General features: G+C 36.9%; 1 protein-coding gene across 1 annotated transcript; it reads right to left on the bottom strand.

Annotated features, from left to right (window-relative positions):
- Positions 1 to 44582: 44582 nt before the first annotated feature.
- TMPRSS11D (transmembrane serine protease 11D) lies at positions 44583 to 106237 on the bottom strand. The gene is made up of 10 exons (XM_023232152.3): positions 106161 to 106237; positions 77914 to 78035; positions 72404 to 72522; positions 66042 to 66109; positions 61821 to 61978; positions 58717 to 58755; positions 56847 to 57024; positions 50945 to 51204; positions 49389 to 49531; positions 44583 to 46204 (listed from the first exon to the last, which is right to left on the bottom strand). Exons 1-10 carry the CDS (start codon positions 106166 to 106168, stop codon positions 46043 to 46045), a joined length of 1257 nt encoding a protein of 418 aa, XP_023087920.1. The 5' UTR covers positions 106169 to 106237; the 3' UTR covers positions 44583 to 46042.
- Positions 106238 to 126549: the final 20312 nt, after the last annotated feature.

The following is a 126549-nucleotide window of genomic DNA, read 5'->3' as shown; positions in this document are numbered from 1 at the left end:
CCTAGAACTTAAAGTATAATAAAAAAAAAAAAAAAAAAAAAAGAGTTCTTTATATAATCTAGACCCTAGTGCTTTGTTATGTGACATGCAAATATTTTTCCCCAGTCTGTGGCTTGTCTTTTCATCTTCTTACCAGGGTATTTCACAGAGCAGAAGTTTTTAATTTTGTTGAAGTATAAGTGTTGCGCAGTTTACAGCATACACATCCCGTAATTAATTTGTTAGAGGCTAGAAAAGGTGAAAATATAGTAGGGTTCCAACTCAGCTTTTGCCAGCATGGGTGCCGGTGAGGCAATAGTTTTTCTCTGGTGTTTTGGCTGGAGTAGAGCCAGTATTGTCTAAAAGAATTTTATCTCCGGGCACGGTGACTCACGCCTGTAATCCCAGCACTTTGGGAGGCCAAGGCGGGCGGATCACGAGGTCAGGAGATCAAGACCATCCTGGCTAACACGGTGAAACTCCGTCTCTACTAAAAATACAAAAAATTAGGCGGGCGTGGCAGCCGTCTGTAGTCCCAGCTACTTGGTAGGCTGAGGCAGGAGAAAGGCGTGAACCCGGGAGGTGGAGCTTGCAGTGAGCCGAGGTGGCACCACTGCACTCCAGCCTGGGCGACAGTGCGAGACTCTGTCTCAACAACAAAAAAAAAAAACACAATTTTATCTTGCTAGGCTGATCCTTTCCTGGTCTTTTGGCCAGAAAGAGCGGACATTTTCTGGGGCTTCTTTTTTCTTCCTGTACCCTTGGGAGTTTTGGGGGTGCTGGCTTCTTTAGCTCCGATTTTGAGATATATGAAGCAAAAAGAAAACTCATGGAACTCACTATTATGTTATTAAACTCTGAAGTCACCAGCCAGTCTGGCTGCTTCTGTTTGTTTTGTAATTAATGGCTAGAGTTCTTAGTTGTATTTAGTGGGAGGAATAAGCAAAAACACATTTATCCCATTTTCCTGGAATGAGAAATCATGCTTCCTTACTGAATGTTTATCAAACTATTTTTATTTATCTTTTTTTTGTTTTATCATCTGACATTCTGACTCCTTTTTCTTTTTAATAAGTGAAATATTCCCTGACATTCTACCTTTGACCCTCTCTCTTCTGATTTTCATGTATTCTTTGTAATCCTATCCTTTTTCAGGATTTCATTATCAGCCTTTGGGAATGAACACTGTATTTGGGGTTTTAGATATGAGCTTTCTCCAGATGACCAATTCTTTATTTCTCAGTGCTTGCTAAATAATCATCTTCTGTCTTACACACCTTCTGCACTGTCTCCTTTTCTTTACGAGGTTATCATCCCTCTAGTTACTCAGAGTTGGATGTTGTATTTGATTCCTCTCACAGTTGTGATTCACATTCAAGAAGATAAGTTCTGTCAATTCTATAAATATCATCTCTGACATATGTTCACTCTTTCTAATATTATTTTTCTCTATGACAGTGCAGGTTTTCAGTTCCTCACATTTGCACCATTGTAATTGCTTCCTAACTGATTCCTCTACCTGAAGACTCTCCTCCATTTTACACAGTATTATCAGATAAATTTTAGAACACAAAACTATGATTATGTGTCTCTCATATAGACCCTTTATACTACCAAAGTACAAACTGTTTAACCCAAAACTTTTCACTCTTAATTTTGATTATAACTCACGCAAGCCCGGAATGAGTAATACTGTGGCTTCAGGGCCTCAGCGTCCTGGGAAATGAAAGGAAGCTGAGACACATTTGAAAGGAGATAGAATTGGTCTAGTTGTATGTGCAATTGGCCTCCTAGGAATATGTGAGGCAAATGGAGTTTCTGAAAGGCCATAGCAAATTTGAGCTTGGTGGTTATTGGCAGTCCACTTTAGCAGTTTGTATTAATTAGCGTTCCCTAGAGAAATAGAACCAGCCAGGGCATAGTGTCTCATGCCTGTGATTCCAGCACTTTGGGAGGCTGAGGTGGGAGGATTATTTGCATCCAGGAGTTCCAGACCAGCCTGGGCAATACAGTGAGACCCCATCTCTTACAAAATATAAAAAAAATTAGCCAGGTGTGGTGGCACGTGTAGTCCTAGCTACTCAGGAGGCTGAGGCAGGAGGATCACTGGAGCCTGGGAGGTTGATTAAGGCTTCAGTGAACCATGATTGCACCACGGCACTCAGTGTGGACAACAGAGTAAGACACCGTCTCGGGAAAAAAAAGAAAGAAAGAAACAAAGCAAATAGGATATGTGCATATGTATAAATATATGTGAAATATATGTATATTTATACATATGTATGTATTTATTTTGAGACAGAGTCTCGCTCTGGCACCAGGCAGAAGTACAGTGGCACAATCTCTGCTCATTGCAACCTCCACCTCCCCCAGTTCAAGTGATTCTTCTGCCTCAGCCTTCTGAGTAGCTAGGACTGTAGGCCCCTGCCACCACACCTGGCTAACTTTTGTATTTTTTTTTTTGAGACGGAGTCTCGCTCTGTCGCCCAGGCTGGAGTGCAGTGGCTGGATCTCAGCTCACTGCAAGCTCTGCCTCCCGGGTTTACGCCATTCTCCTGCCTCAGCCTCCCGAGTAGCTGGGACTACAGGCGCCCGCTACCGCACCCGGCTAATTTTTTGTATTTTTAGTAGAGATGGGGTTTCACCATGTTAGCCAGGATGGTCTTGATCTCCTGACCTCGTGATCCGCCCGTCTCGGCCTCCCAAAGTGCTGGGATTACAGGCTTGAGCCACCGTGCCCAGCCAATCTTTGTATTTTTTAAAGGTGGAGACAGGGTTTTTCATGTTGTCCATGCTGGTCTCAAACTCCTGGCCTCAAATAATCCACCTGTCCCAGTCTCCCAAAGTGTAAAATACATATTTATTATAAGGAATTTGCTCACAGGATTATGGAGGCTGAGAAGTCCTGTGATTTGCTGATCTGCCACCTGCAAGCTGGAGACCTGGTGTAGTTCCAGCCTGAGTCCAAAGACTTGAGAACAGGAGAGGTGATGGTGTAAGTCCCAGCCTGGGGGCAGAAGAAAAGCAATGTCCCAACCCAGTCAGGCTGAGAGATGATTTAACCTTCTTTGGCCCTTTTGTTCTACTCAGGTCCTCAGTAGATTGGATGACACATAACCATGTTGGGAAGGACAATCAGCTTTACCGAGCCCACCAGTTCAAATGTTAATCTCTTTTGCAAGCAGCCTTACAAATATACCCATAAATTATGTTTAACAAGATATCTGGGCATTCATTCCATGGGCAGGCAGGTTGATGCATGAAATTAACCATCACACAGGTGTATTCCAACCTCAGAACTGGTCATCAGTCAACACAGTAGTGTTTGATTCCAGCTGCTCAATCCCATGGGCTAAAGACCCCAACCATTTAATGGAGGAGGTGTCAAGAACTAGTTTAGTTATTGGTAGCCCAGTCAAAAGGGCTGTTTCTATGAAGAGCTTCCATTTTAGCAGAGGATGAGAATGCAAAACTACAAATTAGCTAAAGTAGAAATAGTTGTACAAAACTAAAGTGGAGAAGCTGATTAGGAATTCATTCAAGTAGTGTCAAAGAAAGGATGTGATGCAGAGAGCACACGGCTGAAGTTCAGGACTCATCCTGGGTATATTTGATCTAAATTGGCAACATGAATTTAGAACTACAATAAATAAAGTCTATTTGGGTCTAGTGTACTAATAGCCTGCCTACTTTGATCTGAAGTTTCAAAAACATTTTCTGTGTTTAGAAATGAATCAATCCTGATGGACTCCCCAAGTAGTCCAGGCTATTGACTGCATTGGCCAACAAGATGGAATGTTTTATTAATCATTTAAAATTTGTGCCCAACTGTAAAAAATAACTATTCAAAAATTATAATGATTTTTCCTCTGACAGAGATTAGAACATAAGAACAATTAGGCTGGGCAGGTGGCTCATGCCTGTAATCCCAGCACGTTGGGAGGCCAAAGCAGGCGGATTACTTGAGGTCAAGAGTTCAAAGCCAGCATAGCCAACATGGTGAAACCCCATCTCTACTAAAAATACAAAAAATTAGCCAAGCATGGTGGCACACACCTGTAATCCCAGCTACTCAGGAGGCTGAGGCAGGAGAATCGGTTGAGCTTGGGAGGTAGAGGTTGCAGTGAGCCAATATTGCACCACTGCACTCTAACCTGGGTTACAGAGTAAGACTTTGTCTCTGCCTCAAAAAAAAAAAAGAACAATTAGTCCATGGATATTTTTGTGGAAGTTTATCTCATGTGCCTTTCTGGTAGTGGATTTCTTTAATTTACCAATAATTAAACTCTCATAAAGTATCCAGACAGTGTCTAATATATAGTTGTATTATTTAATAATAAAAATTGCAAACTTTAAGCACAAGACTGAATTTGAAAAATGCTTTAAAAAATTCTTTAAGTATATTCCCGGTTTTATAGAAAAACATTTTGAAATACCAATAGGTACAGTTCTCCACATCTTTCAGGAGACTTGGCAACACTTTCTTTATGAATATTCTTTCTCTGAGAATAAAGCCAAGAATCAGGAAACAAGGGTGTCTGTGGAGCCAAAAGATATATATATATATATATATAAAAGATATATATATATATGATATATATATAATCAATACACTGAAACTTACATAATTAACTAAGAAGGCCCAACACACTCTCATTCAAAGGCTATTTATTTTTCTAATTTATTTTTTAATTTTTTAATTTTAAGAGAGTGTCTCACTCTGTTGCTCAGGCTGGAGTGCAATGTCGTTATTATACCTCACTGAGGTCCTCAACTCCTGGGCTCCAGCACTCCTCTTCCCTCAGCCTCCTGAGTAGTTAAGACTACAGGTGCATGCCACTCTCCCTGACTCATTTTTATTTTTATTTTTTGTAGAGATTGGGTCTCACTTTGTTGCCTAGGTTAGTTTTAAACTCCTGGCTTCAAGTGACCCTCCAACTTCAGCCTTTCAAAATATTGGGATTGCAGGAGTGAGCCACTGCACCCAGCCAGTTTTTCTAATATAGATATATAAATTACTGCAAAATACTTACCATGAACTAGAAGAAGATAGAAGAAAGACCATAGAAAGGATCACTGAACTGATTGATATTGAGGAATAACAAATAAATAAAATATAAAGAATAAATATGAGAACTCAAAAAACCAGTATTGGGGTCACTTGGTGAAGGTAGCAATAACTGTACATTTTCCAAAATGCCTGAAGGTCACCACAATATCCACTATATACCCTTAGTGATGTCAGAAAAGTCAGTGGTAAATTTGAGAAACATTTTTGTAAAAATATAATTATATTAGTCTGTTCTCACACTGCTATAAAGAACTATGTGAGACTGGGTAATGTATGAAGAAAAGAGGTTTTGTTGATTCACAGTTCTGCAGGCTTAACAGGGAGCATGACTGGGAGGCCTCAGGGAACTTACAATCATGGCAAAAGGTGAAGAGGAAGCAAGTACCTTCTTCCCAAGGTAAGAGGAGACAGAGAGAACAAAGGGGAATATCCACACACTTTTAAACCATCAGATCTTGTGAGAACTCACTCACTATCATGAGAACAGCAAGGGGAAACCACCCCCATGATCCGATGGCCTCCTACCAGGTCCCTCCCCAAATACTGGAGATTACAATTCAACATGATATTTGAGTGGGGACACAGAGCCAAACCCTATCAATAATTTAAAAAAGAACTTTTATACTTTATTTAAAAGATAAACTACTCAGAAAATTTGTCAATTTAGAGAATACTTACTTTCAGAGAATTATGGGTGGTCCAAGACTTACACTATTTGGAATAATTTAAGAAACATTTGGCTAATATAACACAGGTTTATAGAACTGAAGATTGGTTCTTGATTAAGAAAGCACACCCTGGGCAATAATATGTTTTTAAAAATGTCCTTTGGAGGCTGGGCGCAGTGGCTCAAGCCTGTAATCCCAGCACTTTGGGAGGCCGAGACAGGTGGATCACGAGGTCAGGAGATCGAGACCATCCTGGCTAACATGGTGAAACCCCGTCTCTACTAAAAAAATACAAAAAACTAGCCGGGCAAGGTGGTGGGTGCCTGTAGTCCCAGCTACTCGGAGGCTGAGGCAGGAGAGTGGCGTAAACCCGGGAGGCGGAGCTTGCAGTGAGCTGAGATCCGGCCACTGCACTCCCGCCTGGGAGACAGAGCAAGACTCCGTCTCACAAAAAAAAAAAAAAAAAAAAGTTCTTTGGAATTTAGTAAAGAATGATTGATTAGTTCAGTTGCTTAAAGCATGATATAAATGAAGCCATGCATTGTCTCAGGATTAAATTGCATGAAAAAGGTATGCTCTGCTAACAATCTATGCCTCTATATAGGCTAGCCACTCACAAGTGACTACTAGGCCAAGCTTCATTTTTCTTGCAAAGCTCTTTGTAGTGGGTCTGGGCCATTGTCCTTGTATACTAAGGTATTTGCTATTATTTTTTCTATTATTTCTATATAATTTGAATTTTTACTTTAACCAATCATGGTTTTGAGTAAGTAGTTTTTTAAAATGTTTTTCATACCTATTCCATTCATGAGATGGAGTTTGCCAGGATAGACAAGACATTTTTATTTGGAAAATGATGACTATATTTTAAAACAAATGATAGTCATATCCTTAAGTATGCTAACTAAAGTTCTGAGTAGTCAACTTTATGAAGCATTTCATTAAAAACTCTCACTTTAACGTATAAGGCATTTCTTTGCCTTTTCAAAGACTGACTTGAATTTTTCCTTTGAGAGCTTTCAGGAGAGATCTACTATGTGGCCATTTTTGCAGTTTTATAATTGGCTCAGCTAATCTAGTGTTGTGTTCTTTCTTTTAGCTCTTGGCTGGATAGCTTATGGCAGTGATAGTCAAGTGTATCATGCCATGAAGTCAACTGTTTGGTAAGTGAGATATCACCTGTGTTTCTCTACTTGTTTTTTTCTTTCTTTTTTTTTGCATTGAAGTTTGAATTATATAAACATTAGATATCATATGTATATTCTGTTTTGATTGTTAAACTATAGAATAGCCTAATGAGGTTTTGTAAGAAGTCATAAATTATTTAATAAAAGAAAAATTGTTTTAACTAATTTTAACTATGTAATCATCTCTTTGTTACAAGAATGTGATATTGTTCAAGCATAAATAAATACAAATTTGAGGGCTTGGGGATGCTTAAAATCTTTTCTCATTGAAATCAATAGAATTAGGTCAAGGAATTTACCCTATGTGAGATTTTTCAGGAAATAATTATTTCATAGGCAGAGGAAAACCATGCTATCAATGGTTTTTCTAGGTTTTACGTTAAATAGACAATTTTAAAGTCTTCTGATTTAGAGAGTTTAGAATTGATAGAGAAAACTTTGATTTCTCACTAAATAACACACTCCAGAAATACTGATTTTATTAGTTTCTTGGAAAGTAGTAGCATTGTTACTTTTCATGAGATTCAGGAGTAACTGGAAAATAAAATTATACGTTATGTTTTTGGATCTTAATAATTGAAGTACTTTTTACATCCCAAATCTGGGGGTAGCAATGTCTACTAGCAGCACACTTCTGCCATGGTTGTCATCATCCGTCCTAAATTGAAGTTCTGGAAGAAAATTAAACTCTACTGTCCTATGGCAACAATTGTATGAAACGAATAAACCTCTCTCTTATGCAACTGGAATGGTATTAACTATGTATCACCTTTGGAAGAACTGAAAACATATTCACTCATGTCACATTTTTAGGGCTTAATTTTTTGTGTAACATGAGTTGAGAAGAGGTACATATGTTCTCTCTTGCTATCCTGGTTGTTAGTTGCAGCTTTGATATTATGAAATATTAATGCATCCAATAAATATTTACTGCTATGTGTCTGGCCCTGTGCTAGGCTCTGACAATATAATGATGGACAAAAATGAATATGGCCTCTGCAAGAGGTTTGAACTATACATTTACGAATAAAAAGTGATTATTCGTCCACTGACTGTCTTTCCCATCAAACTATAATCTAAAGGTGGGAAAGATAGTAATCTAGAGATTCATATCTACTGTAATCTGGAGTTTCTTATCTTATACAAAATAACTCAAAACTGATAAAAAGACTTCAACATAAGACCTGAAACTGTAAAACTACTAGAAGAAAATATAGAGGAAAAACTCTAAGACATTGGCCTTGGCAATAATTTTTGGATATGAAAAAGCACGGACAACAGAAAGGAAAATAGACAAACAGGATTACATTAAACGAAAAAGCTCCTGCAGAGTAAAGGAAACAATCAACAGAATGAAGAGACAACCTTTGGAATGGGAGAATATATATGCAAGCCACATGTCTGATAAGGGATTAATTTCCAAAATATAAGGAACTTAAACAGCAAGAGAACAAATAACCCAATTAAAAATGGGCAAAGGAAAAGGCAAAAGACAACAAGTGTTGGAGAGGATGTGGAGAAAAGTGAACTCTTGCACATTGTTAATGGAATGTAAATTAGTATAGCCATTAAGGAAGACAATATGGAGGTTTCTCAAAAATCTAAAAACAGAACTACCATATGATCCAGCAATTCCACTGCTAGTTTGTATTCAAAGGAAATACAATTAGTATGTTGAAGAGATATCTGCACTCCCATGTTCATTGCATCATTTTTCACAATAGCCAATATATGGAAACAACCAAAATGTCCATCAATGGATGAATGATTTTAAAAAAGTGTGGGATGTATCCATAGAGGAATATTATTCTGTCATAAAAAAGAAGGAAGTCCTGTCATTTGAGACCCTGTCCCCGCCCCAGCCGTCCTGCTGGGGTGGGCCCTAGTTTAATAAAGATTCACTAAGTTTCACCACAAAACATAAAATAAATAAATAAATAAATAAATAAATAAATAAATAAATAAATAATAAAAAAAGAAGGAAGTCCTGTCATTTGAAACAACATGGTTGCATCTGGAGGAAACTATAAGTGAAATAAACCAGGCACAGAAAGACAAATACTGCATGATCTCACTTACATGCAGAAACTAAAAAAGTTGAACTCATAGAAGTAGAGAGTAGAATGGTGGTTATCATGGATTAGAAATTAGGTTGAGGATTTATTGGTCAAAGGACACGAAATTTCAGTCAGATAGAAGGAATAAATTCAAGAGCTGTATTGTATAACAGGATAACTGTAGTTGATAACAATGTCTTATATTCTTGATAAACGAGTAGATTTTAGAATTTTCACCATGCAAATGATGAATATCTGAAGGTAATACTTATGTCTATGTATTTCAAAACATCATATTTTACATGATAAATATATATAATTTTTCTCTGTCAATTAAAATCTGTGAATAAATAAGAAAAGAAAAATCTTGAGAGGAAGTGCTCTGAAAAAAAGAACATCTTCTACAAGAGTTGTTGCAAAGGATCCTGGCCCCGACTGGGACTGTTGGCCAAATGGTGACAAAGGATGTACAGACTAGTGGACTAGTGGACTAAAAAATATGGGGCTCTGGGCATCTTGTTGACAAGAGTTTTCAACTCTTCTCATTGAGCAGCTTTCAGTCACTGTTGATTTTATCAACTAACCACAGCATTAGGTCCCCTCCACATCACACAGCTTATACTGAACAAGCTTAAAATACATTTGTGAAACAATGATGCTAATTGTGCCTTTCATCTCATATACACTAACTCTTTCTTTAAGCTGAAGTGTAAGTAAACTTTTTGCTGAGAGGGACAATATTCTCTTTCTCTTTGAATTCCCCATAGCACCTAACAAGGCATTGTATAAATACTTCATAATTGCTTATTAAATTTAATATTTTATAATATTTATTTTATTCCTCTCAACGTTTTTGTTGAGTTTAGATATAGACTTATAGCCTTCCTTCTTTGATGCTAAAACTGAGAACAGAGTTTTAAACATTTGGACTTGGAATGATTGGATGCAAATTTAGAAAAAGAAGGCATAGCTATTTGGCAGGCTGAGGCGGGTGGATCACCTGAGGTCAGGTGTTCAAGACCAGCATGACCAACATAGTGAAACCCCATCTCTCCTAAAAAAAAAAAAAAAAAAAAAAAATTAGCTGGGTGTGGTGGCGGGCACCTGTATTCCCAGTTACTTGGGAGGCTGAGGCAGGAGAATCACTTGAACCCAGGAGACGGAGGTTTCTGTGAGCCGAGATGATGCCATTGCATTCCAGCCTGGGTGACAGAGCAAGACTTCATCTTGAAAAAAAAAAAAAAGGCGGTTTTTTTTTTTTTTTTCCCCACTAGGAACTTTAAATCTGCAGCTTACACAGATTTTTAGCATAGCCTTCAGTTATAAACTAATTCGTAAAAGTAGTGTAGAGAACACACAGACCATAGAATAAGAATTCACAATTCAAGTCTTAGGTATGTCCATGATTTGCTTTACGATTTAGGATGAATCACTACTTTGTTAAATTTCATTTTATTTTTTTTTGTCTGTAAATGTGGCAACCAGACTTGGGATTTCTAAGGATTTTTCTATCCGTAAAGTCTTTTAAATATCTACTGTGCAGTGAACAGTGAATTTCCATGCATTTACTTTAAACCAAAAATCAATAACCTTTTCACTATTCCTGATGTTGTCACTGATCTAAGATAAATGACTTAACAGACATAACAGCTATAGCTAATACAAATGTTAAGTAGAAATTATGTGATATTTTGATTTGTAGTTTTTTTTTTTTTTTTTTTCCTGAGACAGTCTCACTGTGTCACCCAAGGCTGGAGTACAGTGGTGCGATCTGTGATCCTGGCTCACTGTAACCTCTACCTCCCATGTAACCTCTACCTCCCAGGTTCAAGCGATTCTTATGCCTCAGCCTCCCGAGTAGTTGAGACTACAGACACCCACTACCATTTTTGTATTTTTAGTAGAGACGGTGTTTCACCATGTTAACCAGGCTGGTTTCGAACTCTTGACCTCAAGTGATCCACCCGCCTTGGCCTCTCAAATTGCTGGGATTATAGATATGAACCACCTTGCCTGGCCTGATTTCTAGATTTGATCATCTATGGCATCTTTTAAAAAAATCATCAAAAAAAGCTTTTTTATACACTCATTCCAGTATCATTTGGCATGTTCATAGGAAAAGAAAATAAATTTAATATTAGCATAAACAAATAATTTGTGAGTTAGAATTTTATTCCAATTTCCTGGGTCATAGTCAGTGTTCAATCAATGAATCAACAAATTAAACCAATAATAGATGATTAATTTTTTTTCCCTGGATTGGTTTAGTATTATAACTATATACTATTATATAGTTATATAATTTATATAATTCAATTATATAATATAATTTTCCTGGGGTAGGTATTAAGTGCAAACTTTTTTTTTTTTTTTTTGAAACAGGGTTTTTCTCTGTCACTTAGGTTGGAGTGCAGTGTTGTGATCATGGCTCACTGCAACCTCTACCTTCTGGGCTCAAGTGATCCTCCTATCTCAGTCTCCCAGATAGCTGGGACCACAGATGCATGCTATCATGCCTGACTAATTTTTAAATTTTTTTTTTGTAGAGATGGGGGTCTCACTATGTTGCCCAGACTGGTTTCAAACCCCTGGTCTCAAGTGATCCACCCACCTTAGCTTCTCAAAGTGTTGAGATTACAGGTGTGAGCCACCACACCCAGTCCTGAAATGTTAATGGACACTTTGCTTGCTTATCTGTTTTTACACCTGTAAAAGCAATAATTTTCATTCCTGATTTACTTCATTCCTGTGGCTTGTAAAATCTTTTTAAATGGGCTTACTGCCTTGCTTTAAATCCTTATAGAGAAAGCATATATGTATGTTCCCCAAACTCAGCTGGCTCTGTAGTGAACATCCAAGTGTAGTTACTCAGAATAAATGCAATGGCTTGGAAAATAGTCCTTTGTAAAGGATATGCTAGATAGATAGACAGATAGATGGATGGATAGGTAGATAGGTAGGTAGGTTAGGTAGATGATAGATAGATAGATACATAGATAGATAGATAGATAGATAGATAGATAGATAGATATAAAGAGATCTTGGCTAGTATTTATTGAGTACTGATGCTATGACAGGCACTGTGTTAAACACTTTTGATGTATTTTTTCATTTGTTCTCAGAAAAAAACACTATGAAGTGGTTTGATATGGATATGATGTCATAATCGTCTTTTTGAAGATAAAGAAACTAAGACTATATCATAATCTTCTTCCTGACGATGAGGAAACGAAGACTTTGTGAGATAAAGTGATTTGCTTTCGGAGGAGGCTTGGAGGTGGAGAGGCAGAGTTGTCTCTACTGTACCAGTGCTTTGGGAGGTCATTCTTGCTTAGGAATGTCTCCACTTCCTTCCTTTCCTCTCACCCCTAGCAGAGCCTGAGTTTGGAGGGAGGGTAGAAGCAGGACTATAAGTAAAAATAATAAACTTATTTACTTATCAATCTTCTATCTGTGTGTGTGTATATATATATGTATGTGTGTGTGTGTGTGTGTGTGTGTGTGTGTGTGTAAATAGCAGGCATACCTAACTTTTCAATAACATTTTATTGAGAAGAGGAATAGGTAAATGATGCTGAGGGTAAACATAGAGTCAAGAGAGAAGATTCAAGAAAATGACAGTGTTTGAGCTAGTTATTGATGTCTCTGAAGAAAAGAACATGAATACTGTAGTGCATTCTAGGAGACCAATAGTATTATGTTATCTTATTTCCTGTAGGAAATAGCATCCTATGGAAAAGATAGAATAATGCAGTTACTTTTATGCTCAGAATAATTCACATGTTCTTACATGAATTCTAGGTCCCAGAGATATTTCTGCTGATTCTATAAACCTACCATTTTCTCTATAAGCAGTTAAAAAAATTTCTCCTTCTTAATCCCCCCTTCTCATTTATGTCTTCTTTTTATTTGTGCAAATATTATTTGAATGATTATTTCTATCCTTTTTCTTGTTTTAGGTTTGTTTTTCCCTTCTTTTACTAGGTTCTTGCAGCAGGAGCTTAAATTACTGATTTAAGATTTTTTTCTTTTTTCTAATTTTGTGCTTTTGGTGTATAAAATTCCATTTTCAGCACTGTTTTGACTATGCCCCCAAAATTTGATAAGTTTTATTTTCATTTTAGTCAGTTTAATGTATTTTTAAGTTTTTCCTTACAATGCCTCCTTGAGCCATGGATTATTTATAAATACGTTGTTTCATTTCTAAGTGTTTTGAGACATGCTAACAAGGATATTTGTCTTTTTAAAATTGATCTGTGTGATTTCATTGTGCTTAGAAAATATACTATATATGGTTTCAATTCTTTCACATTTTTTAAGGTTTGTTTTATGGCTCTGGATATAATCTGTCTTGGTATATGTTCTATGAGCACTTAAATAGAATGTGTTTGCTGTTATTGGGTGTGGTTTTCTAAAATGTTGATTAGATCCTGTTGGTTACTGGTGTTGTTGAATTCTTTCATATTCTTGTTTTTCTGTGTAGTTCCAACAATTATTGAGAAAGGAATGTTGAAGTCTACAGTTATAATTCTAAATTTTTCTACTTGTCCTTTCATTTCTATCACATTTTATTTTACATATTTTGCTGCTCTGTTGTTTGGTTCATGCGTTTTTAGGATTGGTGTGTCTTTACAGTGGATTGATCCTTTTATCGTTGTACAATGTTCCTCTCTGTCTCTGGTGATTTTCTTTGCTCTGAAGTCTATTTGATATTAATATAGCTATTCCTGTTTTCTTTTGATTAATGTTACATGATAGGTCTTTTTCTGATCTTTTACTTTTAACTAACTTATATTATTGTATTTCAAGTGAGTTTTTGTAGACAACATATGACTGGTGGTATTTTTTCATCTACTCTGTCAATATCTTTCAATTAGGTATTTAGATTATTTACATTTAGAGTAATTATTGATATTAGGATTCAAGTCTGCTATTTTAATACCTTAATTAAAGCAGCCTTCAGATGCCCTAGGGTCTATTCATCACTACTCACAGATTTATAGGACTGTTATACGTATTAAGTTGTATGTACAACTTGGAAATAGTAATTGGACAGAGGAAGAGGATAATAATGTTAAACACTTTTAGAATAAATTGTCTGTTATTTATGAATTGGGAAACAACTTTGCCCCAATATATTTATGTTTTAATATTGTTAAATAATGTTTTACTTTGGCCTACACAGATATGGAAGAAATGTCTCTTAAGAAGCTAATTAAATAATTTATTGTACTCACGTTCATTGAACATTTTCTATGTGCAAACTATTATTCCAGTCAAGGGAAGTACAATGATGAACAAGATTACTAATAAATGTAAAAATGCAAAAACTATAAAAAATTAATTTTGTTTTATATGCTTTCTACTGTACTGCATCTTATATTAGCTTTCTAGGGCTGCTATAACAAAGTACATAGACTGAGTGGCTTTGACAACAGAAATTTGTTTTCTTACAATTCTAGAGGATAGAAGTCTGAAGTTAAAGTGTTATCAGATTTGTTTCTTTCTGAGGCTTCCCTCCTTGGCTTTTAGATAGTCTTTTCCCTGTATTTTCACATGATCTTTCCTCTGCACATATCTGTGTCCTAATTTCCTCCTCTTTTAGGAACAACAGTCATATTGGATTATGGCCTACCCTAATAAACATATTTTAACTTACTTCTGTTTACCTGTCTTCAAATAAAGTTACATTCTGAGGTACTAGGGATTAGGATTTCAATATAAAATTTTGAGAAAACACAATTCAGCCCATGAAAATATTTTTATTTTTTATTTATATAAATACAATAAAACACATTTTAATATTTTGGATACTAAATACCCATCTGTAATACTTTGGATATGCTTGTATGTATGTATGTGTGTGTGTAAGATGTTTCTAATATATATAAAGAAAAATCAACATACATTGAAATGACTTTACTAAATATTAATTTGAGAGACCTATATTAGTACCTATATTATTTTTACCTGCAAACAATCAAATATTTATCAGAAAATTTGTTTTTTAATTTTCTAGCAGTCAGTGTCTGAACAGATGATATTCTCTGAACAGATAGTATTAACTAGATCTCCAATGTAGGTAAAGTCTTAATTTCTGGGGAACTTAATTTTACTTAAATAGCACTCCCTACATTGTAAAGTATTTTGTTCAAATTATGTTTGCACACTGTGTGTAAAAATTAATGTCTCAATATTTCTATGATATTTACAGCCTTGAAATGTTTGGTCCATCGAAAAAAACCTAAAAAAAACTCACTATGTAAGAATTTAGAGGAAGGTACTTTTTCAATCTGATCAACTGACTATTGAGTCTAGGATAGTGCTTAAAATTTATGGAAATAATATTGACTAAATGGTATGGTAAACCCTATTCAATCAATTTCTTAGGGGTGAGTATGTGTTGTAAAACGTCGTCCTCTATACCCATTGGTATATGTTTGCATAGTTTCCTCAACACAGCTCGCCATGGGATAAGCCCCAATGATAGTGTAATAAATAAGTGTGAAATTTTATGTGGCAAGTATTTGGGCTATATTTTTCTATTCTTCTTAATTGTGTCCTTCTACTAGACTGAACTATTTAAAAATTACTGCTTTTGTAGATGAAAAATTGAATAATGATAAATATCATAATTCAATCTACAGATACACAAATATTCTTCATTTATTTTTTCACCTTTGGTTTTGTGTACAAGATGATATACAAGTGATTCTTGTGTGCAATAATTTGTCTAAGAGAGAGCATTGTTTGACCTCAAACTCCCATCTAACATAAATGTCCTGGAGTAAGAGACAAGAGACTCATAGCCTTTGGGAACTGGAAGAAACTTTGCAAATCACACATTCCAGTTTTCTAATTTTAATAAGGGAAACTGTGGGACAATATTTTCACTTTAGGACATTTCAAATCTAGAAAAGATTAGCATTTAAGGTAGAAATTTCTCCTTTAGTTATTATCAGTGTATTTAAATTTTGGGTTAGAGTTGGGATTAAAGTTCTTCTTTCCTGATCTCCAGAAGGAAAATTAAACCATATAGTCATTTTAATTTACAACTCTCACTTATCTTACAGCCCAAATCTAAGATCATTACAGTGAACTATCTATCTTGACTTGAAAATGTGAAATTATGGTTAATGAATAAAAATTAATTTTAAAGGTAGATGAGCTGCTTATTTCTATCATTTTAGTCTGCATTTTCTAAGATTCAGATGTTTTGCCTACTTGCAAAAGGTTTTATTGATAAAGTAGTTATCCAGCATGTGTACATATGTGTGTACATATACATAGATTCAATACTTATGTATACACATACACAAAATACATGTACACACAATACAAAATACATACAAAATTCTCTATAAATAGTGTAACACAAATAAATTCTATTTTCCCAAAGTATTATTATTATGTGGAATATTGGTTGAAAAATAGACTACTTATCATTCAACACAAATTGGGTCTTGGGTGGAAGTTAAAGTGAGGAATAAAAATCCTACTTTGATTTTAGCAACATGCCTTAATTTTCTATATGTGTTGTATTTATTCACCAAGTATACTCTGAAGCCATTCAGATATAATAATAATAAAGTGCTGATGATGTCAAGCATTATTTAAATATTTCAGAAACTGTGAGTTGCTAGTGAGTGGTACTTAAAATAATTATTCATTCCTTGAAAGGATGAAACCAGGTTCCGTCTACACACTCTTTCTCATACATAGTTTATGAAGCAGAAGGAGCTGAGCAAGTCGACATGAAAGACATAGAATATATTACTTAGAAGCTGAGATGAAACAGTTTAGCTAGTTTTGTTAGTTAAATTAATAAGATTAACAGTAACTTAATTTGATGGAAAATATTTCAGAGTTTCTCTTACAGCTAATTAAGCTAAATATTAATGTGAATGTGTAAAGTGACTGATTTTTAAAGCTCTTTATCAGGAAATTACACTCTGCCAAGTATTATACTGCAGCTAGAATCTAGATGATGGCAAGATATGAAAACCAAAAAAATGTCTACAAATTTTATTAAAAATATGAATCAGTCTCAATAGGTTTATCAACACATACATTTTGTTGGAGTGCCAGAAAAGACCATAATGTGTATGTGAACATTTGTCTTTGTGTTAATTTCATTAGCTTTAGAATAAAATTGTAAAAATTATTTGTCCACCTGTGTGTGCCATAGAACCAGTCAGCAATTTGTTTGACTTTCAGGCCAATTGCTATTTAAGTATTAGGCATTGCTAATGGGAAGGAACTAAATACTCTCTAATTGCTGTTCTTGTGTTCAACCACAATGTTAAATCATGCCAGTAACAATGTATAGAAGTGAAGCACTGTAGTGCTCCAATAATTAAAAATTAAGACTTAAATTCTGGCTTACCACTTTCTATAGGTAAAATAGAATGGTGCAAACATATCTATTAGTGTCTCTATATCAACATACGTCATTAAAAATAGATATCTTGTGTCCTCTTGATTTTCATAGCATAATTATCTTTCTAAAAATAAAGGACATGGGCTGGGTGCAGTGGCTGTAATCCCAGCACTTTGGGAGGCCGAGGCAGGTTGATCACGAGGTCAGGAGATCGAGACCATCCTGGCTAACACGGTGAAACCCTGTCTCTACTAAAAATACAAAAAATTAGCCGGGCATGATGGCAGGCACCTGTAGTCCCAGCTACTGGGGAGACTGAGGCAGGAAAATGGCGTGAACCCGGGAGGCGGAGCTTGCAAGTGAGCTGAGATCTTGCCACTGCACTCCAGCCTGGAGGACAGAGCGAGACTCAGCCTCAAAAAATAAAATAAAATAAAAAATAAAGGACATGAACAGACACTTTTCAAAAGAAGACATACATGTGACCAACAAGCATATGAAAAAAAGTTCAATGTCAGTGATCATCAGATAAATGCAATCAAAACAACAATGAGATACCATCTCATACTAGTCAGAATGGCTATTACTAAAAAGCAAACAAGTAACAGATGCTGGTGAGGTTGTGAAGAAAAAGGAATGCTCATACACTGTTGGTGGGAGTGTGAATTAGTTCACTCACTGTGGAAAGCAGTATAGCAATTCCTCAAAGAGCTAAAACCATTGGACCCAGCAACCCCATTACTGGGTGTATACCTAGAGGAATATAAATCATTCTACCACAAAGACACGTGCATGCAAATGTTTATTGCAGCAGTATTCACAATAGCAAAGACATGGAATCAACCTAAATGCTCAGCAATGACAGACTGCATAAAGAAGATGTGGTACATATACACCATGGATACTATGCAACCATAAAAAAGAATGACATCATGTCTTCTGCAGGGACATAGATGGAACTGGAGACCATTATCATTAGCAAACTACCACAGGAGCAAAAAACCAAATATGACATGGTCTGATTTATCAGTGGAAGCTAAATGATGAGAACTCATGAACACAAAGAAGAGAATAACAGACTCTGGGGTCTACTTGAGGGTGGAGAGTGGCAGGAGGAAGAGGAGCAGATAAGATAACTCTTGGGTATTGGGCTTAATATGTGGGTGATGAAATAACATGTACAACAAAACCCATGACACGAATTCACCCATGTAACAAACCTTCACATGTATCACTGAACCTAAAATAAAAGCACAAAAATAATATAAAAGAAAGCTCCCAAACATGTTGAAGTTTCAGCGGTTACATACTCACTTTACATGAATGCTCTAATTATGATTGAAAGATTTCTCACAAAAATTAATCAGCCAAACAGACACTAATAAATAAATGTATTCATCTTAATTACTTTTGTTTTTCTTTTATTTAGGATATATAGTGTTTCTATTTCTACAAAAATATTAAGCAAGCAATTCCTTTTCAAGACCTTTAAGACACAAATTAAGTTACTGTTACAAATTTGGTCCTTTTAGAAAATTTACCTGAGGAGTAATGGCAAGCCTTCCTGTTATCACCCTCTTTGAGGCCCCCTGTCCTACGGAGGTGTCCATGCCTGCTGACTCCACCAAGACTGACCCTCTGCCATCTTCTCCTGAGTGCTGAGTCAGGTCATTCTCCACCTATTTAGTTTAAGAGGTTCTGTGACTTTTATGTGTTACAGAACATAATAATACTTAGTTTTGTGATAATGACATAATAATACTTAGCACTTATACAACTTTTCATCTTCAAAGGGTTTTCTGAACATTTACTAATGAATTTTACATTAGTAAAACATGAGCTGTGTGTATGTCACTCCATAAATAATAAATAATCATATGACCCAAGTGGAGGTAGAATTTAAAACTCAGTGTGAATGAGGAAACCACAGGCCTACCTGGTTTGAGAAGGACAGTGAGCCTTAACTCAGTTTCACATTTTTATGAATTCGGAGACAAATGGCTGCTCTTCTCACTCCCTAAAATCCACTTCCAAAAATTATGGGAATGTTTTTTGCTCCTCTTTGATGAAAAGCCAATGGCTCTCCAAATTCTAACCCTTCCTTAGCATCTAAATGTTTTTCAACTTATAATTCTCTTGCCTCCTTTTTTTATTTTTATTTTTATTTATTTATTTATTTATTTTTGAGACAGAGTCTTGCTCTTTTGCCCAGGCTGGAGTGCAGTGGTGGTGCAATCTCGGCTCACTGCAGCCTCCACCTCCTGGGTTCAAGCAATTCTCCTGCCGCTGCCTCCTGAGTAGCTGGGACTAAAGGCACATGCCACCACAACTGGCTAATTTTTTGTATTTTTGGTAGAGACGGTGTTTCACCATGCTGGCCAGTCTGGTCTCGAACTCCTGACCTAAGTGATTTGCCTGTCTCGGCCTCCCAAAGTGCTGGGATTACAGGCATGAGCCCCCATGCCCGGCCTCTCTTGCCTCCTTCAACCATGTATCATCCTTTCATGAATTCCTCCCTGAATTTTTTTATTGCCACACTAATACTAGTGCTCATTAAAGAATTTGAATCCCTGAAATGCACAGGGTGTTTTTTATTTTAAAAAATATGGGTTTAACCAGTAATTTCCCAAAGTTTTGGATGGCATTCTGGTTTTTAGCAGTCAATTTTGATACTGGTGTAGAGACTAGATAGGACATACCTTAATGTTTAGCTATCTGGAAAGGAAAGAACCTGTTAGAAATCTGAGGCAGCAGTAAAGGAGAATTAGTCTAGGAAAAGAGGATTCTTGGATAATAGACTTTGTTAAAGAAACTCAAACTCAGTATATGATCAAGTAGAATCATTGTCCTACCTCCCTCCTTCCAAAAACATTTACAGGGGAAGATGATTAGGGAAGCTATATTTGTATTAGGATGAAAAGAACCATAATGTCAGTTCTTATATCAGTTATTAATAGGATCTTGAGCAGATCATCTACATTTAAAAAGTCTACATTAATTGTATATATTTGAGCATTCCAGACACTATCCTTGGTGTGTGTGCAAAATTCTAGTATATTATTCCCATTCTCTTTGTCTATGTAAATTCTGCTAATCCTTTGAGGTTAGCTCGATCCTACTTTCTCCATGTGGGCCTCTCAAAACATATCGCTTTATCATCTGAAGCTCATAAACTCCTGGTATCTTGCAACAAAATGTACACAGGACTTGGAGTATATTAGACTAGGGAACAGGTGATAAGTATCCCTAATCGTTGTCCTAGAATGACTTTTGGGGATCAAAGATCTTGACACAGATTACCTTCTTCCTTCATTGATCAAAAAAATATATGTTGCACACCTGCTGTGACATTGACACATTGGCATAGAATTAGAAATAATACTCTAAGGTGATTACAATCTTACGATGAAAGCAATCAAATAAACTAGAAATTGAAACACATCAAAATGAACACTGGACAGAGCATACGTGGAGCACTATATGAACATAGAAGTGAAACTTAATCCCATTGTTCTGGGAAGGAGTAAGGAAAGAACACTCAGAACATGTCATATCTAACCCAACACCTAAAGGAATGCATAGGAACGTAATATTTAGACATGTGAAAGTAATGAGTCACCCTGGTAAAAATAAAGGGAGAATTGCAATTTGGGATGATTGAAAATTACCCCAAGGTAACGACCAAGTTGAAGAAGGTGCAGGAGTGTGTGTGTGTGTGTGTGTGTCTGTGTGTGTGTGTATGTGTGTGATGTGTGTGTGTGTCTGTGTGTGTGTATGTGTGTGTGTGTGTGTGTGTGTGTGTGTGTGTTTAGTGGGTGGCAGTGGTGGAAGATGTTGACAGGAGGGAGGGTGACAGAAATCGGAAGTATCCAGATTCTGTAAGGCATGCTCGTCTATTTAGAGAGTTTGGACTTGATTTCAGAGCAATACAGTGCCAGTGAAGAGTATAAATATGATTAGATTGACATTTAATTAAAATAAATCTGGCTTGCTAATTGGAAAGAAGATTGGAAAATGGAGAAACTGGAGTTGAAAGGGAATAGCTAGACAGTTATTCAGGTGCCAGTGCTTTGAACTAAGGTAGTGAAATGAAGATATCTGGACTTGATAGGATTTAATGATTGATTGGGTATGGCGAGTGAGGGAGTGGAGGAATCAAAGCAACACTGACAAATGACTTCATGAAATATTGTTTTGACAAAGGTATCTATGGCATCCTGGTGAACGACATAGCAAACAATAAGCTGCATGATAATGCCTTGGTCAGTGACCAGCTTATTAAACAACTCTATCCAAGTAATGTTGATCAGTAATTGAATATGAATCCTAGTGAAGTTATTTAGTACACACTTTGTTTTGGCTTTGCTTTATTCAATATTTTAATCAAAATTTAGGAAAAATGAAAACATTTCGGTAGGAGTAGCCAATATCATAATATACAAGGTTGAGACTAAAAGGAGACATAATACCTGAGATAAAATATTTGAGACACCACCATGTTGACCTATTTTGTGGGGCTTACCTTTTGCAGAAAACAGAACAAGTGTTCAGAACAACATTTTGAAATGTTATATGTTGTGTTTTTTCATTTCTGATAATTTCTTTTTTTTTTTTTTTTTCTAGTTTTTTGGAGACAGGGTCTTGCTCTGTCACCCAGGCTGGAATGTAGTGATGCGATCTCGGCTCACTACAACCTCCGTCTCCCAGGTTCAAGTGATTCTCATGCCTCAGCTTCAAAAGTAGCTTGGATTATAGACATGTGCCACCATGCTCAGCTAATTTTTGTAGTTTTAATAAAGACTACATTTTGCCATGTTGGCCAGGCTGGTCTGAAACTCCTGTCCTCAAGTGATCCTCCCACCTCGGCCTCCCAAAATACTGGGATTACCATGCCCAGCCATTTCTGGTAATTTAATTTGATCCTATTAGATCCCATTAGTATATTAGATAAGAGACCAGGTGAGAAGCTTCCCTAATTATTGTCCTAAAATGGTTTCTGGAGATCAAAGATCCTGACACGGGTTATCTTCTTCCTTCATTGCCCAAAAAATATATATTGCACACCTGTTATGGCACTGACACGATGTTAATTATATAATTAGAAATAATACTCTAAAGGCTGGGCACAGTGGCTCACGCCTGTAATCCTTTGGACTTCGGGAGACTGAGGCGGGCAGATCACTTGAGGTCAGGAGTTCAAGACCAGCCTGGCCAACCTGGTGAACACAGTCTCTACTAAAAATACAAAAATTAACTGGGTGTTGTGGTGAGTGCCTGTAGGCCCAGCTACTCAGGAGGCCGAGGCAGGAGAATCACCTGAACTCGGGAGGGGGAGGTTGCAGTGAGCTGAGATCATGCCGCTGCACTCCAGCCTGGGCGACAAAATAAGACTCTTAAAAAAAAAAAAAAAAAAAAAGAAGAGAAAAAGAGAAAGAATACTGTAAGGTATTAAGGGGAACCCTGAATACCTTAATACATTACCCTTAATACATTAAAGGTAAGAAAGGAGGAGTGGGGAGCAAGATGGCCGAATAGGAACAGCTCCAGTCTCCAGCTCCCAGCGCGAGTGACACAGAAGAGGGGTGATTTCTGCATTTTCAACTGAAGTACCGGGTTCATCTCACTGGGGAGTGCCGGACAATGGATGCTGGTCAGCTGGTGCAGCCTGACCAGCGAGAGCTGAGGCAGGGCAAGGCATTGCCTCACCTGGGAAGCACAAGGGGGAAGGGAATCCCTTTTCCTAGCCAAGGGAAACTGAGACGCACAACACGCGGAAAATTGGGTAACTCCCACCCTAATACTGCACTTTACCAAGGGTCTTAGCAAGCGGCACACCAGGAGATTATATCCCACACCTGGCCCGGAGGGTCCCACGCCCACAGAGCCTCCCTCATTGCTAGCACAGCAGTCTGAGATCTAACTGCAAGGCGGCAGCAAGGCTGGGGCAGGGGCACCCGCCATTGCTGAGGCTTAAGTAGGTAAACAAAGCCTCTGGGAAACTCGAACTGGATGGAACCCACCACAGCTCAAGGAGGCCTGCCTGTCTCTGTAGACTCCACCTCTAGGTGGAGTCTGACAGCTGTCTGACAGCTTTGAAGAGAGTAGTGGATCTCCCAGCAGGGAGGTTGAGATCTGGGAACAGACAGACTGCCTGCTCAAGTGGGTCCTGACGCCTGAGTAGCCTAACTGGGAGACATCCCTCACTAAGTGCAGACCAACACCTCACACCTCACATGGCAGGGTACACCCCTGAGACGAAGCTTCCAGAGCAAGAATCTGACAGCAGCACTCGCTGTTCAGCAATATTCTATATTCTGCAGCCTCCGCTGCTGATACCCAGGCAAACAGGGTCTGGAGTAGACCTCAAGCAATCTCCAACAGACCTACAGCTGAGGGTCCTGACTGTTAGAAGGAAAACTAACAAACAGAAAGGACACCCACACCAAAACCCCATCAGTACGTCACCAGCATCAAAGACCAAAGGCAGATAAAACCACAAAGATGGGGAAAAAGTAGGGCAGAAAAGCTGGAAATTCAAAAAATAAGAGTGCATCTCCCCATCCAAAGGAACGCAGCTCATCGCCAGCAACAGATCAAAGCTGGACGGAGAATCACATTGATGAGTTGAGAGGAGAAGGCTTCAGTCGATCAGACTTCTCAGAGCTAAAGGAGGAACTGCGTACCCAGAGCAAAGAAACTAATAATCTTGAAAAAAGAATGGAAGAATGGATAACTAGAATAATAAATGCAGAGAAGGCCATAAATGACTGACAGAGATAAAAACCATGACACGAGAAATACGTGACAAATGCACAAGCTTCAGTAACCAACTCGATCAACTGGAAGAAAGAGTATCAATGATTGAAGATCACATGAATGAAATGAAGTGAGAAGAGAAGTCTAGAGAAAAAAAAAAGGAAAAAGAAATGAAAAAAGCCTCTAAGAAATATGGGATTATGTGAAAAGACCAAATCTTACATCTGATTGGGGTGCCTGAAAGTGAGGGGGAAAATGGAAACAATTTGGAAAACATTCTTCAGGATATCGTCCAGGAGAACTTCCTCAACCTAGTAAGGCAGGCCAACATTCAAATTCAGGAAATACAAAGAATACCACAGAGAATCTCCTCAAGAGGAGTAACTATGAGACACATAATTGTCAGGTTCACCAAAGTTGAAATGAAGGAAAAATGTTGAGGGCAGCCAGAGAGAAAGGTCGGGTTAACCACAAAGGGAAGCCCATCAGACTAACAGCAGATCTCTCGGCAGAAACTCTACAAGCCAGAATAGAGTGGGGGCCAATATTCAACATTCTTAAAGAAAAGAATTTTAAACCCAGAATTTCATATCCAGCCAAACTAAGTTTCATAAGTGAAGGAGAAATAAAATCCTTTACAGACAAGCAAATGCTTAGAGATTTTGTCACCACCAGGCCTGCCCTACAAGAGATCCCGAAGGAAGCACTAAACATGGAAAGGAACAACAGATACCAGCCATTGCAAAAACATGCCAAAATGTAAAGACCATCGATGCTAGGAAGAAACTGCATCAACTAATGAGCAAAATAACCAGCTAATATCACAATGACAGGATCAAGTTTACACATAACAATATTAACCTTAAATGTAAATGGACTAAATAGTCCAATTAAAAGACACAGAGTGGCAAATTGGATAAAGAGTCAAGACCCATCAGTTTGCTGTATTCAGGAGGCCCATCTCACATGCAGAGACACACATAGGCTCAAAATAAAGAGATGGAGGAAGATCTACCAAGCAAATGGAGAACAAAAAAAAGCAGGGGTTGCAATCCTAGTCTCTGATAAAACAGACTTTAAACTATCAAAGATCAAAAGAGACAAAGAAGGCCATTACATAATGGTAAAGGGATCAATTCAACAGGAAGAGCTAACTATCCTAAATATATATGCACCCAATACAGGAGCACCCAGATTCATAAAGCAAGTCCTTAGAGACTTACAAAGAGACTTAGACTCCCATACAAATATAATGGGAGATTTCAACACCCCACTGTCAATATTAGACAGATCAATGAGACAGAAAGTTAACAAGGATATCCAGGAATTGAACTCAACTCTGCACCAAGCAGATCTAATAGACATCTACAGAACTCTCCACCCCAAATCAACAGAATATACATTCTTCTCAGCACCACATCGCACCTATTCCAAAATTGACCACATAGTTGGAAGTAAAGCACTCCTCAGCAAATGTAAAAGAGCAGAAATTATAACAAACTGTCTCTCAGACCACAGTGCAATCAAACTAGAACTCACGACTAAGAAACTCAATCAAAACCGCTCAACTACATGGAAACTAAACAACCTGTTCCTGAATGACTACTGGGTACATAACGAAATGAAGGCAGAAATAAAGATGTTCTTTGAAACCAATGAGAACAAAGATACAACATACCAGAATCTCTGGGACACAGTTAAAGCAGTGTGTAGAGGGAAATTTATAGCACTAAATGCCCTCAAGAGAAAGCTGGAAAGATCTAAAATTGACACCCTAACATCACAATTAAAAGAACTAGAGAAGCAAGAGCAAACACATTCAAAAGCTAGCAGAAGGCAAGAAATAACTAAGATCAGAGCAGAACTGAAGGAGGTAGAGACAGAAAAACCCTCCAAAAAATCAATGAATCCAGGAGCTGGTTTTTTGAAAAGATCAACAAAATGAATAGACCACTAGCAAGACTAATAAAGAAAAAAGAGAGGAATCAAATAGACGCAATAAAAAATGATAAAGGGGATATCACCACCAACCCCACAGAAATACAAACTACCATCAGAAAATACTATAAACACCTCTATGCAAATAAACTAGAAAACCTAGAAGAAATAAATAATTTCCTGGACACTTACACTCTTCCAAGACTAAACCAGGAAGAAGTTGAATCCCTGAATAGACCAATAGCAGGCTCTGAAATTGAGGCAATTATTAATACCCTATCAACCAAAAAAGTCCAGGACCAGACGGATTCACAGCCGAATTCTACCAGAGATACAAGGAGGAACTGGTACCATTCCCTCTGAAACTATTCCAATCAACAGAAAAAGAGGGAATCCTCCCTAACTCATTTTATGAGGCCAACATCATCCTGATATCAAATCCTGGCAGAGACACAACAAAAAAAGAGAATTTTAGACCAATATCCCTGATGAACATCGATGCAAAAATCCTCAATAAAATACTGGCAAACCGAATCCAGCAGCACATCAAAAAGCTTATCCACCACGATCAAGTGGGCTTCATCCCTGGGATGCAAGGCTGGTTCAACATATGCAAATCAATAAACGTTATCCAGCATATAAACAGAACCAAAGACAAAAACCACATGATTATCTCAATAGATGCAGAAAAGGCCTTTGACAAAATTCAACAGCCCTTCATGCTAAAAACGCTCAATAAAGTCGGTATTGATGGAACATATCTCAAAATAATAAGAGCTATTTATGACAAACCCACAGCCAATATCATACTGAATGGGCAAAAACTGGAAGCATTCCCTTTGAAAACTGGCAAAAAACAGGGATGCCCTCTCTCACCACTCCTATTCAACATAGTGTTGGAATTTCTGGCTAGGGCAATCAGGGAAGAGAAAGAAATAAAGTGTATTTAGTTAGGAAAAGAAGAAGTCAAATTGTCCGTGTTTGCAGATGACATGATTGTATATTTAGAAAACCCCGTCATCTCAGCCCCAAATCTCCTTAAGCTGGTAAGCAACTTCAGCAAAGTCTCAGGATACGAATTTAATGTGCAAAAATCACAAGCATTCTTATACACCAGTAACAGACAAACAGAGAACCAAATCATGAATGAACTTCCATTCACAATAGCTTCAAAGAGAATAAAATACCTAAGAATCCAACTTACAAGGGATGTAAAGGACCTCCTCAAGGAGAACTACAAACCACTGCTCAGTGAAATGAAAGAGGACACAAACAAATGGAAGAACATACCATGCTCATGAATAGGAAGAATCAATATCGTGAATCAATACCATGCTCATGAATAGGAAGAATCAATATCAATGGCCATACTGCCCAAGGTAATTTATAGATTCAATCCCATTCCCATAAAGCTACCAATGAGTTTCTTCACAGAATTGGAAAAAACGGCTTTAAAGTTCATAGGGAACCAAAAAAGAGCCCGCATTGCCAAGAAAATCCTAATTCAAAAGAACAAAACTGGAGGTATCACGCTACCTGACTTCAAACTATACTACAAGGCTACAGTAACCAAAACAGCATGGTACTGGTACCAAAACAGAGATGTAGACCAATGGAACAGAACAGAGTCCTCAGAAATAATACCACACATCTACAGCCATCTGATCTTTGACAAACCTGACAGAAACAAGAAATGGGGAAAGGATTCCCTATTTAATAAATGGTGCTGGGAAAATTGGCTAGCCATAAGTAGAAAGCTGAAACTGGATCCTTTCCTTACTCCTTATATGAAGATGAATTCAAGATGGATTAGAGACTTAAATGTTAGACCTAATACCATAAAAACCCTAGAAGAAAATCTAGGTAGTACCATTCAGGACATAGGCATGGGCAAGGACTTCATGTCTAAAACACCAAAAGCAACAGCAGCAAAAGCCAAAATTGACAAATGGGATCTCATTAAACTAAAGAGCTTCTGCACAGCAAAAGAAACTACCATCAGAGTGAACAGGCAACCTACAGAATGGGAGAAAATTTTTGCAATGTACTCATCTGACAAAGGGCTAATATCCAGAATCTACAAAGAACTCAAACAAATATACAAGAAAAAAACAACCCCATCAAAAAGTGGACAAAGGATATGAACAGACATTTCTCAAAAGAAGACATGCATACAGCCAACAGACACATGAAAAAATGCTCATCATCACTGGCCATCAGAGAAATGCAAATCAAAACCACAATGAGATACCATCTCACACCAGTTAGAGTGGCAATCATTAAAAAGTCAGGAAACAACAGGTGCTGAGAGGATGTGGAGAAATAGGAACAATTTTACACTGTTGGTGGGATTATAAACTGGGTCAACCATTGTGGAAAACAGTATGGCGATTCCTCAAGGATCTAGAAATAGAAATACCATATGACCCAGTTATCCCATTACTGGGTATATACCCAAAGGATTATAAATCATGCTGCTATAAAGACACACGCACACGTATGTTTATTGTGGCACTATTCACAATATCAAAGACTTGGAATCAACCCAAATGTCCATCAGTGACAGACTGGATTAAGAAAATGTGACACATATACACCATGGAATACTATGCAGCCATAAAAAAGGATGAGTTTGTGTCCTTTGTAGGGACATGGATGCAGCTGGAAACCATCATTCTCAGCAAACTATCACAAGAACAGAAAACCAAACACCGCATGTTCTCACTCGTATGTGGGAACTGAACAACGAAATCACTTGGACACAGGAAGGGGAACATCACACACCGGGGCCTATTATGGGGAGCGAGGAGAGGGGAGGGATGGCATTGAGAGTTATACCTGATGTAAATGACGAGTTGATGGGTGCTGACGAGTTGATGGGTGCAGCACACCAACATGGCACAAGTATACATATGTAACAAACCTGCATGTTGTGCACATGTACCCTAGAACTTAAAGTATAATTTTAAAAAAAAAGGTAATAAAAAATAAAAAAGAAAGGTAAGAAAGGAATACTCTTCCCCTCACTTCATGTTGTAGTGATAGCACTGAGTTCATTGCCACTGGGTAAGGCTTGTCCATAGCAGACAATTTTAAATAGGCTGTTTAAGTCTATGGCAGAATCAATATCTTAAAAGAAAAATGTGTTTATTTTTAGTCAAAAGAGGCTGCTGTTCTAATGATCAAAAACAGCTTCTACACCGGGGTATTCAAGGCTATTGCAAATGTTCTGTTTCTTATAATATATGCATTTGTGCTACTTTGAAAAATTTTTCTCTTAAGTACATATCAGTATAAACGCTTTTTGTATGTGCATTATTTCACTATACATGAAATGTATATACTCTTATTTTAAGCTAAAACCCAACCTATATTATAGATTTGAAAAATACTTTCTTGTTCAAAGCAAGTTTTCTCCCCATCTGACCAGACTAGATACATTTTCATGGACTGGAAGAGGGAGTAGAGTGTCAGAAAGGAAAGTACTAGAGTGAGAAAAAGTCTATGACCTTTAACCCTTCTTATGCTTCTTCCCTAACTCAGAGTTAGTGCTGGAGAGTAGTGATAATAAAACTCAGATAAACATGAAGGGAGATGAAAGTAGAGAGGGCTTATGTCCCCCTTCACATTTGGAGCTGAAAAGTGACAAACTTGCACAGCTCCTTGTACACCAATGGTGCTTAAGTCCTTGAGTAGAGGGCCTCTAAGTGTATTGAGGCAGAGACCCCGGAATAGCCTTGTTGAGTTTGATGGTGACTGAGAGTAGTGGGGGTTAGTATACCCTGTGTTATATTCCTCTAAATGAGTTCAAGAGAAAGCTGGCAGACTAGTTTGGAGAATGTGCAGTGGTTAGCAATATGATCCCTGAGTGGGAGACACAATGAAAACTCAGACTTCTGAGAGGATAGGTATAGAGGGTTGATCATCACTGAAGACCAGACAGCACAATGTACATCTCAGGAGATGACAGTGTGAATAGATGATGACCGAAGATCAGCGCCTCAGCCCAGTGCATTGTCAATGTGTAAGCTGGATCACTTGGAACTTAGAGAAGGATAAGGGATATGGTAACTTAACTGAGAAAACCTCATACTGTCTAAGAAAACCCTGAATTGGCAAAATCTAACAAGAATAGGGTGTATATTTGCTGTCGTTAGACAGAGTGGAGGCTTGAAAGAGAGATGGAATTGAGAAAATTACTTTCTGGAGGGCTTAATTGAGTTTACAGCAAGAAAATATGCCAGATGGAATTGAAAGTTTGATATAAGCTTAAAAAGAAGCAGCTTTTAAAGCTCATATTCATTTTTTGTTTAAGAAAAGGGGCTTTCAGCCAGGCACGGTGGCTCATCCCTGTAATCCCAGCACTTTGGGAGGCTGTGGCAGGTGGATCATGAGGCCAGGAGTTTGAGACCAGCCTGACCAATATGGTGAAACCCTGTCTCTACTAAAAATACAAAAAAAACTAGCCAAGCGTGGTGGCACGCGCCTGTAGTCCCAGCTACTTGGGAGGCTGAGACACAAGAATCCCTTGAAACTGGGAGGTGGAGGTTGCAGTGAGTCGATTGTGCCACTGTACTGCAGCCTGGGCAACAGAGTGAGCCTCTCAAAAAAAGGAAAGAAGGAAGGAAGGAAGAAAGGAAGGAAGGAAGGAAGGAAGGAAGGAAGGAAGGAAGGAAGGAAGGAAAGAAGTTTTCATAAAAGTTTGTTTTTAAGCAATGAGATGTTAGAAGTATTTAAAAAAGGAAGATACCTTTAAGATATTCTTTGAAAGAAGAATGCCATAGAAAGTTGTTTAAGGAAGTTATAATTTCCTAATATTATATGTTTGAAAGTGTCTTCTCTATATGCCTAACATTTGGTGTGATGTATCTTTGAACATTTTCAAAAATAAAAATAAAATATATTTTTCTTCTTTGTTTCTTCTTTTCCTTCTTATTACAATTTTTACGTCCACTTTAAAAGCTACCAGTAAAGTCAACAAACCAACCACTGGATTGAAATTTAAAAGGTTAAAAAACTATTTTCTATTGTATTATTATTTATTTATATTTTTGTGAATTGACTGGTACTTATTTATTGAAAGGAAACAGAAGTGGCAAAGTCTTCTGAATTCATTGCTACTACTAAAGAACATTCACAAAGTGACATGAGCTCTGAACAGACAAACTTTAAAGTTTTATCCAGTACACTGGAAAATATGGACAGGAGGAATACCTCATCAATATCCCTTTCTTCAGATATGTTGTCAGGACAACATGAAATAATGAAAATCTGTTTTTTAAATGAATAGTAACTGATGCATTGACATATAAACTAAATTTAAAAATTTGGTAATTATAATGAAGCAGCATGGAATGAATGTGAATATATAAAGTGAATAAGGCAGAATGCAAGTTTTTTAATGACTATAAACCAAGTAAAATTATGTATGTATTTAGATGAGAACTGAAAGAGAATACAGAAAAATGAAAAGTACTGTGATTGATGGTTGGCAGTGTCATTGATTTTTTTTTTAAGTTTTAAATTCCTTCCCATTATCATAATGTTACTTACCCAATACTTTCTTTTAAAATGAAGAAACGTTTTTTAAAATGTTGGCTTATTCATTTATAATCACTTTTGAACATTTCAGGTGAAATTTAAAAATAAATATCTTTTAAAAGTAAGTATAAGATACATTTGCTTTCCTATCCAGCTTTCAAATAGAAAACTTTTCATAAAGGGCAAACTTGTTAGCAGTATGGAAGCTACACAGAATAAAACATAAATGTATTTCAATTTTAGAAGGTCCTTAGAAAATAAGAAAATTTATCTGCTTTTAAGCATAAGTAAGCCATTTGTAAAGAAACATGATACGGAACATTTTTAATTAAAATACCAATAAAGCTTAGAGTCAATTCTGGAATATATGCAATTCATAATTTGAGAAACAGCACCTTGGGTTTTGTTAACAAATATATATGTGTATACTCATTGTTGATAATTCATTTTAACTATTTTTATAAAAGTTACCTAACACATAAAAACTTAGTATTAGTCAAATTCTCTAGTTATTCCTACTTGAGAGTGCTTTCTTTGATTTTTTTTTTAGTTAATATGTGACATAGTTGTGTTTCTGTGAATATATACAATTCCTTTAAGTTCCATAAGTGAAAGTATTACTGGGGGGCGGGGCCAAGATGGCCAACTAGAAGCAGTGGGGATTGGAGGTTCCCATCAGAAAGAACCCTAACAATGTGCTCATCCTGCACAGGCAGCGGAGGTATCCAGGTTCTGTTATGAGAACTGACTAGGAGGCTGGTGTGACCCATGGAGAGAAAGGAAGAGCAGTGTGGTGTAGCGGCCCACCTGAGAGCCACAAGGGGCAGGGGAGCCCCCACCCTCCAGCCAAGGGAGGTGGTGAGTGAGTGTGCTACCTAGCCGGAGAAACTGTGTTTTTTCCATGGAACTGTACAGCTCACGGATTGGAAGATCCCACTCATGAGCTCACATCCACGGGGGGCTAGGGTCCCAACCAGGGAGCCATGCAAATTCTCAACAGCCGCTCGAAATCTGCTAAAGCCTATGAGCTCTCCAGGGGGTGCTGGGGGAGCCAACCTCTCAGCTACCATTGCCTGCTGTCTAAGCCATTTGAGCTCCTTGCGGGAGGGGTGGCAGCCAACACTGGGATTGCTAGCTGCCTACACACTAAGCTCCCAGGGCAAGGGAAGGGCAGCAACCATCTCCATAGCTCCAGGCTGTTCTTTACCGTTGCTGGAACCAGGGAGACTGGATGGCTTGGTCCTAAGAGGTATCCCCCACAATCCAACACACTGGCTGTGGCAGACTACAGTCTGCCTCTTTAGGCCTGACTCTGACCCATCCCTCTTCACTGGGTGGGGCCTCCCTGCATGAACTCCAACAACTCCAGCCAGGGCTCAGGGATAGACTCTGATATCGCTGGCCGTGAACCCTTAGGAGTGGGGGTGGCTGCAGTCTCTGCAGACCAGCAGAGACTTTCCTCCTGCTAGTTCTGAGGAATCTGGGCAGCCCAGATAAGTGGGTTTCCACCTAGCAAAGCACAACCCCTCCACCAAGGGACAAAGTGCTTCATTAAATGGGTCCTACTCCCCATGCCACCCAACTGGGTGAGACTCTCTAACAGGGGCTGTCAGACTTCCTATAAAGGAACATTCGTACTGGCATCAGGTCAGTGCCCTTTGAGGTAAGAGATCCCAGAGGCAAGAGTAGGCACCCATCTTTGCTGTTTTCCAGCCCCCTTGAGTGACATCTCCAGGCACAGGAGTCAACCAACCAGATGAATAGGACCTGAAGTGAACCCCCAGCAAACTGCAGCAGCCTTACAGTAGAGGGACCTGACCATTGAGGGAAAAACAAACCGAAAGCAACAAGAACATCATCTACAGAAAAGTCCTCACAAAAACCTCATCCAAGGGTCAGCAGCCTCAAAGATCAAAACTAGACAAACTCATGAAGATGAGAAAGAATCAAAGAAAACAAACTGAAAACCCAAAAGGCTAGAGTGCCTCTTCTCCTCCAAATGATTTCAACATCTCTACAGCAAGGGCACAGAACTGGGCAGAGGATGAGATAGACAAATTGACAGAAGTAGGCTTCAGAAAGTGGGTAATAACAAACTCCGCTGAGCTAAAGGTGCATGTTTTAACCCAACACAAAGAAGCTAAGAAACTTGATAAAGGGTTACAGGAGCTGCTAACTAGTATAACCAGTTTAGGGAGGAACACAAAGGACTTGATGGAGTTGAAAAACAGAGCACAAGAGCTTTGTGAAGTATACATAAGTATCAACAATTGAATCGACCAAGTGGAAGGAAGGATATCAAAGCTTGAAGACCACCTTGGTGAAACAAGGCATGCAGACAAGATTAGAGGAAAAAGAACAAAAAGGAATGAACAAACCTCCAAGAAATATGGGACTATGTAATAAGACTAAACCTACAGTCTGAGCGCAGTGCCTCATGCCTGTAATCTCAGCACTTTGGGAGGCTGTGGTGGGTGGATAAAGAGGTCAGCAGTTCGAGACCAGCCTGACCAACATGGTGAAACCCCATCTCTACTAAAAATACAAAAATTAGCTGGGTGTAGTGGCAGGTGCTTGTAATCCCAGCTACTTGGGAGGCTGAGGCAGGAGAATCATTTGGCAAGATTGCACCACTGCACTCTAGCCTGAGTGACACAGCAAGGCTCTATCTCAAAAACAAACAAACAAACAAACAAAAAAAAACGAAAACAAAAACAGAAAAAAACGGAACCTATGATTGATTGAGTACCTGAAAAAGATAGGGAGAGAATGGAACCAAGTTGGAAAACACACTTCAGGATACTATCCAGGAGAACTTCCCAAACCTAGCAAGACAGGCCAACGTGCAAATTCAGGAAATACAGAGAACACCACTAAGATACTCCATAAGAAGATAAACCCCAAGACACACAATCATGAGATTCTCCAAGGTCAACATGAAGGAAAAAATGTTAAGGGCAGCCAGAGAGAAAGGCCAGGTCACCTACAAAGGGAAGCCCGTTAGATTAATAGCAGACATCTCAGCAGAAACCCTACAAACCAGAAGAGATGGGGGCTAATCATCAACATTCTTAAAGGAAAGAATTTTCAACCCAGAACTTCATATCCACCCAAACTAAGCTTCATAAGTGAGGAAGAAATAGAATCCTTTCCAGGCAAGCAAATGCAGAGAGATTTCATCACCACCAAGCCTGCTATGCAAGAGCTCCTGAAGGAAGCACTAAATGTGGAAAGGAAAAACTGGTACCAGCCACTGTGAAAACACAACAAAATATAAAGACCAATGGCACCATGAAGAAACTATCAAACAGTGTGGAAAATAACCAGTTAGCATCATGATGACAGGATCAAATTCACACATAACGATATTAAACTTAAATGTAAATGGGCCAATGCCCCAGTTAGACACAGGCTGGCAAATTGGATAAAGAGTCAAGACCCATCGGTGTGCTGTATTCAGGAGACCCATCTCATGTGCAAAGACATACATAGGTTCAAAATAAAAGGGTGGAGGAAAGTTTATCCAGCAAATGCAAAGCAAAAAGATGCAGGGTTTGCAATCCTAGTCACTGACAAAACAGACTTTAAACCAGCAAAGATCTAAAAAGACACAGAAGAGCATTACATAATGGTAAAGGGATCAATGCAACAAGAGCTAACTATCCTAAATATATATGCACCCAATACAGGAGCACTGAGATTCATAAAGCCAGTTCTTAGGAACCTACAAAGACACTTAGACTCCCACACAATAATAGTGGGAGACTTTAACACCCCACTGTGAATATTAGCCAGATCAACAAGACAGAAAATTAACAAGGATATTCAGTATTTGAACTCAGCTCTGGATCAAGTAGACCTAATAGACACCTACAGAACTCTCCACCTCCCAAATCAATAGCATATACATTTCTCTCAGTGCCACATGGCACTTATTCTAAAATCAACCACGTAATTGGAAGGAAAATACTCCTCAGCAAATGCAAAAGAGATGAAATCGTAACAGTCTCTCAGACCACAGTGCAATCAAATTAGAACTGGAGATTAAGAAACACACTCAAAACCATACAACTACGTGGAAATTGAATGAACTGCTCCTGAATGACTCCTGGGTAAATAATGAAATTAAGACAGAAGTCAAAAAGTTCTTTGAAACCAATGAGAACAAAAAGACAATGTACCAGAATCTCTGGGACATAGCTACGGCAATGTTAAGAGGGAAATGTATAGCACTAATGCTCACATCAGAAAGCTAGAAAGATCTCAAATCAACACCCTAACATCACAATTAAAAGAGCTAGAGAAGCAAGGGCAAACAAATCCAAAACTAGTAGAAGACAAGAAATATCTAAGGTCAGAGCAGGACTGAAGGAGATAGAGACATGAAAAACCCTTCAAAAAAAAAATCAATGAATCCAGGAGCTGGTTTTTTGAAAAAAATAAACAAAAAAACAAATAGACTACTAACTAAACTAATAAAGAAGAAAAGAGAGAAGAATCAAATAAACCCAGTAAAAAATGATAAAGGGGATATTACCACCGACTGTAGCAGGACGAGCCACAGACAAAACTCCTCAGACATCAAGTCAAAGAAGTAAGGGGTTTATTTGGCCAGGGGCATCGGCAAGACTCCTGTCTCAAGAGCCGAGCTCCCCGAGTGAGCAATTCCTGTCCCTTTTAAGGGCTCACAACTCTAAAGGGGTGCATGTGAGAGGGTCGTGATTGATTGAGCAAGCAGGGGGTACGTGACTGGGGGCTGCATGCACCGGTAATTAGATCGGAACAAAACAGGATAGGGATTTTCATGGTGCATTTCTATACAATGTCTATAATCTATAGATAACATAACTGATTAGGTAAGGGGTCGATCTTTAACTACCAGGCCCAGGGTGTAGCTCCAGGATGTCTGCCTGTGGATTTCATTTCTGCCTTTTAGTTTTTACTTCTTCTTTCTTTGGAGGCAGAAATTGGGCATAAGATGATATGATAGTCCTCCACCCTTATGACCATAGAGAAATACAAACTATCATCAGAGAATATTATAAACACCTTTATGTAAATAAACTAGAAAATCTAGAAGAAACAGATAAATTCCTGGACACATATACCCTCCCAAGACTAAGCCAGGAGGAAGTCAAATCCCTGAATAGACCAATAACATGTTCTGAAATTGAGGCAGTTATTAATAGCCTACCAACCAAAAAAAAAAAAAAAAAGCCCAGGACCAGACAGATTTACTGTCGAATTCTATCAGAGGTACAAAGAGGAACTGGTACCATTCCTTCTGAAGCTACTTCAAACAATTGGAAAGGAAGGACTCCTCTCGAACTCATTTTATAAGGCCAGCATCATCCTGATACCAAGACCTGGCAGAGACACAATTAAAAAAGAAAACATCAGGCCAATATCCCTGATGAACATCAATGTGAAAGTTCTCAATAAAATACTGGTAAACTGAATCCAGCAGCGCATCAAAAAGTCTATCCACCACAATCAGGTCGGCTTCATCCCTGGGATGCAAGGCTGGTTCAACATAGGCAAATCAATAAACGTAATCCATCACATAAACAGAACCAATGACAAAAAATATATGATTATCTCAAAGATGCTGAAAAGACCTTTGATAAAATTCAACACTGCTTCATGTTAGAAACTCATGGATTATTGATGGAAAATATCGAAAAATAATAAGAGCTATTTATGATAAACCCACAGTGAAAACCAGCGCAAGAAAAGGATGTCCTCTCTCACCACTCCTATTCAACATAGTACTGGACGTTCTGGCCAGGGCAATCAGGCAAGAGAAAGACATAAGTGGTATTCAAACAGGAAGAGAAAGTCAAATTGTCTCTGTTTCAGATGACATGATTCTATATTTAGAAAATCCCATTGTCTCAGCCCCAAATCTCCTTAAGCTGATAAGCAACTTCTGCAAAGTCTCAGAATACAAAGTCAATGTGCAAAAATCACAAGCATTAATATACACCAACGATAGACATGCAAAGAGCTAAATCATGAGTGAACTCCCATTCACAATTGCTACAAAGAGAATAAAATACCTAGGAATACAGCTAAAAAGTGATGTGAAGGACCTCTTCAAGGAGAGCTACAAACCACTCCTTAAGGAAATCAGAGAGGACACAAACAAATGAAAAAACATTCCATCCTCATATTGATCCTCAGGAAGAATCCATATTGTGAAAATAGCCCTACTGCTCAGAGTAATTTATAGATCAATCCCATTCCCATCAAACTACCATTGATATTCTTCACAAAATTAGAGAAAAAAAAAAAAAACACTTTAAATTTCATATGGAACCAAAAAAAGTCCGTATAGCCAAGACAATCCTAGGCAAAAGGAGCAAAGCTGAAGGCATCATGCTACCTGACTTCAAACTATACTACAAGACTACAGTAACCAAAACAGCATGGTACTGGTACCAAAACAGACACACAGACCAAAGGAACAGAACAGAGAACTCAGAAATAACACCACACATCTACAACCATCTGATTTTTGACAAACCAGACAAAAACAAGCCATGGGGAAAGGATTCCCTGTTCAATAAATGGTGCTGGGAAAACTGTTAGCCGTAGACAGAAAACTGAAACTGCACTGCTTCCTTACACCTAAACAAAAATTAACTCAAGATTGATTAAAGACATAAATGTAAATCCCCAAACCATAAAAACCTTAGAAGAAAACCTAGGCAATACCATTCAGGACCTAGGCATGGGCAAAGACTTCATAACTAAAACACCAAAACCAATTGCAACAAAAGCCAAAATTGACAAATGGGATCTAATTAAACTAAAGAGCTTCTGCACAGTAAAAAAAACAAAACAAAAAACAAAAAACAAAAAAACAAAAAAACTACTATCAGAGTGAACAGGCAACGTACAGAATGGGAGAAAATTTTTGCATCTATCCATCTGACAAAGGTCTAATATCCAGAATCTATAAGAAACTTAACCAAATTTACAAGAGAGAGAGATAAAAAAATAAAAACAACCTCATTAAAAAGTGGGCAAAGGATATTAACAGGCACTTCTCAAAAGAAGGCATCCATGTGGCCAATAAACATATGAAAAAAAGCTCAACATCACTGATCATTAGAGAAATGAAAATCAAAATCACAATGAGATACCATCTCACACCAATCAGAATGGCAATTATTAAAAAGTCAAGAAACATAGATGCTGATGAAGTTGTGGAGAAATAGGAACATTTTTACACTGTTGATGGCCATGTAAGTTAGTTCAACCATTATGGAAGACAGTGTGGTGATTCCTCGAGGATCTAGAAACTGAAATACCATTTGACACAGGATATATACCCAAAGTAATATAAATTATTCTACTATAAAGATACATGCACACAAGATTATTGCAACACTACTTACAGTAGCAAAGACATGGAACCAACCTAAATGCCCATCAATGATAGACTGGATAAAGAAGATGTGGTACATATAGACCATGGAATACTATGCAGCCATAAAAAGGAATGAGCTCATGTTTTTTACAGGGACATGGATGAAGCTGGAAGCCATCATCCTCAGCAAAGTAGCACAGGAACAGAAAACCAAATACTGCATGTTAGCCACCATGCCTGGCCAGACTTCTTTTGTTTAATTTTATGTTTTTCATTTTTGTTGTAGAGTGATATTCTATTGTATGACTATAACAAAATCTATTCATTCTACTGATGATGGATATTTGGTTGTTTCCACTGTTTGACTATGATTAATAATGCTTCTTTGAATATTCCTGCACATGTACATACATTTACATAGTATTCACTTTAGAATGGAATTCCTAGGTCATAGGATATGTATATTATATTCTTTATTAGATAGTACCATTTTCAAATTTTATTAAAGCAATTTACACTCCCGCATTCTTGCTAGTTCTTCATATTGGCAACTTTTAATTTTTACCCATTCTGATAAGTGTGTAGTGATGATATAATACAATAGCTTTAATTTTCATCTTTCTTATTTCCAATAAGGTTGAGCCTTTTTTTCTTACATTTATTGGCCACTTCTTTTTTTCTGATGTGCCTAATCCAACTCTTTGCTCATTTTCTATTATGCTATTGGTCTTTAAAAAATTTATTTGTAGTTTTTTTTTCCACACATTCTAGATACAACATATTTTTTAATTTATATGTATTGTGTAGAAATTAAAAATATGCTATTCTGGCATATTGACTGTTTTTAGTTAAAGTCATTTGAAAACAGCAGGTATAAGATCACTCTGACCTTTGTGCTGTTTCTTAAAAGCAGGAGATGACATTCCCATGTCAAAGATGTGTTCCCTCTACCAAAAGGAAAGAACAATTCTTATCATCAAGGATGGCATGCTGAGACTGAGAACATTCGGCACAGATCTTGTTAAAATATCTTGTACTGTAATCCCAGCTCTTTGGTAGGCCGAGGCAGGCTGATCACTTGAGGTCAGGAGTTCAAGACCATCCTGGCCAACATGGTGAAATCCCGTCTTTACTAAAAATACAAGAATTAGCCAGTCATAATGGTGGGCACCTGTGATCCCAGCTACTTGGGAGGCTGAGGCAGGAGAATGGCATGAACCCAGGAGGTGGAGTTTGCAGTGAGCTGAGATTGTGCCACTGCACTCTTGTCTGGGTATGGAGTGAGATTCTGTCTATAATAAAACAAAACAACAAAATAAAATATCTTCTAGCCTTCCCTTATAATTTAGTTACTTTCTTTTTTTTTAACCTTAGTGTTCTTCAATTCAGTATGTGTTCAACTGTTAACTGTATTTTGGGGTCTTCATTTTCTCATGAAGGCTCCTGTGCCATGTAGAACTTCTATTAACTTTGTATGATTTTCTCTTGTTGATCTGTCTTATGTCAACGTAATTCTCAGGTCTAGCTGAAAAAAACCCTAAGATGGCAAAAGTCAAATTTTCCCACCCCTACAATTGCAAATATCTTTTCTCTCTCTGTTATTTAGCCTTTTAATCTTACAACAGTGTCTTTTGAGTAACAAAAAGTTTCTAATTTAAAAAATTTAATGTTATTTCCTTTAAGTCCCTTTTAGTTGTGATACTAAAATCTTTTTTTAAATCATCTTTAAAACTTCTTTCTTTACCTTGAAGTCCTCAAGATATCATCTTACATTATTTTCCAAAAGCTATATTTTCCATTCTCTCTCCTCGTTATTCTAACACTACTTTTTCCTCTAATTCCCTGAAACTGTTCTTGTAAATGCCACAAAATTTATATTTCCAACCTCAATTCCTCCCCTGAGCTACAGATATATATTTGCAACTTTTTACCTGTTCTCATAGCTTGTACATTTCAAATGTGTCAGATTCAGAAAGAAATTCTTGATTCTCTACTCTTCAAACTTGGTTCTCCTCCCAGATTTTTCTCTCAGTTATTTTCTATTTCAGGACCAAAACTTTAGTCAACTTTGATTTCTCTCTTTTCTTCAGCACCTAAATTTAATCAATCAGAAATTATTATTTTTTTCCTATAGATATTTCCTAAATTTCAACGTTTTCTACCATCTTCACTGCTAGCTCCTTAATCCAAGTCAAGCTCATCCTTTTCCTAGATGACTGCAATGGTCTATTGATTAGTTTCACTTTTACTCTTGTCCTCTGGTAGTTCTCTGTAGAGTAGCCCGATTCATCTTTAGATCCATTCTCCTAAGCAAACTAATACAGGAACAAAAAACCAAATACCACATGTTCTCACTGACAAGGAAGAGAACACATGGACACATAGAAGGGAACAACACACACTGGGGCCTGTTGAAGGGTGGAGGTTGGGAGGAGGGAGAGGATCAAGCAAAATAACCAGTGAGTACTAGGCTTAATACCTGGGTCATGAAATAATCTGTACTACAAATCCTCATGACAAAAGTTTACCTATGTAATAAACCTGTACTTGTACCCCTCAACTTAAAATAAAAGTTAAAAATAAAAAAAATAAAAAAAAAAAAGAAAATGGAAAATTGATCATATGATTTCCCTCCATACTCTTGTCCTCACGTTTAGAATAAAACAAAAACTTATCTATGTAGCCCACATATCTGTTTCTTCAGCCTCACCTAATATCAGTCTCCCTTCATTAATTTTGTTCCAACCACATTGGCTTCTTACTGTTTTCCAAACCCACCAACTTTATAGTTACCTCAGGAACTTTATACTTGCTTTTTCTTTTCTTTTCTTTTCTTTTCTTTTCTTTTCTTTTCTTTTAGACGGAGACTCGCTCTGTCACCCAGGCTGGTGTGCAGTGGCGCGATCTCGGCTCACTGCAAGCTGCACCTCCCATGTTCACGCCATTCTCCTGCCTCAGCCTCCCGAGTAGCTGGGAGTACTGGCACCCGACACCATGCCCGGCTAACTTTTTGTATATTTAGTAGAGATGGGGTTTCACCGTGTTAGCCAGGATGGTCTCGATCTCCTGACCACGTGATCCGCCCGTCTCGGCCTCCCAAAGTGCTGGGATTACAGGCTTGAGCCACAAAAAATAGTTTTGAGTGAGCAAAAACTATTGATAAATAAATAAATGGATGGATAAAAAACGAATGAATGGATAGATGCATAAAATTTGCAGAAAAATCTCTTTCTGAACATGTCAACCATCTTAAAAATGATCTTAATTGATTCAGGTGGTAAAAGTATAGTTTTATTGTATAGATATATTGAGCAGTGGTGAAGTCTTGGCTTGTCGCGCACCCATCACCTGAATTGTGAACAGTGTAACCAATAGGTACTTTTTCAATCCTCACCCACCTCTCCCTTTTGAATCCGCAGTGTCTATTATTCCCCATTATATGTCCATGTGTACCCATTGTTTAGCTGTCACTTGTAAGTGAGAACATGTGTCAACAGATTTTTATTGCACTAGTAATTTCAGTATAACTTGTATGATTGTAGGTAGGTTAAATGGAATGGCATTCGTGGAAAATGCCCTGTTTGTTTTCTGAATCATCTTCTCAATTTCATTTGGTTGCCTTTTTCTCCAAAATGGATTGTTACTTAATTCACATTGTGATTGGTTTGATTTCTTTAGGTGATTTGTTTTGTAATTGTGTACCAGATTAAACAAACTAACAAATCAGTATCCAAACTCTGAAATTCCTCTTTCTCTCAGAGATCTTAAGATCCTCAGAACTGCTATGGGTAGCATCTTAGACTGTGTAGCAGTCTTGGGAATAATCTGATTTTAAGCCCAACTCATTACAGAAATCTTTCGAAACATTTCCGCAAAATATCACCACAGGTGATTATCTGGCTTCTGCTTAAAAATATCCCATGATTTAAAAAATGATCCCATGGAAATGAATCTCTTTCTTCAAATGACAACTGCTTCCTTTATAAATAACCCACCAAGCCTGATGCTGTGGTGCGTGCCTATAGTCCCAGCTACTTGGGAGACTGAGGCAGGAGGATCACCTGAGCCCAAGAATTTGAGGCTGTAGTATGCTATAATTGCACCTGTGAATAGCCACTGTACTCTAGCCTGGATAATATAGTGAGATCCTGTCTCTAAATTAAAAAAAAGAAATGAAATGAAACACCAGAAATAGAGAAGGAAATAACCTGTTTCCCCTACAGAAGATCAATCAAACTGACTGTTTTGAATTGAAAAGGACTAGGTTTGATATCTGGATTATGTAGACATGTAATAAATATACAGGGAAAAATCTTTTTTTGGTCTCATTGAACCATTTCATATTTAGCAAGTTGGAAAAAAAAAAAAAAGAAAGTGAGTTGTGTAAACTGGAGCTTGTGAAGGATTTAGATTCATAATCTGAGAAGTTCTTAGTTTCCTTTTCCCTAACCACAGGGAAATTATCATGGTTTATGGCAAATTGCTGCTCTGAAAGGCTCAGTTTCGATTTTATTATTAATTAAATATATTTTTTATTAGTCTTCTATGACCTTCCCATTCTTTTATTGTCTGATCAGAAATGTTGTACTCTTTATCATTTCATCCATTATGTTATATTGCATAATGTGTTTTTCAACGTCACTATTTTCTGTATGTCTTACGAGCAAGTGTTATGTCTTATTTGTCTTTGTTTCATTGGTTAGCAGAGAACCTCAAACATAGTAGGATTCAATACATTTATTAAAGGAACAGTTTACTCTCTGTAATTAAGACATCCAATTAGTGCAATAAGTAGTCAACTGTTTGCTCTAAACTTTCTTGAATAATTCTCTTTTCATTAGTTCTGTTCACTATTTTAAATTCAGGAGGATTCAGTTTTAGTGCCAAATATTCACTTTGTTTGACACATTTTTTAATTGATTAGTATGTGTGCTTTTAAGAATTGATTAGTATGAATGCTGAACAGGATTTTTCCTGTTCAAAAACTCTTTCTACAACCGAATTAGGGTGCTAGAAAGTTTCTTCCAGAGCTCCCAGAATGACTTTTTAAGGACTGAAAGCATTTATAAATCACCACTCCTCTGTAACTACTCAAATTACTTTCATAAAGCCACACATAGGTGTCAGAAAAATTGAATTTATCAGTACATAAAAAAAGCTCTTAAAATAAATGCTCCCCTAGTTTTCAAATATCTTTTCACAAAATATGCATATTTTGCTAAATAAGTTTTTATTGTTTTCAATAAATAATTGAATTTGCTCTATTTTCTGCTAAATAATCATCTCCTTTTATATAGCTTTCAATACATAAGAATAAACACACATATGTTTGCTATTATATGAGGGCAGCTGCGCACAGAAACACACAAACACACTCAAGCACAAAGAATCCCTCCCCTTGAGGTTTACTCTAAATTACCAGTTCAATGTTGTCTTCACAGGGTGCAGCTGAGGGGTGTCAAACTGGACGCTTGCCTCAATTATAGCGCTTGATTACAAGGTAGCAGAAAGTGCCAGGCCTTTACTAGAGTATAGGTGGCAGTTCTTTCATTGCAGAACCAATTAAATAAATGCTTTTGAATTGTCCTTCAAAAGTCATAACTTCCATAGATAATTAGGCAGGGAAATTATTTTAAAAGAATTTATTTGAAATAAAGTATAGCAAAGATTTCTTTGTACATTTCGCCAAGAGTTGGTTGCATTTTCAACTCCCCTTCCCTTAAAGTAGATGGCTTTAATGTAGGTATTTTCACAGTTTTACCTCAGGAAATGCAAGAAGTTTTCAGCAAATGTATGGAGCAGTCCTGACGCCCAGATGTAGGGAGTTAGCTTCTAGAAGGAGGAAGCCCTGACGCGTAGATGATCATGCATAGGCAAACTTTAGCTGCACTAGGAGCTCATAAAAACTCAGGAATTTTAATGATTCAGACTACATAGATTTTTGTGCCATTACATTTTAGTGGGTTTAATTCACATTATATTCTTTGGTGGGGGAGGCATGTATATGAGAAGGGGAGAGAGAGAGAAAGAGAAAATGAGAGAGGAAGAGTGAAAAAATTTTTTCTGTCTTCAAGATCATTCTGTTGATATTAAGCTTTTAAACTTTTCCTTTGCCAACCAACTCTTCCCCCTCTTTAAACTTTCAATTCATTACTTAGATTTAGCATTTGAAGACCATTTTACTCTCAAAAATATAACTGCCAGTGATAGGAAGGCTGTAGTGGGAAATTCTTCCTGACGATTAAATTTTTCATTCTTAAAAATATTATTATTTTGTTGTTAGAAAGTACTATGTAGTTGTAAAGCACCTGAGAAGGTTGTGTAGGTATATTTCTTAACTTCTCTGTAAAGTAGATATAGTCTCTCCGTTATGTAGATGAAGGATATTTTTCATGGGTCATCATGAAAATATCTACAATTATTTGGGTCCCAGTTGAGGAGTGAACTGTTTTAACCTTTGCCTTAAATAGCTGAAAAGTATCCACTATTTCCTATGGGAGCGTGTTCTTATAGAATAATTAAGATTAGGTTATATATAGTACAACAGTTTCACATTTTTAATTTTAGGACTCATACTGACTATAAGATATTGAGTAACCAAATATTTTAAATACATATTATTTCTCTTGCCTCATACTGTTCTTTTTGTCCTGAATATTATTCCGTCACTTTTTCCTTTGCATGTTTCCACACTTTGCTTGCTTCTCATCCTCAGTGAAACCCTCAGAGAAGACCCCTCTGACCCATTAGACCTGTGCAGATTCCTCTACTATACATGCTCAAAGTTCCTGTTTTTCTCACTACTAGTATTTAGCACAACTATAATGAAATTGTTCACTCTGTAATTAGTTTAGTGTGTCTTTTCTGTTACACAGCCACAGTACTATGCAACATTCATGTAGTTCTCTGGAGAAAATAGAAAACGTTTAATAATAAAGAAAGGTTAAACAGTGTTTGTGAAATCACATTTATGTAACAAGTTGTTAAATTAGGACATTTCCAGTTTCTTTTTCGGTTGAAATGTAAAGCTTTGGAATTTAAGACAGGCACACCCGCATACAGACTTTGCAACAGGGATGCACTTGTTGCACTAGATCCCAGTTTGTTGCCTAATCCAGTCTCGGTAGGTTGTCACTCGGGTATACACTCCTGGCCTATCTGGCAGGCCACACTGATCTCCCCAGCTTACTATCCCCACAACAAACCAAAGCCGCCGTGAGTCTTCTTGTACTAGGGGGCCACCAGAGTCACCCTGTAAAAAAACAGAATGACTTATTACTTAAGTGCAAAGACAAACCCAAAATATTAAGGAGTTTATTTCTACGGCAGTCGAGGAAGGAGTCACATCCATTATATGAATAAAGTCAGCCTATTTCCTTTTGAAATATTATGCCAAGTCGTGGAAAAATCACTGAAATCCTCAAAGTACCCAAGTTGTTCCTTCAGCAAGTCTGAGAAGATAACAAATACATTTTTCAGATTTCCCTCAGTCACTGCGTGGTTGCCTCCTACTCATCCAGGCTTTCTCTCCTTCAGGAAAACTTCTCTGAGCAACCTTTTTCCTTCCCACTCTCACCCTTTCCAGCTTTGGGCTCAATTGTTCTTCACTGTGTCCTTACATCTTGTGTGTGTCTCTGTCACTGCTCTACTACTTTATAAAAGCACATTTGTGCATTTGTGTGCCTATTTACACTTAATCCCATTGGTCAGTTTCTTGTTTGTTTGTTTGTTTTGTTTTGTTTTTGATATAGCAGCTGCATGCCTCTGAAACATTCACTTGCATTTATTATATTTGTTCAATGTCTGTTTTCCCAGATATACTGTAAGGTCCAACAGGAAAGAAAACATACGTATTCTGTACACTGCTGAAACCGAAGCTTCTAGCCCTTAGGAGATGTTTGTTGAATGAATGAGTTTCTGGAAATCTGACTTATCTTCCTAACCTTAGCACACTGCATGGTGTCTGATGCATAGTATATCATCAAAAAGTCTTCTTTTGGTGAAGAAATGTATATAGTCATAAGCAAAACACTCCTAATGAGATACTTACCACCCAGTCATAATAATGAACCAACAAACCAACAAACATTTGTGCACATAATAATCTAGTTGGGGAGACATATTGAGTATGTCTTACATTCTGGGTTTAAATCCTTCACTTACAAGCTATGTGACTTTTGATAAGCTGGTGAATAGCTCTCTGTACCTCTGTTTCCTCTTATAATGTTTGTATGAGTTTAAAACTCAAAGCACTTTGAGTACAGCTTAGCATATAGTATAGTCAGTACTAATAAAAGTCAGCTATTATTACCAAGTGTGCTTCTAAATTAGTCAGCTATTCATTGGCTGCTCTTAGTAGCTAGCTCATCCATACCTGTTTAATTACTGGTCTAGATGGGGAGAAGAGTCAGTGTGTGAAGTGCCAGTATGCATGGCAAATACTTCATGAAGCTGGTTGTCACCTGCTTCTTTTATATGATATATGCATGCTTCAGTTAACCAGTTCTCCGTACTTTCTATTATTGTTTTTGTAGTGCTTTTTCTATAATGAGAAATTATTTTGCATGATGTCTGACCAAATGTGGGCAAGTAAATGTTAAAGCAAGAGGGACTTGTAATTTTTCCATATCTAGCCAACTTCATTGCCTGACTGCAGACATTTGAATTTGTGTCCTCTCTTGTAGACCACAGGCTTGCTGAATGCAAGGATAGTATTGTTGTGCTAACATAATGTCTGGTGCATAGAAAGTAATTAATTTAATTCCTTCAAATTAATGAACGTAAAAATGAACAAAAGAATGGATAAAACAAATAAGATCTTTTAAGTTCTTATGTAAAGTGCTGTGTTCTTTTTTTTTTTTTTTTTTTTAAGTGCGAAATACACATTATAGTATTTCAGTTAAAAATCAGTGAGCCCTAGAGTGGAATACACATGGATGGTATCATGATGAGCTATGGCTTGAACTGGGCTTGAAGGAAGAGAATAATTTGTATGCACCAAAGGACAGAAGGTAAGGGACATTATAAATGGGAAAATAATGAATAACACCCTTTTAAAACTCATGCTTATTTTTAAGTCTTAATTAATGCTCGCAGTAAGTCTGGAATTGTCAGTGTGGAGTTGTGTTGCTTATTTGATTGATGGATTCTTTGGAAAGCTATCATGAAACTTGAGAATTTGTTGTTTCAGGGCTAGTAGTAACAGAGAAACAGGAAGGAGAGCAAGAAGGATTTCCTACTACAGAGACATCTCTACCGAAAGGAGATAAAGGACTGGGTAATTAACTGTATCTTGACAATTGAAAAACAAATCTCCACCTACACACAACTTACAGTTGATAAAAATGTTTCATTTTGGGAAAAGTGCTCATGGATTGGGGGCTTTACGTAAAATGTGAGAACTACTTTTTATCCACTTTTTAAAGACCATGAACACTAAATAGAAAAGTCAGTGACCTTTTGATGCGAATAATAATTCTTATCCTTCTGTAAACAATTCACCCACAAAAGCAGCAACAAGTTACACAAGTAAACAGATTGATTTTTTAAAACTCCAGGCTAAAAGAATATTCAATTTCTGACACTACCTGTTCCTGTTACTATATGGAGTTGGATTTCAGATATGTGAACAAAGCCTATTAAAAGATGTAACTGCATCAATTATGTTTAGATAATTTAATTTAACATTTTAGAATTAAAATTTGATTTTAATCACTTTACAGTGAGAATTTCATATTTATTGTTTGTTTTTGTACATTTGGTTAAAAATTATGGGCTAGATCCAAATATAATATTTCTTTTCTTTTTCATTTGTACTGTTTCATTATTGTAGGAGCTTTTGTAACTTAAATTACTTGGATTTTGTATAAAGTTTCTGTCTTCAAGGTGTCCAAGAATTATTATTTATCTCTTAAAATTCATTTACTATATATATTAATTTTATAATATAGTGATTAATTTTTTATTTAGTCCTTCATAGCAGTTAAAAGGTTGAGGTTAAAGTTATTAACACCAGTGACCATGGTCTACATTAACAACAGTGAAATAGATGAGATTTCTTTGTTGCTTAAAATGTGCCTACATATTTAGTCTTCATTTAATTTTTCTTAGTACGCAAAAAGTTAGGTGCTATTATGATTATTCCCAGCTTTTAGATAAAGAGACTTGGTAATGGAGGTTAAGGAATTCAAATCGAGATCTTTCTGATTCTTGGCTTTGGATGGTTAACTACTCTGTAATGTGACCTCTCAGAGTGAATGCTTTCATGATAGATAAACTTCATAAAAAATTTTATTTCTAAAATCTAGATTATAAATTTTACAGGAACAGAACTGTGTATTGTAACTGTTCCCTTTATGTCTATCATATTATCAGATACTAGGGAGTGCTTATACACTGCTTGGATGATGACATGGATCAGATTGTCTTGAGCTTACCTGACATGCATCCACTCCACCTTGAGGTACTCCAGCACACAGCATTCCAGACAAGATGGCTCCATTATAACTATATGGTGCATTACATACATCATTACTTATTATTCTGACCTGTCCTTGCCTTAGCTGTGAAACTGTGGAGCCTGTTTGGTATAAAAGCAGGAAAAAAATGGACTTCAAGATATGTACATTATTGACCCTATAATGAATTTGAGAAGAAATAAATGTACTCCAAACATTATTTCATATTTAACAGTGAAGGCTCCTAAAGATTTACTTTGGAGTTTCTTTGCAGCAAAAATTCTCCGAGTAGATGAAGATAACCCCTTTCACAGATCAGTTGTTTTTTTTTTTTTTTGCTTTAGCTTTGTGACACAGTGTCCCTGAAACCTTTAGAGAAAACAAATTTGCTATCTTAAAATTGGCTAAAAGAATTTAAATTATCCACTGACAGACTTTGGATTGGAAGATTACATATTGAATAACCTTTAACCTAGCAGCAAAAGAGAAACCAGCCTAGTTTCAAGGCTGAAGAACTAGTCTATTTTATATTGATGTACTCGCAGAATGACACCACCAGTATTTCATGACTGGTGCAAATTTTATCTATTACACCAAATTACTTTGGGTCACAAGAACACAATAGAACATGTTCTAGAACTATTAAGGCTTTGTATTATTCCTTGGAGAGACAATCTACAACATGGGTAAAAGCCCAGGGAAATTGTCAATGCTACCCTTCCACTCCTTCGCTGACACTCTTACTTTCTCTTTGGTTCTAGTAGCTCTTGTGCATTGTCCTCATTTTAGTTTCCATTTTATTCATTCAATAAACAAACATAAACAATGCTTATGTTCACATCGACTCTTTGCCATAGAGGCAGGATTTATTTTATCTTAGAATACTTTAAAGGGCAGTTAATACTTTAAAGAATTATTAAGGCCTCATAGAATGTCTAATCTAAATAATCCCATTGCTTTAGGAGGCCAAGGCAGGAGGCTGACTTGAGGGCAGGAATTCAAGACCAGCCTGAACAACATAGCAAGAACTTATTGCAAAAAAAAAAAAAAAAGCTGGGTATGCTGGTGCACACTTATTTATAGTCCCAGCTACTTGAGAGGCTGAAGCAAGAGGATTTCTTAAGACCAGAGTTTGAGGCTGCAGTAAGCCACGATTGTGCCACTGCACTGCAGTCTGAGAAAATCTTTGTCTCTAAAAAACAAGCAAACAAACAAACAAAATCTTTCTTATTGTTTATAGGGAAGCTGTTTGAATCTTATAGAATCTCCGTATTATTAAATAACTCATGTTTCTTCATAACTTTGTTTTACATTTTCCTTTTACTATATTTGAGAATTATCCATAGTTCCTGGGGCATTGCTTTGCTTTGCTAAGGAAACTCGGGGGTAGCCAGAGCTTGGGCTGAACAGAATATAGAATGATTCTATCTGTAGAAGAATAGAAACACCTATTCCAGGTGTTTCCTAATTTAAAAAATCTCATAATAGCAAATATAAGACATTTCTATTGTTAATTTTTTTTCTGAGACACTTACCGGAATATTCTTGAGCACCCCATCCTGTTACATAAGCAGTAGAGCCAATTGGAATATTCTGGGTAGCAGCTGGGAGACACACACTATGGATGTCTCTGGTAAAGGTGACACTGTTCTCAAGTCTCACAAGTGCAATGTCATTTTCATGAGTTGCAGATATATAATTGTTATGAATTAAAATACTTCTTACTGTCATTCTTAGTGTAGGATTTGTTGTGGAAATACCAAAGGTGGCAATCCATTCACGAGGATTGGAGTTGCTAAAACATTATGAAAACATGTTATATGAGTAGGGAATTTGTGAACATTTCAGATATATAAATTTGTCTTAGCCATCCTGTACCACTATCCAGAAACTATTGGATCCGCATCTCTTTGTTATATATTCCTGCATTATAAGCTGGCAAATGAGTTTAATTCTTCACTGGCAGAATACATGGTCACTTGTCTAAAGAAATGGAGAAGATTTTAGAAAACATATCTTGGGGTGATCTTGGTGTTTTTCTACTCCAATGAAGTTATGCTGATACTTTAATGATAAGTAGCATAACACAAATATCTTTGATTTCTCTTTTGTCCATACCTCCCTTCCCATTTAAGCAACTAAGAAACCTGAAATAATAAACATTTTAGATTTAACTAATTTCTTTCAATTCCTATCTTTTCCTTTAGCCAGGAGCACCATTTAAATAGTAGTGATCACAAGGGGCATTCTTATCTTATTACTGGATGAATAATTTTTTCTGCACTAAGTCTGATAATGGTTGAAGATCTTGGTGTGTGTGTGCATATATATACATATGTACGTATGGGGTCTTCAAAAGTTCATGGAAAATGTATATTATAAACAAATTATACATGGATTTCAAAAATTTTTGCATGCAAATAGACTCATACTAACTTTTTATACTGAACAGGATCAGTTTGAGGCACTAAGAGGAGTAAGACACGAATTTGAAAAGAGCTCTTATCAAAGCAACATGAATGCTGCTAAAACTGAAGCAAAAAAACATCAAATTTATGATGAAACTGGAAGAATGGTGAAATTATTTATGCCTTACAAAAGTTTATGGGGACAACGTCTCCCCCAGTCATCAGTTTATGAATGGATAATCTGTTTTAAGAAAGAAAGAGATGTGGTTGAGGGTGAAGTCTGCAGCAACAGATCATCCACGTCAATTTGCTAGGACAAATTTCATCTTGTTGATGTCTAAATTAAAGAGGACCAACAATTAACAGTGAGAAACAATAGACAACACCATAGACATCTCAACTGGCTCAGCTTATACAATTCTGACTGAAAAACTAAAGTTGAGCAAACTTTCTACTTGATGGATACCAAAACTGTTTTGCCCAGATCGGCTGTACACAAGATCAGAGCTTATTCTGAAGTATTTCTTTGAAGAATTATAACAGAAGATGAAACATGGCTTTAGCAATACAATCTTGAAGACAAAGCACCATCAAAGCAATGACTACAAAGAGGTAGAAGTGGTCCAGTCAAAGCAAAACCAAACTAGTCAAGAACAAAAGTCATGACAAATGATTTTTGCGATGCTGAAGGCATTTTGCTTGTTGACCTTCTAAAGGGTCAATGAAAAATAACATCTTCTTCTTATAAGAGTAAGAAAGTTAGCCAAAGCTTTAGTAGAAAAAGTGTCCAGGAAAGCTCCACCAGAGTTCTTCTCCACCACAACCACGCTCATGCTCATTCCTCTCATCAAATAAGGTTAGTTTTATGAAAGTTTCAGTAAGAAATCACCAGGCATCCACCTTTCAGTCCTGATTTGACTCCTTGTGATTTATTTTTGTTTCCTAATCTTAAAACAATCTTTAAAGGGCACCCATTTTTCTTCAATAAGTACTGTAAAAAGGTAATGTAAAAAAGACTGCATTGACATAGTTAAATTCTCTGGATCTTCAGTTCTTTAGGGTTGGACTGTATGGCTGGTATTATTGCTTACAAAGTGTCTTGAACTTGATGGAGCTTATGTTGAGAAATAAAGTTTATAATTTTTTATTTTATCTTTTAATTTTATTTTCCATAAACTTATTGAACTCCCTTCATATATATGTATATGTGTGTGTGTACAAGTATATGTACGTCTATATACATAGAGGAAGACAGAGATAGAACAGTAGCGTGAAAAAAAAAGGACATTACCTTTGTGACCTAGGAATAGGGACTTTTTGGCTAAACAACAAAAGCACAGACTAAAAGGTAAAAAAAGAATGAATTCTATTAAATCAGAATTAGATATACTGTATCTAAATTTATCAGATGAATGAGAAACCATGGGAAAAGATTGGTAATGTTTACTATCTAAAATTTTTGTAGAATATATTTTAAAAGTCTGTAAACCAGTAATAAATAAGCAGTAAAACCATTATAAAATAGGCAAAGAATATCAATGGCAGTTCATTGTAGGGGAGCTCAAAACAGCTTTTAGATACATGAAAAGATACTCAAACTAGGAATCTGAGAAATTAAAATTATAAAAATGAGCATCTTATGTACATTTAAAAGACTGATAAGACTTAAACAAAAGAATAATACTAAATGTTGATGTGGAGGGAAATTGGACCGCTTTTGCATTACTGGTAAAGATTTAAGTGCCCAGAGAATATTCTGGTATATTAACAGCCTGCATGTGTGCTTCTGAAATTACTGGAGGTTTACAGAAAGATAAGCACAAATATTTTGTGTGTGCTCTTTGTGGCAATGGGAAGGTAGGTCATGCAACCTAATTGGATGAAGGAAATATGGTGACTGCATACCATGGGGTGCTATGCAGCAGTGCTTCAGGTGAAAATTCCAAGGATTCAGTGAAAGCGTTAAGAAACAATATTAGACTTTTACACAATGCTACTTATTTAAATTAAAGACATATACATACAAAAAAGCACTATAGGTTTTGTAGGTGCATGCATATACCTTTAAGACATGTATATTTCGAATATATTAGTATGAGGCATACGGGCAGAAGGAGGGCAGTGGAAGTGAACTCCAGGGATGACAGGAGGAAAAAAAATAAAATGAGAGAAATGCCTTGTACAGACTGATGAGAATAAGGATCTGTGATTTGGAGGGCTGATTAACTTAACATTGTTCCTAAGGGTTGAGTAAAAACAAAATGTAACCAAATAATACCAATTTAGGAGTTTTATGGAGATTAGATAGTGAAGTTAATACAGAAAATAAAAACTCTATGACCTGAAATACTTTTATAAGACACAGTAGTTTGTGTAAGAGTGAACCTGAGTTTAAAATTTTGAAGAAAAAACATTAGAAAACAAACCCATGATTGTTTTTATATTAAACCTCCTTTGCTCAGAGTCTTTACTCCGAGTGAAGGTTCTGAAGAGACTCTTCTTTCTTTCCTTCCTTTTCTCTCTTCCCTCCCTCTCTTCCTCCCACTTATTTATTTTCTTCCTTTTCTTCTTTCCAGCTAGTGAATTAGAGCATTGTTTTGGAACCAGTCACATTTATATTTAAATCTTGGCTAAGCCACATATTAAAAGTATTATTTATGACAAGTTAATTAATAGCTCTGAGGTTTATTTACATATAAAATGTGATTGGTGATACCTTCTCACACGATTGTTAAGTATTAATGAGAAATGTATTATGTCAAGTATAGTGTTTGGCACAAAGTGAACTTTCATGAAGGTAGCTATTATTTTCACTAATTATAGTTCAACAAGCCATTGTTAAGTGTCTACTTTGTATAAGGAATAATATGAGTCTCCAGGAATAAAAATAAAAGTAATTATGATCTCTTTCCTTGAGGAACTCCACACTAGTGAAGGAAACTGGCAAGAGGTAAGTCAAATATCACAAATCATAAGGACAACTGTTAAAGGCAGATAAACAAATTTCTGTGGAACTCAATGTAGAGGAAAGAGAATATCAGGGAAAGCTACATAGAAGAGGTGATAATTCGATAATCCTCTATGATAAGATCTCATCACTTCTATGTACCTTGATGTAAGGCTGGTCGTGCCCCAAACAAATGCTCACTGATGGTTCTCAGTGACAATCAGCTCTTTAGGGAGGGGCCCAATACAAGGTTCATGGCGTTTGTTAGCTTTAGTGGATCAATCATGGTAATGAATAGAAGGATGTGGGGTGGCAAAATTCAAAGTTCCATGGATTCCTTTGGTAATCATTGGTGATGTTTATAACTGTGGCTTTCATTATAGTGATATCATTTACTTAGTTTTTGGTGGTTGGGCCTGAATAGGGCTTAGAATCCAGTAAGGTTTCTATTCCATTCTTGGTTATGCTAAGTGCCTGAAAAATCCAGGTATTTGAATTCCTGGTTCCCACATTCAAGAGTATGATTGAAATCAATGCGTGCCATTTCTGCTTTTTGGCCTTTCAAGTGGCAATGAAGATTGAAATGTTTTGTGAATTTTATCTCTTGGGTTATTTGGGATGTAGTAATAAATTTGCCAATCTATATCAGAAAACTGGTAATTCTGGAAGTATCTTTTGAAATTTCAAATGTGTTCACTGCATATAAAAATATTAAGTTATAAAATTACTATAAGAAAAATTCAAAATAATTTGGGATTTCCTAAAACTTTAGTTCAGAAATGACCCTAGTCTTTTAAACCTTTATTCCTTCTAAATTTAACACATACTTTTGTAACAGGCACTGTACCATGAAGTAGTGCCTATAAATCTGAAAAAGACTACTTAGAAATTATCAAAAATTTCATAAAATTCAAATAGAGATTTGGGAAATATATAAACATTTCAAGGATAAGCAGATTGAGCAGATACTCCTAGGTAGGGAAATGTAGGAAGAGTCCAGGGCAAGAGAACAATGCTGTTTATCTGAAGCTCAAGGTACATGCTTTGAGAAATAAGACTGGATTGATCTGGCTATAGAAGGCTTTGTGTGTGTGATAAAGAAGTCTAATTTAGAGCAAGAGTCTGAGAAGAAAATTGATATGGTCACGGGCACACGAGTTCAAATCTCCATTATTTTTCTGGGTGAATTTTTTGAGTTAAGTTCCCAACAACTGTTGTGGTCTATGATGCCCCAGTAACAAGGCAGGTTTGAAACAGATAGATTTTAGTTATGCTGAAGTCTAAAATCCTTCTTTTATGAGCAATGTGAACTTTTCTTTTTACCAATAGGGTAAGTTTATGCAACCTACTCTCCACTGGCAGCATATCACCCTAGTGTTGGCAATAGTTTAGTCACCTCAATTAAGAATTCTTATAAGTTGCCTTTTAAAAAAATTTTATTTATGCTATTCATTGTAATTGATCATTATTTTTGTGCATTCTAATTCCAACATTAGAGTGTAAGCTCTTTGAAGGCAGAGGCAATACTTCGTTTATACTAGTAGCTTCTACAATATATAGCACTGTGCTCATACTAGATACTTGATAATCTTTATGAATGAATAAATTAATGGCATGGGGTGGTCTCTAGGTTAGCCATCAGCTTCTATGATATAATGTGTAAATCTTCCACAACAATTCATTTTGCTAACATTTAACATATGTTTACATTAGTGTACTTAATGCTACCAGTAACACTAAGTCACAGATAACAGTGTTGTCCCTTAATTTGGAAAAAAAAAAAAACCAAAGCTTATGGAGATTTAGTAAATTTCTTAAGCTTTTATAGCTAGGATTTAAAAAACATTCTGACATATAAATTTTTGTTCTTTACTGTGCTAATATACTATTACCTGAAACAGAGAAATAGCACTAAATTAGCATGCTAAAGGGGAAAAATGCTTTTCCTCTCATGAATAGGAAGAAAATTCTTATTGATTTTTTTGTATTGAATTATTTCTAGCTCAATTCAATCCTAGGGTGTAGTCTTCATGACCTGTCTATTCTAATTGTTCCCAGATGGGTAGGTAGCGGTGTTCTCACCTTCTGAAGCAGTGAGCTGCTGTCAGGATCCATGTGTTACTGATCAGGCTGCCTCCACAGTGGTGGGCATTATTGACCCGTAGACTGACTTGCCACGGCCAGCTTCCCTCCGCAGCCTCAGTGCCTCCAATGATTCTCTGCTCAGACAATGTTATTAGGTCTGGACCGGCCCCACATTCTAATGAGAAAAGGGCATTAATGTGCTGGGAAGGTCATGATTCCTTTACATTTGGAAGAAGCTGAAGAGTTTTTCCATAATTTATGACTTTTATGCCTTATACATTCTTCCTCAGGACATGCTGGACTTTCCAAAAAGCATGATCAATGTATTTTTACAATTCATTTGTGACTACTGTTGCTTATAGATGATATTTTGGAGAACATTTCTGAATTTAGTTGGCATATGGGCTTCAAATTTTGGGCAGTTTCAGAGTTCCCTGGAATTCCCCATGAGTTGAGGTTAAGAGAGATCATTATTGAATGTGCCAGCTCAGGCCACAGACTGCTGGGAAATTTCCTTTTTCTCAATAGTCTTGCTATGCTCAGTGTGCTTTGTGGACCTGCAGCATGGGCATCCCCTGGAAATTTATTAGAAGTGCTGATTCTCAGAACCACATCATGGGACAAATCTAAAGCTGTGTTTTGATGTGAGGTTCATGCACACACTGAAGTTGGAGGAAAACTTGTCTCATCCAAAAGACTCCTTAGTGACTGCAGTTCATCTTGTAGAATCCAGTCCAAGACTGATGCTGTATTACCAAACATGCCCTCAAAAAGGAGCTACTATACCACAGAATATTCTTGAGGGTGACAGAGGGTTTCATTTAAATAAGGTTTATTTAAATGTTTTCAAAGAGCCTGTGACCACTCTACTGGCCAGAGCTGAAATGGGCTGGGGTAGGCTGATCACCCGATTCCTCTTAACTCCCATTCCCATGATTTTCTTCTCTTTTGTGGTCTATTACTCAGAAATTAATGGTAAATTGCACACCTATTGCTGGGTTGGCTTTTAAGTAGTGCCCTGGCTTAATAGCACAACCACCTAAAGGCTTTTTTTCCTAGCAAATTTCCTGGATAAAGGAGGACCAGGCTTTCATTAAGATATACATATGTTCCTTTGTGGCATCTCCCAAACAAATATCCTAGTAAATTGTTTATCACAGTTTCATTAACAATAAGCATGAATTAAATATGTAGTGAAGCTGAAAAACACTGATGGGACTAGCATCACTTTGTAAAATCACTTAAGTACCTAAGATAGGCCAGCTACCAGGTACATTGAACTCATTTTTAACTGCATTTTTTTGGTCAGAGAAGTAAGTTGCTGTTTTCTAGGGATTGCATTTCTGCTATCCTAGCCTGAGAATACATAGGATGATGTTGAAAAGTAGTGACTTTTCCTTCATGTTATAGACCCAAAGCTGAGAAGACCTCTCATAATTCTTTTTTATTATATTTTGTGATTAACCTGAATTCACAACAAAGCAAGCTACTCTGGTGTTTAGGAGAAGCTACATAAATGGTGTCATCAAACATAATTTGTAAGTCTGCAGAAATGCCACTTTAGAACCAGGGCAGTATAAAGCTTCTCAAAGCTGCCAAGGAAATTTTCATGAGGCCAATTTTGAGTACAGAGTGAGTAGTCCTCCACTACAACTTCTTCCTTTTTCTAAAAGGAAAGGGGAAACCTAAAGTCCATTCCATGGGACACTTGGGATCAGCACTGTCTTGTTTCAACACCACCTGAGCAAACTAAGAACAAAGACATCAACTTGATAGACGCTGCCCTGGCCAAAAGTACACAAAAGACTTGCACTTTTACTCTTTATGATTTGGCAAATTATAATTACAAAATAATTTAAAAACTTACCATTAATAAACCAATTTGCTGCAGCCTGGTCAGTAAGTGCTAGAATTTAAAAATGAGAATAAGATAAATACAGTAAAGGCTGTATATCATTTCACCATAATTTCTTAAAGTACAGTACTCAGACAACAAGAAGCAGAATTACTTGTTGTCGGGGGGGAGTCCTCTAAAATGCAGATTCCTAGGCTCCCTTTCAGACCTGCTGAAACAATCTCTAAGTCATGGGCCCTACAAATCTCTTTGTTTACAACCTTTTCCCAATTTGTTGTTATGCATACTAAAGTTTGTACTTTAATTTCTCATTAAATACTTAGTAGGTATCTCTTCTTTCAAGGTACTCAATTTATATGGGAAAACAGAAACATAAGCAAGTCATTGAGATGCAATGTGATAAATGCTATAAGGGAAGTTAATTTATCATGTACTTAAATATATGTATATTACTTTAATGATACCATTCTATAATAAGTGCTGCAGATTTAACTGTGAGCAAAATATAGAGGACTTGCCCTCACATAATTTACAGATAGAAATTAATCAAGCAATCATTCAAATAAATGTAAGTGCAAAGTAGAGAAAAGAAAAAAGAGAATAACTAATATAGATTATATGGAGGAGATAACATTTGAGCTAGAGGAAATAGCATCTGCACTGTATTTTGAAGATCTGAAAGGAATTTTTCAGGCACACTAGAGGACAAAAGAGATTTCAGATGGAAGGTATAGTGGGCACAAATGCTTGGAGATGTAAGATGTTTGTGGATCAATAAAGTAAGGAGAGCTAGAGCATGTGTTGTGATAGGGAAATAGAGGGTGAGCCTGAAAAGGAAAATATGTCAGTATCAGATGGTAAAGGTCTGTCTATTTCAATTTAAGAATGGCATACAAGACCGTTTTCTCTGCATGTCCAACACCCATATCAAACGCAATGTGACCCAATTTTATCCAAAATTTGCCATTTATTCTTTCCTTTTAGTAAAATGACACCACTTCCAAAATCTGAAATTGTCTCAGACTCCTCCTTTCTCATCATTTCCACATCTTATAATCTCCAGATTCTGTACCTCTGTCCTCTATGTTTTGAATTATTCTCTCCTCTTCATTCCTTTTGCTACTACTTTAGTTCATGCTTTCATCATTTGACATCAGTACAGTTACAACAATTTTCTAACTGAATTCCACCACTTTTGCTCCTTTTCAGTTTATGCACCTCTACCTTACCAGACTGATCCTTTCTAAAAAATGTTATGTTAGATCATATCCTTCCTTGATTGAAATTTTTAATTGAGAAACCCGTCATTTTTATTTCCTGCAAGATAAATTAAAACTTTTCAAGACAGGTTGCCATGCTCTCTCAAACCGATTTATCCAAAGTTACTTCCCACTAAAAGTTTCACAAGGTTTGGGTATCACATTTGTTTTGCAAGCTTCAGTGGAGCCAAATCATACTTTTGGAGACAGAACATTTTAAAAAGCTGGCCATTCTTAATTTTTTGAAAAAAACAGACTTAGTTTGAATCCTGACTGCCTCATATACTGACTGTGTCAGCCTGGGCAATTTATCTCTTCTAAGGGGGACAATAAAACTATCTATGGGATATGGTTGTTGTAAGGATTAATCAAGAAAAAAATTCATATAAGGCATTAAAACCATGCCTGAAAATAGTAAGTTCTCATTAAATAAGTGTTTTGATGATGATGATGTGAATGATGAACACTAATCAATCTTTCCAGCAGGCCCCTTTCTTCATTGTTCTGTCAAAGCATCACATTCGGTACAGACTATTTTCCTTTTTCACGCTTTCCTTCTCCGGCAATTTTCTTTCTCTCATCTCAAAATATGTAAATCCTACCCATATTTCAAAGTCAAAGTCCATTCTCCTTCATGAAACTTTTGCTAGATATCCCAAGCACGCTGGTCTCTTTCTTCCCTAGATTCCTGCAGTGGTCACTGCCTGGGCCTCACACTGGGCCCTTGATCGTATTCTATCTTGATTGTCAACACCTCTTGTGTTGGAATATCTTTCCCTTCAACTAGACTATGGGCTCTGGAGGTGGAAACTGCTGTTATGTTACCATTGTATCACCATATTGTCTAGTATAATGCTAAATAAATAAACACTCAGGAAGTGCATTCATGAGAATTCCTTAATGTGTGGAAGCAGAGGTAATATTCAACTACCTAACAAACTGCAGTGCATGAGCATCAGCCAGTCATAAAAGATACAATCAGGCTATGGAGTTGGAGCAGTGTCTTAGAGTTCTTTGCTTTGCTAAGCATAACTCTTTAGCTGCAGGGGCAGTGGATTTGAAGCATCTCGGAAGACAACTTTGTGGGCCTGATGCAGTAATTGTTTACTAACAAATAGGAAAGCATTTCAATATTTAACAGTTAGTACATCTGTAACTGGTACCTACCAGTCTAGTGTGGGAATCATCAAAATCCTTTTAATCTTGAGCTCATAGTAAAGAAATCATGACTTACTAAACTAGCAGAACGTGAACAACTTGGAGGAATGTCCTTAAATTCTATGCATATATTATTTCTTTTATTTCAGTCATGCAAGAATTATTTATTGAATATGTGTTATATGATGGAGACTAGGTGGTAGGAGAGTAGTAGGATGAAGAAGTTTGACTGGTTCTTTTTTTTAGGACGATTATAGTGTAGGATGAAGCCAAACAATACAAAAATTACACAAATAACTTTGTAATTTCAATTGTGATAAATGTTACAAAGAAAAATGAAGAAGCCTCTGAGGTGGATCATTAATTAAATAGTTCTCTGACCTTGAGCATCTATGTACCCCTCCTATGTCATATCCACAAATGACATCTGACAGTAACATCATTCATAAGGAATGTTGCAGGGATAATTAATGATAATTTTTAGCAAATAAAATTTACTATATAAATGCCAAATGATTCTTTAAATCTTGGAATGTTTTACGTTAGAGAGCGATATGGTATATTTAGCTTTTTAATGTATTGTTTTCATAGTTTAGTTTCAAAGACAGAAAAGTTAGCCTCTCAATTAAAATGTGAATTTGAATTGGTAAACTTGAGGGATATGTTGAAATAAAATTGTTTATGAAAAATTATACTTACATGTTATCTCAGTTGAAGAGTTTATTTCCAAATTTCCAGAGTTATTCAGCATTTGTTGTAAAACAGACTCAATTCTGCTTTTCATTGATGCTCCGTTGTTATTTCTAGTGAATCGAAATTTCATGACAACATCCGCTCTCACGCCACTACCATCTTGACTGTAAATCATAAAGATATTTTAAAAAACAAATAACGTGACACTTTTTCACCATCCTGTTTATATACGCTTCTTGATTAAACCCTTTTAAAGTATTCATTTGTGGAATTTAACTTTAGATAGATCGCTGTAACAGTGTTTGTATACATAACACTATATCACGAGGCTATCTCACAAATTTGATTTCAATGCACAGAACATTGTACTCACTATAGGAGAGCTGATTTTGAAGTTATAATGCCAGAATTTTGCAGTGTAACTTTGGATAAGTTATGTAAGTTTCTTGATCTTTCTATATCTAAGTCTCTTCACATGTAAAATGAGTTATGAAGATTAGATGAATCACTATATGCAAAACTGCGAAGAAGAGTCAATAATATACAGTAAGTGTACTATAAATATTAGCTATTCTTAGACTTCTCCAATGTTATTAAAAATAACCTCCTTAAACAAATTCATAAAGTGATGAGATTCTAAATTTATGTGAGAGACTCAATTTCTTGGTACCTGGACCATTCATCTGGCTACAAAAGCAAATTTTAACTTTTGTCATATATTAAGATTTCATCAATCATTTTAATTAACGATAAATATTCCTCACAATAAACCTTGGTGACTTGATTAAATATTCTGATTATCTAAAGCCTCAGTAATTTCTATTTTCTTCCATGAAAATTACCTCATAAACCAGTTTCTCTACCTAACATTGGCTATCTTCTTTTCTGAGAAAGTACGTTAAAGATATTTGGCTTTGAGGCCCTCATATTTTCTCTTGGCTTCCTCCTCTCACCTCAATGACCAGCTGTAACTTAATATTCATTCCAGATACTAATCTAATATTTATTTTTAAAAATGTTAGATAAACAACTTCTTGTGCTAGGCACTATTCTAAGCTTCAGAAATTAGCTGTGACCAAGATTCACAGTTGCCATATGGGTCTTGCAGTTTAGATGTAGAAACAGGCACTGAACAAATAATTACCACCGCCATGTCTAGCAACATGGAAGCCTAAATAATTTTAGAAAACACTTCCTGTATAACACAAATAGAAACTATAGATAATATATAATAAATTCCATTTCAAGTGCAAAACTGGGCTCATAGAAAAGTAAGGAAAATCCTGGAAGACCAAAAATAAAGAAGAATATGAATAATATGTGGTAAGACTAGAATATTCCACAGGCTTCTGTTTAGCATTTACATAGAGGCTGGAGATGGGACCTTGGGCTAGTGCAACATAGGAAGTTGAACTTGAGGTTTTAGAATAAAGCCAGGAGTCTTGAACTAAACCCCCAATAACAGCATGAACTAGAATGAAAAAAATATGCTCATCATCTCATAAAAAAATAAATTTATCTGTTTCCAAGATCCAGCTTTAAATTAAGAAAAAAAAAAAAAAAAAGAAGTATCACCTGAAAATTCGTAATCATGGGCCTGGCTGCATGATGTCTGAATCGTCCTTAATACTACCTGAATACTCCCAGAACCTTTAAACTAAGAAATTAACAACAACAACAAAATCCATGTGCTGCAGATTCCTCTAGAATGTCTAACAGATGTAACTGCTCTGGAGGTAGATGTGTTAAGTCTAGGTTGTACAGGGTCCCAAGTGAGATTAAATTTAAGCATACAATTTCAATGGTAAACAACACATCATGAGGAGTGTATTAGTATTTTCTCACGGAGCTATAAATAACTGCCCAAGACTGGGTAATTTATAAAGAAAAGAGGTCCCCATGGCTGGGGAGACCTAAGGAAATTTACAATCATTGCAGAAGGAGAAGCAAACCCATCTTTCTTACATGGTGACAGGAAAGAGAAGAACAGAGCAAAGGGGAGAAAAGTCCCTACAATCTAATCACGTCCCACAAGGTCCCTTCCATGACGTGTGGGTATTATGGGAACCAGAGTTCAAGATGAGATTTTGGTAGGGGCACAGCCAAACCATACCAAGGTGGAATCAAAATAACAAAAAGATTATCCTCAAAAACTTGACATAACAGAATCAACAGACAAGTGATTATATTTGAAGTGACAAATGACATAAAAGAGGGAATCATAAAAATGAGATTAAGTAGAAAACATTATTTTTAAAAGGTCACCTAGTATCTGATAACACAACAGAGTGACTATGGCCAATAATAATTTAATTATACATTTAAAAAGAACTAAAAGAATATAATTGGATTGTTTGTAACACAAAGGATAAATGCTTGAGGGGATGGATACCCCATTTACACAATGTGATTTTTATGCATTGTTTGCTTATATCAAAACATCTCATGTACCACATAAATACATACAACTGCTAGGTACCCACAAAAATTAAAATAAGACATGTTTTTAAAAGACCAGGCAGATTCTCAAAAGAAACAAATAGAACTTTCAGATAGGAAATCATACTCATTGAAATTGAAAACGCAATAAATGGGTTACACAGAATACAAGTCAAAGTTGAAGAGAAATTCGTTATCTAAAAGAGATAAAGAAATTACACAGAATCTGACATAGATAAAAGATAAAATAGAGGTTGAGAGACATGGTAAAGTTCCATGTAAAGCAATGCTAAAAAGGAGCCCAGAAAAAAATAAAGAAGCAGTCAAACTGGAAGAGATCATGAGAATTATCCACGTGATGGTACCAAGTAGATGGCTGCATATATTCATGTCTAAAGAAAAAAGAGGACTGGCCTAGAGATACAACTTTGAGAGCACTCAGCATATGGGTGGCAGTGAAGGTCAATGAAAGGAGAGAGTGTGACCTGAGAAGATGAGAGGCCTGGAGCACAGCCTGACATTCAGCAACATATGAGGAATATACAAAGAAGTAAGACCTAGTAAAGGAAACCAAGAAGGAATAGCTAGGGAGATAAGGGGAAAATCAGAGTGTACAAAGCCATACAAACCAAGGGATAGTTCTATTTCAAGGAGTGACAGGCCAACAGGACGAAATACTGTTGAGAGGTCCAAGAATAGGACTGATGTGGTTTCTTTGGATTTTGTTATTTGGATGTCATTGTTGAATTGGCAAGAGCAGTTTATATTTTGTGATGGTATTGAAGCCATGTTGCAGAGGATTGAGTGATAAGTAGGAAGTGACCGAAAAGAGAGAAAATGCAGAAGGCTCACGTAGTCCTACAGGTTTTCAGGGCTTACTTACTTTTGAGCATTAGTGGCTGATACAGATACTCACAAGAAAGTACTAAGTGAATGTGCACTGAATTGACTGAGAGGTGTTTTGGAAAATTTCCTTCTCATGGACTCTTCTTACCCCTTTAACTCCTCATCAAAACTTACCTGACCAGACATGTGTGCTCCAGATACTTACTAGGTGACTCTCCAGAGAGTAAGAATTAATTTTCTTGTGATGCTAGTATTTGAAAAAGAATTGGTATAATTCCTCTTCTGCCAAAGAACTATTGCATATTATTTAAAGGCTAGAGCAATGTGGTCATTTGAGTCATTTGCAGGAGAGTCAGTAAAGGTGACTATTTCAGTTGGAAAGGCTGGTTTTATCACATCATATTTAACTAAGGCAGGAATGGCAAATAACTAGTATGCATGCTGCTACTCCTCCTATTATTAATGCATGATAAACATGCCTTGGATTTCGCCATAATACCCTTTCATTATAGCACGTCAGGCAGATAAAACCAAAAAGCCGCTTTTGATGATGGTCATAGTGTCTTGATCTTGGATGGATACACCCAAACCACAGCATTGTACAACTCCAGGAAGGATTATTGACATAGGCTGCACTGTGAGTGATATCCACTGGAGTTTTACAATAGGATGACTTTGTTACTGTACCTTCACCCCAACTCTCTCTCCACCCGTTCTTCCTCTTCCCAATAAGAATAGATGTAATATGGTTATTTATATTAGTAGCTAAATAGATCATATGTTTGGCTTTTTTGGCATTGTTTTTTAAGATGACTAAAATACTATTTTCATAATATTGCAACAACTTATCTGAACATGTCATTTACTATTCATTCTGTGACAAAAAGTCAAATATGCCACATTGTATCTATACTTAAATATTTTTTCTACAGTTCCACTCACCTCAGTTTGACAACATGGGCTCTCATGAACTGGTTTCTTAAATTTGATTCTTTGAATGTTCTAGTAATCTGTAGAAAGAAAGAGGGGAGAAACTCTCTGTAATTACAGTTCTTCTCCTTCCTCTCAACCTTGCAACATGAGACATGTTAATGAGGAGTAGACAACTGAATTTTCACTTTAGTTCAACCCAGTTCCATTGTAAAACACATGGGATTGATTTGGACAGGTTCTGTAACCTTTTGATGCAGTACCTATTCCTTTATCTGTTACATAGAGATGATGCAGGACAGGATGGGTTTTTGCTAGAAATCATTCTAAACACATCAGGTGTTTTACTCAATGAGAGGTTATGTTATATGGCTTGGTGACTGTTCTAAGGGCTTGGGGCAGGAGTCATGCCAGCATGAGGGAAGTCCACTGACACAACTCAAAATGTGTGATCCCAACAATTGCTTTTAATGGATGAAACCTGATTAAACCAGACTAAAATGAGTAGCAATGGAAAACTTGAAGAGAAGGGGAGAAGGAAGCAAAGGGCAGTCTTTTTTTTGTTGTTGTTATTTCTGATTCATACCTAAGCATCAGGGACTATTTTTTTTTTAGCATTAGTTGGTAATATCTTTTTTATTTTTTAGAAATTGAGTCTCATATGTTACCCAGGCTGGCCTCTAACTGTTGTGTTTAAGAATCCTCCAGCCTCACAGGAAAGGTAGTGGGGAAGAGGGGAAAAGTGTGGTTAATGGGTAGAAAAATATAGTTACATGAAATGAATAAGATCTCACACTTAATAGCACAACAGGGTGCCTATTCCAAGAGAGGAGTTGGAATGTTCCTAACACAAAGAACGATAAGTGCTTGAGGTGATGGATATCCCAATTACTCTGATGTGATTATTAAACATTATGTGCCTGTATCAGAACATGACTTATACTCCATGGGTACGTACACCTATTATGTACCCATGATAATTAAAAATAAAATAACATAAAAAAGGGTACTCCAACCTCAGTCTCCTGCGTTTCTGGGACTACAGGTGTGTACCACTGTGCCTGGCGCAGTTAATAATTTATTGGCCAGGCGTGGTGGCTCACGCCTGTAATCCCAACACTTTGGGAGGCCAAGGTGGGTGGACCATGAGGTCAGGAGATCGAGACCATCCTGGCTAACACAGTGAAACTCCCTATCTACTAAAAATACAAAATGTTAGCTGGGCGTGGTGGCAAGCACCTGTCGTCCCAGCTATTTGGGAGGCCGAGGCAGGAGAATCATTTGAACCTGGGAGGCAGAGGTTGCAGTGAGTCGAGATCACACCACTGTACTCCAGCCTGGGCGACAGAACGAGACTCTGTCTCAATAATAAAAATAGTAATAATAATAATTAATTTCTTAACCGAATCATAACTATCTCTTTGAATCACTACTTAGTCCCAGCAAGGATGTTTCTCCTGAGGCACGACATTCAGATTCACAGTCAACTGGAAGTGCTGTGCCTGATACAGTTCTCCTGAGATGCAGGGTCAGATGTATTGTGGTTTCATTAAGAAGAATGGATTATGCTGGCTTATCCTGTGAGGTGGCACCTAGGTGGATGTGGATATGAAAAGGTGAAGATAAGAAAATTAACTAGCATGGTGGGTATTACATTAAGCCAGACTTTGAAGCCGATTCTTCTCAAAATGGTAAAATTTATGCAATGTCGATTACACCACAATATATCTTACTTTTTCAATATTCACTCCTATAGGATGATTGATGTCAGACCAACATGATTCTTAAACAAATGATAACTTGCTGGGTTTTTTTTTTTTTTTTTCCAGAGAACATTTGAACAATTTTAAGAACAATGAGACTGTTGGTTTTATCAAAGTACTTTATGTTTCTTTTTTAAAAATTCAAGAAATACTAGTAAGTATTAAGAAGAGAGCAAAAGTCAGGCCAGGCACGGTTGCTCACATCTGTAATCCCAGCACTTTGGGAGGCTGAGGTGAGTGGATCACTTGAGGTCAGAAGTTTGAGACCAGCCTGGCCAACATGGTGAAACCCTGTCTCTCCTAAAAATACAAAAAAAAATTAGCCAGGTGTGGTGGCAGGCACCTATAATCCCAACTGCTCGGGAGGCCGAGGCAGGAGAATCACTTGAACCTGCAGGGCAGAGGTCTCAGTGAGTCAAGATCATGACAGTACACTCCAGCCTGGACAACAGAGCAAGACTCTGTTTAAAAAACAAGAAAAAAAAGAAGGCAAAAAGTCATTCTAAAATCTATAATCTAAAATTAACCACTGCCATAATTGGATAAAGTAACTTCCATTAATCTACTTAGAATCATGAGCTTTAATATGTTTATTAATATGGAATGTTAAAGGAGATATTTAATAAAAATATTGAACTTTAATTTTACTTGACTTTAATCAAAGTAGAAGAAACTGTCGTAAAGTTGAAGGAACTGTTAAAATTTGGATAAGTGGTTCTTGTAATTATATTTTAATTCATGATTTGGCATTGCACTGGCACAGGTTAGACTGGACCAAAATCTTAAAGATCCACTTTAACATTTCTGTTATGCGGAAAACATTAAGAGGCAATTTAGTAAGGACTAAGATAATAAGCAGCATAAAGAAAGCAAGTTGATGAATTGGTTGATATGCAAATACAAATATAAAAGAAGAGGCCTGTGAATAAGATTCCATATTTCACAGAGTGGGTGAAAATGTTACTACTGACACTCATTAGAACTTAACAAATGCCATGTGACTGAGTTAGGAATAGATACAAACTGCTGGGGCTGGGGGTGGGGGAAGGAAGTCCCAGGGATGCTAAGGCTCCTACAGAAGGACTTAGCCCCCTGTCAAAAGCTGACGCCCCAGGGAAGCGCAGCAGCTGGGGCTCAGTGCCAGCTCTGGGGGGATGACAGCCCCAGAAGAGAAGGAGGGTTTATGTAGTAAAGGAGTGCACTTGGAGAGGCAGAGCCCCAGGTCTGCGTGGTCAGGATCTGCCTCCAAGCGGAGCTGTGCAGTGTCAGTGTGTATGTGCACTTGCATGTGTGCCTTCATTTGTCTTTAAATCCCAGTCAATCAATCTTATTTTTCAATTCCTTTTGCCACAATGCCTGACATTTTTAGCATTCAGCCTTAAATAACCTAAATCCCAAAGTTTCACCATTTTGTAGTACTTTACAACTTATAGATGACTGCACACACACTCATCTCATTATTTACAGCTCAGTAGATCTCACTAGACCCATGTGGCAGGTGAGGAAAAAGTCTGTGAGCCTTGTAGTGACTTGCCTGGAAGTGGAGGAAATCAAACCAGGCCTTTGACTGCCTGCCCAGGGCCATTTCTACTGCCCCAGAGCAAACTTTTGTACACAGACTGAGAGCTTTGGAAATGTACTGAAGCGGGAGCTGGTGCTGTCCTGGCATTGACTCACTTCCCTGCTACTGTATGTGTCTGGGAGGATGCACTGGTTTTAATGGAGATCTACTGCAGCCATTCCGTTCCCTCTGCACATTCACGTAGGTGGCCGGTCCAGAGTCATGGATTCAAGAGAAGTGGCATCAATAAACCTGCATTACTTAAACCAACAAGTGATTCAGAAAATGCACTCCCAAACAACTGGGTATCCAGATCTCTAGGCATAATAAGTCTTACCTGTCTCCCAATTCCGGACTGCACTTGTGTGTAAAGGCAGGCAATGGCTGAGAGACAGCTTTTCAGATAGATGGTAGAACAAAAAGTATCAAAAGATCTCAACTCCCTGGAGCCACTGGTGCTTTGCTGTCCTCCACTGAGGGAGGTGCACCTCCTAGCCTCGCTTGGATGGTAAAACTGAAGCAGTGGGGCTGGGGAGCATGGCTGAGGAATAGTTCGTTAGGGATTGTTCATCTTGTATCTTTACTGCTGGCTCCAGCGTAGATCTACCTCTGAGGTAGTCTAGGCATCCATTCCTTTCCCCATTGAATCACTCTGCTAAGATGTCCACAGTGAACTTTTGTCTCCCTGAACAACCTGTTTTCATTTTGGTTTGCTCTTCCAGCCAATGGCACCATTATCTACCCAAGTTAGACATTTCTGTGTCAGTGTTAACCTGCCACTTCTCATCCTGTCTTCTAATCCATTGCCAAGTTCTGTGGATCCTATCTTAAGCCCATCCTTTCCTCTCTATTCCCTGGCAGCACTCCTGGCACCTGGTGTGTCTCTGGTTTGGCCCTTGTAGGGGCTGCTCTGCTGCACTACCACCCACCTTGGGACTGAGGTTACACAAAGGGGATAGGGCAACTCACACCCAATGGTGAAGGATGGTTGCTAAGGGCCCACTTCTACCCCCTGCCTCTGGCTCCCTTCAGTCTTCTGTGCCAACAGCACTGTAGTTTGACTCTGCCTCTGCCCAGTGCTGCTTCCTTCTCTTCCTGAAGGTGTTGGTTGAGAGCACTCCAGAGACACACTCTGCACGCAGGTTTTAGAGTCTGCTTCCCTGGGAACCTGACCTGTGATACTTGGGGCCTGGATAGCCCTAGGAAGCAAACTCTAAAACGTAGTTAGAGTTGGAAACCCTCCTGCCGGTTTCCATAGAGGACTCTGTCATTGGTGGGAGATGAGTGCTGAAAGCTTTGAGCGGGGCTCCGAGGAACAAAGGGACCAGGCTGCACTGGCAGACTTATTAAAACACAGATTTTTAGGCCCCAATGTCAAAATTTCTGATTTGGTAGGTCTTGGTGAGCCCAAGAATTTGCATTTCTAACAAGTTTCTAGGTGATACTAGAGAGACCATACTTGGAAAACTACTGAGCTAATCTCCAGTGAGAACCATCACAGCTGGAGGACTGAATCATAAGCTTATTTAACACATTTTTTTTCTCTAGAAGCAAGCATCATTGAAAACCCAGTTATGAGAAGACTGCAGGGTGAGCATAGAATAAAGCAAGGGGAGTTAGATACATCATTTAAATGTTTAATGAGATCGGAATGAACAGTTGAATCAGAATGATTTGGGAAGAGAATTTAGGGCAGGAACCAGACGTAGGGTTAACATTGGGGGAAATAAGTTCATTATGTCAGAAGTGGGAGACTCCTGTTCCTTCAGTAAACATTTATTAAGCATCAACCCCACCAAATGTTGTGGATATACAAAAATGGAATGGATGTGGAGCTGTCCTCATGGAACTTAGTCTAACACGGCAGATTAAACAAGTCTACAAATAGTCATAACATAAAATACGTAGAGGTATGTGGCATGAGATCCACACAGATATGATTTTGTGATGAGGTGATGTGGAAGGAAGATTAATTATATCCAACCATGGAGATCAGAGGTAATTTCTTATAAAAGATGGCATTTCAGGTTGGCTATAAGAATAAGTAGGGCACACGATGACTGAAATATGAGCCACAGCATAGACATGAGAAGTTGCTTAGCTAACAAGTTTAGAATTTATTTTGTAGGCAAGAAGTCTTGAGCTGGAGGTAACATGAAGGAAACAGGCTGTGAGAGATTTGTGTTCAGAAATTAGATTTAAATTAGATTAGAGGGAAAAGAGCCTGCACACAGTGAGAACAGTTAGAAGCTCATTGCAGTGGTTCAGAAAAGCACCAAGGGATTAAAAGCCTGGATTAAGGAATATTGCAGAAAATGTAGAAATGCTGATAGAATTTTATATTGAACTCACCAAAGCAACCCTGCCAGGTGACTCAGTTACATGCTAAAATTGTAGAACTGTTGAATTACTTTATAGTCTTAGGACATATTTTTGAAAACGTAAGGGTAAGTGAGCGACACTGAGCCTGGTCAAAGCTAAAGGGCAGCCCCTGGTTTGTGGTGATCCGTGAATGTTAAGGGTTCACTGGTGAGGTTTCCTGGCAGGCAGCCAGAGGCCCTCTTCAAGTCAGAGCTCAAACTTGCTTTGCATATTTCTGTTCAAACTTCTATGTCTATCATTGAACCAAAGTGTAATGTTGTCCAAACTATGTTATTACTGATGTGGTAAACCTGTCTTTTAACACCTCCTGCCTTGTGTCTTTAGTTGGATAAGGAAGAGGGAAGAGGACAAAATGAAAAGAATTTTAAAAGACCATGTCAATGCTTAATTAAACAAATAAAAAACTTTCAATATTTGAATTCATAGACTAATAAAATGCATATTTACTCATGGCCTTTTAAACACTTTTTACTCATGACAAATATATGAATAAGAACCAGCATGTGAGTAAACTAACTTGATAAAAGCAGAGAGAAACACATGTTTCACCATACAAAGAAGGAAAATATGCAGAGCACCTAACAACTGAAAATATATTACAAAGCATTAGGTTTATTATCATATTCATTTTATAATGGAATAAAGAGCAGAGACAAACGTTAACTTACCAGAGATTCAATTCTTCCACTCAAAGTCCTGTATTCCTGTGTAGCTGGTGAATTTAACTGACTATTATATTCAACATTTAGGAGTTGAAAACTGCTCCTGTAAAAGTAAGATTTTTGATCTGGAAAAGAAACAAAAGGGAGGGTCAGTCTTACTTTACTAAGTAGTTAAACTTTTAATTTATTCAAGATTATGGGATGTTATATTATAGAATTTCAAAAATTTCCTTTCCTTGAAAGAAAAAGTTCTAAGCTTAATATGAGTGTAATTATGATAAAATTATTATCTTTTCCATTTTTAAAAAGATTGGCAAAGCCAGAGTGGTGCAGATGTTTTAAAATCAGAGTGGAATTATTATTTGAGAAATTAAAAATAGTCAGAGATACTGTAATTTTTGTTCTTGCTATATTTTAAGGGAGGTTTGTGGTGTATTTATTCAGGAAATATTAATGAGTATTTGTAATATACTATTATTCATGTATCATTAGGAAAGAACCCAAACTAATTATGAAATTTTAAAAAATTATTTTCAAATAATGTTCTTTATAGAGGAGTTAGTGATTCACCATTAGTTTTTCTGGAGTAAGCTAGAAGATAATTCATCTGACAAGATATCTAATCTAGTAATCCAATGTAAATTATTTTCATCAAAAGGCACCTTGCAAAATAAAAAGCTTGACAGACCAATAACAACTAATAAGATTGAATCGGTAATAAAATGTCTCCTAGTAAATAAATGTCCAGGACTGATGGCTTTATTGCTATTCTACCAAACCTTCAAAGAAAAACTAACACCAATTCTCCTCAAACTATTCAAAAACATCAAACAGAAGGGAGTTCTCCCCAAGTCATTCTATGAAGCCAGTATTACTCTGATAGAAAACCAGGCAAGGACACAAGAAAAAAAAAAAAAAATACTACAGGACGGGTGCAGTGGTTCATATCTGTAATCCCAGCACTTTGGAAGGCCAAGGCGGGTGGATCACGAGGTCAGGAGTTGGAGATCAGCCTGACCAACATGGTGAAAACCTGTCTCTACTAAATGTACAAAAATTAACCAGGTGTGGTGGAGGGCACCTGTAATCCCAGCTACTTGGGAGGCTGAGGCAGGAGAATTGCTTGAACCCGGGAGGTGGAGGTTAAAGTGAGCCAAGATCAAGCCACTTCGCTCCAGCCTGGGTGACAGAGCAAGACTCTGTCTCAAAAAAAAAAAAAAAAAAAAAAAAGAAATACAGGCCAATATTACTGATGAACACAGAGGCAAAAATCCTCAACAAAATACTATCAGACTGAATCCAACAGCATATCAAAATGATAATATACCACAATCAACTAGGATTTATCCTAGAGATGCAAGAATGGTTCAACATATGCAAATCAATAAACTTAATACATCACATAAACAGAATAAAGACAAAAACCATATGATCATCTCAATAGATGTTCAATAGATTCAATATCCTGTCATAACAAAAACTCTCAACAAACTAGGCTTAGAAGAGGACTACCTCAACAACATGAAGGCTGACCAACCTACAGCTAACATTTTACCAAATAGGGAAAAGCTGAAAGCCTTTCCTCTAAGAACTGGAACAAGACAAGTATGTCCACTTTCATCACTCCTATTCAACATAGTACTGGAAGTCCTAACCAGAGCAATCAGGTGAGAGAAAGAAATAAAAAGGCATTCAAATTGGAAAAGAAGTTACATATTCAAATTGTTCCTTTTGCAGATTATATAATTGTATACCACAAAAACCTGAAGACTCCACCAAAAACTCTTAGATCTGATATATAATTTCAATAAAGTTGCAGGATATAACTCAACATATAAAAATCTGTAGCATTTCTTTACACCAACAGTGAAATAGCTGAGAAACAAATCAAGAAGGTAATTTCATCTTCTACAAGGAAAACTACAAAACACTGATGACAGAAATGGAAGAGGACACAAACATATGGAAAGACATTTCTTGCTCATGGATTGAAAGAACTGATACCATTTAAATGACTATACTCTTCAAAATAATCTATAGATTCAATGCAATCCCTATCAAAATACCAACATCACTTTTCACAGAAATAGAAAAAGCCATCCTAAAATTTGTATGAAACAAAAAAGAGCCCAAATAGTCAAATCAAACCTGAGCAGAAAGAACAAATCTGGAGACATCACACTACCTGACATCAAACTATACTCCAAGGCTATAGTAACCAAAACAGCATGGTATTGGTATAAAAACAGACACATAGAACAATAAAATAGAACAGAAATCCCAGAAAGAAATTCACATACAGCCAACTGAATTTCAACAAAAGTGTTAAGAACAAACAATGGGGAAAGCACACTCTCTTCAATAAATAGTACTAGGAAAACTGGATATCCATTTGCAGAAGTATGAAACTGGACCCTTATCTCTCACTATATACACAAATCAACACAAGATGGATCAAAGACTTAAATGTAAGACCTACAACTATGAGAACTATTAAAAGAAAACCTAGAGGAAACACTTCATGTCTTTAGTCTAAGGAAATAATTTATGACTATGACCTGAATAGTACAGAAAACAAAACCAAAAATAGACAAATGGGAATTAATTAAACTAAAAAGCTTCTGCACAGCAAAGGAAACAACAAACAGAATGGAAAGACAACCTATTGAATGGGAAAAAAAATATTTGCCAACTGTTCATCTGACAAGAGACTAATATCCAGAATATACAAGGACCCAAACAACACAACACTAAATAAATAAATAAATAAATAAATAAATAAATAAATAAATAAAAATTCCATTAAGGAGTGGGCAAAGAACATGAGCGAACATTTCTCAAAATAAGACATACAAATCATCAACAGGTACATGAAAAAATACTCAACATTGCTAATCATCAGAGAAACACAAATCAAAACCACAATGAGATATCATCTCACCTCAGTTAAGATTACTATTACCAAAAGACAAAAAATAACAGATGCTGGTTAGAATGCAGAGAGAAGAGAATTCTTATACACTGTTGGTGGAAATGTAAATTAGTGCAGCCATTGTGGAAAATGGTATTGAGATTTCTCATAAAACTAAAACAGAACTACCATATGATCCAGCAATCCCACTACTGAATATTTATCCAAAAGAAAAGAAATCACCATGTCAAAGAAATATTTGTACTTGGGTGTTTATCTCAGCACTGTTCACAACAGCCAAGATGTGGAATCAACCTATGTGTCCATCAAGAAATGAATGGATAAAGAAAATATTATATATATATATATATAAATATATACACATATATATATACACACACAGTGGAATACTATTTGGCCATAAAAAGAATGAAATCTTGTCATTTGCAGCAACATGGATGGAATTGGAGGTCATTGTGTTAAGTGAAATAAGCCAAGTACAGAAAGACAAAATTAGCCAGGCATGGTGGCTCATGCCTATAATCCTAGTACTTGGGTAGGCAGAGCTGGGAAGATCACTTGAAGCCAGGAATTTGAGACCAGCCTGGGCAATGAAGTGAGACCCCATCTCTATGACTAAAAAAAGAATAAAAAAGAAAGACAAATATGTTCTAACTCATATGTGGGAGCTTAAAAAGTTGATCTCATCAACGTAGAGAGTAGAATGACAGATACTAGAGACTGGAAAGGGTGGAGCATTATGAGGGGGATTGAACAGAGGTTGGCTAACAGATATAAACTTATAGTTAGATAAATGGTGTAAGTTTTATAGTTTAATAGCAGAGCAGAGTGACAACAGTTAACAACAATATATTATGTATTTCAAAGTAGCTAGAAAAGAGGACTTGAGTTGTTCCAACACATAGAAATGATAAATACTCAAAGTGCTGTATACCTCAAATATCCGGGCTTGATCATTACACATTCTATGTATGTAACAAAATATCATATGTATCCTATAAATATGTAAGATGTTATGTATCATTAAAACAACAAAAACAACAACAATAATGACAGGGGTCTTCCAGAGGACCTTTTCAGTTGTGTGAAAGAGACAAAAGTCTCTAAAACATATCTGTACACAACTCATAAACATTATGAAGATGTACATAATCTAATGGAATCTGTCTCAGAACAAAAATCTCTGCTGTCCTTTGATCATTCATATGCATTACTTACGCAAACAAACACCTTGGTAAGGGGCAAGAGTTGGAGATACTGGGGGAACGGTGGTTGGTTGTAGTGGAAGATCAAGTCATTTAGGGGCCATAAGTGATCACTGGAACACAGTTTGCAGATGACTTATCAAAGGGCCTACTCTTTAGGCATGACAATGCCGTGTCATTAAGAGTGAAAATTCATTAATTTAATCTGAAACTCCATGTCTCTTTTTTCTACCTCTGTAGTTCACCTTAGGGATAGGTGACTCCAGGTGATTTGATAGCAAAATGCAGTCAAAAGCAAAATTTAGCCACAACCTTTACATTTGATTGGCTGAAATGATTGTGTATCATTATTGGTATTTCTAATTTTGGTAATTGTATTGCACCATTGGAAGTATTTCAACCTTTGCATAATTACGCATTTTTACCTGTTTACAATTGGACATACTATAAATTATATTCTTTCTCTTTTTCTCTTAACACTCACACATACCCATGTACACACCTGCACACCCACACACATGATTTAAGTGATTTAATAGAACTATATTTGAAACAAAAAATAACCTCAGAGTGTATTTTAAGTGAAAAAAGATTCTAATATATGATATTATTTAGTAAAATTTGACACATTTTACGGATCTATGTTAAAGCATCTGAAAGAGCCTTCACAGAGATTTTTACAGAAAGTTGTTTATGAATGAGCATGGTATGTGTATTCTTTACATTATTTTTTCTTGTCCATGTTGTCTATTGTTTTAGTGATATAATAAAAAATTAAACAAAATAAAAGAGACAAATAACTAAAGAACATGATGTTTTAAAAAGTTTGACTTTACCCTTTTTTATTTCTCAACTGAAAATTTATCTCCTGACCATCCTAACTGTTAGGCCTGTAAGACACTGTTTTCAGAAGACAGAGCATTATTTGTTAATAAGAATGGGCAAATACTTAGGTACATCCAAATTTTACGTGTTGAAACTTAGGGTTCTTTGCAATATTTCACTTTTGTGATTTTATCAGGTTATCAATGAAGGAAATCATAGTATTAATGAAAAACAAAATGAGTAAACTTTAGCATCAGAAAATTATTGAGATTTTTTTTCCTTTGGATAGAATAATTCTTTTTTGAGTAACAACGTTTGGTATACTCAAAAGGTATGTTTGGGGCACTAAAAATGGCCAAAATAGGAAAGAGAAAAAATACTGATTGAGGAAAAATACAGACATGAATCTATATTTGTGGAAGAACTCTAAGTAAGATATATAATCACATTATATTAAGAAATAAAAGCCATAATAAAAGAAAGAATGCCAAACTTTAAATCTGAAATCGTACGTCACTATTAAATCTAAGGAGTAATAATGCTCTGGTACTTACCAAAAGCTAAAAAGTAAACAAGTAGAGCTACGGTCACTGCCAGGATCACTACTCCTGCGACGACAATGAAACATACTACATATGGATTCAGAAATCTTGAAGTCGATGGTACACGTGTTGGCCTTACGAGAGAGAGAGATGAAAGAAAGTCATTCATTTCACTGATTTCAGCCATCATTTTAGTGCTCACGATTGTCTTCTGTCTTTCACAATCTCTTATCTGGCACTTGGCATTAGTCATAGAAACATATTCCTAGAAATGAAACTGAACTTAACAGGGCTGTCCTTAATGGTTTTTCTTTCAAGGTGTTTTTTTTTTTTTTTTTTTTTTTTCCCAGCACAAAATGATTGAAGTTCAATTAGTCTGACGGAAAAAGGAAGTCTGACTTATGGTTTGGAATTGCTTTCCCTTCTGCCAAATGATAAAGTTTTCAAGAATAACAACAAATCATTCTCTGTTCTACTGCAATGTCATCCAAAATTCTATGCTAGACCCTACTGTAGTAATCATCCTTGCTTGGGCACCATCCCCAAGGCTGTACTGAAGAGAGAGCATTTGAGTGGGAAGAAGTGTCGAGGAAGATAAAGAAGCAGGGGTGGGGTGGTAAGGGGGTCAGGACAGTAGCATTTCTCATTGCAAGATTCCCCACATTATTAAAAATCGGCAGAGGCATAGAGAATCAGGGAGAATAGCAAGCACCTGAAATGAATTTGAACTGCTCCAACAGCCAATGATTTATTTGATTTATCATATTTTCTCCATGAATTTGTACTAATATATAGTCACACACACTCACACTGGAAAAGTCACCAGAGGAGCTGGGTGTGAATTTCAGTTTTACCCTTTGTTTGCTTGGAGGTCATATTGTCATTTATCTGAGATTTTCTTTATCTGAAAAATAGGAATAATAATATCTACCTCAAAAGGCTGTTTTGAAGATTAAGTGGGGTCATGTTATGTGTTATAAAGTATATATTTCTAGTTCAATAGGTTATCCAACTTGGCTGTGAACACCTTGAAGGTAAAGATACTATTCATGCCTATGCTTAACATAGGCAAAGTGTTTAACACTTTGCAGAATGCTTGGGTTATACAGGTGTTTTGTAAATACTTATGGTATTTATAAATATTTATTGCTTATGTTAATTCTTGACATAGTTCAGATTTAAAAGCCTCAATAGAGCTGAGAAGCAGTTATATTTAGGCATATTCTAATTTTTATATTTTTCTATTTTGTTTTGCCAACATTCTGGTACAAGTGAGAAGGGTACATTCTGAGGGTCAGTGCTGTGGGACACATTTCACTGCAGTGTCGTCTGGTATTGTTTGGCCTCTACCCAACTCAACAGGTCTATAAAAGGGCACCTCTTTATATTTTGTACTGCATCACTTGCACATTGTACGCTGTGACACTGGAACTAGTAACATTTCAGAAGATTGTTGGAAGCAGACATAGATTTGCCAGTTTTCCATTTTGTTGAATAAACACAGAACACTTTATAAAAACTGACCCTGCTCAAGCATGATCACTTTTAAAAAGAGCATTTAAATATATAACATAGGAAGAAAATAACCTCAGAACAATTTATTAAATGCTATAACTTTATGATGTCTTTTTGCTATATTTGTCTTATTTGTTCATTTTGCTACACTAATGAAAACTGGCTTTCACTGACATGGGTTGAGAGTCCAGTGTTCAGCAACCACTACTGTAGTAATTTTCTAGTTGAAAACTGTCACTTTGACATTTGTTTACTATTTGAGTTTCAGTTTACCCATTTGTTACCTCATGGGGTTATTGTGCCTGTTACATGCAATCACAAATGCATAGTGTTTGGTATTTGTGATTTCAGTAATTAATAGTGGCTGCTGAGTAGTGAAAGAGTCAAAAAGAGACAGAGTTGGAGGCAAATGTAACTCCAAAGGCTAAACAAATCTCAAATTGTTCCTTTCTGCAACAATTAGGGATTGATTATGTTTCCAGAGATGAGCTGATATGTCAGGATCTACAAGCTTGGAGTGAGAGGAACTGTAAACAAGGATTAAGTTGGAGGCTAAAATCTCCAAAAAATGAAATCAAAAGACTAGAGTCAATATATGCTTTAACTTGGATGAGCCTCCCACAGGAATGACATTACAGCCAATTTTGCTTTCAGTTGATGAAAAACATCTTGAACTCAATAACTGAAAAGCACCATGAGACATATGATTCAACAAAGGGTGTGGAGCCGAAATTACCTTACTTTCACAAGCCATAACTAATTACGTAAGAATGAATTGTTCCACACTGTAGAAGCAACTGAAGAAATAGCATGTTTCAACTTTCAATAGCATGTTCAACTTATAGTTGAACCTCTGAACGTTGCTAACACAAACTAAATTGTGCACAGTATTTACTCTATGTTTGTAAATACTGAATTTGTTTGTAAATACTGAATATGTTTGTAAGTACTGAATTTTAATTCATAATGCAATGGAAATATGGGAAACAAAATATTTTGCTTTTAAAGCAGGGTCTTGATCAGAGAGATTTTTAGTGCTTGCATTTAAACAGCAAAGCAGATACTCATTTTTGACCCATTTACCCAGTTTCCCTCTCACTCTTTCTCTTTTATATTGACTTGAAAAAATTGCATGAGGGTGGAAAATTTATCTTTTTATACTTTATTGTGAAAGCCTATCTGTCAGGCATTGTACATGTACATTGTCAGTCTTCACGATCTTTTCATAGCGTTGTAAATTCTGTATTATGACTGCATTGTAAATATAGGAAAGGTGAGGCTCAGAGAGTGAATAACTTATGCTTATTCAGGAGTGACAGAGCTGGAAACAGAAACTAGGTAAGTTTGAATAAAGAGACATGAACTTCCGCTCACATACACTTCGTCCCTAAGTACATTGCTTCACACTACAGAGAATGGAAAAGCTTTGGATTTCATGTCTCTCCTGACCTCACTTGGGGGGAAGCAAAGGGAATCACCATCTATTAATTATAATATTTCTCAAGATAGATCTTGAGCCCAGACCTCTCTCTTTGAGCTGCACATCATCATTTCCAATTACTAATTGAACGTGTTATGGGTGCTTTACAACCACCTTAAATAGAAAAGTTCAAACCAAACTTCGTGTTTTTTTCTCCCATTGGACTATAGTGTTTGAGGATATGCCCAGGGTTGTATTAAAGAATTTTTCTGCAAGACATTTTTTCCAATTAAAATATGATCATTTGTTATTCTTTTTTGAAATTTACTTTGTTCTAATATCAGTCATGTCTTTCAAATGAAGGAACTGAGATATGAAAGATTTATTTAATTGATTTTAAACTTCTAAGCACAGTGTTTAATTCCTACATCATAAAGCACTTCTAAGGGGATAGGAAAGGGAACTAGACTGGAGGTAGGAGATGTGGATTCAACTACTCTTTCTGTCAAATATAAGCTATGTGATCTCACATTAATCATAACTGTTTTAAGCTTCAGGTTTCAAAAAAATTTAAATGATAAAGGCAATACCTTCCTCATAATTTGATTTTTTTTAAATCAAATAAAACAATGTATATACCAATGATTTGTAAACTGGAATTTAAGGTATTACTATAGAGGCAACTGAAGTATAACAGCAAGATTCCTAGAACTGAAGATTTTTCTGCCAGTAACTGTTGCGTGAGCTTAGATGAGTCCTTTTAATACTGCGGAATCTTAGTTCCCCTGCGACATGTTGGTAATAACAACAGTTATTGTACAGTATATTTTGTGAGAATTAGAGTAGATGACATGCATGCTGTATAAATTATAAAGGGCTAAATAACCATAAAAAACTTTTGAGAAAAATAAATTTTTAATTAATTAGTTTATTACTATATATTTTAACTTATACTATCAAGAGAAAAAAAAACGCATTTTTTAAAAATATTCAGTATTACCTGTTTACTGATTTACCTATTTCACTTTTTCTCCACACTTTTTGTCGTGCTCTATATCATTTTTATCACACAGGTAACTTTATAGTAAAGAAGAGGAATGTGTCAACACCTACCTCCATTGAAGTACTTTTGGAGTAGGAGAGTCAATACTAGTTTTCTACTCTTCTGTAGTAATTAATTCCTTAACTCTCTAGACTGGTTCTGCAAGAAATACTCAAAGGAATTCTAAACATGGGAATGAAAGGTCGGTACTCACCTATCATAAAAATGCATGAAAGTATAAAACTCACCTGTCTTACAAAACAATTAAAGAAATATGAAAGAGAAAGAAACAAAATGGCAATATGACAGAACTCCACCAAACCATGGGGCTTATGAAACAATTACAGAAATGACAGAGAAAGAAATAAAATGGTTGCATGACAGAACTCCATCAACCATATGCTGCTTACAAAAAACTTACTTTACTGATAAAGGCACTAATAGACTAAAGGCAAAGGTATAGAAAAAATATATTCCACACAAATGAAAACCAAAAGACAGTAGAAGTAGTTATATTTATATCAGATAAAACAAGGTTTAAATCAACAATAGTAAAAAAAAAAAAAAGAAAAGACAAAGAAAGTTATATAATGATAACAGAATCGACTTGACAAGGAGGTATAACAATCCTAAATATATACATATCCAACACTAGAGCACCCATATGCATAAAACAAATATTACCATATTTAAGGAAAAAGATAGGAATACAATAATGATGGAGAACTTCAACACCCCCACTGACAGTACTAGACAGATCATCAAGACAGAAAATCAACAAAGAAACACTGGACTTAAAATGGACTTAGACCAAATGAACCTAATAGACATGTACAGAAAATTCTGCCCAACTATCATGGAATATACATTCTCATCAGTACACGGAACATTCTCCAAGATAGATCATGTATTAGGGCACAAAACAAGTCTGAAAAAACTTTAAAAAATCATTATATCAAGTATCTTCTCAAATTACAATGGTCTAAAAGTAGAAATCAATACCAGGAGGAACTCTTAAAACTATACAAAAACATGAAACAAAAAAATGAACAACAACAACAACAACAATAAAAAAAACCAACATGCTACTGAATGATCTCTGGGTCAATAATGAAATAAAGAGGGAATTTAAAAAAAAATTGAAATGAATGAAAATGGGGACAAAACATACCAAACCCTCTAAAATATAGAAAAAACAGTGCTAAGAAGGAATTTTATAACATTAAATGCCAATGTCAAAAAAATTAAAAGATCACATATTAACAGTCTAATGATGCACCTTAAGGAACTGGAAGAACAAGAGCAAACCAAACTCTAAACTAGCAGAAGAAAATAAATAACAATGATCAGAGTAGAACTAAATAAAATTTAGACCCCCAAATTACAAAGTATCAATGAAATAAAAAGTTGGTTACTTGAAAAGATAAAAAAATTGATAGACTGCTACCTAGACTAGCCAAGAAAAAAAGAGCAGATTCAAATAAACAAAATTAGAAATGAAAAAGGAGACATTACAATGACATCATAGGAACACAAAGACCGTTAGACACAATTATGAACAACTCTACGCTCACAAACTAGAAAACCTAGAGCAATCAATAAATTCCTGGAAACATGTAACCAGGTAGAAATCTACCAAGTTTAATCTACAGATTAAACCAGGCAAAAATAGAAATTCCGATCAGACCAATAATGAGTAGTAAAATTGAATAAGAAAAAAAAAAATCCTTCAACAACAACAAAAATCCCAGGACCAGATGCATTCGCAGCCAAATTCTACCAGATTTTTAAAGAAAAACTGATACCAATCCTAATGAAATTGTTCCAAAATATTGAGAGGGAGGGAATCTTTCCTAATTCATTATATGACTCCAGTATTACTCCGATACCAAAACGAGACAAGGGCACACACACAAAAGGGAAAATTATAGGCCAATATCCCTGATGAACGCTACATAAAAATCCTTAACAAAATACTAGAAAACTGAATCCAACAGGACATCAAAATGATAATATTTCATGGTCAACTGGGTTTTGTTCCAGGGATGCAAGTATGATTCAACATATACAAGTTGATAAATGTGATTCACCACATAAACAGAATTAGAAACCAAACCATATGATCATCTCAATAGATACAGAAAAAGGTATTTGATAAAATTTAGCATCCCTTCATGATAAAAACCCTTACAAGCTAGGCATAAAGGGAGCATACCTCAAAATAATAAAAACCATATATGATAAACCCACAGCTAACATCATACTGTACAGGGAAAAGTTGAAAGCATTCCACCAAAGAATTGAAACAAGGCAAGGATGCCCACTTTCATCATGTCTATTAAACACATTATTTGAAGTAATAGAAGAGCTATTAGGCAAGAGAAATAAATAAAAGACATCCAACTTGGAAAAGAGGAAGTCAAATTATCTCTGCTGACAATATGATCTTATACCTAGAAAATTCTTAAAAGTCCTCCAAAAGACTCCTAGATTTGATAAATGAATTCAGAAATGTCTCAGGATACAAAGTCAATGTACAAAACTCAGTAGTATTTTTATACACCAATAATGACCAAGCTGAGAACCAAATCAGTAAGTCAATCCTATTTACAATAGATTAAAAAATAAAATAGATCTCTACAAGGAAAAGTACAAAACACTGATAAAAGAAATGGAGATGATACAAACAAATGGAAAACCATTCCATGCTCATGCATCAGAAGAGTCAATGCCATTAAAATGACCGTACTTCTCAAAGCAATCTACACATTCAGTTAAATCCCTATCACAATACCAATGTCATTTTTCACAGAATTGGAAAAAGAAAAATCCTAAAATTCATATAAAACCAAAAAAAAAAAAAAAAAAAAAAAAGAGCCAAATAGCCAAAGCGATTCTAAGAAAAAAGAGCAATGCTGGAGGTATAATATGACATGACTTCAAATTATACTACAAAGCTATAGTAACCAAAACAGCATCATACTGGCATAAAAATAGACACATAGATCAATGAAACAGAATAGAGAACCCAGAAATAAAGTCACATACCTACAGCCAACTGACCTTTGACAAAGTCAACAAAAACATACACTAGGGAAAGGACACCTCATTTAATAAATGGTGGTGGTAAAACTGGATTGCTGTATATCAAAGAACAAAATTGGACCTCTCTCACCATATGCAAAAATTAAGTCAAGATGGATTAAAGACTTAAATTTAAGATCTGAAACTACTAAAATGCCAGAAGAAAATGTAGGGAAAACTTTTGGACATTAATCTATGCAAAGAATTTATGACTAAGTCCTCAAAAGCAAATGCAACAAAATAAAAATAGAGAAATGATACTTACTTAAACTAAAAAGCTTCTGCATAGCAAAAGAAATAATCAACAGAGTGAACAGACAACCTGAAAAATGGGAGAAAATATTTGCAAGCTGTGCATCTTAGAAAAGACTAATGTCTAAAAGGTATAAGGAACTCAAATAACAACAGCAAAATTACACAATAACACCATTAAAGAGTGGACTAAGGATATGAATAGACATTTCTCAAAAGAGACATACAAATAGCCACAAACACATGAAAAAATGCTTAATATCACTAATCAGAGAAGTGCAAATTAAAACCAGAATGAGATAACCTGTTACACCAGTCGGATTGGTTATTAGAAAGTTAGGGTATAACAGATGTTGGTGAGGATGCAGAGAAAAGGGAACACTTACACACTTTTGGTGGAAAAGTAAATTAGTAAAACCTCTATGAAAAACAATATGGAGACTTCTCAAAGAATTAAAAATAGAACTACCATTTGATCCAGCAATCCAACTATTGGGTATCTACCTGAAGGAAAAGAAATTATATAAAAAATTACCTGTACTTACATGTTTATTGCAGCACTATTTATAACAGCAAAGATGTGCATTAAACCTAAGTGTCTATCAACAGATCATTAGAGAAATTTTATATATATATATATCAGAATACTACTCAACCATAAAAGGAATAAAATCATGTCATTTACAGCAATATGGATGGAACTGGAGGCTACTATCTTAAGTGAAACAACTCAGAAACAAAAAGTCAAATATTGTGGCACAAGATGGCCGAATAGGAACAGCTCCAGTCTACAGCTCCCAGCGTGAGTGACACAAAAGACACGTGATTTCTGCATTTCCAACTGAGGTACCAGGCTCATCTTACAGAGGCTTGTCGGACAGTGAGTGCAGGACAGTAGGTGCAGTCCACCAAGCATGAGCGGAAGCAGGACAAGGCATTGTCTCACCTGGGAGGCGCAAGGGGTCAGGGAAATCCCTTTCCTAGCCAAGGAAAGCTGTGACAGATGGCACCTGGAAAACCGGGTCACTCCAACCCTAATACTGCACTTTTCCAACAGTCTTAGCAAAGGACACACCAGGAGATTATATCCAGTGCCTGGCTCGGAGGGCCTATGCCCACGGAGCCTTACTCATTGCTAGCACAGCAGTCTGAGATTGAACTGCAAAGTGGCAGCGAGGTTGGGGGAAGTGCGCCCGCCATTGCTGAGGCTTGAGTAGGTAAACAAAGCTGCTGGGAAGCTTGAACTGGGTGGAGCCCACTGAAGCTCAAGGAGGCCTGCTGGCTTCTGTAGACTACACCTCTGGGGACAGGGCATAGCGGAACAAAAGGCAGCAGAAACCACTGCAGACGTAAATGTCCCTGTTTGAGAGCTTTGAAGAGAATAGTGGTTCTCCCAGCATGGAGTTTGAGATCTGAGAACAGACAGACTACCTCCTCAAGTGGGTCCCAGACCCCCGAGTAGCCTAACTGGGAGGCACCCCCCAGTAGGGGCAGACTGACACCTCACATGGCTGGGTACCCCTCTGAGATGAAACTTCCAGAGGAATGTTCAGGCAGTAAAATTTTCTATTCAGAAATGTTCGCTGTTCTGCAGCTTCCGCTGCTGATACCCAGGCAAACGGTCTGGAGTGGACCGCCAGCAAATTCCAATGGACCTGCAGCTGAGGGTCCTGACTGTTAGAAGGAAAACTAACAAGCAGGAAAAGGATTTCCAGGTATAGAACTCAGCTCCGCACCAAGAAGACCTAATAGACATCTATAGAACTCTCCACCCTACATCAACAGATATATATTCTTCTCAGCACATCACACTTATTTCAAAATTGACCACATAGTTGGAAGCAAAGCACTCCTTAGCAAATGTAAAAGAACAGAAATTATAACAAACTGTCTATCAGACCACAGTGCAATCAAACTAGAATTCAGGATTAAGAAACTCACTCAAAACTGCTCAACTACATGGAAACTGAACAACCTGCTCCTGAATGACTACTGCATACATAATGAAATGAAGGCAGAAATAAAGATGTTCTTTGAAACCAATGAGAACAAAGACACAACACACCAGAATCTCTGGGACACATTTAAAGCAGTGTGTAGAGGGAAATTTATAGCACTAAATGCCCACAAGAAAAAAGAGGAAAGATATAAAATTGACACCATAACACCACAATTAAAAGAACTAGAGAGGCAAGAGCAAACACATTCAAAAGCTAGCAGAAGGCAAGAAATAACTAAGATTAGAGCAGAACTGAAGGAGATAGAGACACAAAAAACCCTTCGAAAAATCAATGAATACAGGAGTTGTTTTTTTTTGAAAAGATCAACACAATTGATAGACTGCTAGCAAGACTAATAAAGAAGAAAAGAGAGAAGAATCCAATAGACACAATAAAAAATGATAAATGGGATTTCACCACCAATCCCACAGAAATACAAACTACCATCAAAGAATACTATAAACACCTCTGTGCAAAAAAAACTAGAAAATCTAGAAGAAATGGATAAATTCCTGGACACATACACCCTCCCAAGACTAAACCAGGAAGAAGTTGAATCTCTGAAAAGACCAGTAACAGGTTCTGAAATTGAGGCAATCATTAATAGCCTACCAACCAAAAATAGTCCAGCACCAGACAGATTCACAGCCGAATTCTACCAGAGATACAAGGAGGAGCTGGTACCATTCCTTCTGAAACTATTTCAATCAATGGAAAAAGAGGAAGTCCTCCCTAACTCGTTTTATGAGGCTGGTATCATCCTGATACCAAAGCCTGGCAGAGACACAACAAAAAAAGAGAATTTTAGACCAATATCCCTGATCTACTCATTTGACAAAGGGCTAATATCCAGAATCTACAAAGAACTCAAACAAATTTACAAGAAAGAAACAACCCCATCAAAAAGTGGGCGAAGGATATGAACAGACACTTCTCAAAAGAAGACATTTATGCAGTGAACAGACACATGAAAAAATGCTCATCATCACTGGCCATCAGAGAAATGCAAATCAAAACCACAATGAGATACCATCTCACATCAGTTAGAATGGCGATTATTAAAAAGTCAGGAAACAACAGGTGCTGGAGAGGATGTGGAGAAATAGGAACACTTTTAAACTGTTGGTGGGTCTGCAAACTGGTTCATCCATTGTAAAAGACAGTGTGGCGATTCCTCAAGGATCTAGAACTAGAAATACCATTTGACCCAGCCATCGCATTACTGGGTATATACCCAAAGGATTATAAATCATGCTGCTATAAAGAGACATGAACACGTATGTTTATTGTGGCACTATTCAAAATAGCAGAGACTTGGAACCAGCTCAGATGTCCATCAATGATAGACTGGCTTAAGCAAATGTAGTTCATATACACCATAGAATACTATGCAGACATAAAAAAGGATGAGTTCATGTCCTTTGTAGACACATGGATGAAACTGGAAACCATCATTCTCAGCAAACTATCGCAGGGACAAAAAAACCAAACACCGCATATTCTCACTCATGGGTGGGAACTGAACAATGAAAACATCTGGACACAGGAAGGAGAACATCACACACCCGGGCCTGTTGTGGGGTAGGGGTAGGGGGGAGGGATAGCATTAGGAGATATACCTAATGTAAATGACGAGTTAATTGGTGCAGCAAACCAACATGGCACATGTATACATGTGTAACAAACTTGCACGTTGTGTGCATGTACCCTAGAACTTAAAGAATAATAATAAAAAAAGAAAGATTTGAGCAGCCCCAACACTATCCCAAATGGTGACTTGGTGCAAATTATAAAAAGGTTCCCACAAGACACTTCCCTACCATCTGCCAAAATTGTTACAGTCACTGTCCTGATATACATTGTCTGGGATTTCCAAGCACCAGCCCCTCCTTGCCCCCGGCCAGGTGTGCAGTGTGAAGCACAGCCAGTTGTAAATGACAGGAGGAAGTTCACACTCAGGAAGCAAGAATCAGGGCCTTGGGGAGGGAAGCTGCAGCGGGGTCACTAGTAGCAGACAAGAGCAGCTCAGGTCCGCGGGAGCATGGCTGGTGAACTGGAACATAGAAAGGAGAGAGGAGTCAGGGGGGGCCTCTTAGCCCCTGTCTAGGGATCAGTCCGCCTCTCTGCAGAAGAGCTTGTATTTTCCGATTTGGGTTATAACTTTGAGAGAGCAAGAAAAAAAGGCAACATGGGTTGATTAGCCTTGTATTAAGAATTTTCTTAGCTGAGTAACTCAGGAATGGAAAATCAAATACTGTGTGTTCTCACTTATAAGTGGGAGCTAAGCTAGGAGGACACAAAAATGCACAGTGATAGTGGACTGTGGGGCCTGAGCGGGAGGAGGCTGGGAGGTGGATGAGTGATAGAAGACTAAATGTTGGGTACAGTGTACACTTGCTTGGGTGATGGTTGTGCCGATATCTCAGAATTTACTACTAAAGAACTCATCCATGTAACCAAAAACCACCTGTACCCCTAAAACTACTGAAACTAAAAAGTAAACAATAAAAAATGTTCTTACTGAAAAAAAAAAAAAAGAAAAGAAAAAGGAAATGTGGCACATATACACCATGGAATACTATGCCTCCATAAAAAGGATGAGTTCACATCCTTTGCAGGGACGTGGATGAAGCTGGAAACCATCATTCTCAGCAAACTATCACAGGAACAGAAAACCAAACACCACATGTTCTCATTCATAAGTGGGAGTTGAACAATGAGAACACATGGACACAAGGAGGGGAACGTCACACAACGGGGTCTACTGGGAGCTAGGGGGCTAGGGGAGGGATAGCATTAGGAAAAATACCTAATGTAGATAACAGGTTGATGGGTGCAGCAAACCACCATGGCACGTGTATACCTATGTAACAAACCTGCACATTCTGCACGTGTGTCCCAGAACTTAAAGTATAATAAAAACAAAAAGATTTTTAAAAAGTCAAAGATTGCATGTTCTCCCTTATACATGGTAGCTAAATAATGTGTACACATGGACAGAGAGAGTAGAATAATGGAGACATGGAAGGATGGGAGGGAAATGAAGGATGAGAAATTACTTAATGTAGACAGGGTACCCTATTCAGGTGAAGGCTATACTAAAAGCCCAGATTTCATAACAATGCAATACATCCATGTAACAAAACTGCACTTCTACCCCTTAAAACTATTATAAAAATTCCTTCACTCAGAGGAGGGAGGAGGAAATGCCACCAATCTTCATAGAACATGTGACATGTGAGCTATGCCTTGAAAGATGGGTGGGCCTTCTGGGTAAATGAAAAAATGGGAACAGAAGAGGTAGAAGTGCAAAGTGTGTTTGGTGAAAAGTAATTGGCCCAGTCTGGTGCTTATAGGAAAGCAGATGGAAAATAATCTAGAAAAATAAGGCTGGTCAAGATTATGGAAGACTTTATGAGTAATGGGTTCGGACTCTTTCTTGGTCTTAGGGTATCAATGAGTTTTTTGAAATGAGAAGTTAAAGAAAAGCAGCAGTGTTTTAGAAAGGTTAATCTGGTGACCCGGTTGGGCTGCAAGAGGCAGGAGTTATGAGGCAGGAGGTCTCATCGCACAGACAAATTTATTGATCCATTAATGGGATATGAAGTGCCAAGGGCCATGTAGAGGCTATGTGTGTGGAAAAGAAAGGGTTGAGGAAAATGTGGAAGATGAAGAATTAGGACCACTCCCTCATAGAGAATTCAGTGCCAGGGACAAGAGTGGAAGTCCAAGATGAAACTTTGAAGATTGAGCTTGTGTGACTGGGGATTTAGTTATACTGGTCACATGACTAGACAATTTGAGTTGTTTTGAGACTTCAGTAACTGTTAATATTTTTCTGTTAATTCCTAGCAGTGAACTGTTAAGATGGGTCTCGGCTGAGCAAAGGTCTTGGGACTGGAAGTATTTTTTTTGAAGTCATTATCTTACAGGTAGTATTTGAAGCTCTGGAAAAGAGTATTGGAAACCACTTATTTCACTGCCTTTGGATTAAAAAATACAGACCTTCAATATAAATCTGTAGGCATATATGTAGACACACATGAATTTGATACAATAAAGAATTTCCCATTACTATTGCCTTAGGTATCTAATAATAAGAAGAAACAATTGGCAATTATGATTACATATATGATATATAATTTATAATAATGTGTGTAGCTTACTATATATGCAATATTACATGTATATAATTTAGGAACCTATCAATTAATATTTGTAATCATATGATCATACCATTGCCATAAGTGAAATAATTTTACATGTGAGGCTAAAAACACAGAGAGTGATTTATGACCCAGGGAAAATGAAACTTTTGTTTCATTTGTTTCATATTTGTAAACTGTGGCTTACAAATAGAAAAGAAAGAAATATTAAATTTGGTCTGTACTTCATTTACTAGTGCATGCTAATTCTTAAAGAGTTACTGGTAATGAATGAAAACAACATAAATAATTACTCATGCCGGCTGCTTGGGTGTGTGGTTATTTAATAAGTTGGTAGAAGGATCACACCTACCACATTAAGCCATCAATCAGTAGCTGGTTATTTTAGGTACTTAGAGTATGGTATAATGAGACCAAGGTCAAAGGTTTAATTTTATATAGATTGTTCCAATTAGTTCACAGATATAGGCTCAACCCTTATTCTTATTTGCCATTTTGCAAATTTGTGCTCTTTTTTTTTTTTTTTTTTTTAGCAAACACCCTTCCCTGCCAAAAATGGAAGGAAGTGTCTAATTAAAAAAGATGGTCTTGGCACAAGCTACCCCATCTGTGGTGCTACATTGATCACCCACTAAGGACTTCATGCCGAGCGTCATATGCTTTTCTTGTGTGTGGCAACATCATTTTTGTATATTTTAAGATTTTCTAGAATATTTAAAATAAAATTTTCATAGTGGACATGTTTATTAGACATCCAGGATAGCCATGGGTATTTATCTTGTACTGTTTTGCCTCTTAATTTCTTGGTGCTGCATCAAGACACTACTTCCAGGAATTTCTAATGTGGTTCCATATGTCCTTAAGTCTCTGACTTTATCTCTAACTTCACTCTGCCTCCATATCCTGTTCCAGACATCCTGGCCTCTCTGCTGCTCCTCAAGCACAGTAGGACCTCTCTACCTCTGGGACTTTGTGCTTGCTCTTTCTTCTGCCGGGAACACTCTAACCTCAGGTTTTCACAGGCCTTGCTCCCTGGCCTCTCATATGTCTTTGCTCAATTGTTGTCTTCTCAGTGAGACCTTGCTAAGTACCCTATTTAAAATTGCACCTCCTCTCTCTGCTTTATTATTATTATTTGCTTTATTATTTTGCAGTACACTTATAACTTTCTAATATACCCCACAATTTACTTATTTTGTTTGTTATCTGTCTCCCTCCACCAGTTAAGAAGCTCCATAAAGGTGAGGATTTTTATGTTCCTTCCTTTCTTTCTTCCTACCAATTCATTAATAATGCCTTTATTTTAAAAGACGGTGATCTCATTACTCTGGCTTCTGTATATTTAATACATTCAAGAACTGTTCCTAGGAAGGCATTGGCTAGGAGCAGGAATTGATTCTGGTATTGAAAAGTCTATAAAGGAAGGTGACGAATACCAAAGTCAAGAGTCTTTATTCATTAGTCAGACTAATTTGTAGCCTTTCCAAGGAAAGAACTTCTTGACTGCAGAAGACTTATTTAAAGAAATTCAGAGTGTTTCCCTTTCAAGTCAGAGCTGTGATACAGCTCTGCACTCATAATTTGCAAGGCAAGAATTTTCAGATGCTGTTTCTGATCCTCATATGCTATATATCTTATTTTAAACTGAGGAAGGAGATGGTGTATCTGTATTGTCACTCTCATACCTCATCTTCTTCAAGCAATGGTATAGCTAGGAGGATGGTATAGACTGCTGAGTAGGGTTTTGAGAATGCTGCTGACACAGGTCAGGAAAGTTTGCCATGTTTTCCTTCACTCAGAATCTATCCCCATATTTAATAATAGGGTCAGCTTTGCATGATTATTAATAAATGTCTGAAGACTACTTACCATTTCTGTGAAGAATCAGTTGAAGACTTAAAAACATATTCTGATTACTGCTCTCTTAAACTTAATATATACTTACTTTGCTAAGGAAAGTAATCTTTTCTGGCATTTTACATCTGCCCGAAGTGTGGATTCTTGCTTCTATAATTGAGATTATGAAGCCTTTTCTGTCTGCAAATGAGCATGGTGATATTATGGTAGGGGTGGCACCACCTACAAAGGTGAGTCTGACAAAATGTTTTGAAAACAACAGAACAAATGGAAATATTTTTTTCTGGAACTTTATGATGCTAAGATTTTAAGTAAATTTCTCTCGGAGTCACCAGATTTGCAAAGTGATGGGAGCAATACTTTATTGACTGTACTGGTGTTTAAGAACATGCACTGAGTGTTTGTAACCTGTTACCAAGAACCATAACAGAGAGAGCCCTGATGGGTTAGCTATCTCCTTACTGATTAATGCTAGTTAGGGATAGCCCAATATATACTGTAGAGGGCACTGCTGTTCAATGTTAATATTTTTTTCTGAGTTCTACAAAGTGTAGTCATTGACAGTGCATGAAGACCATACCAGTTTCAAAACAAGAAAAAACTATTTATAGACTTGTTTGCTTCCTTGCCTATTTGCCCCTAAAATGGCCAAAATAAAATTTTTCCCTGTTTGGATTTAGTTTCCAAATAGATATGTTTTCTTCCTCCTTTCTTTCATTCTTTCTTTTCATTTTCTTTCCTTTTCCCCCCTTTATTTTTAACTAAGGATGTCTTCTAACCTTTATTGGCACAAAATAATTTTGCCAGCTACCACAAATTATAAAGAAATATTCATGACAGTTTAAATATGTGATATTTTATTGTAAAAATGCCTTTGGGAAATGAGTACTTGAATATCACATGTATTTGAATATCTTTGGGGATGATGAAAGTATTTTGAAATTGGATTTTGGTGATGGTTGCACGTCTCTGTACATATACTAGCAATCATTGAACCTTAACACCTTAAACACGTGAAGTTGCTGTTTTGTAATTTTATTTCAATAAAGTGGTTAAAATTAAATTTATCTTTTAATAATTGTTAACTTAGTGGAATAACAAAATTACCAAGTTTCCTGTGTTCAATTGACAATGAGGGTGGACTTAAACTTCCAGAACAGAAAAAGACTCAATAGCCCATTCAGCTCAGGTTTCAATGCTATTTCCTAGGTAGCAATTGTTAATGAGACATTGGAATACAGGAGTCCGTTAGTATTAATGACAAGCAATTTGTTACACATAATGGTTAAAACGCATCAGAGTTTTGAAATGATTTACTTCTTATGCAATTTAAACTACTTAATTCTAGGATAATGTTCTTCCCACTCATGTGCATTTTGTTTGTTTGTTTTTGTTTTCTGGGTGGAATTACAAATAGTGCATTGGGAATTGCTTTAAACCTGGTTGGACCCATGGAGATGTGTCACATATTTTCATCACTGTCATATGTCAGAGTGGAAAAAGGACTGAGAAAGCCTAGAGAAAAGTTCATGTTTAACCTCAAGATGCCAAATGACAAAAAGTCAATTGCTCTTTGCACATTTCCAATTCTATTTCTTCTTTTCCTTCTGTAGCCTGAACTGATGAAACAGCAGTGTTTCCCAAACTTATCAAAGCACAGAAACATTTATTTCGGAAATACCTAGCATTCTGAGGAGCACAGTATTCCTGGAACTCAGGAATGTGCTGCTCTGTGAGTTCTAACTTGCCAAGGCATTCAGTGTTTCTGCAGGAGAGGAATGGGGAAATCTATTGCACACTCAGGTTAGATACATGTTTATTCGTATTTAAATACACAAGGAAATGTCTTACTGTACCCCTCTCTTCCATTTTGGGAATCTGGGAGACTAAGCTTGTAACTTGTAGCTTGTAGCATGAATGATGGAGTAGAATAAATAAGAAAGAAATATGTCATTAAATGTACAGGTTAAATAAATAAAAATCTATTAATAAAGAGCCTAAAGAAAGAAAGATGACATTTCAGCACATATTGGGTGAAATAAGTTGTTTAGTCCAGCACTTCTCAATTTTTAGTGGATATGTGAATTGTCAATCAAAATGCAAATTTTAAATTAGTGAATCTGGGCTGGACCTGAGTCTACATTTCCAACAAGCTCCCAGGTGACGTAAATGCTATTGGTCCAAAGACTATGTTTTGTGTAGCAAGGGTTCTAGATACAATTACATCAGAAAAGATCAGAGAAAACTGGAGTGATTGTACTGAAGGCATAATAGATCCTTCTCTATTTCCTAAAGCCCAAGTAAATAGGCAATCCTCTTTGCTATAGGATTATTATGAAATGTTCAAAGCCTTAACTTACTGCTTCATCAAAATATATTGACCCTATTATAGAACTACAGTCATGAAACATATAACAACATCTTTGTCAATCACAGATCACATGTATGACAGTGGTCCCATACAATTGTTATACACATTTTTACTGTACCTTTTTTATGTTTAGATATGTGTAGATACACAAATATTTACTACTGTGTTACAATTGCCTATGGTATTCAGTACAGTAATGTGCTATACAGGTCTGTAGTCAAGGAGTAATAGACTGAATAGCCTAGATGTGTAGTAGGCTATATCATCTAGGTGTATCTAAGTATACTCTAGGATGTTTGCATCAGGACAAAATCGCCTAAAGATGTATTTCCCAGAATGTTCCCTGTCAAGTAACGCATGACTGGTGGATCCATGTTTGCTTCCTGTAGGATATAAATCAGTGAAGGATTTAGAAGTTCCTACACATAGCTCAGTGTGATCTGATTTGTAATGTTCAATAGAAAGTGTCAAGATATTCTCCACCCATCATTATCTCTACAAAATGTGTCCCAAAGAGGTGAGAAATGTGGTACATTATACTCTAAAGGAGTTCATGGCAGTGTTTTTTGCTCCAAATGTGGGCATCCTCCAATGTTTGATTTTATTTTTGTAGATAGACCTAAACCATAACATTGGTTGCAATGTTAAAAATGTTGGGGATGGGAGTGAGAAGGGAGGCACTGTGAATGATGGAGTAGAATAAGTAAGAAAGACATATATCATTAAACGCACAGGTTAAATAAATAAAAATCTATTAATAAAGAGCATAAAGAAAGAAAGATGACATTTCAACATATATTGGGTGAAATAAGTCAGAGGAGATGATAGAGTAGGGAATCCAGAAATTTACTGAAATTATTTTCTCACAGCAGCTGGTTGAGGGTCATTTAGTAGAGAGGAGTGGATGCTGGAATCAGAGCCTCATTTGTATTCATCACGGTTCATTCTATTTAACCATATCTACTAAATCATAATTGTTCTCACAGAAAAAAAAAAAAGGTGACTTTTAGTGAATCATGGACCAAACCCTAGATTAGTTCTTTGAAATGTGCTTGAGTAATATTTAGTTGCATCAATATATTTTTAAAAACAACATCTTGCATTCAATCTCTTCTGAATTTAATCCTACTGGCTTCTTGCCTAGATTGTCTTCAGAAGCAGAGGAAAGAATCAAGCTTCTTAGTTTTATTTTCCAAGGATGATTTTGTGTTATAATGAAATGAACAGAGTTCCAAGGTCTATGGAATGAATACTTTTGATGCCTATACAATGTATTCCTCAGAGCTTATGAAAAATGCTGCACATATATTCTCTTATCCAGGGAAGGAGTATGCATTACTGGCAGGGTGAGAGGGGAAAGCTGCTGTAATCAGAAAAAGCTGCTCGACAGGAGGTAAATCCCTTCTTTGGATTTCAATTTTCTTCCTTGTCATTGAATGAAGAATCAGCAAATTTCTTCATCACTTTCACACTGTTCTCTTTTTTTTTTTTTTTTTTTTTTGAGACGGAGTCTCGCTCTGTCGCCCAGGCTGGAGTGCAGTGGCCAGATCTCAGCTCACTGCAAGCTCCGCCTCCCGGGTTTACGCCATTCTCCTGCCTCAGCCTCCCGAGTAGCTGGGACTACAGGCGCCCGCCACCACACCCGGCAGTTTTTTTGTATTTTTTTTAGTAGAGACGGGGTTTCACTGTGGTAGCCAGCATGGTCTCGATCTCCTGACCTCGTGATCCACCCGCCTCGGCCTCCCAAAGTGCTGGGATTACAGGCTTGAGCCACCGCGCCCGGCCCACACTGTTCTCTTTATCCTCCCTTCTTAACAAGAAGGTTCCTTCTTCCTTCCCATGGCTAGCCCATGGATAGATCCTCCCACCACTCCTACACACTCTCAATCTTTGCAAGTACTTTATTCTCCTGGAAGGTCTGTTTGCTCATATATTTATTACCTGTCTCTGCATCCACAACCTGTCCCTACAAATAAACTGCCCCGTGAGAGAGACAGCACGGGAGAACAGCTGAGGGCACAGACCCTGAGACTGGACTAATTGGGTTCAAATTCCATTTCTGCCATTTATTTGCTGTGTGAACCTAGGAAGTCACCTAACTCCTCAATTTCCTTGTTTGCAAAACGGAAGTGACAGTAGTACCTACCTCCTTGTTGTTATGAGCACAATGAATTAAAAATGTTTTAACACAACTCAAATAATGTCTGGCATTTGGCCCTATGTCAGTGCTTGATAAATCAAATAAACGAAAGCAAGCACAGACTGTGATTTCTTTTCTGCTATATCTCCCAAAGTATTTAATGATCTGTTCATTAAGTGAATCTGTACAGTAAAAGAATAGGTTAGATGATGGAAGGAAGGCTCTGTCTACTTTGTGAATCTCACCATGGAATCTAATACTGGCACAAAGAGTCACATAAAAAAGGGATATTTTTGTCTCCTGAAGAAATGTACTTGTTTATTCTTTTTCTTCTCTTTTTATATAAAGATTACTATGAAACACTAGTCCTGTCTAGAGGCCTGTGTTTTTAATTACTACACAGGCAATGCAGAAAGGTAATATATTACAACAGTAATAACCGTGAGTTTTATAGTCAGACAGACCCATGTGATCACTGGGGAGTAATAAAACCTCTCTGAGCCTTAGTTTCCTCGTTCATAAAATGGAGATAGCCACGTGCCTCAGAGGGTGAAGGGGTGGCCTGCCCCTCCACACCTGTGGGTGCTTCTCGCTAGGTGGAAACGAGAGACTTGAGAAAAGAAATAAAGACACAGAGACAAAGTATAGAGAAAGAAAAGCAGGGCTCCAGGGGGCCAGTGCTGTGCTTTCAGAGGACCCACACTGGCACCGGTCTCTGAGTTCCCTCAGTATTTATTGCCAAAAAGATAAGGGAGTAAATCAGCAGTAAGGCTTACAGATACACGGAGCTGTTGCATTTTCCCAGTATCGGGCAGGAGACAGATGTTTTTCTTTTACTGAGATTTAAAGGAATGGTACTGACCTTCAAACCAAGCAGGCTTTGAACATTTATCTAACAAAGCACATTCCTTACAGCCCAGAATCCTTTCAACTTTAATTAGCACAGCAATGTTTCTAGCAAGGACAAGATTGGGGGTAGAGTCACAGATTAACAGCATCTCAAATATAGAGCCGAATGAAGTCTCTTAAACTTACTTCTATCTATAACAACACAGCAACAGGCTAACCTATTTTTTCCCTACAAGAGGGTTGTGAAGAATAACTGAGATGCTGTTTATAAAGTACTTAGATTCTGCTGTAGAACCTAACTTTGGCTAAAAATAATACATTTTTTGGAAACATACAATAGAATATATACATTTTATTTTTATTTTAAAATATTTAATTGACAAATACAATTTTATATATTCAAGGTGTATGATATGATATATTTTTATAATAACATTTTATAAGATTGATAGCATTTTGCGGAATCATAGAATGTTAGCAATGGAAGAGAGTTTCAAAAATATCCACTCTGATTTTGCTATTATGCAGATAAATAAACTGATCTGCAGTGAGATTAAGTGGTACCACAGAGAGGCCAGCATTTAAACCTCTTGACTTTTTTGTCTGTGCTTTTTTTCTGAAGCCTTATTGTTTTTTGCAACCCAAGACATGGTGGGTGCTCTATAGGTACAGTGCTTATTGAATGAATGTTGGAAAAACTAATAGCTATTGAGTACTTATTGCAATATTCTGCCAAGCACTTAGGACATTTTTTTTAAATGGCCAAATAATTGTCCTTCCCTTAAAGTACTCATGTCTTACTGAAGAAGGATATTACATAGCCCCTTAGCAGCATTTCCCACCCTTGAATATCCCTTTTTATTGAAACACTCTTTTTCTTTTGATTTCCATGATTTCATACTCTTTTTTCTTTCTGGTCCCATCTCCTCTTTAAATATCTTTTGGTTGTGAGTAGGGTATGGAGGAAACAATACTGGCTGCTGGAGTGTGGTAACTTGAAACTGGCCATAGGTGTGAGAATTTGTTCTATTGTTCTCTGTACTTCGGTATATCTTTAAAATATTCTACAATAAAAAGTTTTTTTTTTTTTTTTTTTTTTTTTTTTTTTTTAAATCTTTTTGCTAGTTGCATCTCCTCTAGTCAACCTAAGTATCTGGTGTTGCTCCATGCTCTGTCCTGGGTGTTCTCCTTTCTCTCTAGTTGATCTCATTCAGTCAGTTTCAATTACCATCTAAGCCAATGGTTCTTGAATTTTTGTGAGTAAGAATTACTTGAAAACTTGGAAAAATGCAAATTCCTGTACTGAATCCAATACCCACCCAGACTATTTCAGTAGGTCTGGTCTTGCGTCTCAGAGTTCTGCATTTTATACAAGAGCATGGGGGATTCAGAAAGAGATAACCCAAAAATTACACCAGAGAAATATTGATCTGTACATGATTTCCAGACTACAATATCCAGCTGCATCTTTCACATATCTCTATTCGGTGCTTAGAATTCAGCATTTGCAAAGCTGAACTGATCATCATCTTTCTGATTTTCAAAACCTTCTTTTGCCCCATCAAATAGACCCTTTTCTGGCATTTTCTTTCTCAGTAAATGATGCCAAAATTCACCAAGTTACTCGTGTGAAAACCCTGAAAATCATACTTGACACCTCTCTCATCCCTCACATCCAATTGAATGTCAAATCTGGTTCTTTTGACTTCTTAGACATATCTCAAGTTGTATTGCCACTCCCACCACTTTATCCAAGCCATGTTTATCCTTTTTCTGAAATACTAAACGAGCCTCCAACTAGTCTCCCTTCATCAAAAGATATCTCCTTTCTCCACAGAGATCGTTCTCTATATGAAGCTAAAATCATCTTTTAAAAACCATTATGGCATACATATACCTTTGTAACAAACCTACACATGTACCCCAGAACTTGAAGCATAATAAAAAAAAGACCTAAAACTGGGTAATTTATATAAAAAAAGATTCTAATGTAATAACATATCTGCCCTGCTACATCTTTAACAATTTTGTGTTTCTCTGAGGATATAATCCCAAATCCTAAACATGGTCTTCAGAAAGCAGCAGGATCTGTTTCTTGCCTGCCTTTAAGTTTCTGCTTAAACAGTGCTTCCTCAGAGAAGTCTTCCATGAGCTTCCAGACTGGTTTCGTTTTCACTATTATAGTACTTATTTCAGTGTCGTTGTATTAAACAAATCATAATGAAATTATATATTTCCATGTTAATCACTGGAACAGTTGTCTTTTGAATGGGAAGGTCTGTGGGTTTCAGTCAAGACTACATTTTGCCCTACTGAGATTTCCACAGAGTAAATGTTTTCAATTATGGTTGTTTCCATTTATCTTAATTACCCAAAGTCCTTAAACTTTTCTTGATAGCACCACCAAAACTATAATTAGATAAGTATTTGCTTGCCTAATGTATTCTAGTGTCTGTCTTCTCAGCAAGCACCATGAGAACAAGGTCTGGGCCTTTTTGTTCCAGTGCTGTGTACCTAGCACTCAATGAATGAATGAATAAATGAATTATAATATAAGGAGTAATTGGCTGGGAGCAGTGGCTCATGCCTGTAATCCTAGCACTTTGGGAGGCCGAGGCAGGTAGATGATGAGGTCAAGAGTTTGAGACCAGCCTGATCAACATGGTGAAACCTTGTCCCTACTAAAAATACAAAAATTGGCCAGGTGTGGTGGCACGTGCCAATAATTCCAGCTATAAGGAGGTTGAGGAAGGAGAATCACTTGAATCCGGGAGGCAGAGGTTGCAGTGAGCCGAGATTGCGTCACTGCACTCCAGCCTTGGCAACAGAGGGAGACTCTGTCTCAAAACATATATATATATATATATATATATATATATACACGTATGGAGTAATTGTACATATCATAAAAGATGTATAAGTACAAATAAAGCACTAAGGTATTTAGGATTCAAAATTGTTTATTTTGCCATATGATATCAGAAGTTGCTTTGAGGTAACAGCATTTTGTGTTTTCCAGTGAATGATAGTGGACTTAAGGGATCATTATCTATCCTAGGGAATCATTAGCTTATGTAATATTGAAAACCATGAGACTGATGGAATCACACAGAATGTAAGAAGAAAAGCACTTAAACTCTGGGGGACAGGAAAATGAGTAGATTCTAGTAACAGAAACAGAGAAAATTTGACCCATGGGATAGGCAAAAAAAAAAAAAAAAAAAAAAAAAAGGAAAGAATGGTGTTTTGGAAGCTCTGTGAAGATCACGTTTCAAGAAAAGAATGGTCTCTGGTGGAGTGATAATGTAAACTCACTGAGATCTGACCACTGGATTTTGCAATGTGGAGCAAGACAAGAGCTGTTTCAGAGCTGTGAAGATCAGAAACTATTGCACTGGGAAAAGGGAGGATGCATTAAAGATAAAAATGCATACACCATTTGACTCAGAAAATCCATTTCTAGGAACATATCGAAGAGAAACTCTTGCATGTTTGTACCATTGGACCTGTGTAAGAATATTCAGTGCTACATTATCTGTAATGGCAATATACTAGAAAAGTAAATATTTAAGTTATAGGACAGTCTTACAATGAAATATTATATAGCTATGAACATGAATAAGCTATGCACACTTTATTGTATATAATATATAATATATTTCTCATTCATATGATTTTCAAAGGCAGGTAGAATAAACCATAAGTTTTTAAGGAATATATCTATGAATGGTAAAATCATGAAGAAAATGAAAGAAATTAAGATACCATGCCACGTAACAGTTACGTCATGAAAAGTGGGGAAAGGTCAGTTAGTAGATAGGAGGTGCCCACGGGGTCTTCTAAGATACTGGTGATGCTATTTTTATTAATAGATGTCTCATACCCAGAGGTTCATTTTTTTAAAATTAGAATTTATATGTGATATGTTTAATGATAAAAAGTTAAAAAGCAAAAGGAGATAATGGAGGAAGAAAATAAAAATAGAGGCAATAGATTTAGACAGATCTTTAGAATAGTTTTGCTTTTAAGAGCAGGAGATGAGAAATGAGGCAATAGCTGGACAGGGGATATGGGCCAAGGGAGGGATTTTTTAAAAATTAGGGATAGTATGGCATGTCTTTATGCTGACAAATATTCAGCAGAGAAGGAAACATTACATCTTAATTTATTCTTGCACTATTAAACTCAGGTAGATATCTTGGCTAAGAAGAAAGCTTGTCAGAACAAAAACGTGTCTAATTTAGAAAAAATATACTTGACAGCTTTTATTTATTTATAATTTTTAATCTTTTTCTTGAGATAGGTTTTTGCTCCGTCACCCCAGCTGGAGTGCAGTGGCACGATCGTGGCTCCCTGCAACACTGAACTTCTGGACTCAAGTGATCCTCCTACCTCAGCCTTCAGGGAATACACGGAATACAAGCACCACCATAGCCATCAATGACTTATTGCTCCACTGCCTTGAACTCTGAGTGCATGTATTACTTTATTCATCACTGATACACTTGTTAAAACCTCTGGCAAATGGATATTGTAAATATTCCATAGAATCTGCTTTTACTTTCTGCTGAATGACTCATCAGTATAAACTTTTCCAAAGTCCATTTTATTTACAACTATCTTAGGCAGTTATCCAATTAATGACTTTACACTTGGGATGGTGCTTTTATTTTATATGTCATGAGCACATACTAAAGCTAGAGAAAGAATATTCCCCCAAACTGTGAAATCATGCCAAGTCTTCTTTGCTCAAAAGAATGGGATCCTTCAAATGGGAGCAATACCTTTTACGAAATTGGATTGGATAACTTTAAGTTCCCTTACGACAGTAGATATTGATTTCCTTCCTCATGACTTATTTTAGGGGTGCCAGTCATAGCTATTTAGGAGTTGCAGTAGTGTAAGAATTAGGTAAGTAATGAATTACTGAGAAAATAAATTGGAAGTGCCTTCTGGAAGACAAGTTGGCAGTGGCATGGGATAATTTGCTAGAAAATATATAATCCCAGATGACTTACTGCAGCTCATCCTCCTGTGTGCGGGCCCATCCCACACCATCATTAGAAAAACATTTGGGCCAAATGCAGCAGCTGCTTTAGCATGTGGCCCAAGATTTTATAGGCAACAACTTGTACTTTAAATGCACTATTTTGGGCTTCATGACTGTAAATATAAATTGGTGTCCACCTGTCTAATTTCTATGAAGAAATATATTCTTTGCCTAATGATTTACAATTTATTAAGCATGTTTTTCTAAGTTCCTATAGCAGTTCAAAAACCAGGATTGAAACAACAGGCAGAATTTGGAATGCATTTTTGACAGCGATGGCTCTTCCCCCCCAACTTCTGTCTCAGGTTCTTTTGGACTGTTGGGAGGCAGGACATCTGATTGTCTTTGGCATATCTCTGCAGTCAGTTAATCATGTCTTGAGAAAAGGGAAGAAATGGAAATAGGATTTGTTTGGTAGGAGGATTCCTGCTAAGACTTGTCTGTCCCTGAGCTGAGATGTGCTCATTTACCTTAAATCTTTCCATAAACTATATTCTGAATTCCAGTTTATAAATCTTTATCCTATTTCCCAAACCTCATTTCTCATTTTTTATGTAATCTGGTGGGCACAGATGTTCCCTTGGTAAATCTGAGAAAATCTAAAGTGACCAAGGATCTGAAATGAGTAACACAGCTGTTTAGGTTCCTGGGCCCTGTGGTGGGATTTCCTTCTTCAAAGAAGGGAAGAAGGTAGACAAAGAAAGGAGCATTTCATCTTACAGCAGCTTGGAAGAGAGCTAGGAGTTTAATTTTTATAAAAAAGCAATCAAACCATCCAAGGCAGCCCATTTTCAACCAAAAGTATTTCAGAATTACCTGAAGACTTACCTAAAATTATGCCAAAATTACCTAGAATTACCTAAAAAAGTATATTGTACAATTTAATTTCCCTTCCATTATATAATATAAACACCTAGCTACTATTTATTAGTAGTAGGTACAGACTATTAAAGAGATAAAATATTCCAAAAAGTGTGATCCTTAGAAACCAAAATTCCACAGGAGAGTTCTTTGTAATTGGCAAGGTTGGCTCTGATTGAGTGGCAAATTTCCTGTACGATGGATCAACTTAGAAATTTGATTGATTCAAAGCCTTCTGAAATTGTACAACTCTTTCAGGATTTGTGTTATTTACATGTCTTCTTTTATTATTTTCCATGGAATGATGTTTTGATATACACTTGGCTGCTTATAAGGGCAATATTTTAAAATCAGAGCAATTTCTTTAAAATTAAAATATTTCCGCAAAATACATTTTAAAATGCACTATATTACCCAAATAATATTACACTGTTATAGATGGTTTAAGAATAATAAAAAATATAATTCATAAACTCACTGCTTTAGTATAACAAACCTGATAAATATTCTATGTTCTTTATTAGACTTTCTCCCATGTACAGCTTTACAAAGTAGTAGTTGATGAGTAAATATGATTTTGTGATTTGGTTTTTTTTTTTCTGCATAAAATGAGAACAAACTCAGTATGCAAATTACTTCATAGGTTTTTTAAGCTACTTTAATAAATGTCTTGTATCTATTACATGAATATGAAATAATTTTATTTCTTCTATCATTGGAAGCTTAGACAGCTATCCACTTTTCACTCATAAATATATTCAAGTGCATATAATTGTATATATATTTTTATTATTTAAAATGGTTTGACTTTTGATTGAATTTTCCAGTGTTCAGGAGATTTAAAATAAATTCAACTACACTTATAGCCAACACATTGTTCATGTTTTTATTGATCCTTTCAGCATGACTTACCAGTATCATGTTTATCTGTAGTCATAGAAAAATAATATGCATATATATACACTTAAGTGCACATATAAGCATACCAAGTTATATAATTATTTCATTGTTTTGAGATTTTTAACGTGTGACTTGATTATCCCACAACTTTTTGCTTTCTTTATGTGAAAGTATATGAAAATACCTATTCATTAACTAAAAAGAAAATCAGAGAGATATTATTTTTTCTTAAATATTAGCAAGAACTTTCCTGAAAATAATTCCACGACTACATAAAAAGTAGAAAAATACCATCTTTACTTTCTAAAAGTGTACTTTAGGATTTATGGCATATTTATTTAATAACTAGCAATAAAACTGTAATGGAAGTCAAAATACAGAATCCTCAAAAAGTTCTAAACAACAGAAGAATTATTTACAGATTGCAATTTTAAAATCCACACACCACTTTTTAAAACGTTGCACATGAGAAACAAAACCACTTCCTTATTTAAAGATATGTTGTCATAACGCTAAGCTGAATTTTTGTGGTTATTTGTTTTATAAAAAATTCAGTTAAGCAACTATGTACCTTATGGAAATAATATCAAGCATATTATCTAAACAATATCTAAGAGTTTCAATGAAGTTTTCAGAGAAGTAACTAGAAGATTGCTAGACACAGTCAAAATTTCCAAAGCTTTTTCATATTTTTCCCATACTGTAAGATATAGTAAAACTTTTAAAGCTACAAAGACAAAAACAGGACTTACCTATACATTTTAATCCTTAATGAAGAGGTTCCTTTTTCTGCCTACTCAACTGCTTTGAGATTCCCACTCAAATGAATGACTCTCATGTATTACGTGTGATCTATAGTTGAGGACAAAGGAGGAAATCTCATGTAATTAAAATATAACTTGTTAAACAAGTTTGAGGGAATCAGCAAACCAATAGTATGACTTGTGGAAGATAATTAAAAATAGACAGGAATTTCACAAATTAGTAAAAAATTTATACTGGTAAATTGAGATTAAACACAATTACAGTTGACAGGTATTTTGTGAAAGCCTGTGACTACTTCACAATTGTAGAATCACTTTTAGTTCAAGAGGATTTGACACCTCTTTTGCTCGTGTTATCATACTGTCATATACCTCATACCTTGCCACAGCCAGCCAAGAGCTATCAGAATATACTTTCCATACATTAATGAGGACTACCTCTGAATTCCCACATCTCTATGATTAAATGCTGTTTTTCTCATAATATATGAAATAGAGCAGTAATTGAGTAGGTGCACAAAGTAAGACTAGCAAACAGAATAGTTGGAACTAAAATCCACTTTGTCTTTTTCCAAATATGATCATTTGAAAAAGGTATTCTAACACACTACTACTAGAAGAGGAGCAGACAGAAGAAGACAGTATGAGTGTGTAGGGGGTTAGGGTAAGGGTGGAGAGCTCAAGAAAGCAGGCAAGACTAGCATGGAGGGGAAAAAGGGCATTCCTGTCTAACATTGCAAAGCAGGATATAAATTTGGAAGGTTATACTGGGGTTACTTTATGAGAACCAATGAATGCTAAATAATTGGAACTTGTAATAGAATTATTACAATATTATTATTATTACAATATGAATTCTAGTCTTAGCTTTTTCACCAACTAATTGTGTAGCTTAAGGGACAAATTTACTTATTTCTCCATGAGTCACATGTATCTACTAAGAAAATGGGAAGTTGAATCAGGAGGTCTTGAAGGACTCTTTCAATTATAAAGTTCTTTGAATTCATCTTGTAAAGCACTGACCACTAATGATTAAATTTACTCCAGTACTGCAACTTCAGATGTGTTCAATTATTTGACTTTTTAAAATATAATGTGCAAAGCAAACAACAGAGACAGAAATGAGTGGTTACTCTCTACCCTTCCCAAATATATTTTTTACATACTGTATCTCATGCCTGACATTCTGCCATTATTTTTAACAATAAATAAATAAATATAACAAGATTTAAAAGTTTAAAAAATAAACTTACATAAACAAAACATTTTTAAATTTTACATGTTAACTTCAAGTACCTTTAAATATAGTTATATCATGGTATATAATTTTGTGTTATGCTTTTTATACTTAATATTATTTCACAAACATATTGGTATTACTAATTTTTATTTTTAGTAGCTATATATTTATAACTTTGTAGTTTTATATAATTTAAAACTCACAAGATTCACCCATTATTAGCAGTTTTAATGGCTGCACTTTAAAAGGTAAATCGTATTACATTGAATGGACTCATCATAAAGTACCAAAGTTATCTTCTAATGTGAAGTATTTAGATATTTTCTATTTTTTTAAATTGTAGATGAGTCTTTGAATGACTACCTTCACAAACATAGTTTTTCTTTGTCATCCTACAGTTGAATTTTTCTTCAGAATAAACTGAAGAGGCTTATTGAGCCAAGTAATTTAAATATTTTAATGGCTTAAAAAATTTTACTTTTGGTTTAATAAGTTTTACCAGGATTTAAAGTGTTATCTTCTGTTTTTTGTTTACAGAAAATTTCCCTAATTATGCATGCTCTTTCTTGTATGTCTTTTTATTTCCTGGAATGCTCAGCAGTAAAGACCTTTTTACCAAAGGTACTTACTCAACATATGTTGTTTAGATGTCTCGTAATTAACATATTAGCGCAAATCCCAGTGCTCTATTACTATTCACAACAGAACTTGGGGATGAGTCGGGGGAAAGGTATGGGGAAAATTGGATTCAGTCTGAAAGTGACTTCCCGCATGATAAGCTCAACACAGAAAGGGAGGTGGGGCAGGAAATTATGGTTTGTGAGGCAAAGGAATTGCTCATAGCAGGGACCAGTTTAAAGATGTTGACTCTTCATCTTTAGATCCTCAGGGAGTGGCAGGATAGGCCTTGACCTATTCTCTTTTTAAGAGATTGCATGAATGAGAAATGTAGAATCACATTATACAAACAATATAAAAGTCGTCTGCCTTCTGGTTACAGGCTGATTTTATTCTTCTGGTTGAACAGTCACAAAACCAAGGCAGCTAGACTGAGAAGGAACGACAGGAACAGTTTTCAGGGACATAGTAGAGATCATTTATATTTCTGGAAGATGAACTATGCTATGTAAGAACTATTAAGACTGGTTATTTTGCCTGCTGATAGGGAGACAGTGTGGTTAAGAGACCCATGAAATCTTGAACTCTGGACATATTTCCCTACAAATGTCTATTAACACACTTGGTTTAGAAGGAAGTGTGAATCATTCAATGGGACCGTCATAACAATATTGGCAGAAAAAAAACAACCAAAAAAACAGATGACCTAAGAAGGTGTGGGCCAGTAGTGTTTTTTTGAATTTGAAGTTTGTTTAGTCATCAAGTCCAGGAAAGCACAGTCATATGGCTATGGTAGGTTATATATTTGTCATGACCTCCCTCACAGAGTTATTGTAGAAAAAGAAAAAAGAATGGATGTGCTCACCATATAAAAGCTATAAATGTTAATTTAATACAAGTATTTATATTTGTTATAAATGTAAATTTTAAAATTGGATAATAATTGGATTTTACTAGTGTGGCTAAATGTAATTTTTTGGCTTATGACTTCCAGGTAGTTGGAGGCAAAGGTACAAGTACATTCTACCATGTTTCAAAGGCATTTGTCTATTTAGAAGGCATGATGTAATGGAAACAGTATTCTATTTGGAGTTAGAATACACTTTAAATAAAACATTGACTCTTCTCTTTACTACCCCACAAGGTCAGGAAAAGTTATTTATCTCTGTAAGCCTCAGAGTTTTTTTTAACATGTGAAAATTGGGTTAAAATACCATTCTCATAGAGTTGCGAAAACTAAATTTAGTCAAATCAAATCAAATGAACTAATAAATGTAAAGCATGTTCAGTTCGCAGGGTATTTGTTCTCATGGCAGTGTGTGTGTGTGTGTGTGTGTGTGTGTGTGTGTGTGTGTAGGGGTCATAATCTCTAAGGAGTGGAGACCTCATACAATTTGAAACTGGTCCTGGATGTTTCCAAAATACCGCCCCTGCTTAGATTGGCATGTTCTTTTGCTTCTACAAATCAGTCTTCTTCCTAAAGCATTCATACAAACATGGTTTAAGAAATCCAACACTCATTACAAACTGTGATGGCTTTCATGTTGGCAGTCAGTTATTTTCTTGTGTTTTCCACAAGTAAATTTTTTTTTTTACCTGCACTTAACCATAGGAGGCCAAAGAAACATCTTGACTAGAGGCATTCTTTAATCTTGTTAAAGGAAGACGTATGTATCATTTACCCCTCTCCTAAGTTTTCTACATCGTCCCCTTTGAGCTGCATAGAGTTGTTTTCTTATATGGAGAGTAAATTTCACTTTCCTGCACGCATTCACAAATTTTACTCTTGTAATTTTTCTCGACGTTGAGAAAAGCAATCAGAGCAAATAAATCTAATTTCATTTAGCATGCAACATCTTACATCATTTCACATACTGGATGGTCTGACTGATAAACTCTGTTATTAAAGAGATACTAGTATGTATTAAAATAGATATTACATAGTATCTATTTTAAGAATTAGTACATTATAAATTTATGACTATTGGTCTTAGCTGGCCCTTCAATACTGCCTAACAATACAGCTAGGTTTCCCTGGTCAATGTCAAGCTAGGGTTTATTAAAACCATTTCAAATCTTTCTACTCTTCCCCAGTATGTATGTTCCATTTCTTATTCACTGCACTTGCTTTCAGCAGATGACTTACCTTTCCACTATTGGAAAAACAAAAGAGAAGCCTTCAGATGGACACTCCCTTCACTTCCTGCTATCATGTCTACAGATCTGTACCCATCTGCCCATGTTCTTCCTGTTATAGCAGAAGAGGTTTCCTCATCCCTTGGGAGGCTGATCTTTTCATTGTGCTCTGTATTCATGTCTTCTTCTCTCCTTTTTCTAAACCTGTTTCTCCACTATTCCCTATTTCCACAAGTCCACTCCCATTCACCCAGTTTTGAACTCCAGAAACCTAACAAACTAAGGTGTCATCCTTGACTCTATCTCTTTTCTTGGTGCCCTATGTACATAAATATTTATTGAACCAATTTCTTTCCCTTTCATCCCCACTGCCACTACGTGACTCCAGGCCATGGTAATCATCAGCTTGATCACTGACACAGTCTTCTAATTGGCCCTTCTGCCTCTAATCCTTTTCCCACTCTGGTTTACTCAGCTATAAGAATGATGATTACAAATTGAATTATGTCACTATTCTTTTAAAAACTCTTCAATAGCTTCCCGTACACCTAAGATAGAATCTGTTCTCCTTAACATGGGTGGCAATGCCCTGTAGTATCTGGCCCTTGCCCACCTTTCATGCTCATTCCCACCATACCTCTAATACTCCACACTCTATCCATTGACTTTCTTTTAATTACTTCAATATGCTACCCCTCTATCTCTTCCAGTTCTGTTCCTTTAGCTTGGATTATCTTTTTCTACCTCTTTCAATAAACTTTTTTCTTAGTTCCCAAATCAGAATAATCATTAAGGTCTACTTATAGGCTTTTTCTCTTTTGGTAGGTTGGTTCCTCAGAAGTGTGATCCATCATCAGTTTACTTCTCCTCGTATACTCCTTACAACACTCAGTATACTTTTTTATTTTATTTTGAGACAGAATCTCACTCCTCCATAGACTATGCTGGAGTGCATTGGCATGATTGTGTCTCACTGTAGCCTTGAACTCCTGGGCTCAAGCAATCTTCCCACCTTGGCCTCCCTAGTAGCTGGGACTACAGGTGTGCACAACCATGCTCAGCTAATATCTTAATTTTTTGTAGAGATGAGGGTCTTGCTAGATTGCCCAAGTTGGTCTTAAACTTTTGGCCTCAAGCAATCCTCCTGCCTTGGCCTCCAAAAGTGCTGGGATTATAGGAGTGAGCCACTGTCCCTGGCCTCAGCATACTTTTTTTGAAATTTGCCTACACAGTAGACAACAGAGTCCACAAAAGAAACCATTGCTATGTTCTCAGAGCCTGTTACCCCTACCGGGCATGGGGTTAATCATTCACTTAATAATTTCAATAATTTATATAAATTACTCAACTAATTTATTTGAATAATTTTTGAATTATTGAGTGAGTAAATAAAACTTCACTGCTTTCTGCATACTGTAACTGTGTTTCAGCTGTTACAAAATTCACTCTTAGAGCAGACGCGGAGCTATCCTTCAGATCCTTCTTCAAGACAAAGCTTGGTGCTTCACTGCAAAGAGCATGAGTATCTGTCTTTTAATTGTAGATTTGTTTTTTATTTAGGTATGGTGAGGCTAAGTGATCAGAAGAAGATTGCCACTGAAAAGACAGCGTGTTACTCACACTTCCCAAGAGGAGGGTGCACACCGTGCCACACAGTGAAGCATGAGGGTCACTCCGAAGGAAAGGGGTGAAAGAGGTACTATAAGGAAGAACCTTTATTATTGTTTCTGTGGTAAGGAACAGGTGGGACAAGGTAAGCAGGCTTTGGATTGGCTAGTTTGAATAATTTCAGGGGCTCTCAGGTGTGGGGGGTGTCATTAGTTGCATGATACCTGGCCCTGGAGTAATTAGGGCAAGGCCCTAATTGTAGCTTGGAGTATAAGAGCTCCATAAGACAGGTGGGAAGGGTTGGCTTGCATATGACAGGCTAGTCCTAAGGAGTCATTTGCTATCTTTGGGAATTAGTTAGCCCTGGGTGGGGCAGTCCCTCCAGGGTCAATAAGGACATGCAGATGTGAAAACATCAGAAAAAAAGGACATGCTTAGTACAACATGACAGTCTAACTAATAGGTTTGTCAGAGCCTTCCTCAGCTTTCAAGCTAAGAACATGTTCTTTTCCCAGTGGCCCCCAAGCCAGTGATTGAGCAAGGTGATGATACAAGAGTCTACCTATTTCCACTCAATATGGATTTCTCTAACAAGTAATATTTATTACAAAGTTCCCTGTTGACCTGGGAGAAATGTTGTCAGATTGTCACTGCTCTCTGACAGCTACCCCTGCCCAGTCCTGCTTCTTTCCGTCTCCTTTAACAGGTGTTACTTTTCGATAAATTTTTGTACTTTAACTTTGTGTAAGTATTTGCTGTGCTGAAACCCAACTTGTAATAGCTGATACCGAGACAACTCCAGGAAAACAGGCATCAAGATGAGACTTATTATTCACTACCCAGCTGGTAATGAGGACTTGGTGGTAGGTGGCAAGCTGGCAACCTCTAACAAGAGGTGGTAGTCTGTTGAAATTTTCATTAGTAGTGAGGCAGGCCAGCAAGCTAGTGAATACACAAGCTAGTGTGATGATTCACGTATTAAAAGGCATGGGGGACTGGGGTGATAAACGTAACGAGAGTGAAATTGCATGGTTGCTACTTGGTTGCTTTTATGCCCAATAGGCAGATGATGAAAAGTCGAGGGCAATGAACGTAATTGAAAAAGCTGAGTACGTGTTCCAGAGACTCCTTTTGGTAGATTATTAAGAAGCCCTAACCTTAGTGGGTGAGCAGGAAAAGATGAATACCAAGCACAGAATTGGATAGAGTGGCTGAATTTCAATGATGGTTAAATGCTTAGTTGAAATAGATCTGCTCTTCTGAAGTCAAGGGTCTAATTAAGAAAACCTGGGACCTGATGCATGGGATGTGGACATCTAGCTAGATGGCCTTGAAGGTTTTGACTCTGCAGACTTCTTTTGAACCTGTGGCCTTGCGGAAGTGGCCCCACTTTTTTCAATGACAGCTGGCATTGTGAAGAGATACTGGGCAGGCCTTTTCCCCACAAGGCAATAGCTCATAAATTAGGAGCTGTGTGCCTCTCCTCTCCTGGTTACCGGGCCTATCAAAGTTAAGCTGATTATTATCATAACCAGCTGGGAATGTGTCAGGCCTGAAGAGGGCAGAAACAATCTTCACCCCCAAACGTGCTGCATAAAGTAGCCAGCAGGCGGCAGCAGAGACCGTGGGAGTGCCTTCTGTGGGACAGGCTCCTGAGTGTGCTTGGTCAAGGGGATTGGAGCATAAGGCTGGATGAGGAAAGTTTTGTTAATTTGGGAGTAATCTCTCAGTATACAGGATTTAACACCTGACAAGGTACCCAGGGAATGGTGTAAACTTGCTTTTGGAGTGGCTCTTAGGAGTCTGGAAAAAGTGATGGCCCATCCTGAGCAAGGTTGAAATGCTAGGATTGTTATGGAAGACAGTAGGGAAGGGGATTAAAGGACTCAAGAACCGGACATGATGTAATGTATAACCTTATGTGAAGCCAGAAGACCCATTAGAAAATTATATTCCGTGGGAAAGTCCAGATAATAAATGAAGACCGTTAGGAATATGCTGGTGAGAGAAGCTGGTGGAATATGCACTAGGAGAGGATCAATTTGTCTCATTTTGCCTGGGACAATCCAGGCTTTGAAATGGAAAGTATAGCATCCTGGAAACCTCCTCAATCCTAGGCAAACTGGCATGATTGGTCATCTTAGATCAATATCATTAAGTGCTGGCAGGATGGACGCACAAATGACGTGGCCGCAGTGGGCAAGATGGAGGTCCTGCCTAGGCCCAGCAGCAAGGACTCCCACTTACCAACAACAATGCAACAAATGCCTCCTCAGAATGCCAACCTGCCATCAACCTAGAGAATAACTACACCCACTGGATAACTCTGTTACTCAAGGGGGCCAACTGGACAGTCAGTGGCAAGTTAGCTGTGTTGAATGCCTTCTATCCTGGAAGGACCAGCCATTTCTTCTCACAGGAATGGAAATCTATGCCAGATATGGGTTTGTCTTGCCTGCCTAGAGGGCCTTAGCCAACAGCACTATCTGGGTTGTTGGAAACATTCTAACTGCATTGTTGGGGTCCGCGTGTTTCCTGAACAAAGGAATGAACACACAAGACAACACAAGACCAGACAAACGTGGCGGCCGCCCCGAACGACACACTCTGCTTTATTTTATACCGTCGTTTGTGGAATGTTAGCAAGTCGCCAGATACATTGTTGTTTCTCTGATCTTTCCCTGACTTTCTGAATTTCCAAGATGTTTACATATAAACAAGCCCTCAGGGTCTGCTATTTGCAACTGAGGCCAGTCTTACAGCCTCCTTTGTCCTCCCTGTTTGCAGAGGAGGAATACCCAGCTTCGTTTGCAAGAGCGGGACTATAATGTTAATGGGGGAATGGCCTGCTCAGTTGTAAAAGCAGATAGTCCTCTACACTGCATAGATACCTTGTAATTGAAGGGAGCCTCTCCTGTCTCCCAGAGATTTTTTTTAAATAACTGATTTCATTGTGATTGTTATAAGTCATTAAAATATGTTGTATTGTCCTGCTCATTTGGAAGTGGAATAAATAAATTATTTTCACTTTTTTAACATGTAGAGACAAATTCCAAAGAAGTCACAGGTTGTTTGTTTTGTTTTGCTTTGTTTTCTGCTATGAAATATGTTCTTTTCAGGTTGTGACTAAGTATAATTTGAGTGTGACATAGAGTTGATTTTTTTTCCAGTATCATGATATTTATATCTATCTTTTCATCTTAAAGGAATTCTTGAGCAGTAGTAAGCCTGTATAACATAGAAGGAAATCAATGATAATCTTTTAAAAGCCAGAGACATTGTCTTATTATGTATTGATGTAGATATGTGGTAATATTTTAAAGTAGTTATTTTGGAAAAATATATCTATAGCTGTGCAGTGTTGTAATTTAAGGGCCTTAGAACCCATGGTATGAATTCCTATGGTGAGTGCTCTTTTTAAGAACCTAATAAGAACACACACCAGGCCTCTGCACCAACACAAACCAGGCCTCTGGCAAAGATGCGGCTTCACTGAAGAGGAAGAACAAGCAGAAGTGTTGTGGAAAATAAAGTTACATTAAGTTTTGACATAAAAACTGTTTTGTTGATTTTTGATTTTAGATGCTTTAAAGGAAACAACATAGGCTGGGCGCGGTGGCTCACGCCTGTAATACCAGCACTTTGGGAGGCTGAGGCGGGCAGATCACGAGGTCAAGAGATTGAGACCATCCCGGGCTAACATGATGAAACCCTGTTTCTACTAAAAATATAAAAATTAGCTGGGCATGGTGGCGCATACCTGTAGTCCCAGCTACTTGGGAGGCTGAGGCAGGAGAATCGCTTGAACCTGGAGGTGGAGGCTGCAGTGAGCAGAGATCACGCCACTGCACTCCAGCCTGGCGACAGAGTGAGACTCGTCTCAAAAATAAAAAAAATAAAAAATAAAAAAATAAAGGGAACCACATCTATCTGTTTAAAATGGAGCAATTAGACTATAACAAATAATAATAGCAAACAAATAGTAAAAAGTCTCCCACCAAGGCAGGGAAGTACCTGGAAATATTTACTAAGGTCTCAGTTGCTCTGGGGATGGGTGTGTATTGGGGGAATAAAATATAGATGATTAGGAAGTTCTTAAGAAAATATAAGAAATAAATGGTAGAAAGAAATGTGATAGAAATGTAATGTTGATTATGCCAATATATATGAATTGTTTCAACAGAAATAGTAAAAGACAATGATTCTTCTAATGGTTTTTAAAAGAAGATGCAGTTAGCAGAAACCAATGCATTAGTAGATACATAACTAAAACAAACAAAAAAAGTTAAAGAGGAAGAACAAAAACAGCAGGTTACTACACAGACACAGTATAGGTAGAAGTCCAGAGCAACAACATTAACACAGATAAGAAGTATAATTTGTATTGATAAAAAGTACACAAAAATGCAACATTTTAAAAATGAGAAAAATAATACAACAGACACAGAAGAGATGAGAAATGCTAATATTATGTGAAACTATGATAAAAATATTGAATCATAAGAAAATAATTTTATGAAACATGAAAATTATTGAAATTCACTGAAGAAGTAGAAAACTTGAAGTGAAAAATAACCATGGAAGAATGGAAAACATTATATACAATTTTTTTTTTTTTCTAAAATGATCTGGACTCATAATGTTTCAAGAAATAGTTATTTCCTATGTTAACCATTTTTAAGAATAGAACATGCGGGGCCGGGTGCGGTGGCTCAAGCCTGTAATCCCAGCACTTTGGGAGGCCGAGACGGGCGGATCACGAGGTCAGGAGATCGAGACCATCCTGGCTAACATGGTGAAGCCCTGTCTCTACTAAAAATACAAAAACTAGCTGGGCGAGGTGGCGGGCGCCTGTAGTCTCAGCTACTCGGGAGGCTGAGGCAGGAGAATGGTGTAAACCCGGGAGGCGGAGCTTGCAGTGAGCTGAGATCCGGCCACTGCACTCCAGTCTGGGCGACAGAGCAAGACTCCGCCTCAAAAAAAAAAAAAAAAAAAAAAAAAGAACATGCGGAAATCTTTTCAGTTGATTTCATAATGTTCACATTATCTTGATTAATAAAAATCTTGTTAGAACACTCATAAATAGACTAATGTGGCTCTGAGGAATTATTAACTGTATTTAAGTATATACGGTTATTTAAACATGTACAGTTAGTAATTATATTTAATTATGTACAGTTAATAATTCCTCAGAATTAACTATTTTCTCTAGATCAAGGTATGTAGGGTTGCTTAAGTGGACTTCAAGTCAAACATTGCAATTCAAAATGTTTGTTCTTATGATCAAGTTAGGGTTTGTATTTGAAAATGCTGCCATTGTTTTTGTTTTACTTGTAATAAACATAACATGTCCTACTAGATCTTTAGTCACACGAACCTTTCATTGAACTTGGATTTTTTTCTGATTTGGCTCTGGGAATCCTCAAGGGAAATTTTATTAAGTATGTTAAGACAGACCATTTCAACAGCACCTTTCAAAGTTGGTGAAATTTTGCTTAGCTCTCCCTGTTTTTAAGGTTTCATGATATTACATTGGACCCACTCAGATAACTTAGAATTATCTTAACTACATGCTAATACTTGGTAGCTTTATTTACATCTGCAAATTTCCTTTTGTCAGGTAGCATAACACAATCATAGGCTTGACACTGGCAAAATTAGGTTATCAGGGATTTGTCAGGGAAAGTTTTCTCTAGGATATCTAACCAACTGGAGAATTTGAGTCATTTAGCTCCCAGGCTCCAACTAATATAGATGATCCCTCAAAGATAACTGGAGAATTGCTATGGATAATAGTGTCTAACAGAATGCCAGAGCCTCCTGAGATGGCCCTGGAGGGCCCAGAATTCAGAGGTGGTTTACTTCACGAGGACAGTAAGTCAGGGAGTGACTCAACCTATGACTTTTTCTGTGCTATGATGCTACCATACTTTATCAATACCGCCCATGCAAAATATGCAGTAAGTTATGCAAAAATTTTGAAAATACTACATAATATCATCTAATATGCCCAAACCAATAATGCTTATGTGAAGGATAAGGACAGATGAGGGTAATCTGAGAAATCACTTTCTTTTCCTGACTGTGGAAGCTACTTGTTACCTTTGATTTTTCCCACTAACATTGGTATGCATTAGCAAGGAGGTCTCCAACATCCTCATAAGGCTATTAGATACTGCACTGACCCTCTGTCTGCATCATCACCATCAGTTTCCACAGAACTTTAAGTTACATGATATTCAGCTCTTCAATTATTTAAGAAAAATAGTTTTGGTTCCTATTCTCTGCTTATACCCATTGATCAAGAGTTTCAATTTGATTATTACAAAAATTTCTGATTTTATGTTTTCTCTCAACAATAAAATTCAGCCACAGAATTCTTTAGCTATGGAAGAAGTAATTCCCTTATTCTAACTCCCTGCACTCCTTCATCCAGAACTCTATATTCTCCTTTTATACTCTTCTATATTCCACTACATCTCAAAAGCCCTTTGAGGATCTGGTAGCTTTTTTTAAAAAAAAGATTTTGTCTGGCATGGTGGCTCACGCCTGTAATCACACTTTGGGTGGCCAATGTGGGTGGATCATGAGGTCAAGAGATCAAGACTATTCTAACCCTGATGAAACCCTGTCTCCACTAAACATACAAAAATTAGCCAGGTGTGGTGGTGCACACCTGTAGTCCCAGCTACTCACGAGGCTGAGACAGGAGAATCGCTTGAACCTGAGAGGCAGAGATTGCAGTGAGCCAAGATCGTGCCACTGCACTCCAGCCTGGTGACAGAGTGAGACTTCGTCTCAAAAATAATAATAATAATACATAAAAAATAGATTTTATTTTTCAGAGCAATTTTATGTATGTAGAAAAATTAAATGGAAAGTACAGAGAGTTTCCGTATATCTTCTTACCACATCACGTGCACAGCCTCCCCTACTATCAACATTTTGAACCAGAGTGGTACATTTGTTATAACCGATAAAGCTACCCTGATATCATTATCAACTAAAATCTATAGTTTACATTAGAGTTCACTCTTGGTGGTGTACATTCTATGGGTTTTGACTTGTGTACAATAACATGTATCCACCATTATAGTATGGTACAGAGTAGTTTCACTTCTCTAAAAATCCCTGTGCTCCATGTATTTATCCTTCCCCACCCAGCAACCCCTGACAACCACTGATTCCTTTAAAATTGTCTTCTTTCACTTAGTAGTATACATTTAAGGTTTCCATTGTATGGATGTGCCACAGTTATTTTTTTAATCCACTATCCTTCTAAAGGACACCTTGATTACAAGTTTTGATAATTATAAGGGCTATAAACAACTATGTGCAGATTTTTGTATGGACGTAAACTTTCAACTCATTTAAGTAAATACCAAAGAGAATGATTGATGGATCATATATAACAGTATGTTGGCCGGGCGCGATGGTTCGCGCCTGTAATCCCAGCACTTTGGGAGGCCAAGGCGGGCGGATCAGGAGGTCAGGAGTGCGAGACCAGCCTAGTCAACATGGTGAAATCCAGTCTCTACTAAAAGTACAAAAATTAGCTGGGCATGGTGGTGGGTGCCTGTAATCCCAGCTACTTGGGAGGCTGAGGCAGGAGAATCACTTGAACCTGGGGGGTGGAGGTTGTAGCGAGCCGAGACTGCCATTGCACTCCAGCCTGGGCAACAGAGTGAGACTCCGTCTTAAAACAAACAAACAAACAAAGAGTATGTTTAGTTTTGTAAGAAACTGCCAAACTTTCTTCCAAAGTGGCTATACTGTTACACATTCCCTTGATAGCTTTTTTTTAAAGCGCTTGGGAAATCTATAGCCCAATGCAGGATTGCCACCAGCATAGTCTCTGGGATACCAAGATCAGGTGCAACGATAGTGTGTAACCTTAGGGAAGACTGTTGTGTAGTGTATGTGTAGAGTATATTCTTTGAGGGTTCCTCTGGCCATTGCCAGGGTCTAGAGGTCTGCTGAATGGTTCCCTCTGAAGTGTTGGCAACTATTAATATTTCTCTTGTAATTTGGAGCTTCAGTTTCCATTCCATCTACATCTATTCATTCTTTCACAATTCTCACCTACGCCCAGTTCACTAAGAACTCACTCTAACTTTGTCTACCTATCTCAGAAACATTAACCAGAGGCAGAAAATCCAAGTGTTAAGTTCTCAGCTAACTACTGTTTCTGCATACTTGGAAGCATATGGGCTGGAGGGAGAAGTCACTGTAGTAACTCACTTCCTACCTCAGAAATGCAGCAGACACATTTTGGTTCTTTTAATGAATAAACTTAAGGCAGTATCTTTAATTTTCCATCCTTATTTTTGCTAACAATATTGTTACTTTATTATAATATGCCTGATTTTACCGTTTGTTGGGCTAAGAATTAGGCTTTAAATGTCCACATTCTTTTGAACCTATTCTCTAAGTAGGTTTGGATCCAGATTCCCTTCCCTACCAGTTACAATCTTCAGATTAAAAATGTGTAAAATGGCTTTTGATTTGTCTTCTCTCCAAAACTTGACCTCAGAAATTTTAACATTAGCTCAATATACTAAGTTAATGCTAGCTCAAAATACTAATACTACATTAGTTCATATACAAGTGGTTTTTAGTTACCGAGTCTTTCTCTAAGTTTGGATGTTTCAGGTAACTCCTTATGTGGAGAGTGTTGATACTCTCACTCATTGTTTTCCAGTCTTTTGTTAGCTCATGAGCCCCAGATCACTTCCATTGGTATATTTTTTGAATTACAGTGTGACATTTAGTATTTTTCTGCTTTATTCTATTTAGTGACTTCTGGTGTAGGAGGAGTCTCCTGAGCTTAGAAAATATCAAAACAGTTTAAAAAGTTAGTTTACCAATTAAATCCCATCTGGGCAGTTTGCAGATGTTTTCTCCCATTCTGTGGGTTGTCTTTTCTCTTTTTGGATTGTTTCCTTTGCTGTGCAGAAGCTTTTCAACTTGATGTGATCCCATTTGTCCATTTTTTGCTTTGGTTGCCTATGCTTGTGGGGTATTATTGCTCAAGAATTTTTTGTCACCGAGTGCTGTGGCTCAAGCCTGTAATCCCAGTACTTTGAGAGGCTGAGGCAGGTGGATCACCTGTGGTCAGGATTTCGAGATCACCTTTACCAATATGGTGAAACTCCATCTCTACTAAGAATACAAAAATTAGCCAGGCATGGTGGTGTGCACCTATAGTCCCAGCTACTGGGGAAGCTGAGACAGGATAATTGCTTGAACCCCGGAGGCAGAGGTTGCAGTGAGCTGAGATCATGCATTGCACTCCAGCCTGGGTGACAGAGAAAGATTCTGTTTCAAAAAAAAAAAAAAAAAAAAAAAAGAACTTTTTGTCCAGACCAATGTCCCAGAGAATTTCCACAAAGTTTTCTTGTAGTAGTTTCGTAGTTTAGAGTTTTAAATTTAAGTCTTTAATCCATTCTGATTTGATTTTTGTATATGATGACAGATAGGGTTATAGTTTCATTCTTCTGCATATGGATATCCAGTTTTCCTAGCATCATTTATTGAAGAGACTGTCTTTTCCCCAGTGTTTGTTCTTGGTACCTTTGAAAAAAATGAGTTGAGTTTAGGTGTGTGAATTTGTTTCTGGATTCTCTATTCTGTTCCATTGTTCTATGTGTCTGTTTCTATGCCAGTACCATGCTCTTTTGGTTACAATAGCTCTGTAGTATAATTTCAAATCAAGTAATGTGATTCCTCCAGTTTTGTTCTTATTGCTTAGTGTAGCTTTGACTATTCCAGGTCTTTTGGGATTCCATATAAATTTTAGGATTATTTTTTCTATTTTTGTGGAGAATATCATTGGACTTCTGATAGGGATTGCATTGAATCTATAGATTGCTTTGGATTGTATGGACATTTTAACAATATTGATCCTTCAATCCATGAACATGGAATATCTTTCCATTTTTGGTGACTTCTTCAATTTTTTTATTAGTGTTTTATAGATTTCATTATATAGATCTTTCACTCCTTCAGTTGAGTTAATTCCTAGGTATTTAATTTTATTTGCAGCTATTGTAAATGGAATTACGTTTTTAATTTCTTTTTCAGATTGTTTGTTGTTGGCATATGGAAATGCTGCTAATGTTTTTGTGTTGATTTTTGTATCCTGCAACTTAACTGATTTTATTTATCAGTTTGAATGGCTTTTTGGTGGAGTCTTTAGGTTTTTCCAAATATAAGATTATGAAGTTGATTTTTTCTTTTTTGTGATGTAGACACTTATAGCTATAAACTTCCCTCTTAGTACCACTTTTACTGTATTTCATAGGTTTTAGTGTGTTGTGTTTCCATTATTATTTGTTTCAAGAAATTTTTAATTTCCTTTTTAATTTTTTCAATGACCCACTGGTCATTCAGGAGCATGTTATTTAATTTACATGTATTTGTGTAGTTTCTCAAATTCCTCTTGTTACTGATTTTTAGTTCTATTCTATTGTGGCCGGACAAGATGCTGGATACTATTTCAATTTTAAAAATGTTTTAAGTCTTGTTTTGTGACCTAATCTGTGGTCTATCCTTGGGAATGATTCTTTGCTGAAGAAGAGAATGTGTATTCTGCAGCCATGGAATGAGATGTTCTGTAAATATCTATCAGGTCCATCTGGTCTATGGTGCAGATTAAGTCTGATGTTTCTTTATCGATTTTCTGTCTAGAAGATCTATCCTTTGCTGAAAGTCAGATGTTGAAGTCTCCAGCTATTATTATATTGGACCTATCTCTTTCTTTAGCTCTGATCATATTTGCCTTATATATCTGGGTGCTCCAGTGTTGGGTGCATATACATTTAAAATTGTCATATCTCTTGCTGAATTGACCCCTTTATATTAATATAGTGACCTTGTTTGTCTCTTCATATAGTTTTTTTCTTGAAATCTATTTTGTCTGATATAAGTATAGCTACTCTTGCTCTTTTTTGGTTTCCACTGGCATGGAATATCTTTTTACATCTCTGTGTCTTTATAGGTAAAGTATGTTTCTTGTAGGCAACAGATCATTGGGTCTTTAAAAAAAAAATCCATTCAGCCACTCTGTGTCTTTTGATTGAAGAACTTAGTCCATTTACAATCAGTGTTATTATTGATAAGTAGGGGTATATTTGAGCCATGTTGTTATTTGTTTCCTGATAGCTTTGCGATCTTCTCTTCCTTATTTCTTTTTTTCCTGTCTTCCTTTTAGTGAAGTTGATTTTCTCTGGTGATACAATTTAGTTTTTTGCTTTTTATTTTTTGTATATCTGTTGTATGTTTGTTTTTCGTTTGAGGTTACCATGAGGCTTGCAAATACTATCTTATAACCCATTATTTTAAGCTGATAACAATTTAATACTGTTTGCATAAACAAACAAACTAGCCAACACAAAATTAACAAAGACTTTATGCCTTAATTTAGATCCCCTGCTTTTTAACGTTTTATTGTTTCTATTTATATCTTACTGTACTGTCTTTGTCTTGAATAGTTATTATAGTTGTTGTTTTTGATTGGTTCATCATTTAGTCTTTCTACTTAAGATAAGAGTAGTTTACACACCACATTTACTGTGTTATAATAGTCTTTGTTTTTCTATGTATTTCCTATTGTCAGTGAGTTTTGTATCTTCTTATCTCTTATTTTATTAACATCATTTTCTTTCTGATTGAAGTACTCCCTGTAGCATTCCTTGTAGGACAGGTCTGGTGTTGTGAAATCTCTCAGCTTTTGTTTGTCTGATAAAGTCTTCATTTCTCCTTCATGTTTGAAATATATATTCACTGGATGTACTATTCTGGGGTAAATATTTTTTTCTTCAGGAATTTAAGTATGTCATACTACTCTTCACTGACCAGTAAGGTTTCCAATGAGAAGTCTGCTGCCAGATGTATTGGAGTTCCAATGTATGTCATTTGTTTCTTTTCTCTTGTTGCTTTTAGGATCTTTTCTTTATTTTTGACCTTTGGGAGTTTGAATATCAAATGCCTTGAGATAGTCTTCTTTGGGTTAAATTGGCTTGGTGTTCTTTTACCTTCTTGTACTTGGATATTGATATCTGTCTCTAGGTTTAGAAAGTTCTCCATTATTATCCCTTGAATGAAACTCTTTTACCTCTATCTCTTTCTCTATTTCCTCTTTAAGGCTCAAAACTCTTAATTTGCCCTTTTTAGGCTATTTTCTAAATCTTGTAGGTGTGCTTCATTTTTTTCTTATTCTTTCTTCTTTTGTTTCATCTGACTGTGAATTTTCAAATACGCTATGTTCAGGCTCACTAATTTTTTCTTCTGTTTGATTACTTCTGCTATTAAAAAAAACTTTGATGCATTCTTCAGTATGCCAATTCCATTTTTCAACTCCAGAATTTCTGCATAATTCTTTCTAATTATTTCTATCTCTTTGTTAAATTTACCTGATTGCATTCCGTATTCCTTCTCTGTCTTGTCTTGAATTTCTCCGAATTTCTTCAACATAGCTATTTTGAATTACCTGTTTTAAAGTTCACATATCTTTCTTTGTCCAGGATTGGTCCCTGGTGCCTTATTTTGTTCATTTGATGAGGTCACATTTTTTCCTGGATGTTGTTAATACTTGTAGATGTATACTTGTATACTTGTAGATACAGTGTCTGAGTTTTAAAGAGTTAGGTATTTATTGTAGTTTTCTCAATATGGGCTTATTTGTACCCATCCTTCTTGGGAAGACTTTCCAGATATTCAAAAGGACTTGAGTGTTGTGATTCAAGCTCTATCTGCTTTAAGGGAGCACCCAAGGCCCAGTAACACTGTGGGTCTTGCAGAGTCATAGAGTACCACCTTGATGGTCTTGGACAAGATCTGGAAGAATTCTCTGGATTACCAGACAGACTCTTGTTCTCTTTCCTTACTTTCTCCAAAGTGAATGAAGTCTCTCTCTCTCCCTCTTCTAAGACACTTGAAACTGGGGATGGTCTAACTAACACAAGCATTTCTATGGCCAACACTGCTTGAACAGTGCTGGGTCAGACCCAAAGCCAGCACAGCTCTGGGTCTCACCCAAGGCCTGCTGTAACCACTCCCTGGCTATGACCTATGTTTATTCAAGACCATGGGACTCTACTATCAACAAGTGGCAGAGCCAGCCAGGCCTGTATCCTTCCCTTAAGGGTGGTAAGTTCACCCCACCCCTGGGCATGTCCAGGGTGCCTTCTGGGAGCCAGGGACTAGAGTCAAAACCTTTAGAAGTCTACCTGATTTTCTATTGTACTGTGCCTGAGCTGGCACTGAAACCAAAAGATGCAGTCCTTCCCTTTTCCAAAGGCAGAGGAGACTCACCCCATGGCCCTCACTGCCACAGTCCCATGGGAGTACTGCCAGACTACCACTGATGTTGCCCTAAGGCCCAAGGCCTCTTTCATCAGCATGCGGTGAATTTTGCCTGGCCTGAGATTCACCCTTTAGGGTGAATAGGCTCCCTTCTGGCCCAGGGAAGGTCCAGAAATGCCATCCAAGCGTCAAGTCCTAGTTGGATACCCCAAGAGCCCACTTGGTGCTCTATCCCCCTATGGCCAAGCTAGTACCTAAAGTGCAGGACAAAGTCCCTTTTGCTTTTCCCTCTGCTTTTCTTAAAGGAAAGGAGTCTCGTAGCCACCACAGCTGGTAATATGCTGAGTCTCATCTGAGCCCAGCACATCTTAGAGTCTTACCCAAACCCTTCAACATAGTACCTAGGTATTGCTGCTGGTTCTTCAGGGCCCAAGGGCTCTTTCGTTAGCAGGTGATGAATCCTGCCAGAACTGGGTCCTTCCCTTTGAGGAAGCAGGGAGGGTCCCTTCTGGCCCAGGATATGTTTAGCAATATCATCCAGGAACTAGGACCTGGAAAGAGGGCCTCATGACTCTGAACAGTGCCCTATCCTGCTGTGGCTGAGCTTGTATCCAAGATGCAAGACAAAGTCTTTCCCACTATTCTATCCTCTCTCCTCAAATGGAGGGAATGGTTCTCTTTTGGGGCTATGAGTTGTGCAGCCTGGGCTTAGGGGAGAGGTGACACGAGCACTCTCTCAGTTGGTGTCTCAGTAGGTTACATGTCCCCTCCAATCCACTCTCTCTGCGCCCAGTTCAGCACTGGGACTCACCTAAGTTTTTCAATCCTTGTTGCCTAGCCTGCCTGTCAAGTTTATTTGGAGCCACAGTGCACTTTAGCCCACGGTGGTGAGGCTCGCAGGAACACAAGGTTGGACCACTGGGATGGATTATTCTCCTCTGATTATGGCTATTTTATGTACTCCCTCCATGTAAGTTTAGTCTATGTTTGTTTTCTGTTATAATAGGGCAGCACTGAGTTTAGTGCCTCAAAAATACTGTCATATCTCTCTGCCCAGTACACCAAAATATTCTTTGCACCACACCGCTGCTTCCGGGTATGGGAGAGCCATTGTGCCAGTGATTCAGGACTGTTTCTCCTAACTTTTCAGTGCCTCTTTCAGCGATATAAAGTTAAAACCAGATACTGTGAGTTCTCACGTTATTTTTGGTTCTTATGAAGGTGATCATTTTGGGTAGATAGTTGTTAAATTGGTGTCCTTTGGGGAGGGGGACAATCAGTGGAGGCTTCTATTCTGTTACCTTGGTCCACTCCTCCCCAAATGAATGTTAATAATACACTAAATGGTCAGATTTCACCGCTGTACATATATTCATGTAACAAAACTGTACTTTGTATCTCTTAAATTTATACAAATAAAAATTGTTTGGACGAACCGAGGCAAGATGGTGTACTTCCGGGTTCTTCATC

Source organism: Piliocolobus tephrosceles, chromosome 3, assembly GCF_002776525.5.
Source record: "Piliocolobus tephrosceles isolate RC106 chromosome 3, ASM277652v3, whole genome shotgun sequence".
Classification (NCBI taxonomy): domain Eukaryota; kingdom Metazoa; phylum Chordata; class Mammalia; order Primates; family Cercopithecidae; genus Piliocolobus; species Piliocolobus tephrosceles.
Note: the sequence above shows the minus strand (reverse complement) of the source record. Positions and strands in the feature narration are given on the sequence as shown.

Coding starts and splice junctions, on each gene's coding strand:
- TMPRSS11D (XM_023232152.3), bottom strand. Junction 66,110..72,403: donor GTGGAAGAATTGAATCTCTG/GTAAGTTAACGT, acceptor TTCTTTCTACAG/ATTACTAGAACATTCAAAGA. Junction 58,756..61,820: donor CTCTTCAACTGAGATAACAT/GTAAGTATAATT, acceptor TTTAAATTCTAG/CACTTACTGACCAGGCTGCA.